This window comes from Oncorhynchus gorbuscha, linkage group LG02, assembly GCF_021184085.1.
Source record: "Oncorhynchus gorbuscha isolate QuinsamMale2020 ecotype Even-year linkage group LG02, OgorEven_v1.0, whole genome shotgun sequence".
Lineage (NCBI taxonomy): Eukaryota > Metazoa > Chordata > Actinopteri > Salmoniformes > Salmonidae > Oncorhynchus > Oncorhynchus gorbuscha.
In genome coordinates, this window is record NC_060174.1 from 111,293,515 (window position 1) to 111,423,670 (window position 130,156).

Genomic DNA, 130,156 nt, shown 5'->3' on the forward strand with positions numbered 1-130,156 from the left:
GGGGAGGTGCTGCCGCTCCATAAGTGGGGAGGTGCTGCCGCTCCATAAGGACGGGAGGTGCTGACGCTCCATGAGGGGGGGAGGTGCTGCCGTTCCATTAGGGAGGTGCTGCCTCTCCATCAGGGCGGGGAGGTGCTGCCGCTCCATTAGGAGGAGATGCAGCCGCTCCATCAGTACAGGGAGGTGCTGCCGCTCCATCAGGGCGGAGGTGCTGCCGCTCCATCAGGGTGGGGAGATGCTGCCGCTCCATAAGGTGGGGAGGAGGTGCCGTTTCCATCAGGGGGGAGGTGCTATCGCTCCATAAGGTAGGGAGGTGCTGCCACTCTATAAGGGGGGAGGTGCTGCCGCTCCATGAGGGGGGGAGGTGCTGCCATTCCATACTGTCTCTATTATATTATGACAGAGAAGCTAGATCTACTGCCTCTATTATATTATGACAGACCAGCTAGATCTACTGCCTCTATTATATTATGACAGACCAGCTAGATCTACTGTCTCTATTATATTATGACAGACCAGCTCCATCTACTGTCTCTATTATATTATGACAGACCAGCTACATCTACTGTCTCTATTATATTATGACAGACCAGCTTGCTCTACTGTCTGTAATATAATTTGACAGACCAGCTCGATCTACTGTCTCTATTATATTATGACAGACCAGCTAGATCTACTGTCTGTAATATAATTTGACAGAACAGCTAGATCTACTGTCTCTATTATATTATGACAGACCAGCTAGATCTACTGTCTCTATTATATTATGACAGACCAGCTAGATCTACTGTCTCTATTATATTATGACAGACCAGCTAGATCTACTGTGTAGTGGCTTCCTTTCGTCTTTACCATAGCCACTGCCCAAGCCTGAAGCGGGGTTGTTTGGTACGCATACAGTCCACACTCAAGGTTTCCAAACGGCCAAACATTCCATGACATCCAGGGATATGGTGCAACAAAAATGTTTATTCTTCTTATATCTAACAAATAAATGATTCTCCAATCAACTTAAAGCATAGAATACTTTATATGGAAAATACATATTATGACCTGTCTGTATGTCTGTATGGTCAAAAAACTATACCGCTCCCGCATCTAGCAAGGACTCCTCTCCCGAAGGCCCAACTTCCTGCCTTTATCCTAACACATTTATCACAATACAATGAACAGGCAAGAGGGGGGGCCAAAAACTAAGTTACACTAACAACAAATGAATATATCTCAATAAGGTAAATATAAATCATAAAGGTACGTACCTAATATTTCATCATTTACATTCATATTTAATATATTTACACAAATATACATGGAGCTCCATATGTTCGGTCTTTTTATACAAATATGTCCAAATCGGCTCTAACAGACAGATCTATCTGGTCTTTCATAGTATAGAGACAGTAGATCTACCTGGTCCGTCATAATATAATAGAGACAGTATATCTTGCTGGTCTGTCATAATATAATAGAGACAGTAGATCAAGCAGGTCTGTAATCCTATAATAGGGACAGTAGATCTAGCTGGTCTGTGATAATATAATAGAGGCAGTAGATCTAGCTGGTCTCTCAAAATATAATAGAGACAGTAGATCTAGCTGGTCTGTCATAATATAATAGAGACAGTAGATCTAGCTGGTCTGTCATAATACAATAGAGACAGTAGATCTAGCTGGTCTGTCATAATACAATAGAGACAGTAGATGTAGCTGGTCTGTCATAATATAATAGAGACAGTAGATCTAGCTGGTCTGTCATAATATAATAGAGACACTGAGACAGTAGATCTAGCTGGTCTGTCATAATATAATAGAGACACTGAGACAGTAGATCTAGCTGGTCTGTCATAATATAATAGAGACACTGAGACAGTAGATCTAGCTGGTCAGTCATAGGATAATAGAGAAAGTAGATCTAGCCTGGTCTGTCTTAATATAATAAAGACAGTAGATGTAGCTGGTATGTCATAATATATTAGATTCTGTAGATCTTGAAGGTCTGTAATTCCATGAAAAAATAGACTGTAGATGGTGACTCCTTGCTGTCCCCAGTCCACCTAGCCGTGCTGCTGCTCCAGATTCAACTGTTCTGCCTGCAGCTATGGAACCCTGACCTGTTCACCGGACGTGCTACCTGTCCCAAACCTGCTGTTTTCAACTCTCTAGAGACAGCAGGAGAGGTAGAGCTACTCTGAATGATTGGCTATGAAAAGCCAACTGACATTTACTCCTGAGGTGCTGACTTGTTGCACCCTTGACAACCACTGTGATTTGTATTATTTTTTGACCCTGCTAGTCATCTATGAACATTTGAACATCTTGGCCATGTTCTGTTATAATCTCCACCCGGCACAGCCAGAAGAGGACTGGCCACCCTCCATAGCCTGGTTCCTCTCTAGGTTTCTTCCTAGGTTCTGGCCTTTCTAGGGAGTTTTTCCTAGCCACCGTGCTTCTACACCTGCATTGCTTGCTGTTTGGGGTTTTAGGCTGGGTTTCTGTACAGCACTTTGAGATATCAGCTGATGTACGTCTTTATAAATACAGTTGATTGATTGATGGTTATTGATTACTGCTCTGTTTGGGGTTAGAATTTTACTGTAACTGTGCATGTGACAAACTACAACTCGAATTGAATTACTTTTATTTAAACAGGTATTTCACCTTTTATTTCACCTTTTACATGTTGGTGTCATTGAAATGAGACATTTATAAAAACATTCAATAACCTTTTATTTTCTCTCGATAAAACAGTTCAAATAAATGACATGACAGACTAAAAACACAACCGCTCTTGTTTCAGAGCTAATGACAAAAGGTACTGTTTAATGAACCTAACACAGTGCATTGCCTATAGCCTTTTATCCATCACCTGTGGAGAAAGAGGATGTTGTTCACAGAGGAGGCGTGTATTTGTATTGGACCATATCTCCTCCAAAATGAATCCACACCCATTGAATGCCTGCTCAAAGGGAGCCCTGGAAGCTAGAATGCTGAGGACGTGGCAGGTTAGGTTCATGAGCACAGGGAACTGGAATGCTGAGGACGTGGCAGGTTAGGTTCATGAGCAGGTTAGGTTCATGAGCACAGGAACTGGGAACTGGAATGCTGAGGACGTGGTTCAGGTTAGGTTCATGAGCATGAGCACAGGGAACTGGAATGCTGAACTGGAATGCTGGAATGCTGAGGACGTGGCAGGTTAGGTTCATGAGCACAGGGAACTGGCATTGTTGTGCCCGCCACCACAACAGAACATGCCGGGTCTGCTTGTTAGAATTGGGTCGACTTTGACTGCACCATAATCTTAAATGTCGTTTGCCAGTGGTTTTGACTCAGGAGTAATGATATCTGCTTCATCATCCCAGTCTGAGAACTCAATATGTGACTATTGGTCTCTTTGGCTGTGAGGGTCCTGGCTCTTCCTTATTGGGGGGACCTACGACTCCGGCTCCACTCTAAAAGGCCCAAAATCATAATGAGCTCTTTGGTTACCTGTATAATGTTCTCACGTGCAGTTTCCTCCAGCATCTTCAGCAGACCCAACTTGGGGGTCCAAAACATTGCTTTAATTTCTGTAGGCTAAGGTTGGTTCGTTAAAATTAAATGTTTAAATGAGAAGAAAACATAAATTAATAATATTCTTTCATCTCAATTAGATCAATCTGGTTGAATAAAGGTGAAATACCTTGTTAAATTACAGAGTAATGAACAATGAACTGGTGAGAGGAGAAGAGAGAAATGAATGAACAATGAACTGGTGAGAAGAGAGGAATGAATGAACAATGAACTGGGGAGAGGAGAGGAATGAATGAACAATGAACTGGGGAGAGGAGAGGAATGAACAATGAACTGGTGAGAGGAGAGGAATGAATGAACAATGAACTGGGGAGAGGAGAGGAATGAATGAACAATGAACTGGGGAGAGGAGAGGAATGAATGAACAATGAACTGGGGAGAGGAGAGGAATGAATGAACAATGAACTGGGGAGAGGAGAGGAATGAATGAACAATGAACTGGGGAGAGGAGAGGAATGAATGAACAATGAACTGGGGAGAGGAGAGGAATGAATGAACAATGAACTGGGGAGAGGAGAGGAATGAATGAACAATGAACTGGGGAGAGGAGAGGAGAGGAATGAATGAACAATGAACTGGGGGAGAGAGGAGAGGAATGAATGAACAATGAACTGGGGAGAGGAGAGGAGAGGAATGAATGAACAATGAACTGGGGAGAGGAGAGGAGAGGAATGAATGAACAATGAAGGGGAGAGGAGAGGAATGAATGAACAATGAACTGGGGAGAGGAGAGGAGAGGAATGAATGAACAATGAACTGGGGAGAGGAGAGGAGAGGAATGAATGAACAATGAACTGGGGAGAGGAGAGGAGAGGAATGAATGAACAATGAACTGGGGAGAGGAGAGGAATGAATGAACAATGAACTGGGGAGAGGAGAGGAGAGGAATGAATGAACAATGAACTGGGGAGAGGAGAGGAGAGGAATGAATGAACAATGAACTGGGGAGAAGAGAGGAATGAATGAACAATGAACTGGGGAGAAGAGAGGAAGGAATGAACAATGAACTGGGAGAGAGAGGAGAGGAGAGGAATGAATGAACAATGAACTGGGGAGAGGAGAGGAATGATGAACAATGAACTGGGGAGAGGAGAGGAAGGAACAATAAACTGGTGAGAGGAGAGGAATGAATGAACAATGAACTGGGGAGAGGAGAGGAGAGGAATGAATGAACAATGAACTGGTGAGAAGAGAGGAATGAATGAACAATGAACTGGTGAGAGGAGAGGAATGAATGAACAATGAACTGGGGTGAGAAGAGAGGAATGAATGAACAATGAACTGGGGAGAGGAGAGGAGAGGAATGAATGAACAATGAACTGGGGAGAGGAGAGGAGAGGAATGAATGAACAATGAACTGGGGAGAGGAGAGGAATGAATGAACAATGAACTGGGGAGAGGAGAGGAATGAATGAACAATGAACTGGTGAGAAGAGAGGAATGAATGAACAATGAACTGGGGAGAAGAGAGGAATGAATGAACAATGAACTGGTGAGAAGAGAGGAATGAATGAACAATGAACTGGGGAGAGGAGAGGAAGGAATGAACATTGAACTGGGAGAGGAGAGGAATGAATGAACAATGAACTGGGGAGAAGAGAGGAATGAATGAACAATGAACTGGGGAGAAGAGAGGAATGAATGAACAATGAACTGGTGAGAGGAGAAGAGAGAAATGAATGAACAATGAACTGGTGAGAAGAGAGGAATGAATGAACAATGAACTGGGGAGAGGAGAGGAGAGGAATGAATGAACAATGAACTGGGGAGAGGAGAGGAAAGAATGAACAATGAACTGGGGAGAGGAGAGGAATGAATGAACAATGAACTGGGGAGAAGAGAGGAATGAATGAACAATGAACTGGTGAGAAGAGAGGAATGAATGAACAATGAACTGGTGAGAAGAGAGGAATGAATGAACAATGAACTGGTGAGAAGAGAGGAATGAATGAACAATGAACTGGGGAGAGGAGAGGAGAGGAATGAATGAACAATGAACTGGGGAGAGGAGAGGAATGAATGAACAATGAACTGGGGAGAGGAGAGGAATGAATGAACAATGAACTGGGGAGAGGAGAGGAGAGGAGAGGAGAGGAGAGGAGAGGAGAGGAGAGGAGAGGAGAGGAGAGGAGAGGAGAGGAGAGGAGAGGAGAGAGGAGAGGAGAGGAGAGGAGACGAGACGAGACGAGACGAGAGGAGAGGAATGAATGAACAATGAACTGGGGAGAAGAGAGGAATGAATGAACAATGAACTGGGGAGAGAGGAGAGGAATGAATGAACAATGAAGGGAGAGAGGAGAGGAGAGGAGAGGAGAGGAGAGGAGAGGAGAGGAGAGGAGAGGAGAGGAGAGGAGAGGAGAGGAGACGAGACGAGACGAGACGAGACGAGAGGAGAGGAATGAATGAACAATGAACTGGTGAGAAGAGAGGAATGAATGAACAATAAACTGGTGAGAGGAGAGGAATGAATGAACAATGAACTGGGGAGAGGAGAGGAGAGGAGAGGAGAGGAGAGGAGAGGAGAGGAGAGGAGAGGAGAGGAGAGGAGAGGAGAGGAGAGGAGAGGAGAGGAGAGGAGAGGAGAGGAGAGGAGAGGAGAGGAATGAATGAACAATGAACTGGTGAGAAGAGAGGAATGAATGAACAATGAACTGGTGAGAGGAGAGGAATTAATGAACATTGAACAGGGGAGAGGAGAGGACTGAATGAACAATGAACTGGTGAGAAGAGAGGAATGAATGAACAATGAACTGGGGAGAAGAGAGGAATGAATGAACAATGAACTGGGGAGAAGAGAGGAATGAATGAACAATGAACTGGTGAGAGGAGAAGAGAGAAATGAATGAACAATGAACTGGTGAGAGGAGAAGAGAGAAATGAATGAACAATGAACTGGTGAGAAGAGAGGAGAGGAATGAATGAACAATGAACTGGGGAGAGGAGAGGAGAGGAATGAATGAACAATGAACTGGGGAGAGGAGAGGAATGAATGAACAATGAACTGGGGAGAGGAGAGGAGGAATGAGACTGGGGAGAGGAGAGGAGAGGAGAGGAGAGGAGAGGAGAGGAGAGGAGAGGAGAGGAGAGGAGAGGAGAGGAGAGGAGAGGAGAGGAGAGGAGAGGAGAGGAGAGGAGAGGAAAGGAATGAATGAACAATGAACTGGTGAGAAGAGAGGAATGAATGAACAATGAACTGGTGAGAGGAGAGGACTGAATGAACAATGAACTGGTGAGAAGAGAGGAATGAATGAACAATGAACTGGTGAGAAGAGAGGAGAGGAGAGGAGAGGAGAGGAGAGGAGAGGAGAGGAGAGGAGAGGAGAGGAGAGGAGAGGAGAGGAGAGGAGAGGAGAGGAGAGGAGAGGAGAGGAGAGGAATGAATGAACATTGAACAGGGGAGAGGAGAGGACTGAATGAACAATGAACTGGTGAGAAGAGAGGAATGAATGAACAATGAACTGGTGAGAGGAGAGGAATGAATGAACAATGAACTGGGGAGAGAGAGGAGAGGAGAGGAGAGGAGAGAGGAGAGGAGAGGAGAGAGGGAGAGGAGAGGAGAGGGAGAGGAGAGGAGAGGAGAGGAGAGGAGAGGAGAGGAGAGGAGAGGAGAGGAAAGGAATGAATGAACAATGAACTGGTGAGAAGAGAGGAATGAATGAACAATGAACTGGTGAGAGGAGAGGAAGGAATGAACAATGAACTGGTGAGAGGAGAGAATGAATGAACAATGAAGGAGGGGAGAGGAGAGGAGAGGAGAGGAGAGGAGAGGAGAGGAGAGGAGAGGAGAGGAGAGGAGAGGAGAGGAGAGGAGAGAGAGAGAGGAGGAGAGGAGAGGAGAGGAATGAATGAACATTGAACAGGGGAGAGGAGAGGACTGAATGAACAATGAACTGGTGAGAAGAGAGGAATGAATGAACAATGAACTGGTGAGAGAGGAGAGGACTGAAGGAGACAATGAAGGAGAGGAGAGGAGAGGAGAGGACAATGAGAGGAGAGAAGAGAGGAGAGGAGAGGAGAGGAGAGGAGAGGAGAGGAGAGGAGAGGAGAGGAATGAATGAACATTGAACAGGGGAGAGGAGAGGACTGAATGAACAATGAACTGGTGAGAAGAGAGGAATGAATGAACAATGAACTGAGGAGAGGAATGAATGAACAATGAACTGAGGAGAGGAATGAATGAACAATGAACTGGGGAGAAGAGAGGAATGAATGAACAATGAACTGGGGAGAGGAATGAATGAACAATGAACTGGGGAGAGGAGAGGAGAGGAGAGGAGAGGAGAGGAGAGGAGAGGAGAGGAGAGGAGAGGAGAGGAGAGGAGAGGAGAGGAGAGGAGAGGAGAGGAGAGGAGAGGAGAGGAGAGGAGAGGAGAGGAGAGGAGAGGAGAGGAGAGGAGAGGAGAGGAGAGGAGAGGAATGAACAAGACGTTGAGATTGCAAAACTTTGCAAAAGGTGATTTTATACCTAGAATATAATGACAATAACATAATGTGACAAAGGTGATTTTATACCTGAATGACAATACAGTAGAAAGACATTCATTTTAAATTACATTCACTCATTCAACAAGGCGTGTGAATATGTCAACTCATGTGTAAACGTGTGATCACGTGAGTAGAAAAGGTATCTCTATTGACAGTCCTTTGACTTGGTGAAACGTATCAGTAGCTACATTAGTTTACATTTTGTCACCATATCACCCCCCCCCATACACACACACACACACACAGACAGAGAGATTGTCATAACCAACCCCAACCAAACCCTAATGTCTGCAGACAGTCAATCAACTACAGAGGACAGACGACAAGCTCAATATTATAATAACGAGAACACTAGCTGAATATTTAAAAATATATATATTTATAAAAAATGATCATATGAAAGCACAGGAAATAGTATAGCAGCGTAGTTTCCGGTAACAGAACTAGCTGCATGAACACTAACCCATCCTGACATCCAACAGACAAATGGATTAAAATGAGTTAGGGTTACCCATCCCAACCGTAACCATCCCAATATCACAGATAATAAGACCCTCCCAATATCACAGATAACACCCATCCCAACCGTAACCATCCCAATATCACAGATAATAAGACCCTCCCAATATCACAGATAATACAACCCTCTCAATATCACAGATAATACGACCCTCCCAATATCACAGATAATACAACCCTCTCAATATCACAGATAATACGACCCTCCCAATATCACAGATAATAAGACCCTCCCAATATCATAGACAATAAGACCCTCCCAATATCACAGATAATAAGACCCTCTCAATATAACAGATAATAAGACCCTCCCAATATCACAGATAATACGACCCTCTCAATATCATAGACAATAAGACCCTCCCAATATCATAGACAATAAGACCCTCCCAATATCACAGATAATACAACCCTCTCAATATCACAGATAATACAACCCTCCCAATATCACAGATAATACAACCCTCTCAATATCACAGATAATACAACCCTCTCAATATCACAGATAATACAACCCTCTCAATATCACAGATAATACAACCCTCTCAATATCACAGATAATACAACCCTCTCAATATCACAGATAATACAACCCTCTCAATATCATAGATAATAAGACCCCCCCAATATAAAATATAATACGACCCTCTCAATATCACAGATAATAAGACCCTCCCAATATCATAGATAACAAGACCCTCCCAACGATAAACAATACAACATCACAGATAAAAAGACCCTCCCAATAACACAGATAGTAAAACCCTCCCAATAGTATAGAAAATAAGACTGATAATAAGACCTCCCACAATATCACAGATAATAAGACACTCCCAAAACTACACATGAAACCAAAACAATAATAAACAAATAAAAAAAAGAGAGAGAGAGAGAGAGAGAGAGAGAGAGACAGAGAGACAGAGAGACAGAGAGAGAGAGAGAGAGAGAGAGAGAGAGAGAGAGAGAGAGACAGAGAGACAGAGAGACAGAGAGAGAGAGAGAGAGAGAGAGAGAGAGAGAGAGAGAGAGAGAGAGAGAGAGAGAGAGAGAGAGAGAGAGAGAGAGAGAGAGAAAGAGACAGAGAGAGAGAGAGAGAGAGAGAGAGAGAGAGAGAGAGAGAGAGAGAGAGAGAGAGAGAGAGAGAGAGAGAGAGAGAGAGAAAGAGAGAGAGAGAGAGAGAGAGAGAGAGAGAGAGAGAGAGAGAGAGAGAGAGAGAGAGAGAGAGAGAGAGAGAGAGAGAGAGAGACAGGGAGAGAGAGAGAGACAGAGAGAGAGAGAGAGAGAGAGAGAGAGAGAGAGACAGAGAGAGAGAGAGAGAGAGAGAGAGACAGAGAGAGAGAGAGAGAGAGAGAGAGAGAGAGAGAGAGAGAGAGAGAGAGAGAGAGAGAGAGAGAGAGAGAGAGAGAGAGGAGAGAGAGAGAGAGAGAGAGAGAGAGAGAGAGAGAGAGAGAGAGAGAGAGAGAGAGAGACAGGGAGAGAGAGAGAGAGAGAGAGAGAGAGAGAGAGAGAGAGAGAGAGAGAGAGAGAGAGAGAGAGAGAGAGAGAGAGAGAGAGAGAGAGAGAGAGAGGGGAAGAGAGGGGAAGAGAGATTCTGGTTAGGGTTTGGGTAATTGTCAGGGCTACAGAGAGGGGAAGAGAGACAGAGAGGGGAAGAGAGATTCTGGTTAGGGTTTGGGTAATTGTCAGGGCTACAGAGAGGGGAAGAGAGATTCTGGTTAGGGTTTGGGTAATTGTCAGGGCTACAGAGAGGGGAAGAGAGATTCTGGTTAGGGTTTGGGTAATTGTCAGGGCTACAGAGAGTGGAAGAGAGATTCTGGTTAGGTTTAGGGTTGGGGTTAGGGTTAGGGTTTGGGTAATTGTCCGGGCTACAATAGCAGCAGTGGATAAAATCAGAAGGTAATCTCATCCTTACAGATTAACATTGTTTCCAATTTAATATAATCTAATACAGACATTTTATCCATAACTCAATCTACAATCTAATACATCCATTCCTGATCCAGAACTCTAATAAATGTCCATCTAGAGATCTGGGTTTGGGGTAATGTCCCACTAGAGGTCTGGGTTTGGGGTAATGTCCTACTAGAGGTCTGGGTTTGGGGTAATGTCCTACTAGAGGGTTGGGTTGGGGGTAATGTCCCAACTAGAGGTCTAGGTTTGCGTTAATGTCCTACTAGAGATCTGGGTTTGGGGTAATGTCCTCCTAGAGCTTTGGGTTTGGGGTAATGTCCTACTAGAGCTCTGGGTTTGGGGTAATGTCCTACTAGACGTCTAGGTTTGGGGTAATGTCCTACTAGAGGTTTGGGTTTGGGGTAATGTCCTACTAGAGGTCTGGGTTTGGGACAATACCCTACTTGAGGTCTGGGTTTGGGTTAAGGTTAAGGTTAGTTGTGCATCTGAAGGTTTATGTTACTGTGACCTGGGATTTAAAGCATGTCAATTGCTTTTCAACCTGAGGAAATGCAGCATATTTTGAAGCTAGACGTTGTTTACTTACAGAGACACAAACACAAGTTCAACACCATTGTCCAATGCACGCTCCTCACCAACCTTAGGACCTGGGGACTGAACACCTCCCTCTGCAACTGGATCCTGGACTTCCTGACGGGCCGATCCCAGGTGGTGAGGATAGTTAACATCACCTCTGCAACTGGATCCTGGACTTCCTGACGGGCCGATCCCAGGTGGATAGTTAACCTTTGCTACACTGATCCTCAACACTGGGGCCCCTCAGGGGTGCGTGCTTAGTCCCCTCCTGGGCTCCTATTGACTGGCTGCATTACTGCTTGGTATGGCAATAGCACCGCCCTTGATCACATGGTGCTATAGAGGGTGGTGAGGACAGACCAGTACATCACTGGGGCCAAGCTCCATGCCATCCAGGACCTCTATATCAGGTGGTGTGAAAGGAAGGCCAGGCAAATAATTAAAGACTCCACCCAAGCCATAGACTGTTCACTCTGCTTCCGCGCAGTACCGGTGCATCAAGTCTGACATCAACAGGCTCCTGAAAGGCTTCTATCCTCATGCCATAAGACTGCTAAATAGCTAACTAAAAAGCTAACAAAATGGCTACACGGACTATCGGTGATGACCTTTGTATTGTATTTTTATTTTTGCACAGTCTCTATGCACACTCACAGGGCCCTATACACTGATACTCCAACACACATACAAAACACTCGCTCCATCATCTGCATACACACACATAATATGTACATACAGTATACTGACACACTCACTCACATACAATCATCATATACACTGCTGCTACACCACTTCAACTTAGTGGATTGGGCTATTTCAGCCGTTGCTGACAGGTGTATAAAATTGAGCGTACACCCATGCAATCTCCAAATACAAACATTGGCAGTAGAATGGCCTTACTGAAGACCTTAGTGACTTTCAACGTGGCACCGTCAAAGGATGCCACCTTTCCAACAAGTCAGTTAATCAAATTTCTGGCCTGCTAGAGCTGCCCCGTCTACTGTAAGTGCTGTTATTGTGAAGTGGAAATTTCTAGGAGCAGCAGCGGCTAAGCTGTGAAATGGTAGACCACATAAGCTCACAAAACGGGACTGCGTAGTGCTGAAGCGCATATCACCGTGAAAATCGTCTGTCATCGGTTGCAACACTCACTACTGAGTTCCAAACTGCTTCTGGAAGCAACGTCAGCACAAGAACTGTTCGTCGGGAGGTTCATTAAATGGCCGAGCAGCCGCACACAAGCCTAAGATCACCATGTGCAATGCCAAGCATCGGTTGGAGTGGTGTAAATCTTGCCGCCATTGGTATTTGGAGCAGTGGAAACACGTTCTATGGAGTTATGAACCACTCTTCATTATCTGGCAGTCCGAGGAATCTGGGTTTGGTGGATGCCAGGAGAACGCTTCCTTCTTGTATGCATAGTGCCAACTGTAAAGTTTGGCGAAGGAGGAATAACGGTCTGGGGCAGTTGTTCATGGTTCGGGCATCTTAGATCCAGTGAAGGGAAATAATTCAATAACATTGAATTCTGTGCTTCCAACTTTGTGGTAACAGTTTGGGGAAGGCCCTTTCCTGTTTCAGCATGACAATGCCCCCTTGCACAAAACACACTTTAAAACACACACACACACACTCATATCTAGGATTGGAAAACATTCTGAGGTCAGTGGATGAACAGAAGATGAAGGAGAGGGGAACAGAAGACAGAGAAAAGCTGTTGGTCCATGGTCTCTGGAGAGGTGTTACAGGTCAGTGGATACAGGTCAGACATACTGTTCTTTAGGGAAGGTGTAGGGTGCAAGGCCGGGAGGGGGGGATAGGGAGGGGAGGGAAGGATATCTGAAGACAGAGGAGGGATGGGAGGCGGGGGAGAAGGTATTGTTGGAGTGGGCGTAGGCGTGCTGGGAGAGGAAGGAGAGGGGAGGGTTGATAGGTGGAGAGTCGGGGAGGGAGAGGGGAGGGTTGATGGGGGGAGAGTAGGGTTCTGGGTAGTCATCCTTGTTGCAGGCCAGTCGGTAGCTGACATAGTCCGCTGTGTTGGGGAGGTCCTCATACACCCTCCCTGACCGCTGTGAAGAGAAGACAGACAGGTAGATAGTTAGTCCGCTGCGAAGAGAAGAGAGACAGACAGGTACATAGTTAGTCCGCTGCGAAGAGAAGAGAGACAGACAGGTAGATAGTTAGTCCGCTGCGAAGAGAAGAGAGACAGACAGGTAGATAGTTAGTCCGCTGTGAAGAGAAGAGAGACAGACAGGTAGATAGTTAGTCCGCTGCGAAGAGAAGAGAGACAGACAGGTAGATAGTTAGTCCGCTGCAAAGAGAAGAGAGACAGACAGGTAGATAGTTAGTCCGCTGCGAAGAGAAGAGAAGACAGACAGGTAGATAGTTAGTCCGCTGCGAAGAGAAGAGAGACAGACAGGTAGATAGTTAGTCCGCTGTGAAGAGAAGAGAGACAGACAGGTAGATAGTTAGTCCGCTGCGAAGAGAAGAGAGACAGACAGGTAGATAGTTAGTCCGCTGCAAAGAGAAGAGAGACAGACAGGTAGATAGTTAGTCCGCTGCGAAGAGAAGAGAAGACAGACAGGTAGATAGTTAGTCCGCTGTGAAGAGAAGAGAGACAGACAGGTAGATAGTTAGTCCGCTGCGAAGAGAAGAGAGACAGACAGGTAGATAGTTAGTCCGCTGTGAAAAGAAGAGAGACAGACAGGAGATAGTTAGACAGACAGACAGACAGGTAGATAGTTAGTCCGCTGCAAAGAGAAGAGAGACAGACAGGTAGATAGTTAGTCCGCTGCGAACAGAAGAGAGACAGACAGGTAGATAGTTAGTCCGCTGCGAAGAGAAGAGAGACAGACAGACAGGTAGATAGTTAGTCCGCTGTGAAGAGAAGAGAGACAGACAGGTAGATAGTTAGTCCGCTGCGAAGAGAAGAGAGACAGACAGACAGGTAGATAGTTAGTCCGCTGCGAAGATAAGAGAGACAGACAGGTAGATAGTCTGCTGTGTTGGGGAGCACACACAAATACACACACCACAATAACACACAAAAACAAACAGACACACATAGACACACAGACACACACACACTCCTCTACCTGGAACTCATCACCAGGTTTTCTCCTGGCAGGAGGAGGAGCCAGTTTAAGAGAAGGAGGAGAGTCTGTCCTGGAGAGAGAGACAGAGAGAGTGAGAGAGAGGAAGAGAGAGGGAGGGAGGGAAATGGAGAGAGAGACAGAGAGAGAGAGAGAGAGAGAGAGAGAGAGAGAGAGAGAGAGAGAGAGAGAGAGAGAGAGAGAGAGAGAGAGAGAGAGAGAGAGAGGAGAGGGAGGGGGAAATGGAGAGAGAGAGGGAGAGAGAGAGGGAGGGAGGGGAAATGGAGAGAGAGACAGGAGAGGAGAGGAAATGAAGAGAGAGAGAGGGAGGGAGGGAAATGGAGAGGAGAGGGAGTGAGAGAGGGAGAGGGAGAGGGAGCGAGGGTGAGAGAGAGGAAGAGAGAGAGAGGGAGGGAGGGAAATGGAGAGAGAGACAGAGAGAGAGAGAGAGGAAGAGAGAGAGAGGGAGGGAGGGAAATGGAGTGAGAGAGGGAGTGAGAGAGGGAGAGGGAGAGAGAGAGCGAGAGTGAGAGAGGAAGAGAGAGAGAGGGAGGGAGGGAAATGGAGAGAGAGACAGAGAGAGAGAGAGAGGAAGAGAGAGAGAGGGAGGGAGGGAAATGGAGAGAGAGAGGGAGAGAGAGAGGGAGAGGGAGAGGGAGAGTGAGAGTGAGGAAGAGAGAGAGAGGGAGGGAAATGGAGAGAGAGACAGAGAGAGAGAGAGGAAGAGAGAGAGGGAGGGAGGGAAATGGAGAGAGAGACAGAGAGAGAGAGAGAGGAGAGAGGAGGGAGGGAGGGAAATGGAGAGGGAGAGACAGAGAGAGAGAGAGGGAAGAGAGAGAGGGAGGGAGAGAAATGGAGAGAGAGACAGAGACAGAGAGAGAGAGAGAGAGAGGGAGAGAGAGGGAGGGAGAGAGAGAGCGAGAGTGAGGAGAGAGAGAGGGAGGGAGAGAAATGGAGAGAGAGACAGAGAGAGTAAAGCAGTCAAATAAAAATAAATGATTTAAACTATAAATATGCATAGACCATCAGATCATTTTATTTAACTAAGTCAGTTTAAGAACAAATTCTTATTTGCAATGACGGCCTACACCGGCCAAACCCAGACGACGCTGGGCCAATTGCGCGCCGTCCTACGGGATGCCCAATCACAGCTGGTTGTGATACAGCCTGGCTTTGAACCAGGGCCTGTAGTGATGCGTCTTACACTGAGCTGCAGTGGCTTAGACTACTGGGGAACCCCAAGAAGGTAGTAGAGAAGGGGTGGGAAAGGAAAAGCATTACCTTATTTATCTCTAAATACCACAAGGAGTATGCAAGTGAAGTTTAGTCTACTGCTGTAAGTTGTTTGTCTTTGAATAAAGCAGGTAATCCTTCTTAAAGTCTTTATGAGTTTATTATGGTGTCAATTCCACTAATATTTCACATTGTTCATCTGCATAATTTAAATTGAATATTCAAAACATGAGGCAAATTCCATTTGATAAATAATCCCAACAACATCTATTGTGCCACTAACTGGTCTGGCCATTTAAATTCACACAGTTTCTAAGGACATATACGTAAGGTTTACATACCAAATGTCATGGACATTGGTTCAGTTACAGTTTTTAACAATTACTTTGGCACTAATTTCAGAACCTTGTGGTCATTTTTCAAAACTCAAAACGGTCATCACTTGTAACAAAGGCTGCCCAATGTTCAAAACATTGCATTGTGCATTCATATCGTTAAAGAAACCTTGCACTTGCAGAATCATTGGTTCAAATAACTCATTTATCATGAAATACCATTAGAACATTAATTTAGATCACCCACACACAAGATACCGATAGTTTCACTGTGTAGTTGTTCGTACAACCATTAAATATTGTAGTACAAAATATGTGATACATGTTTCATTATGCTACCACATGTAAATACATCACTGTAAAATAACTAGTAGAGAGAATACTACAGACACAGTGGAATCATTGAACAAAATGACATTTAGTCGCTCTGGATAAGAGCGTCTGCTAAATGACTTAAATGTAAATGTAAATGTATTGATGAAATACAATAAAATCACAACATAGGTTTCTTTGAATCAAAGCAAAAATAATTAGCTACTAAAAAATAAAAAACAGTTAACGGTCAACTGCAGTGTTCCTCACCTGACTGTAAGAAGCAAAACTAAATATTGATTACTGTACTTCTATATATTTCCATCAACCCTGTCTTGTGGATTTGGCCACAGGTTCTCATCCACATCACAATGGATGTTTTCATTAGCCAATCATCTTGGGAAGAATCTTGGGGCGAATCCAGGCCTGACACTGGTCTGACACTGGTCTGACACTGGTCTGACACTGGTCTGATAAAATCATGTAGTAACCAAAGAAGTGTTAATAAACACATCCAAATATATGTTATATTTTATATTCTTCAAAGTAGCCTTTGCCTTGATGAGAGCTTTGCACACACATTCTCTCAACCAGCTTCATGAGGTAGTCACCTGGAATGCTATTTCAACAGCCTTGAAGGAGTTCCCACATATGCTGAGCACTTGTTGGCTGCTTTTCCTTCACTCCGCAGTCCAACTCATCTCACCCAAACCATCTCAATTGGGTTAGTCGTACTCATCAGGGTCTTGACCTGACTGCAGTTCAGCGTCGTAACCGACTTCAGTGGGCAAATGCTCACCTTCAATGGCCACTGGCATGCTGGAGAAATGTGGTCTGATTTGAAACTGGATGAATCCCGGTTTCAACTGAACCGGACAGATGGCAGACAACATGCGTCATGTGGGCAAGCCGTTTAAAGATGTCAACATTGGGAACAGAGTGCCCCATGGAGGAGGTGTGGTTATGATATGGGCAAGCATAAGCTACTGACAACAGAGAGCATTCCGGCGCCGACAGAGATGGCCGCCTCGCTTCGCGTTCCTAGGAAACTATGCAGTTTTTTTTTTTTTATGTGTTATTTCTTACATTGGTACCCCAGGTCATCTTAGGTTTCATTACATACAGTCGAGAAGAACTACTGAATATAAGATCAAATCCGAGCAAGGGTAGCATTCCAGAGGGACATCAGAGACTGTAACGTTCCTTGCTTCACGGAAACATGACTCACTGGAGAGACGCTATCGGAGGCGGTGCAGCCAACGGGTTTCTCCACGCATCGCGCCGACAGAAACAAACATCTTTCTGGTAAGAAGAGTGGCGGGGGCGTATGCCTCATGACTAACGGGGACATGGTGTGATGAAAGAAACATACAGGAACTCAAATCCTTCTGTTCACCTGATTTAGAATTCCTCACAATCAAATGTTGACCGCATTATCTACCAAGAGAATTCTCTTCGATTATAATCACAGCCGTATATATTCCCTCCCAAGCAGACACATCGATGGCTCTGAACAAACTTTATTTGACTCTTTGCAAACTGGAATCCATTTATCCGGAGGCTGCATTCATTGTAGCTGGGGATTTTAACCAGGCTAATCTGAAAACAAGACTCCCTAAATTTTATCAGCATATCGATTGCGCAACCAGGGGTGGAAAAACCTTGGATCATTGTTACTCTAACTTCCGCGACACATATAAGGCCCTGCCCTGCCCTCCTTTCGGAAAAGCTGACCACGACTCCATTTTGTTGTTCTCTGCCTAAAGACAGAAACTAAAACAAGAAGCTCCCACGCTGAGGTCTGTCCAACACTGGTCCGACCAAGCTGACTCCACACTCCAAGACTGCTTCCATCACTTGGACTGGGATATGTTTCGTATTGCGTCAGATAACAACATTGACGAATACGCTGATTCGGTTTTGCGAGTTCATTAGAACGTGCGTTGAAGATGTCGTTCCCATAGCAACGATTAAAACATTCCCTAACCAGAAACCGTGGATTGATGGCAGCATTCGCGTGAAACTGAAAGCGTGAACCACTGCTTTTAATCAGGGCAAGGTGTCTGTTAACATGACCGAATACAAACAGTGCAGCTATTCCCTCCGCAAGGCTATCAAACAAGCTTAGCGTCAGTATAGAGACAAAGTAGAATTCAAATTCAACGGCTCAGACACAAGAGGTATGTGGCAGGGTCTACAGTCAATCACGGACTACAAGAAGAAAACCAGCCCAGTCACTGACCAGGATGTCTTGCTCCCAGGCAGACTAAATAACTTTTTTGCCCACTTTGAGGACAATACAGTGCCACTGACACGGCCTGCAACGAAAACATGCGGACTCTCCTTCACTGCAGCTGAGGTGAGTAAGACATTTAAACGTGTTAACCCTCGCAAGGCTGCAGGCCCAGACGGCATCTCCAGCCGCGCCCTCAGAGCATGTGCAGACCAGCTGGCCGGTGTGTTTACGGACATATTCAATCAATCCTTATACCAGTCTGCTGTTCCCACATGCTTCAAGAGGGCCACCATTGTGCCTGTTCCCAAGAAAGCTAAGGTAACTGAGCTAAACGACTACCGCACCGTAGCACTCACTTCCGTCATCATGAAGTGCTTTGAGAGACTAGTCAAGGACCATATCACCTCCACCCTACCTGACACCCTAGACCCACTCCAATTTGCTTACCACCCAAATAGGTCCACAGACGATGCAAACTCAACCACACTGCACACTGCCCTAACCCATCTGGACAAGAGGAATACCTATGTGAGAATGCTGTTCATCGACTACAGCTCGGCATTCAACACCATAGTACCCTCCAAGCTCGTCATCAAGCTCGAGACCCTGGGTCTCGACCCCGCCCTGTGCAACTGGGTACGGGACTTCCTGAAGGGCCGCCCCCAGGTGGTGAGGGTAGGCAAAACATCTCCACCCCGCTGATCCTCAACACAAGGGTGCGTTCTGAGCCCTCTCCTGTACTCCCTGTTCACCCACGACTGCGTGGTCACGCACGCCTCCAACTCAATCATCAAGTTTGCGGACGACACAACAGTGGTAGGCTTGATTACCAACAACGACGAGACGGCCTACAGGGAGGAGGTGAGGGCCCTCGGAGTGTGGTGTCAGGAAAATAACCTCACACTCAACGTCAACAAAACTAAGGAGATGATTGTGGACTTCAGGAAACAGCAGAGGGAACACCCCCTATCCACATCGATGGAACAGTAGTGGAGAGGGTAGTAAGTTTTAAGTTCCTCGGCATACACATCACAGACAAACTGAATTGGTCCACTCACACAGACAGCATCGTGAAGAAGGCGCAGCAGCGCCTCTTCAACCTCAGGAGGCTGAAGAAATTCGGCTTGTCACCAAAAACACTCACAAACTTCTACAGATGCACAATCGAGAGCATCCTGGCTTGCTGTATCACCGCCTGGTACGGCAACTGCTCCGCCCACAACCGTAAGGCTCTCCAGAGGGTAGTGAGGTCTGCACAACGCATCACCGGGGGCAAACTACCTGCCCTCCAGGACACCTACACCACCCGATGTCACAGGAAGGCCATAATGATCATCAAGGACAACAACCACCCGAGCCACTGCCTGTTCACCCCGCTATCATCCAGAAGGCGAGGTCAGTACAGGCGCATCAAAGCTGGGACCAAGAGACTGAAAAACAGCTTCTATCTCAAGGCCACCAGACTGTTAAACAGCCACCACTAACATTGAGTGGCTGCTGCCAACACACTGACACTGACTCAACTCCAGCCACTTTAATAATGGGAATTGATGGGAAATTATGTCAAATATATCACTAGCCACTTTAAACAATGCTACCTAATATAATGTTACATACCCTACATTATTAACCTTATATGTATAAGTATATACTGTACTCTATATAATCTACTGCATCCTTATGTAATACATGTATCACTAGCCACTTTAACTATGCCACTTTGTTTACATACTCATCTCATATGTATAGACTGTACTCGATACCATCTACTGTATCTTGCCTATGCCGCTCTGTACCATCACTCATTCATATATCTTTATGTACATATTCTTTATCCCCTTACACTGTGTATAAGACAGTAGTTTTGGAATTGTTAGTTAGATTACTTGTTGGTTATTACTGCATTGTCGGAACTAGAAGCACAAGCATTTCGCTACAATCGCATTAACATCTGCTAACCATGTGTATGTGACAAATAAAATTTGATTTCATTTAATTTGATTTGAAACACATTTGCATTTTATCACTGAGAATTTGAATGTACGGGGATACCGTGACGAGATCCTGAGGCCCATTGTCGTGCCATTCATCCACCGCCATCACCTCATGTTTCAGCATGATGATGCACGGCCCCATGTCACAAGAATCTGTAAACAATTCCAGAAAGCTGAAAATATCCCAGTTCTTCCATTGCCTGCATAATCACTAGACATGTTACCCATTGAGCATGTTTGGGATGCTCTGGATTAACATGTACGACAGCGTGTTCCAGTTCCGGCCAATATCCAGCAACAATCAACAGCCGGATCAACTCTATGCAAAGAACAAATGGTGTGAACACCAGACACTAACTGGTTTTCTGATCCATGCCCCTTTTTTTATTTATGCATATCTGTTGTCCCAGTCATGTGAAACCCATAGATCAGGGCCTAATGAATTTATTTCAATAGACTGATTTCCTTATATGAACTGTAACGCAGTCAAATATTTGAAATTGTTTCATGTTGCATTTATATTTTAGGTACAACCACAAATTCAGTGTGGTTCACTCTCCGAGGTTGGGCATCTCCGGCGCGGCCCACGCTTGGATTGTGTCATACCTGACAGGTCGCTCCTACCAGGTGGCGTGGCGAGAATCTGTCTCCTCACCACGCGCTCTCACCACTGGTGTCCCCCAGGGCTCTGTTCTAGGCCCTCTCCTATTCTCGCTATACACCAAGTCACTTGGCTCTGTCATAACCTCACATGGTCTCTCCTATCATTGCTATGCAGACGACACACAATTTATCTTCTCCTTTCCCCCTTCTGATGACCAGGTGGCGAATCGCATCTCTGCATGTCTGGCAGACATATCAGTGTGGATGACGGATCACCACCTCAAGCTGAACCTCGGCAAGACGGAGCTGCTCTTCCTCCCGGGGAAGACCTGCCCGTTCCATGATCTCGCCATCACGGTTGACAACTCCATTGTGTCCTCCTCCCAGAGCGCTAAGAACCTTGGCGTGATCCTGGACAACACCCTGTCGTTCTCAACTAACATCAAGACGGTGGCCCGTTCCTGTAGGTTCATGCTCTACAACATCCGCAGAGTACGACCCTGCCTCACACAGGAAGCGGCGCAGGTCCTAATCCAGGCACTTGTCATCTCCCGTCTGGATTACTGCAACTCGCTGTTGGCTGGGCTCCCTGCCTGTGCCATTAAACCCCTACAACTCATCCAGAACGCCGCAGCCCGTCTGGTGTTCAACCTTCCCAAGTTCTCTCACGTCACCCCGCTCCTCCGCTCTCTCCACTGGCTTCCAGTTGAAGCTCGCATCCGCTACAAGACCATGGTGCTTGCCTACGGAGCTGTGAGGGGAACGGCACCTCAGTACCTCCAGGCTCTGATCAGGCCCTACACCCAAACAAGGGCACTGCGTTCATCCACCTCTGGCCTGCTCGCCTCCCTACCACTGAGGAAGTACAGTTCCCGCTCAGCCCAGTCAAAACTGTTCGCTGCTCTGGCCCCCCAATGGTGGAACAAACTCCCTCACGACGCCAGGACAGCGGAGTCAATCACCACCTTCCGGAGACACCTGAAAACCCACCTCTTTAAGGAATACCTAGGATAGGATAAAGTAATCCTTCTACCCCCCCTTAAAAGATTTAGATGCACTATTGTAAAGTGGCTGTTCCACTGGATGTCATAAGGTGAATGCACCAATTTGTAAGTCGCTCTGGATAAGAGCGTCTGCTAAATGACTTAAATGTAATGTAATGTAAATGAGTTTGAAGTTGGAAGTCCTCTGCGGAGTGAAATCACACCCCCTGTTATATTGTGGATGAAGAGATGAAGAGATGCTCTGTCTAACAGAGCATAATCCGGGTTACTCTATCTAGTAACTCATACAAGCAGTACAATCAGATTTAAAAAACAGATTAAAAATACCTGATAGAACATCGGGGACAGTGAAGCAACACAGACAAATGCATACACATACAGTGCCTTGCAAAGGTATTCATCCCCCTTGGCATTTTCCAATTTTGTTTAATTAAAATATGTAATTTAAATGGATTTTTATTTGGATTTCATGTAATGGACATTAAAAAATAAGAAATAAATTCCCCAAAATAACAAATGGAAAAGTGGTGCGTGCATATGTATTCACCCCCTTTGCTATGAAGCCCCTAAATAAGATCTGGTGCAACCAATTACCTTTAGAAGTCACATAATTAGTTAAATAAAGTACACTTTTGTATAATCTAAGTGTCACATGATCTGTCACATGATCTCAGAATATATACACCTGTTCTGAAAGGCCCCAGAGTCTGCAACACCACTAAGCAAGGGGCACCACCAAGCAAGCGGCATCATGAAGACCAAGGAGCCCTCCAAAAAAGGTCATGGACAAAGTTGTGGCAAAGTACAGATCGGGGTATAAAATATCTGAAACTTTGAACATCCCACAGAGCACCATTAAATCCATTACAAAAAATGTAAAGAATATGGCACCACAACAATAATGCCAAGAAAGGGCTGCCCACCAAAACTCACGGACCAGGCAAGGAGGGAATTAATCAGAGAGGTAACAAAGAGACCAAAGATAACCCTGAAGGAAATGCAAAGCTCCACAACAAAGATAGGAGTACATGTCCATAGGACCACGTTAAGCCGCACACTCCACAGAGCTGGGTTTTACGGAAGATTGTCCGGAAAAAAGCCATTGCTTTAAAAAAATAATAAGCAAACATGTTTGGTGTTCGCCAAAAGGCATGTGGGAGACTCCCCAAACATATGGAAGAAGGTACTCTGGTCAGATGAGACTAAAATTGAGCTTTTTGGCCATCAAGGAAAACACTATCTCTGGCGCAAACCCAAACACCTCTCATTACCCCGAGAGCACCATCCCCACTGTGAAGCATGGTTGTGGCAGCATCATGCTGTGGGGATGTTTTTCATTGCAGGGACTGGGAAACTGGTCAGAATTGAAGGAATGATGGATGGGGCTAAATACAGTGAAATTCTTGATGGAAACCTGTTATAGTCTTCCAGAGATTTGAGACTGGGATGGAGGTTCACTTTCCAGCAGGACAATGACCCTAAGCATACTGCTAAAGCAACACTCGAGTAGTTCAAGGGGAAACATTTAAATGTCTTGGAATGTCCTAGTCAAAGCCCAGGCCTCAATCCAATTGAGAATCAGTGGTATGACTTAAAGATTGCTGTACACCAGCGGAACCCATCTACTTGAAATGGCTGGAGCAGTTTCGCCTTGAAGAATTGTCAAAAATCCCAGTTGCTAGATGTGCCAAGCTTATAGAGACACGCCCCAAGATACTTGGACTATAAACACATGTACACATGGATTTTGTGTTGTAGATATTTGGTAGTAGAGTAGGGGCCTGAGGACACACACTTAATTAATTGTGAAATATGTTGTGAATGTGTTGTAATGTCTAAAACAAATTGTAGAACTGTCATATTTTTGCTGCACTCCAAGAAGAGTAGCTGGTTCATTGGCAATTAATAAATACAAATTCAGTGGTTTAAATGGACACATATTTTTAAAACGTTTTTGTTTACTTTTTACCCTTTTTCATTGTATCCAATTGGTAGTTACAGACTTGTCTCATTGCTGCAACTCCCGTATGGACTCGGGAGAGGCAAGGGTTGAGAGCCATGCGTCCTCCGAAACACAACCCAACCAAAACCACACTGCTTCTTGACACAATGCCCGCTTAACCCAGAAGCCAATATGTTGGAGGAAACACTGTACACCTGGCGACTGTATCAGCATGCATGCACCTGGCCCGCCGCAAGAGTCATTAGACCGTGATGGGACAAGGACATCCCTGCCGGCCAAACACTCCCTTAACCCGGATGACACCTGGCCAAGTGTGGGTCTCTCGGTCGTAGCCAGCTGCGATAGAGCCCGGACTCGAATCAGGATCTCTAGTGGCACAGCAAGCAACTGTGATGCAGTGCCTTAGACCACTGCACCACTTGGGAAGCCCTGAGATGTTTCAATAACTCAGCCAAATTTTGACCAATGGTTCATAAGAAGTTTTTAAAAATGTTTTCCAAAATTTCCAAGATGGAGGAAAATCGATCTCAATGGACCTTATTAGTGAGTGAGGCAAATTTGTTCAGCATGAGGAGTTTCAAGTCTCTAAGTCAAACTGGGTGGGGAATATGACGGTCTATGTGAGACTGCTTATAACAGTACCACCTATAGGTCAATCGGTGCCATTATTTTTGACAAAATGTTTCTGTGTGTCAAATTAGAAAAAATGTGACCCTCTCTCAGCTTGAGTTATCTGACCATGTCAAGAGGAATTCAGAAAATAACAATAGGTTTGATAACTAAAGATATACATACGAGTCAGCATCCATCTCTCCCCTCTGTTTTCTCCTGTTAAGAAGCAGCACAGTGATCGCCACGCCCAGAATCAGCCCCACAGCCAATAGCATGCCCAGAACACTGAAGACATCACCAGTTCCCACCTGGGGTAGTGGCTCTTCTACACAGAGAGAAAAAACACAGTTACACACACACACACACACGCACACACTCCAGGTAACCATTGTAACCAAATGACCTTACCTGTGATGCTGATCTCCATGAAGGCAGAGCTTGTCCCGATGCTATTGGTTGCATCGCAGACATAAATCCCTCCTACCTCGTATCTGATTGGTCCTTTAAATAACAGGACATTGTCACGTATCTCTACGCTGTTCGGTATGGAACCATTCAACCTGCAGGTACACACACACACACCCATACACAAACACACATGAATGCCATTATTCCAAGTATGACATAACATGAATAGCTTCATAAACATCAAACAGACCATAGAATTATAAACAGGACTCATCTTTTTATTTAATCACATAATGGCTTCTGTGACACCATTGAGGGTGTTCTCCATTTTAAAGGAGTAAACTAACTGAAAAGGTGCATACTGTCACCTAGAGGGTGTTGTTTGAACAGGTATAATGACAAGGTTGGTGTTTTATTGCCCCCTGGAGGGTGTTGTTTGAACAGGTATAAAGACAAGGTTGGTGTTTTACTGCCCCCTGGAGGGTGTTGTTTGAACAGGTATAATGACAAGGTTGGTGTTGTACTGCCCCCTGGAGGGTGATGTCTGAACAGGTATAATGACAAGGTTTGGGCCAGTAATCAAAAAGTTGCTAGATCGAATCTCCGAGCTGACAAGGTAAAAATCAGTCGTTCTGCCCCTGAACAAGGCAGTTAACCCACTGTTCCCAGGCCGTCATTGTACGTAATCATTTGTTCTTAACTGACTTGCCTAGTGAAATAAAGGTTAAATAAATAAAATGTACTTCCCCCTGGAGGGTGTTGTCTAAACATGTATAAAGACAAGGTTGGTGTTTTACTGCCCCCTGGAGGGTGTTGTCTAAACATGTATAAAGACAAGGTTAGTGATTTACTGCCCCCTGGAGGGTGTTGTCTAAACATGTATAAAGACAAGGTTGGTGTTTTACTGCCCCCTGGAGGGTGTTGTCTAAACATGTATAAAGACAAGGTTGGTGTTTTACTGCCCCCTGGAGGGTGTTGTTTGAACAGGTATAAAGACAAGGTTGGTGTTTTACTGCCCCCTGGAGGGTGATGTCTGAACAGGTATAATGACAAGGTTTGGGCCAGTAATCAAAAAGTTGCTAGATCGAATCTCCGAGCTGACAAGGTAAAAATCAGTCGTTCTGCCCCTGAACAAGGCAGTTAACCCACTGTTCCCAGGCCGTCATTGTACGTAATAATTTGTTCTTGTTTTAAATAAATAAAATGCCCCTGGAGGGTGTTGTTTGAACAGGTATAAAGACAAGGTTGGTGATTTACTGCCCCCTGCAGGGTGTTGTTTGAACAGGTATAAAGACAAGGTTGGTGATTTACTGCCCCCTGGAGGGTGTTGTCTGAACAGGTATAAAGACAAGGTTAGTGATTTACTGCCCCCTGGAGGATGTTGTCTGAACAGGTATAAAGACAAGGTTAATGATTTACTTCCACCTGCAGTTATGGAATGTTTTCTCAGCACTATAATTCATTGGCTGATCACTCCTGATGACCTGAATGGAATTTAGTGATCCTTCCTTAACCTATAGGAAGCCCCATCTTTTGACTATTAAAACCTGTTGTGACTCTAGGGGGAGTATTTTCATTTTTGGGAAAAAAATGTTCCCGTTTTAAACGGGATATTTTGTCAGGACAAGATGCAAGAATATGCATATATTTGACATCTTAGGATAGAAAACACTCTAATGTTTCCAAAACTGTAAAGATATTGTCTGTGAGTATAACAGAACTGATGTTGCAGGCGAAAGCCTGAGAAAAATCCAATCCGGAAGTGCCCCATATTTTGAAAGCAATGCGTTCCAATGAGTCCCTATTGAGCTGTGAATGTGCTATCAACCAGATTACGCTTTCTACATATTCCCCAAGGTGTCTACAGCATTGTGACGTAGTTTTAGCATTTATGTTGAAGAATAGCCGTAGGCGGCTACATTGCGCAAGTGGTCACCTGATGCTCCCAGAGAGATTCACGCGTAAAATACAGAGGTAGCCATTACTCCAATCGGTCCTACTGAAAAACTAATTTTCCCGATGGATATATTATCGAATAGATATTTGGAAAAACACCTTGAGGATTGATTATAAACAACGTTTGTCATGTTTCTGTCGATATTATGGAGCTAATTTGGAATATTTTTCGCTGTTTTCATGACTGCAATTTCCGGGCGATTTCTCAGCCAAACGTGAAGAACAAACGGAGCTATTTCGCCTACAAAGATAATATTTTTGGAAAAAAGGAACATTTGCTCTCTAACTGGGAGTCTCGTGAGTGAAAACATCCAAAGCTCATCAAGGGTAAACGATTTAATTTGATTGATTTTCTGATTTCCGTGATCAAGTTACCTGCTGCTAGCTGGACAAAATGCTATGCTATACTAGGCTATCGATAAACTTACACAAATGCTTGTCTAGCTTTTGCTGTAAAGCATATTTTGAAAATCTGAGATGACAGGGTGATTAACAAAAGGCTAAGCTGTGTCTCAATATATTTCATTTCTGATTTTCATGAATAGGAATATTTTCTAGGGATATTTATGTCCGCTGCGCTATGCTAATTAGTGTCAGGCGATGATTACGCTCCCGCATGCGGGATGGGGAGTCAGTAGAGGTTAAAACATTCCTCAATGGTGCTGTCCATGCTAAAACAAGCTACATCCATCTAGCGCCCTCTTTATATAGCTATGCCACTGGTATACTCACAATTACGCATAGGGTTAGAGTTTAGGGGTTAGAGGTCAGCGGTTACTCACATTCTCCACTGGAACAGAGAGACAGGTGGGTTGGCATCGGTCAGACATGTGAGCTCAACGTTCTGACGGTCCAGGTACCAGTTCCCATCGAACCCCTCCACTGACACCTCTGGTTCATCTGATGTCAAATAATAATATAGAATACTTCCATATATGCCATTTAGAAGACACTTTTATCCAGAGCCACTTACAATCATTTGCACAAGTGAGTAAGTCAGTGGGACGGTGAAAGTGTGTGTGCATGTGCACTGGCGTGTGTGTATGTGCGCTGGAGTGTGTGTGAATGCGTGTATCAGGGTTGGGCTTAATTCTAATTGAAGGAAGTAAACTACAACTACAATTACAATTCAATCATTGAAAAAAAGGTATTTATTTTCAATGACTTCTTACAGTTTTTCCCAATTGTTAGTACACCTTTGCTGAAACGAAATCTCAGATATTCAAACCTATAAAGACAAAACAGTTAACCAATTTCCCCAAACCCCACAGACATCTTGCAAAATGAAACAATCAAATCGAGCAATCAAAATTAAACTCTGTAAACAAAATGAAACTGGATACAAATCTAATTAATCTAACTTAGTGACAACTGAGATCGCACTAATGTGACCTATTCAAAACACTACTGTCAGAACCTATTTCAGTGTAAAGACTAAGATTTTGTTATTATACTGCATATTGTTTGTGTTTACTCAAACAAGAAAGGAACACATGCAAAAATGTAAGTTTGATATTTCAACATGACTCAATACATGTCAAACAGCATATTGTATGCACACATACAGTAAAAATGCAAACATAAAGTAAATATATTTTTAAAGGAAGACAAATAGGCCTATTGGTACCACTGTACTGTATGTTAGATCAATTGCATTAAATATATAAAGAAACTGTGAAAATACAATGAAATCGGAAACAAATCATCCATTGTTAAAACAAAATCAGTCATGTCTGCTGTTCTGGTCCGGCCACAGATTTTCATAAACATCACAGGCGATATTCTCCTTGGCATGATGCAACCACCCCTGACAGGACTCTGCTGGAATGTCACCACATGCCTCCTCCATGGCGAAGAAGAAGAGAAGGAGTAGGGCCACACGTTCATGGGGTTTGACATCATACATCTTCCACCACCATGCTGAAATTCCTCAATTGGGTTGAAAAATGAGGAATATGGTGGGAGAAAGAAAATTGTAAACCTGGGATGGTCATGGAACCAGTTGTAGACCAATGTAAGAATGCTGTTAATTGACTATAGCTCAGCATTCAACACCAGAGTACCCTCCAAGCTCATCATTAAGCTCGAGGCCCTGGGTCTGAACGCCACCCAGTGCAACTGGGTCATGGACTTCCAGACGGGCCGCCCCCAGGTGGTGAAGGTAGGAAACAACACCTCCGCTTTGCTGATGCTCAACACTGGGGCCCCACAAGGCTGCATTCTTTGCCCCTTCCTGTACTCCCTGTTCACCCATGACTGCATGTCCATGCATGCCTCCAACTCAATCATCAAGTTTGCAGACGACAGTAGTAGGTTTGATTACCAACAATGACGAGACAGCTTACAGGGAGGAGGTGAGGGCTCTGGGAGTGTGGTGTCAGGAAAATAACTTCTCACTCAACGTCAACAAAACAAAGGAGATGATCATGGATTTCAGGAAACAGCAGAGGGAGCACCCCCCTATCCACATTGATGGGACCACAGTGGAGAAGGTGGAAATATTAAAGTTCCTCGGTGTACACATCACTGACAAACTGAAATGGTACACCCACACAGGCAGTGTGGTGAAGAAGGCACAACAGTGCCTCTTTAACCTCAGGAGGCTGAAGAAATTTGGCTTGTCACCTAAAACCCTCACAAACATTTACAGATGCACAATTGAGAGCATTCTGTGTGGCTGTATCACCGCCTGGTACGGTAACTGCACCGCCCACGACCGTAGGGCTCTCCAGAAAGTGGTGCGGTCTGCCCAACGCATCACCTGGGACAAATGACCTGCCCTCCAGGACCCTTTAACGCACAGTTGTGCATCAGAGTTTAAAAGGCAGGTCATATGCTAAAGGTCCATAGACAGAGGTATTTTATCATACCATATTATACCTTATTATTGATGTAGCTTATAGGCTCATCACAAATGGACAAATCTTGACATAGGCCAAATTAAAAACTGTTCTGACGCGTGAATTTCACCAGACCGTGGCTGTTTTCCTATGTTGTCATGTTGTCTAAGCTTGTTGGCACTGAAGAGATTGGTGACATATTATAGAGCCTATCAACAATTATGTAGGTTATAGGTTAGGCGTTAATTTTAAGGTTGTAAATGTTGTGGAAGTGACTGTCTCACCGACCTAGATCAATTTGGATTCAGGACTGGTCACATGACCAACTGCAGTGACTGTCTCACCGACCTAGATCAATTTGGACTCAGGACTGGTCACATGACCAACTGCAGTGACTGTCTCACCGACCTAGATCAATTTGGACTCAGGACTGGTCACATGACCAACTGCAGTGACTGTCTCACCGACCTAGATCAATTTGGACTCAGGACTGGTCACATGACCAACTGCAGTGACTGTCTCACCGACCTAGATCAATTTGGACTCAGGACTGGTCACATGACCAACTGCAGTGACTGTCTCACCGACCTAGATCAATTTGGACTCAGGACTGGTCACATGACCAACTGCAGTGACTGTCTCACCGACCTAGATCAATTTGGACTCAGGACTGGTCACATGACCAACTGCAGTGACTGTCAATCATCAAATCATTGGAATGAGAAACATTTTTTTAAATAAATAATAATATCAGATCAAAAACATGAAGAATGACCCATTTATCATTTTCTGTGTTGTCAAGAAGCCATTCCTAATTAATTGGTATAAACCAGAACCGATAATTAAAAACACAACATTTGAATAATCAAATCATTGTTCAGTTTTTCATTTCATATTTCCTTTAGACAATAAAAACTAAAAACAAAACAGTTTATGTGTTTGATTTCAGATTCAAATCAAATAAACGAAGAACGACCCTTTCCGCATTTTGATCTTGTCATCTAATAGGAAATGTTAAAAAGTATACAGACCTTTCAGGCCGATCATGTCACTGTTCAGAAAGCCTATACTGGACATGTAGAAAGAGTTGGAATTAGGTTTAAATTATTTCAAATAAATCCTGCAGTCAATGTTTGATACTATGTGCATTAACTCCATGAACTGAGAAATGTAAAAATACTGAATTCCAAATCAATTCATTTTCAAAGATTACATGTTTTTCTTAACTTAATTTTTTTTGGAATTCGAACTGAATTCAACATATATTCTCAATTTCATGAGTGAATTCAAGAATTTAATTAGAATTTCAAATTCAATTGGAATTGACCCCAATCCTGGTGTGTGTGTGTGTGTGTGTGTGTGTGTGTGTGTGTGTGTGTGTGTGTGTGTGTGTGTGTGTGTGTGTGTGTGTGTGTGTGTGTGTGTGTGTGTGTGTGTGTGTGTGTGTGTGTGTGTGTGTGTGTGTGTGTGTGTGTGTGTGTGTGTGTGTGTGTGTGTGTATGTTGTATGTGTGTGTGTGACCTACACTGTATGTCCAGCGTGACAGAGTCGGTGTATGTGTGTGTGTGACCTACACTGTATGTCCAGCGTGACAGAGTCGGTGTATGTGTGTGTGTGACCTACACTGTATGTCCAGCGTGACAGAGTCGGTGTATGTCTCCTGGTTATAGGATGTGATACAGGTGAGCTTCTCCAGATGTGTATTCTTGCTGGGTACCAGGATGAAGTCGCTTCGTACCGTGATCGTCCCATCAGAGTTACGGATCTCCTGGGTGGTCGCCTCACCACGCACACGCGTGTCCCACCTGCTCACACACACACGCATGAATACATGCACACACACACGCATGAACACACAGACACACAGAGAGAAACACACACAGACACACAGACAAAAACAAACACACACACAAAGCAGTCAGGAAATAAACTTCCATATAACATTTGAAGCTAGCAACAGTTACTGATATGTTCACTGTTTGAGATCAAACCTTCGAGAATCATTCATGTCTGAATTCTTACTTTGGAGAGATTATGTGTCATAGAGCTTTAGCGTGTCAAACTGTTTCATAAAGCCTTGTAGTTACAAACTGTGTCATAGAGCTTTAGAGTGTCAAACTGTTTCATAAAGCCTTGTAGTTACAAACTGTGACATAGAGCTTTAGCGTGTCAAACTGTTTCATAAAGCCTTGTAGTTACAAACTGTGACATAGAGCTTTAGAGTGTCAAACTGTTTCATAAAGCCTTGTAGTTACAAACTGTGACATAGAGCTTTAGCGTGTCAAACTGTTTCATAAAGCCTTGTAGTTACAAACTGTGTCATAGAGCTTTAGAGTGTCAAACTGTTTCATAAAGCCTTGTAGTTACAAACTGTGACATAGAGCTTTAGAGTGTCAAACTGTTTCATAAAGCCTTGTAGTTACAAACTGTGACATAGAGCTTTAGAGTGTCAAACTGTTTCATAAAGCCTTGTAGTTACAAACTGTGACATGGAGCTTTAGAGTGTCAAACTGTTTCATAAAGCCTTGTAGTTACAAACTGTGACATAGAGCTTTAGAGTGTCAAACTGTTTCATAAAGCCTTGTAGTTACAAACTGTGTCATAGAGCTTTAGAGTGTCAAACTGTTTCATAAAGCCTTGTAGTTACAAACTGTGACATAGAGCTTTAGAGTGTCAAACTGTTTCATAAAGCCTTGTAGTTACAAACTGTGACATAGAGCTTTAGAGTGTCAAACTGTTTCATAAAGCCTTGTAGTTACAAACTGTGACATAGAGCTTTAGAGTGTCAAACTGTTTCATAAAGCCTTGTAGTTACAAACTGTGACATAGAGCTTTAGAGTGTCAAACTGTTTCATAAAGCCTTGTAGTTACAAACTGTGACATAGAGCTTTAGAGTGTCAAACTGTTTCATAAAGCCTTGTAGTTACAAACTGTGACATAGAGCTTTAGAGTGTCAAACTGTTTCATAAAGCCTTGTAGTTACAAACTGTGACATAGAGCTTTAGAGTGTCAAACTGTTTCATAAAGCCTTGTAGTTACAAACTGTGACATAGAGCTTTAGAGTGTCAAACTGTTTCATAAAGCCTTGTATTTACAAACTGTGACATAGAGCTTTAGAGTGTCAAACTGTTTCATAAAGCCTTGTATTTACAAACTGTGTCATAGAGCTTTAGAGCTCCATTTTTGTCTGGCCTTATGCCAGAGCAATTGTCTAAGGCAAAACCGGGTCTCTTATATTTCCAAACCCTAGTGCCGGGATTGATGTTTTATCTGTCTTATCTGTCTTATCTGCTGCTGAAGTGGGAGGAGTGGCAATATCTGAGGTGCCCTTAAAAACGTGCGCCAAAGTATTAGTTTCAGTATGTGCAGGTTGGGCTATTAGATGTGTGTAAAAAGCCCTTTATGTCAGCTAATACATTATTTTAGATGTGTGTATAAACCCCTCTATGTAGGCTAATACATGATTTTATATGTGTGTATAAACCCCTCTATGTAGGCTAATACATGATTTTATATGTGTGTATAAACATTTACATTTTTACATTTTAAGTCATTTAGCAGACGCTCTTATCCAGAGCGACTTACAAATTGATGCATTCACCTTATGACATCCAGTGGGACAGTCACTTAACAATAGTGCATCTAAAACTTAGGGGGGGTGGGGTGAGAGGGATTACTTAACCTATCCTAGGTATTCCTTAAAGAGGTGGGGTTTCAGGTGTCTCCGGAAGGTGGTGATTGACTCCGCTGTCCTGGCGTCGTGAGGGAGTTTGTTCCACCATTGGGGGCCAGGGCAGCGAACAGTTTTGACTGGGCTGAGCGGGAGCTGTACTTCCTCAGTGGTAGGGAGGCGAGCAGGCCAGAGGTGGATGAACGCAGTGCCCTTGTTTGGGTGTAGGGCCTGATCAGAGCCTGGAGGTACTGAGGTGCCGTTCCCCTCACAGCTCCGTAGGCAAGCACCATGGTCTTGTAGCGGATGCGAGCTTCAACTGGAAGCCAGTGGAGAGAACGGAGGAGCGGGGTGACGTGAGAGAACTTGGGAAGGTTGAACACCAGACGGGCTGCGGCGTTCTGGATGAGTTGAAGGGGTTTAATGGCACAGGCAGGGAGCCCAGCCAACAGCGAGTTGCAGTAATCCAGACGGGAGATGACAAGTGCCTGGATTAGGACCTGCGCCGCTTCCTGTGTGAGGCAGGGTCGTACTCTGCGGATGTTGTAGAGCATGAACCTACAGGAACGGGCCACCGCCTTGATGTTAGTTGAGAACGACAGGGTGTTGTCCAGGATCACACCAAGGTTCTTGGCGCTCTGGGAGGAGGACACAGTGGAGTTGTCAACCGTGATGGCGAGATCATGGAACGGGCAGTCCTTCCCCGGGAGGAAGAGCAGCTCCGTCTTGCCGAGGTTCAGCTTGAGGTGGTGATCCGTCATCCACACTGATATGTCTGCCAGACATGCAGAGATGCGATTCGCCACCTGGTCATCAGAAGGGGGAAAGGAGAAGATTAATTGTGTGTCGTCTGCATAGCAATGATAAGAGAGACCATGTGAGGTTATGACAGAGCCAAGTGACTTGGTGTATAGCGAGAATAGGAGAGGGCCAAGAACAGAGCCCTGGGGGACACCAGTGGTGAGAGCGCGTGGTGAGGAGACAGATTCTCGCCACGCCACCTGGTAGGAGCGACCTGTCAGGTAGGACGCAATCCAAGCGTGGGCCGCGCCGGAGATGCCCAACTCGGAGAGGGTGGAGAGGAGGATCTGATGGTTCACAGTATCGAAGGCAGCCGATAGATCTAGAAGGATGAGAGCAGAGGAGAGAGAGTTAGCTTTAGCAGTGCGGAGCGCCTCCGTGATACAGAGGAGAGCAGTCTCAGTTGAATGACTAGTCTTGAAACCTGACTGATTTGGATCAAGAAGGTCATTCAGAGAGAGATAGCGGGAGAGCTGGCCAAGGACGGCACGTTCAAGAGTTTTGGAGAGAAAAGAAAGAAGGGATACTGGTCTGTAATTGTTGACATCGGAGGGATCGAGTGTAGGTTTTTTCAGAAGGGGTGCAACTCTCGCTCTCTTGAAGACGGAAGGGACGTAGCCAACGGTCAGGGATGAGTTGATGAGCGAGGTGAGGTAAGGGAGAAGGTCTCCGGAAATGGTCTGGAGAAGAGAGGAGGGGATAGGGTCAAGCGGGCAGGTTGTTGGGCGGCCGGCCGTCACAAGACGCGAGATTTCATCTGGAGAGAGAGGGAGAAAGAGGTCAGAGCATAGGGTAGGGCAGTGTGAGCAGAACCAGCGGTGTCGTTTGACTTAGCAAACGAGGATCGGATGTCGTCGACCTTCTTTTCAAAATGGTTGACGAAGTCATCTGCAGAGAGGGAGGAGGGGGGAGGGGGCGGAGGATTCAGGAGGGAGGAGAAGGTGGCAAAGAGCTTCCTAGGGTTAGAGGCAGAAGCTTGGAATTTAGCGTGGTAGAAAGTGGCTTTAGCAGCAGAGACAGAGGAGGAAAATGTAGAGAGGAGGGAGTGAAAGGATGCCAGGTCCGCAGGGAGGCGAGTTTTCCTCCATTTCCGCTCGGCTGCCCGGAGCCCTGTTCTGTGAGCTCGCAATGAGTCATCGAGCCACGGAGCGGGAGGGGAGGACCGAGCCGGCCTGGAGGATAGGGGACATAGAGAGTCAAGGGATGCAGAGAGGGAGGAGAGGAGGGTTGAGGAGGCAGAATCGGGAGATAGGTGGGAGAAGGTTTGAGCGGAGGGAAGAGATGATAGGATGGAAGAGGAGAGAGTAGCGGGGGAGAGAGAGCGAAGGTTGGGACGGCGCGATACCATCCGAGTAGGGGCAGTGTGGGAGGTGTTGGATGAGAGCGAGAGGGAAAAGGATACAAGGCAGTGGTCGGAGACTTGGAGGGGAGTTGCAATGAGGTTAGTGGAAGAACAGCATCTAGTAAAGATGAGGTCGAGCGTATTGCCTGCCTTGTGAGTAGGGGGGAAGGTGAGAGGGTGAGGTCAAAAGAGGAGAGGAGTGGAAAGAAGGAGGCAGAGAGGAAAGAGTCAAAGGTAGACGTGGGGAGGTTAAAGTCGCCCAGAACTGTGAGAGGTGAGCCGTCCTCAGGAAAGGAGCTTATCAAGGCATCAAGCTCATTGATGAACTCTCCGAGGGAACCTGGAGGGCGATAAATGATAAGGATGTTAAGCTTGAAAGGGCTAGTGACTGTGACAGCATGGAATTCAAAGGAGGCGATAGACAGATGGGTAAGGGGAGAAAGAGAGAATGACCACTTGGGAGAGATGAGGATCCCGGTGCCACCACCCCGCTGACCAGACGCTCTCGGGGTGTGCGAGAACACGTGGGCGGACGAAGAGAGAGCAGTAGGAGTAGCAGTGTTGTCTGTGGTGATCCATGTTTCCGTCAGGGCCAAGAAGTCGAGGGACTGGAGGGAGGCATGGGCTGAGATGAACTCTGCCTTGTTGACCGCAGATTGGCAGTTCCAGAGGCTACCGGAGACCTGGAACTCCACGTGGGTCGTGCGCGCTGGGACCACCAGAGTAGGGTGGCCGCGGCCACGCGGTGAGGAGCGTTTGTATGGTCTGTGCAGAGAGGAGAGAACAGGGATAAACCGACACATAGTTGACAGGCTACAGAAGAGGCTACGCTAATGCAAAGGAGATTGGAATGACAAGTGGACTACACGTCTCGAATGTTCAGAAAGTTAAGCTACGTAGCAAGAATCTTATTGACTAAAATGATTAAAATGATACAGTACTGCTGAAGTAGGCCAGCTGGCAGTGGGTGCGTTGTTGACACTACACTAATCAAGTCGTTCCGTTGAGTGTAATAGTTTCTGCAGTGTTGCTATTCGGGGCTAGCAGGCTAGCTAGCAGTGTTGTTTACGTTTGCGTTAAAAGAACGACAATAGATGGCTAGCGAACCTAGAAAATCGCTCTAGACTACACAATTATCTTTGATACAAAGACGGCTATGTAGCTAGCTAAGTAGCTAGCTACGATCAAACAAATCAAACCGTTGTACTGTAATGAAAATGAAGTGAAAATGTGATACAACCTGTGAATGCGACCGGGTAGTTGAGTTCTATACAGAAGACGTTGGCTAGCGTTGGCTAGCTGTTGGCTAGCTAGCAGAGTCACCTACGTTAAGGACGACAAATAGCTGGCTAGCTAACCTCGGTAAATTAAGATAATCACTCTAAGACTACACACTCTAAACCTAAACAACACAATTATCTTGGATACGATGATACGATGATACGAAGACAGCAAAGACAGCTATGTAGCTAGCTGACACTAAACTAATCAAGTCGTTCAGTTGAGTGTAACAGTTTCTCCAGTGCAGCTAATCAGTGGACGTTAGCTAGCTGGCTAGTGAAGACTAGTGAAGACTACGTTAGGACGGCGAAATACGATAATTACGCAATTATCTTTTGATACAAAGACGGCTATGTAGCTAGCTGAGAAGAAATTGCTAAGATAAGACAAATCAAGACAAATCAAACCGTTGTGATATAATGAAATATAATGAAAAAGTTATACTACCCGTTGGAGCGACGTGCAGATGCGACCACTCGCTCCAACCACTCGCTCCAACCGGAACCGGAAACCCCTCTATGTAGGCTAATACATGATTTTATATGTGTGTATAAACCCCTCTATGTAGGCTAATACATGATTTTATATGTGTGTATAAACCCCTCTATGTAGGCTAATACATGATTTTATATGTGTGTATAAACCCCTCTATGTAGGCTGACACATTATTGTAGATGTCTGTATAAACCCCTCTATGTCAGCTAATACATGATTGTAGATGTGTGTATAAACCCCTCTATGTAGGCTGACACATTATTGTAGATGTGTGTAAAACCCCTCTATGTAGGCTGACACATTATTTTAGATGTGTGTATAAACCCCACTAACTAAAGGTTAGAGCTGCCGCTTTCAAGGAGCAGGACTCTAACTATTATACATGTCAACATTCACAAGGCCGCGTGGTCAGACGAATTACCAGGACGTGTACTCCGAGCATTAGCTGACCAACTGGCAAGTGACATTTTCAATCTGTCCCTGACAGAGTCTGTAATACCAACATGTTTCAAGCAGACCACCATAGTCCCTGTGCCCAAGAACACCAAGGTAACCTGCCTAAATGACTACTGACCAGTAGCACTCAAGTCTGTAGACATGAAGTGCTTTGAAAGGCTGGTCATGGCTCACATCAACACCATTATCCCAGAAACACTAGACCCACTCCAATTTGCATACCGCCCCAACAGATCCAATCTGATGATGCAATCTCTATTGCACTCCACACTGCCCTTTCCCACCTGGACAAAAGGAACACCTATGTGAGAATGCTATTCATTGACTACAGCTCAGCGTTCAACACCATAGTGCCCTCAAAGCTCATCACTAAGCTAAGGATCCTGGGACTAAACACCTCCCTCTGCAACTGCAATCATGGACTTCCTGACGGTCTGCCCCCAGGTGGTAAGAGTAGGTAACAACACATCTGCCCCGCTGATCCTCAACACAGGGGCACCTCAGGGGTGCGTGCTCAGTCCCCTACTGTACTCCCTGTTCACCCATGACTGCACAGCCAAGCACAACTCCAACACCATCATTAAATTTGCAGATGACACAACAGTTGTAGGCCTGACCACCGACAATGATGAGACAGCTTATAGGGACGAGGTCAGAGACCTGGCATTGTGGTGCCAGGATAACAACAAGGCAAAGGAAATGGTTGTGGACTATAAAAAAAGGGGGACCGAGCACGCCCCCATTCTCATCAATGGGGCTGTAGTGGAGGAGGTTGAGAGCTTCAAGTTTCTTGGTGTCCACATCACCAACAAACTATCATGTGTTCAACACACCAAGACAGTCGTAAAGAGGGCAAGACAACGCCTATTCCCCCTCAGGAAACTAAAAAGATTTGGCATGGGTCCTCAGATCATCAAAAGGTTCTACAGCTGCACCATCGAAGCATCCTGACCGGTTACTTCAACGCCTGTAATGGCAACTGCTCGGCATCTGACCGTAAGGTGCTACAGAGGGCAGTTCGTAAGGCCCAGTACATCACTGTGACCAAGATTCCTGGCATCCAGATGTTGTATCCAAGTTTACATACACTTAGGTTGGAGTCACTAAAACTCAGTTTTCAACCACTCCACAAATTTCTTGTTAACAAACTATAGTTTTGCCAATTGGATAGGACATCTACTTTGTGCATGACACAAGCAATTTTTCAAACAATTGTTTACATACAGATTATTTCACTTATAATTCACTGCATCACAATTCCAGTGGGTCAGAAGTTTACATGCACTAAGTTGACTGTGCCTTTAAACAGCTTGGAAAATTCCAGAAAATGTTGTCATGGCTTTGGAAGCTTCTGATAGGCTAATTGACATCATTTGAGTCAATTGGAGGTGTACCTGTGGATGCATTTCAAGGCCTACCTTCAAACTCAGTGCCTCTTTCCTTGACATCATAGGAAAATCAAAAGAAATCAACCAAGACCTCAGAAAAATAATGATGGACCTCCACAAGTCTGGTTCATCCTTGGGAGCAATTTCCAAATGTCTGAAGGTACCACGTTCACCTGTACAAACAATAGTACGTAAGTATAAACACCATGGGACCACGCAGCCATCATACTGCTCAGGAAGGAGACGCGTTCTGTCTCCTAGAGATGAACGTACTTTGGTGTGAAAAGTGCGAATCAATCCCAGAACAACAGTAACAACAGCAACAAATGCTGAAGGAAACAGGTACAAAATTATCTATATCCACAGTAAAACGAGTCCTAAATCGATATAACCTGAAAGGCCGCTCAGCAAGGAAGAAGCCACTACTCCAAAACCGCCATAAAAAAAGCCAGACTACGGTTTGCAACTACACATGGGGACAAAGATCATACTTTTTGGAGAAATGTCCTCTGGTCGTGCTTTTACACCTGCATTGCTTTCTGTTTGGGGTTATAGGCTGGGTTTCTGTACAGCACTTTGCGATATCAGCTGATGTACGAAGGGCTTTATAAATACATTTGATTTGATTTGGTCTGATGAAACAAAAATATAACTTTTTGGCCATAATCACCATCCTTATGTTTAGAGGAAAAAGGGGGAGGCTTGTAAGCTGAAGAACACTTCAGCAAATCTGTTTTTAATAGAGCCCTTAAATTCTTCTGACTGGCATGGAAGTGGTTAATCTTCCAGAGGTGTTAGGATCATTAGTAGTGTGAAACTACAGTGGTACAGGGGCAGTGGTAGTGGCAAACTGTTTCATATGTCAGATGAGGCTTGAGTGTCATAAAGCATTGAAATATCAATATGCAAATAAAGCTTTGGAAAGTCTAACTGTTTCATAAAGCTATGGACTTTAAACTGTTTCATAAAGCTTTAGAGTGTCTGTTTCATAAAGCTTTGGACTTTAAACTGTTTCATAAAGCTTTAGAGCAGGGGTCCCCAAACTTTTTCCTGTGAGGGCCACATAACTTTTCCCTTCTCTGATGGGGGGCCGGTGTCAGTTTGTAACAGAAAAAGTGTGACGATCGTAGGGGAGCTTAAAAAATGTATTGTTTTCCAGAAAGCCACACATAACCAAATAACCCTTTCCAGGTTCTTTACAGAAAAAAAGTCAGGAAACAAATAATAACACTATTAATGAAATAAATAATAACTAAATAACCCTCTCTGAGTTCTTCACAGAAAAAAACAGGAAATAAATAATAACTAAATAACTCTCTCTGGGTTCTTCATAGAAAAAAAAGCCATGGAACATTAACTTTCTGTCGTGCCATGCACAATCTTAACAGATAAAAGTTCAGCTCAGTTGTCAGAGCAGAATCTCTCTGACACATATGAGCAGTCTCTTAAATTTCTTGTGTTCCTTCCTTATAATCCTTTTGTAGGTTCCAGTAGGCTTGTAGACACCGCTGTTTGCAGCTCTCTCTCATCAACTTCCCTGTGAAAACCACAAAAGAAGCAGGTTGAGAAACTGAACTAAGTGATACAGCACCTACACCGCACAATACATTTCACTACCAGTATGGTTGTAAAGATGGATTTTATCCCAGTAGATTTTATTATGATTATATTTGTTTATGCTCAGAATGACTCATTCAAGTCAGAAAAGTGAGCTTACCTATGTATGTTCATCAGTGTGAACTGTGGGCCTGCATCTGGCTGGTGAGAAGTTGAATATCAGGTTCCATTCTAGTTACAGCCAGTCTCAAGCACTGATGCAAATGTTCATCTGTCAATCTTGATCTCATCGGGGTTTTCAGCAGTTTCATGCGAGAAAAGGTTTTCTCGCAGATATACGTGCTGCCAAAAACTGTGGACATTTTCATTGCGTGTTTTTCGATGTTTGGATATGTGTCGTTTGGGAGGGCGGCATAGAAGTCAATGAGACTGTTGGGCTTGAATGCGTCTTTCAGAACATCACAGTTCTGTAACAGCCAACTCAAACTGATATGAAGGCTGGGCTTCATCAATGTCGGCAACAAAGGGGTTCTGAAAAAGACGGATTTCTTTCACTGAATCGCACACCGAACTCCGCCTTCAGCATTTCCAGTGCTTCCACGCACTTTTCAGCTGGGAACGGGACCGCTGGGTTCTCAGTCGACAGGTTTTGGGTAGCAGGAAGATGGACGAAGTTGCGCTTTTTCACTTGTTCCAAAAGCAGCGCTAATTTCACCTCAAATGCTTTTATGTGTGAATACATGTCGCAAATGAGTTTCCCCTCGCCTTGTAGCTGCAAGTTAAGGCTGTTAAGTATTTCTGTCACGTCTGTTAAAAATGCGAGGTACCATTTCCATTCTGGGTCGATCAGCTCTGGGACCGTTTTGTCTTTTAAATGAAGAAATGCGTTAATTTCGGGTAGCAGCTCGTAAAAACGCCTCAAAACTCTGCCCCGGCTCAGCCATCGGACCTCTATGTAGTACAGCACATCTCCGTGCGTAGACTCCAGTTCAGACAGGAATTCTTGGAACTGCCTGTGTTTAAGTCCCTTTGCTCTGATGAAGTTTATGCACGACACCACAACCTTCATTACAGAATCCCACGTCAACACTTTGCAGCACAGTGCTTGCTAGTGAATTAGGCAGTGGACTCGTAGCGGGGCGGTGAGACCCCTTTTTTCCAACTCCCGGTTCATGCGTCCTATTAGACCGCGAGTTTCGCCCACCATGCTAGGAGCCCCGTCAGTCGTGATGCTAGCTAGCTTTGACCAGTCCAGGTCCAACTTCTCCATGGTTTGGCACACTTTGTCAAAAATATCCTCTCCCGTTGTAGTCCCTTTGAGACTTTGGAGGGCTGCCAGCTCCTCGCATATCTCAAAGTTTGCGCTAACTCCACGAATAAAAATGAGCAGTTGCGCTGTGTCTTGCACGTCCGTGCTCTCATCAAGTGCTAATGAAAGAAAGTCAAATTCTTTCGTCTTCTGCTGCAGCTGGGCATATACATTACTCCCGATTTCTTCAACGCGTCTGGTGATTGTACTCGCCGACAGACTTACGGCATTAAATGCATCTTTCTTCTCGGGACACACCTCCTCCGCGACAGCATCCATACATTTCTTAACAAACTCTCCGTCAGTGAAAGGCTTACCGCTTCTTGCTATCAGTTTAGCAACCCGAAAGCTGGCCCGAACGGATGCCTGGTTCAGCTGAGCTTGGCGTACAAATGTATTCTGCTGAGATAGTAGTCCACTTTTTAGCTTTGAGAGTTTGTCTGCTCGTATTTGGCCTTGCAAGCTATCGTACTTGTCTTTGTGACGGGATTCATAGTGTCGGCGAAGATTGTATTCTTTGAATACCGCCACCGTCTCTTGACAGATGAGACAAACAGCCTTTTCTTTGCATTGAACAAAAAAATAATCGTTTGTCCACTGCAGGTTAAATACCCTGCATTCTGAATCAAATTTTCTCTTACCTAACCTTTTCGCCATTATTCCGTTCTCTCTTTGACAGGGCCGGGCCTAGGATTTTTTTTTGGAGGCCAAATAGGAAAAAAATTCGATAGCGTCTCTGGTATTGTTCAGAGGGCCGGGCCAAATGTGCTGACGGGCCGTATCCGGCCCGCGGGCCGTAGTTTGGTGACCACTGCTTTAGAGTGTCTGTTTCATAAAGCTTTGGAATTTAAACTGTTTCATAAAGCTTTGGAATTTAAACTGTTTCATAAAGCTTTAGAGTGTCTGTTTCATAAAGCTTTGGAATTTAAACTGTTTCATAAAGCTTTGGAATTTAAACTGTTTCATAAAGCTTTAGAGTGTCTGTTTCATAAAGCTTTGGAATTTAAACTGTTTCATAAAGCTTTAGAGTGTCTGTTTCATAAAGCTTTGGAATTTAAACTGTTTCATAAAGCTTTAGAGAGTGTCTGTTTCATAAAGCTTTGGAATTTCATAAAGCTTTGGAATTTATAACTGTTTCTGTTTCATAAAGCTTTAGAGTGTCTGTTTCATAAAGCTGTTTCATAAAGCTTTAGAGTGTCTGTTTCATTTAAACTGTTTCATAAAGCTTTAGAGAGTGTCTGTTTCATAAAGCTTTGGAATTTAAACTGTTTCATAAAGCTTTGGAATTTAAACTGTTTCATAAAGCTTTAGAGTGTCTGTTTCATAAAGCTTTGGAATTTAAACTGTTTCATAAAGCTTTAGAGTGTCTGTTTCATAAAGCTTTGGAATTTAAACTGTTTCATAAAGCTTTAGAGTGTCCCACCTGATGGTTCCTGGAGGCTTCCCATTGGCCGAGAGGCAGGTGGCGACCGGCGTCTTCAGATTGGATGACCGAGCTACCAGTGTGGGTGTCGACAAACTCATCTGGGTCAAAGGTCGGGCTGGACCAACAACAAAATCACAACTTGGTCAAATCACAGCACAGCAACATAGCTGCTAGACATCATTTGAGTTACAGGAAATGTGGTGTACAAGGCCCCAAAGGATATCATATGACATATTACACAGGCCGGGATTCAATCATTATACAATCCTCAGGCCGGGATTCAATCATTATACAATCCTCAGGCCGGGATTCAATCATTATACAATCCTCAGGCCGGGATTCAATCATTATACAATCCTCAGGCCAGGATTCAATCCCATCGTTGGTTGTAGACAATGTGGCGTTTAAAGTCCATTTTTAATAGCGGAGGTGCATAAAGATGATGATCCCCATGCACTTAACACAAATTTCTCATTTTCGTAAATTCACCATATTGTACATTGCTCTCCATTACTCTTTTTTAATGTATGTTCATTAGCACAGTATATATGATCCCGATTTCAACAAGACTCAGTGGATAGTGCTAAAACAAGGACGGCATATCTGCATTCTTCCCTCTTCATTCACATTCAGCCGACGTACTGAAAGCAGCACTGAATGCAGAACCATTGGTCTGTAGTCAATCAGATTGAGAGTTAACCCGTGTTGGCCGACATCCGCATAGTAGCTCTGTGTTGTGGTCTTACCGTAGACTGTGAGGTTGACCGTGTTTTCGCGGTTGCCAGCAGGGAAGGTAGTGTATTCACAGATGTATCTGGCCTCGTCAGACAGTCGCAGAGACGAGAAGGTCAGAGTGGTGTCCTCCAGGGACGGAGTTTTCCTCCGCACCTTAACACCAGAGCCATATATTTAGAGACCAACTACAACCACAACACAACCACAACCCAACCACCACAACACAACAACAAGCACAACACAACCACAAAACAACCTCAACACAACCATAATGACAACCACAAGACTGCATGGCAAGGTTAGAACACAACCTGCAACACAACCGCAACACAACCACAACACAACCGCAACACAACCACAACTCCACATCATCCTCACCACAGGGTTTTTGAAGCTGACTCTGTCTTTGAAGGGCGGAGCCACAGACACGCCTAGAGACGGGTTGGCTATCGCCACGTTCTGTTTCTTTCCATTAATCACCTTCTGCCATGTCACCTGGAGGGAGGGAAGAATTCAAGGCAAAGTTCTTGCAGATGTTGTATTGATTGCATGTGTGTGTGTGTGTGATGGTTACCTGTGAGATCTTGACAGGTGGGATGCTGTTGATAAAAACACATGGTAGATCCACCTTAGAGCCCACGAACCCTGACTGTTCGGCTTCCATCTGGACTGACTGACTACACACACCTAGGACACACAATACACACAGAAGTTAGATACACTGCTGCTCAGTTAAATGGGGTTACGGTTAGGGTCACACACACGTACACATACGCCGTCACCCAGTGGGATCAGGCCAGCTCTGTAGCTGAGCTCATTAGGGTTAGGGTTAGACCTAAGCTTTAGGTGAGGAACAGAGAGCAGCACAGCCTACCTGTCTGACACACACACACACACACACACACACACACAGTCATTGGGAAAATATAGCATGTAGGGAAGGAAAGAGAGAAAGAAGATAGAGTCAGAGAGAGAGATGGGGGGGGGAAAGAGAGAAAGAGAGAGAGAGAGAGAGAGAAGAGAGAGAGAGAAGAGAGAGAGAGAGAGAGAGAGAGAGAGAGAGAGAGAGAGAGAGAGAGAGAGAGAGAGAGAGAGAGAGAGAGAGGGAGAGAAGGAGAGAGAGAGAAAGAGAGAGAGAGAGAGAGGGAGGGAGAGAAGAGAGAGAGAGAGAGAGAGAGAGAGAGAGAGAGAGAGAGAGAGAGAGAGAGAGAGAGAGAGAGAGAGAGAGAGAAGGGGAGAGAGAGAGAGAGAGAGAGAGAGAGAAGCGATAGAGAGGGATTAACTGTTTAATCTCTAGTCTGTGATTGACCTGGAATGAGAGGCTGTTTCTCTTACTGACCATGTGACCTACTACACACACACACGCAGACACACACTTTAAAAAATATACTGGAAATGACCTAAGAGGTACTAACGGTAGCACTTTGATGAATAACTACTAGATATTGATAACTCTGCTGTTACTTCAAAATGTTTTAAAAAATATTCTCTGTGCCTAAACTTTCCTTTATGATCCAACTTCCAGCGAGCTAACACATAGTTAACAGTTAGCTACCAGCTAACCAACAGCAAGATAAGAGCTAACTAACAGCTAAGTAAATGCTAACTAACACCTAACTAAACGCTAACTAATAGTTAGTTACCAGCTAACAGACAGCTAACTAACAGCTAAATAACAGCTAACAAACATTTATGTAACAGCTAACTAACAGCTACCACCTAGCTACCAGCTAACTAACAGCTAACAGCTAACTAACAGCTAGCCAACAGCTAACTACCATCTTGTTAACAGCTGAGTAAAAGATCTCTAACAGTTAACCAACAGATATCTTCCAGCTTGCTAACACAGCAGCAGAGTAGCAAAATATACCCAATATTTCTTAATTCTGACAAAGTCAGAAAAATGACTTTAGGCTGAAATGTTGATTTTTCAAAGTAATGTCTGTGTGTGGGTTTGGCCCAGATACAGTCTGCTTCCACTTCTACTCTGCCAAATTGATTGTAATCTGTTGGACTATTTGGATATGTAGTGTGTGTGTGTGTGTGTGTGTGTGTGTGTGTGTGTGTGTGTGTGTGTGTGTGTGTGTGTGTGTGTGTGTGTGTGTGTGTGTGTGTGTGTGTGTGTGTGTGTGTGTGTGTGTGTGTGTGTGTGTGTGTGTGTGATCTCTGGCACTGCCAGCATGAGTAGTGTGTGTGTGATCTCTGGCACTGCCAGCATGAGTAGTGTGTGTGTGATCTCTGGCACTGCCAGCATGAGTAGTGTGTGTGTGATCTCTGGCACTGCCAGCACTGTGTGTGATCTCTGGCACTGCCAGCATGAGTAGTGTGTGTGTGATCTCTGGCACTGCCAGCATGAGTAGTGTGTGTGTGATCTCTGGCACTGCCAGCATGAGTAGTGTGTGTGTGATCTCTGGCACTGCCAGCATGAGTATCTCTGGCACTGTAGTGTGTGTGATCTCTGGCACTGCCAGCATGAGTAGTGTGTGTGTGATCTCTGGCACTGCCTGGCACTGCCAGCATGAGTAGTGTGTGTGTGATCTCTGGCACTGCCAGCATGAGTAGTGTGTGTGTGATCTCTGGCACTGCCAGCATGAGTAGTGTGTGTGTGATCTCTGGCACTGCCAGCATGAGTAGTGTGTGTGTGATCTCTGGCACTGCCAGCATGAGTAGTGTGTGTGTGATCTCTGGCACTGCCAGCATGAGTAGTGTGTGTGTGATCTCTGGCACTGCCAGCATGAGTAGTGTGTGTGTGATCTCTGGCACTGCCAGCATGAGTAGTGTGTGTGTGATCTCTGGCACTGCCAGCATGAGTAGTGTGTGTGTGATCTGGCACTGCCAGCATGAGTAGTGTGTGTGTGATCTCTGGCACTGCCAGCATGAGTAGTGTGTGTGTGATCTCTGGCACTGCCAGCATGAGTAGTGTGTGTGTGATCTCTGGCACTGCCAGCATGAGTAGTGTGTGTGTGATCTCTGGCACTGGCACTGTGATCTCTGGCACTGCCAGCATGAGTAGTGTGTGTGTGATCTCTGGCACTGCCAGCATGAGTAGTGTGTGTGTGATCTCTGGCACTGCCAGCATGAGTAGTGTGTGTGTGATCTCTGGCACTGCCAGCATGAGTAGTGTGTGTGTGATCTCTGGCACTGCCAGCATGAGTAGTGTGTGTGTGATCTCTGGCACTGCCAGCATGAGTAGTGTGTGTGTGATCTCTGGCACTGCCAGCATGAGTAGTGTGTGTGTGATCTCTGGCACTGCCAGCATGAGTAGTGTGTGTGTGATCTCTGGCACTGCCAGCATGAGTAGTGTGTGTGTGATCTCTGGCACTGCCAGCATGAGTAGTGTGTGTGTGATCTCTGGCACTGCCAGCATGAGTAGTGTGTGTGTGATCTCTGGCACTGCCAGCATGAGTAGTGTGTGTGTGATCTCTGGCACTGCCAGCATGAGTAGTGTGTGTGTGATCTCTGGCAGTAGTGTGTGTGTGATCTCTGGCACTGCCAGCATGAGTAGTGTGTGTGTGATCTCTGGCACTCTGGATCTCTGGCACTGCCAGCATGAGTAGTGTGTGTGTGATCTCTGGCACTGCCAGCATGAGTAGTGTGTGTGTGATCTCTGGCACTGCCAGCATGAGTAGTGTGTGTGTGATCTCTCTGGCACTGCCAGCATGAGTAGTGTGTGTGTGATCTCTGGCACTGCCACCATGAGTAGTGTGTGTGTGATCTCTGGCACTGCCAGCATGAGTAGTGTGTGTGTGATCTCTGGCACTGCCAGCCACCATGAGTAGTGTGTGTGTGATCTCTGGTGCCACCATGAGTAGTGTGTGTGTGATCTCTGGCACTGCCACCATGAGTAGTGTGTGTGTGATCTCTGGCACTGCCACCATGAGTAGTGTGTGTGTGATCTCTGGCACTGCCACCATGAGTAGTGTGTGTGTGATCTCTGGCACTGCCACCATGAGTAGTGTGTGTGTGATCTCTGGCACTGCCACCATGAGTAGTGTGTGTGTGATCTCTGGCACTGCCACCATGAGTAGTGTGTGTGTGATCTCTGGCACTGCCACCATGAGTAGTGTGTGTGTGATCTCTGGCACTGCCAGCATGAGTAGTGTGTGTGTGATCTCTGGCACTGCCAGCATGAGTAGTGTGTGTGTGATCTCTGGCACTGCCACTGCCAGCATGAGTAGTGTGTGTGTGATCTCTGGCACTGCCAGCATGAGTAGTGTGTGTGTGATCTCTGGCACTGCCAGCATGAGTAGTGTGTGTGTGATCTCTGGCACTGCCAGCATGAGTAGTGTGTGTGTGATCTCTGGCACTGCCAGCATGAGTAGTGTGTGTGTGATCTCTGGCACTGCCACATGAGTAGTGTGTGTGTGATCTCTGGCACTGCCAGCATGAGTAGTGTGTGTGTGATCTCTGGCACTGCCAGCATGAGTAGTGTGTGTGTGATCTCTGGCACTGCCAGCATGAGTAGTGTGTGTGTGATCTCTGGCACTGCCAGCATGAGTAGTGTGTGTGTGATCTCTGGCACTGCCAGCATGAGAGTGTGTGTGTGATCTCTGGCACTGCCAGCATGAGTAGTGTGTGTGTGATCATGAGTAGTGTGTGTGTGATCTCTGGCACTGCCAGCATGAGTAGTGTGTGTGTGATCTCTGGCACTGCCAGCATGAGTAGTGTGTGTGTGATCTCTGGCACTGCCAGCATGAGTAGTGTGTGTGTGATCTCTGGCACTGCCAGCATGAGTAGTGTGTGATCTCTGGCACTGCCAGCATGAGTAGTGTGTGTGTGATCTCTGGCACTGCCAGCATGAGTAGTGTGTGTGTGATCTCTGGCACTGCCAGCATGAGTAGTGTGTGTGATCTCTGGCACTGCCAGCATGAGTAGTGTGTGTGTGATCTCTGGCACTGCCCATGAGTAGTGTGTGTGTGATCTCTGGCACTGCCAGCATGAGTGTGTGTGTGATCTCTGGCACTGCCAGCATGAGTAGTGTGTGTGTGATCTCTGGCACTGCCAGCATGAGTAGTGTGTGTGTGATCTCTGGCACTGCCAGCATGAGTAGTGTGTGTGTGATCTCTGATCTCTGGCACTGCCAGCATGAGTAGTGTGTGTGTGATCTCTGGCACTGCCAGCATGAGTAGTGTGTGTGTGATCTCTGGCACTGCCACCATGAGTAGTGTGTGTGTGATCTCTGGCACTGCCAGCATGAGTAGTGTGTGTGTGATCTCTGGCACTGCCACCATGAGTAGTGTGTGTGTGATCTCTGGCACTGCCAGCATGAGTAGTGTGTGTGTGATCTCTGGCACTGCCAGCATGAGTAGTGTGTGTGTGATCTCTGGCACTGCCACCATGAGTAGTGTGTGTGTGATCTCTGGCACTGCCACCATGAGTAGTGTGTGTGTGATCTCTGGCACTGCCACCATGAGTAGTGTGTGTGTGATCTCTGGCACTGCCACCATGAGTAGTGTGTGTGTGATCTCTGGCACTGCCACCATGAGTAGTGTGTGTGTGATCTCTGGCACTGCCACCATGAGTAGTGTGTGTGTGATCTCTGGCACTGCCACCATGAGTAGTGTGTGTGTGATCTCTGGCACTGATCTCTGGCACTGCCAGTGAGTAGTGTGTGTGTGATCTCTGGCACTGCCACCATGAGTAGTGTGTGTGTGATCTCTGGCACTGCCACCATGAGTAGTGTGTGTGTGATCTCTGGCACTGCCATCTCTGGCATGAGTAGTGTGTGTGTGATCTCTGGCACTGCCACCATGAGTAGTGTGTGTGTGATCTCTGGCACTGCCACCATGAGTAGTGTGTGTGTGATCTCTGGCACTGCCACCATGAGTAGTGTGTGTGTGATCTCTGGCACTGCCAGCATGAGTAGTGTGTGTGTGATCTCTGGCACTGCCACCATGAGTAGTGTGTGTGTGATCTCTGGCACTGCCACCATGAGTAGTGTGTGTGTGATCTCTGGCACTGCCACATGAGTAGTGTGTGTGATCTCTGGCACTGCCACCATGAGTAGTGTGTGTGTGATCTCTGGCACTGCCACCATGAGTAGTGTGTGTGTGATCTCTGGCACTGCCACCATGAGTAGTGTGTGTGTGATCTCTGGCACTGCCACCATGAGTAGTGTGTGTGTGATCTCTGGCACTGCCACCATGAGTAGTGTGTGTGTGATCTCTGGCACTGCCACCATGAGTAGTGTGTGTGTGATCTCTGGTGCCACCATGAGTAGTGTGTGTGTGATCTCTGGCACTGCCAGCATGAGTAGTGTGTGTGTGATCTCTGGCACTGCCACCATGAGTAGTGTGTGTGTGTGTGATCTCTGGCACTGCCACCATGAGTAGTGTGTGTGTGATCTCTGGCACTGCCAGCATGTGTGTGTGATCTCTGGCACTGCCACCATGAGTAGTGTGTGTGTGATCTCTGGCACTGCCACATGAGTAGTGTGTGTGTGATCTCTGGCACTGCCAGCATGAGTAGTGTGTGTGTGATCTCTGGCACTGCCAGCATGAGTAGTGTGTGTGTGATCTCTGGCACTGCCACCATGAGTAGTGTGTGTGTGATCTCTGGCACTGCCACCATGAGTAGTGTGTGTGTGATCTCTGGCACTGCCACCATGAGTAGTGTGTGTGTGATCTCTGGCACTGCCAGCATGAGTAGTGTGTGTGTGATCTCTGGCACTGCCACCATGAGTAGTGTGTGTGTGATCTCTGGCACTGCCAGTAGTGTGTGTGTGATCTCTGGCACTGCCAGTAGTGTGTGTGTGATCTCTGGCACTGCCAGCATGAGTAGTGTGTGTGTGATCTCTGGCACTGCCACCATGAGTAGTGTGTGTGTGATCTCTGGCACTGCCACCATGAGTAGTGTGTGTGTGATCTCTGGCACTGCCAGCATGAGTAGTGTGTGTGTGATCTCTGGCACTGCCAGCATGAGTAGTGTGTGTGTGATCTCTGGCACTGCCACCATGAGTAGTGTGTGTGTGATCTCTGGCACTGCCACCATGAGTAGTGTGTGTGTGATCTCTGGCACTGCCACCATGAGTAGTGTGTGTGTGATCTCTGGCACTGCCACCATGAGTAGTGTGTGTGTGATCTCTGGCACTGCCACCATGAGTAGTGTGTGTGTGATCTCTGGCACTGCCACCATGAGTAGTGTGTGTGTGATCTCTGGCACTGCCACCATGAGTGTGTGTGATCTCTGGCACTGCCACCATGAGAGTGTGTGTGTGATCTCTGGCACTGCCACCATGAGTAGTGTGTGTGTGATCTCTGGCACTGCCACCATGAGTAGTGTGTGTGTGATCTCTGGCACTGCCACCATGAGTAGTGTGTGTGTGATCTCTGGCACTGCCACCATGAGTAGTGTGTGTGTGATCTCTGGCACTGCCACCATGAGTAGTGTGTGTGTGATCTCTGGCACTGCCACCATGAGTAGTGTGTGTGTGATCTCTGGCACTGCCACCATGAGTAGTGTGTGTGTGATCTCTGGCACTGCCACCATGAGTAGTGTGTGTGTGATCTCTGGCACTGCCACCATGAGTAGTGTGTGTGTGATCTCTGGCACTGCCAGCATGAGTAGTGTGTGTGTGATCTCTCACTGGCATGAGTAGTGTGTGTGTGATCTCTGGCACTGCCACCATGAGTAGTGTGTGTGTGATCTCTGGCACTGCCACCATGAGTAGTGTGTGTGTGATCTCTGGCACTGCCACCAGTGTGTGTGTGATCTCTGGCACTGCCACCATGAGTAGTGTGTGTGTGATCTCTGGCACTGCCCATGAGTAGTGTGTGTGTGATCTCTGGCACTGCCACCATGAGTAGTGTGTGTGTGATCTCTGGCACTGCCACCATGAGTAGTGTGTGTGTGATCTCTGGCACTGCCACCATGAGTAGTGTGTGTGTGATCTCTGGCACTGCCACCATGAGTAGTGTGTGTGTGATCTCTGGCACTGCCACCATGAGTAGTGTGTGTGTGATCTCTGGCACTGCCAGCATGAGTAGTGTGTGTGTGATCTCTGGCACTGCCAGCATGAGTAGTGTGTGTGTGATCTCTGGCACTGCCAGCATGAGTAGTGTGTGTGTGATCTCTGGCACTGCCACCATGAGTAGTGTGTGTGTGATCTCTGGCACTGCCAGCATGAGTAGTGTGTGTGTGATCTCTGGCACTGCCAGCATGAGTAGTGTGTGTGTGATCTCTGGCACTGCCACCATGAGTAGTGTGTGTGTGATGATGAGTAGTGTGTGTGTGATCTCTGGCACTGCCACCATGAGTAGTGTGTGTGTGATCTCTGGCACTGCCAGCATGAGTAGTGTGTGTGTGATCTCTGGCACTGCCACCATGAGTAGTGTGTGTGTGATCTCTGGCACTGCCACCATGAGTAGTGTGTGTGTGATCTCTGGCACTGCCACCATGAGTAGTGTGTGTGATCTCTGGCACTGCCACCATGAGTAGTGTGTGTGTGATCTCTGGCACTGCCAGCATGAGTAGTGTGTGTGTGATCTCTGGCACTGCCACCATGAGTAGTGAGGCCTCACCTCCTGGCTACACTAGTGACCATATCCCCCGTGCATCCCGCAAAGGCGGAGGTGTTGCTAACATTTACGATAGCAAATTTCAATTTACAAAAAAAAAAATGACGTTTTCGTCTTTTGAGCTTCTAGTCATGAAATCTATGCAGCCTACTCAATCACTTTTTATAGCTACTGTTTACAGGCCTCCTGGGCCATATACAGCGTTTCTCACTGAGTTCCCTGAATTCCTATCAGACCTTGTAGTCATTGCAGATAATATTCTAATCTTTGGTGACTTTAATATTCACATGGAAAAGTCCACAGACCCACTCCAAAAGGCTTTTGGAGCCATCATCGACTCAGTGGGTTTTGTCCAACATGTCTCTGGACCCACTCACTCTCACAGTCATACGCTGGACCTAGTTTTGTCCCATGGAATAAATGTTGTGGATCTTAATGTTTTTCCTCATAATCCTGGACTATCAGACCACCATTTTATTACGTTTGCAATTGCAACAAATAATCTGCTCAGACCCCAACCAAGGAACATCAAAAGTCGTGCTATAAATTCACAGACAACACAAAGATTCCTTGATGCCCTTCCAGACTCCCTCTGCCTACCCAAGGACGCCAGAGGACAAAAATCCGTTAACCACCTAACTGAGGATCTCAATTTAACCTTGCGCAATACCCTAGATGCAGTTGCACCCTAAAAACTAAAAAAATGTCTCATAAGAAACTAGCTCCATGGTACACAGAAAATACCCGAGCTCTGAAGCAAGCTTCCAGAAAATTGGAACGGAAATGGCGCCACACCAAACTGGAAGTCTTCCGACTAGCTTGGAAGGATGGTACCGTGCAGTACCGAAGAGCCCTTACTGCTGCTCGATCGTCCTATTTTTCTAACTTAATTGAGGAAAATAAGAACAATCCGAAATTCCTTTTTGATACTGTGGCAAAGCTAACTAAAAAGCAGCATTCCCCAAGAGAGGATGACTTGCACTTTAGCAGTGATAAATTCATGAACTTCTTTGAGGAAAAGATTATGATTATTAGAAAGCAAATTACGGACTCCTCTTTAAACCTGCGTATTCCTCCAAACCTCAGCTGTCCTGAGTCTGCACAACTCTGCCAGGACCTAGGATCAAGAGAGACGCTCAAGTGTTTTAGTACTATATCTCTTGACACAATGATGAAAATAATCATGGCCTCTAAACCTTCAAGCTGTATACTGGACCCTATTCCAACTAAACTACTGAAAGAGCTGCTTCCTGTGCTTGGCCCTCCTATGTTGAACATAATAAACGGCTCTCTATCCACTGGATGTGTACCAAACTCACTAAAAGTGGCAGTAATAAAGCCTCTCTTGAAAAAGCCAAACCTTGACCCAGAAAATATAAAAAACTATCGGCCTATATCGAATCTTCCATTCCTCTCAAAGATTTTAGAGAAGGCTGTTGCGCAGCAACTCACTGCCTTCCTGAAGACAAACAATGTATACGAAATGCTTCAGTCTGGTTTTAGACCCCATCATAGCACTGAGACGGCACTTGTGAAGGTGGTAAATGACATTTTGATGGCATCGGACCGAGGCTCTGCATCTGTCCTCGTGCTCCTAGACCTTAGTGCTGCTTTTGATACCATCGATCACCACATTCTTTTGGAGAGATTGGAAACCCAAATTGGTCTACACGGACATGTTCTGGCCTGGTTTAGGTCTTATCTGTCGGAAAGATATCAGTTTGTCTCTGTGAATGGTTTGTCCTCTGACAAATCAACTGTACATTTCGGTGTTCCTCAAGGTTCTGTTTTAGGACCACTATTGTTTTCACTATATATTTTACCTCTTGGGGATGTTATTCGAAAACATAATGTAAACTTTCACTGCTATGCGGATGACACACAGCTGTACATTTCAATGAAACATGGTGAAGCACCAAAATTGCCCTCGCTAGAAGCATGTGTTTCAGACATAAGGAAGTGGATGGCTGCAAACTTTCTACTATTAAACTCGGACAAAACAGAGATGCTTGTTCTAGGTCCCAAGAAACAAAGAGATCTTCTGTTGAATCTGACAATTAATCTTAATGGTTGTACAGTCGTCTCAAATAAAACTGTGAAGGACCTCGGCGTTACTCTGGACCCTGATCTCTCTTTTGAAGAACATATCAAGACCATTTCGAGGACAGCTTTTTTCCATCTACGTAACATTGCAAAAATCAGAAACTTTCTGTCCAAAAATGATGCAGAAAAATTAATCCATGCTTTTGTCACTTCTAGGTTAGACTACTGCAATGCTCTATTTTCCGGCTACCCGGATAAAGCACTAAATAAACTTCAGTTAGTGCTAAATACGGCTGCTAGAATCCTGACTAGAACCAAAAAATTTGATCATATTACTCCAGTGCTAGCCTCTCTACACTGGCTTCCTGTCAAAGCAAGGGCTGATTTCAAGGTTTTACTGCTAACCTACAAAGCATTACATGGGCTTGCTCCTACCTACCTCTCTGATTTGGTCCTGCCGTACATACCTATACGTACGCTACGGTCACAAGACGCAGGCCTCCTAATTGTCCCTAGAATTTCTAAGCAAACAGCTGGAGGCAGGGCCTTCTCCTATAGAGCTCCATTTTTATGGAACGGTCTGCCTACCCATGTCAGAGACGCAAACTCGGTCTCAACCTTTAAGTCTTTACTGAAGACTCATCTCTTCAGTGGGTCATATGATTGAGTGTAGTCTGGCCCAGGAGTGGGAAGGTGAACGGAAAGGCTCTGGAGCAACGAACCGCCCTTGCTGTCTCTGCCTGGCCGGTTCCCCGTTTTCCACTGGGATTCTCTGCCTCTAACCCTGTTACGGGGGCTGAGTCACTGGCTTGCTGGGGCTCTCTCGTGCCGTCCCTGGGGGGGATGCGTCACCTGGGTGGGTTGATTCACTGTTGTGGTCGGCCTGTCTGGGTTCCCCCCACCCCTTGGGTTGTACCGTGTCGGAGATCTTTGTGGGCTATACTCGGCCTTGTCTCAGGATGGTAAGTTGGTGGTTGAAGATTTCCCTCTAGTGGTGTGGGGGCTGTGCTTTGGCAAAGTGGGTGGGGTTATATCCTTCCTGTTTGGCCCTGTCCGGGGTGTCCTCGGATGGGGCCACAGTGTCTCCTGACCCCTCCTGTCTCAGCCTCCAGTATTTATGCTGCAGTAGTTTATGTGTCGGGGGGCTAGGGTCAGTTTGTTTATCTGGAGTACTTCTCCTGTCCTATTCGGTGTCCTGTGTAAATCTAAGTGTGCGTTCTCTAATTCTCTCCTTCTCTCTTTCTTTCTCTCTCTCGGAGGACCTGAGCCCTAGAACCATGCCCCAGGACTACCTGACATGATGACTCCTTGCTGTCCCCAGTCCACCTGGCCATGCTGCTGCTCCAGTTTCAACTGGCCTGGGCCCTAGGACCATGTCCCAGGACTACCTGACATGAGGACTCCTTGCTGTCCCCAGTCCACCTGGCCATGCTCCTGCTCCAGTTTCAACTGTTCTGCCTTACTATTATTCAACCATGCTGGTCATTTATGAACATTTGAACATCTTGGCCACGTTCTGTTATAATCTCCACCTGGCACAGCCAGAAGAGGACTGGCCACCCCACATATGCTCTCTCTAATTCTCTCTTTCTTTCTCTCTCTCGGAGGACCTGAGCCCTAGGACCGTGCCCCAGGACTACCTGACATGATGGCTCCTTGCTGTCCCCAGTCCATCTGACTGTGCTGCTGCTCCAGTTTCAACTGTTCTGCCTTATTATTATTTGACCATGCTGGTCATTTATGAACATTTGAACATCTTGGTCATGTTCTGTTATAATCTCTACCCGGCACAGCCAGAAGAGGACTGGCCACCCCACATAGCCCGGTTCCTCTCTAGGTTTCTTCCTAGGTTTTGGCCTTTCTAGGGAGTTTTTCCTAGCCACCGTGCTTTTACACCTGCATTGTTTGCTGTTTGGGGTTTTAGGCTGGGTTTCTGTACAGCACTTTGAGATATCAGCTGATGTACGAAGGGCTATATAAATAAATTTGATTTGATTTGATTTGATTTGATTTGTGTGTGTGATCTCTGGCACTGCCAGCATGAGTAGTGTGTGTGTGATCTCTGGCACTGCCAGCATGAGTAGTGTGTGTGTGATCTCTGGCACTGCCAGCATGAGTAGTGTGTGTGTTATCTCTGGCACTGCCAGCATGAGTAGTGTGTGTGTGATCTCTGGCACTGCCAGCATGAGTAGTGTGTGTGTGATCTCTGGCACTGCCACCATGAGTAGTGTGTGTGTGATCTCTGGCACTGCCAGCATGAGTAGTACTGTGTGTGTGTGATCTCTGGCACTGCCACCATGAGTAGTGTGTGTGTGATCTCTGGCACTGCCAGCATGAGTAGTGTGTGTGTGATCTCTGGCACTGCCAGCATGAGTAGTGTGTGTGTGATCTCTGGCACTGCCAGCATGAGTAGTGTGTGTGATCTCTGGCACTGCCAGCATGAGTAGTGTGTGTGTGATCTCTGGCACTGCCACCATGAGTAGTGTGTGTGTGACTCTCTGGCACTGCCACCATGAGTAGTGTGTGTGTGATCTCTGGCACTGCCACCATGAGTAGTGTGTGTGTGATCTCTGGCACTGCCAGCATGAGTAGTGTGTGTGTGATCTCTGGCACTGCCAGCATGAGTAGTGTGTGTGTGATCTCTGGCACTGCCAGCATGAGTAGTGTGTGTGTGATCTCTGGCACTGCCAGCATGAGTAGTGTGTGTGTGATCTCTGGCACTGCCAGCATGAGTAGTGTGTGTGTGATCTCTGGCACTGCCAGCATGAGTAGTGTGTGTGTGATCTCTGGCACTGCCAGCATGAGTAGTGTGTGTGTGATCTCTGGCACTGCCAGCATGAGTAGTGTGTGTGTGATCTCTGGCACTGCCAGCATGAGTAGTGTGTGTGTGATCTCTGGCACTGCCAGCATGAGTAGTGTGTGTGTGATCTCTGGCACTGCCAGCATGAGTAGTGTGTGTGTGATCTCTGGCACTGCCAGCATGAGTAGTGTGTGTGTGATCTCTGGCACTGCCACCATGAGTAGTGTGTGTGTGATCTCTGGCACTGCCACCATGAGTAGTGTGTGTGTGATCTCTGGCACTGCCAGCATGAGTAGTGTGTGTGTGATCTCTGGCACTGCCAGCATGAGTAGTGTGTGTGTGATCTCTGGCACTGCCAGCATGAGTAGTGTGTGTGTGATCTCTGGCACTGCCAGCATGAGTGTGTGTGATCTCTGGCACTGCCAGCATGAGTAGTGTGTGTGTGATCTCTGGCACTGCCAGCATGAGTAGTGTGTGTGTGATCTCTGGCACTGCCAGCATGAGTAGTGTGTGTGTGATCTCTGGCACTGCCAGCATGAGTAGTGTGTGTGTGATCTCTGGCACTGCCAGCATGAGTAGTGTGTGTGTGATCTCTGGCACTGCCAGCATGAGTAGTGTGTGTGTGATCTCTGGCACTGCCAGCATGAGTAGTGTGTGTGTGATCTCTGGCACTGCCAGCATGAGTAGTGTGTGTGTGATCTCTGGCACTGCCAGCATGAGTAGTGTGTGTGTGATCTCTGGCACTGCCAGCATGAGTAGTGTGTGTGTGATCTCTGGCACTGCCAGCATGAGTAGTGTGTGTGTGATCTCTGGCACTGCCAGCATGATCTCTGGTAGTGTGTGTGTGATCTCTGGCACTGCCAGCATGAGTAGTGTGTGTGTGATCTCTGGCACTGCCAGCATGAGTAGTGTGTGTGTGATCTCTGGCACTGCCAGCATGAGTAGTGTGTGTGTGATCTCTGGCACTGCCAGCATGAGTAGTGTGTGTGTGATCTCTGGCACTGCCAGCATGAGTAGTGTGTGTGTGATCTCTGGCACTGCCAGCATGAGTAGTGTGTGTGTGATCTCTGGCACTGCCAGCATGAGTAGTGTGTGTGTGATCTCTGGCACTGCCAGCATGAGTAGTGTGTGTGTGATCTCTGGCACTGCCAGCATGAGTAGTGTGTGTGTGATCTCTGGCACTGCCAGCATGAGTAGTGTGTGTGTGATCTCTGGCACTGCCAGCATGAGTAGTGTGTGTGTGATCTCTGGCACTGCCAGCATGAGTAGTGTGTGTGTGATCTCTGGCACTGCCAGCATGAGTAGTGTGTGTGTGATCTCTGGCACTGCCAGCATGAGTAGTGTGTGTGTGATCTCTGGCACTGCCAGCATGAGTAGTGTGTGTGTGATCTCTGGCACTGCCACCATGAGTAGTGTGTGTGTGATCTCTGGCACTGCCACCATGAGTAGTGTGTGTGTGATCTCTGGCACTGCCACCATGAGTAGTGTGTGTGTGATCTCTGGCACTGCCAGCATGAGTAGTGTGTGTGTGATCTCTGGCACTGCCAGCATGAGTAGTGTGTGTGTGATCTCTGGCACTGCCAGCATGAGTAGTGTGTGTGTGATCTCTGGCACTGCCAGCATGAGTAGTGTGTGTGTGATCTCTGGCACTGCCAGCATGAGTAGTGTGTGTGTGATCTCTGGCACTGCCAGCATGAGTAGTGTGTGTGTGATCTCTGGCACTGCCAGCATGAGTAGTGTGTGTGTGATCTCTGGCACTGCCAGCATGAGTAGTGTGTGTGTGATCTCTGGCACTGCCAGCATGAGTAGTGTGTGTGTGATCTCTGGCACTGCCAGCATGAGTAGTGTGTGTGTGATCTCTGGCACTGCCAGCATGAGTAGTGTGTGTGTGATCTCTGGCACTGCCAGCATGAGTAGTGTGTGTGTGATCTCTGGCACTGCCAGCATGAGTAGTGTGTGTGTGATCTCTGGCACTGCCAGCATGAGTAGTGTGTGTGTGATCTCTGGCACTGCCAGCATGAGTAGTGTGTGTGTGATCTCTGGCACTGCCAGCATGAGTAGTGTGTGTGTGATCTCTGGCACTGCCAGCATGAGTAGTGTGTGTGTGATCTCTGGCACTGCCACCATGAGTAGTGTGTGTGTGATCTCTGGCACTGCCACCATGAGTAGTGTGTGTGTGATCTCTGGCACTGCCACCATGAGTAGTGTGTGTGTGATCTCTGGCACTGCCAGCATGAGTAGTGTGTGTGTGATCTCTGGCACTGCCAGCATGAGTAGTGTGTGTGTGATCTCTGGCACTGCCAGCATGAGTAGTGTGTGTGTGATCTCTGGCACTGCCAGCATGAGTAGTGTGTGTGTGATCTCTGGCACTGCCACCATGAGTAGTGTGTGTGTGATCTCTGGCACTGCCAGCATGAGTAGTGTGTGTGTGATCTCTGGCACTGCCACCATGAGTAGTGTGTGTGTGATCTCTGGCACTGCCAGCATGAGTAGTGTGTGTGTGATCTCTGGCACTGCCACCATGAGTAGTGTGTGTGATCTCTGGCACTGCCACCATGAGTAGTGTGTGTGTGATCTCTGGCACTGCCACCATGAGTAGTGTGTGTGTGATCTCTGGCACTGCCACCATGAGTATCTCTGGCACTGTGTGTGTGTGATCTCTGGCACTGCCACCATGAGTAGTGTGTGTGTGATCTCTGGCACTGCCAGCATGAGTAGTGTGTGTGTGATCTCTGGCACTGCCAGCATGAGTAGTGTGTGTGTGATCTCTGGCACTGCCAGCATGAGTAGTGTGTGTGTGATCTCTGGCACTGCCACCATGAGTAGTGTGTGTGTGATCTCTGGCACTGCCACCATGAGTAGTGTGTGTGTGATCTCTGGCACTGCCAGCATGAGTAGTGTGTGTGTGATCTCTGGCACTGCCACCATGAGTAGTGTGTGTGTGATCTCTGGCACTGCCACCATGAGTAGTGTGTGTGTGATCTCTGGCACTGCCACCATGAGTAGTGTGTGTGTGATCTCTGGCACTGCCACCATGAGTAGTGTGTGTGTGATCTCTGGCACTGCCACCATGAGTAGTGTGTGTGTGATCTCTGGCACTGCCAGCATGAGTAGTGTGTGTGTGATCTCTGGCACTGCCACCATGAGTAGTGTGTGTGTGATCTCTGGCACTGCCACCATGAGTAGTGTGTGTGTGATCTCTGGCACTGCCACCATGAGTAGTGTGTGTGTGATCTCTGGCACTGCCACCATGAGTAGTGTGTGTGTGATCTCTGGCACTGCCACCATGAGTAGTGTGTGTGTGATCTCTGGCACTGCCACCATGAGTAGTGTGTGTGTGATCTCTGGCACTGCCACCATGAGTAGTGTGTGTGTGATCTCTGGCACTGCCACCATGAGTAGTGTGTGTGTGATCTCTGGCACTGCCACCATGAGTAGTGTGTGTGTGATCTCTGGCACTGCCACCATGAGTAGTGTGTGTGTGATCTCTGGCACTGCCACCATGAGTAGTGTGTGTGTGATCTCTGGCACTGCCACCATGAGTAGTGTGTGTGTGATCTCTGGCACTGCCAGCATGAGTAGTGTGTGTGTGATCTCTGGCACTGCCAGCATGAGTAGTGTGTGTGTGATCTCTGGCACTGCCACCATGAGTAGTGTGTGTGTGATCTCTGGCACTGCCAGCATGAGTAGTGTGTGTGTGATCTCTGGCACTGCCAGCATGAGTAGTGTGTGTGTGATCTCTGGCACTGCCAGCATGAGTAGTGTGTGTGTGATCTCTGGCACTGCCACCATGAGTAGTGTGTGTGTGATCTCTGGCACTGCCACCATGAGTAGTGTGTGTGTGATCTCTGGCACTGCCACCATGAGTAGTGTGTGTGTGATCTCTGGCACTGCCACCATGAGTAGTGTGTGTGTGATCTCTGGCACTGCCACCATGAGTAGTGTGTGTGTGATCTCTGGCACTGCCAGCATGAGTAGTGTGTGTGTGATCTCTGGCACTGCCAGCATGAGTAGTGTGTGTGTGATCTCTGGCACTGCCAGCATGAGTAGTGTGTGTGTGATCTCTGGCACTGCCAGCATGAGTAGTGTGTGTGTGATCTCTGGCACTGCCACCATGAGTAGTGTGTGTGTGATCTCTGGCACTGCCAGCATGAGTAGTGTGTGTGTGATCTCTGGCACTGCCACCATGAGTAGTGTGTGTGTGATCTCTGGCACTGCCAGCATGAGTAGTGTGTGTGTGATCTCTGGCACTGCCACCATGAGTAGTGTGTGTGTGATCTCTGGCACTGCCAGCATGAGTAGTGTGTGTGTGATCTCTGGCACTGCCACCATGAGTAGTGTGTGTGTGATCTCTGGCACTGCCAGCATGAGTAGTGTGTGTGTGATCTCTGGCACTGCCACCATGAGTAGTGTGTGTGTGATCTCTGGCACTGCCACCATGAGTAGTGTGTGTGTGATCTCTGGCACTGCCACCATGAGTAGTGTGTGTGTGATCTCTGGCACTGCCAGCATGAGTAGTGTGTGTGTGATCTCTGGCACTGCCAGCATGAGTAGTGTGTGTGTGATCTCTGGCACTGCCAGCATGAGTAGTGTGTGTGTGATCTCTGGCACTGCCACCATGAGTAGTGTGTGTGTGATCTCTGGCACTGCCACCATGAGTAGTGTGTGTGTGATCTCTGGCACTGCCAGCATGAGTAGTGTGTGTGTGATCTCTGGCACTGCCAGCATGAGTAGTGTGTGTGTGATCTCTGGCACTGCCAGCATGAGTAGTGTGTGTGTGATCTCTGGCACTGCCACCATGAGTAGTGTGTGTGTGATCTCTGGCACTGCCACCATGAGTAGTGTGTGTGTGATCTCTGGCACTGCCAGCATGAGTAGTGTGTGTGTGTTCTCTGGCACTGCCAGCATGAGTAGTGTGTGTGTGTTCTCTGGCACTGCCACCATGAGTAGTGTGTGTGTGTTCTCTGGCACTGCCACCATGAGTAGTGTGTGTGTGTTCTCTGGCACTGCCACCATGAGTAGTGTGTGTGTGATCTCAAGAGGACTGCCATTACATGAGTAGTCTGTGTTCTGAACCAGAGCACTCACCATGACAGACAGACAGTGATCTCTGACAGACAGACACAGACAGACAGACCATGAGACAGACAGACAGACAGACAGACAGACAGTGAGACAGACAGACAGACAGACATGACAGACAGACAGACAGATCTCTGGCACTGCCAGACAGACAGACAGACAGACAGCCAGCAGACAGACAGACAGACAGGGATTACATGTTTCAGTTCTGCAGGCAGACATCAGCAAACAGACAGATAGAATACAGACCTGTGCGTGCGTGCGTGCGTCTGTCTGTCTGTCTGTCTGTCTGTCTGTCTGTCTGTCTGTCTGTCTGTCTGTCTGTCTGTCTGTCTGTCTGTCTGTCTGTCTGTCTGTCTGTCTGTCTGTCTGTCTGTCTGTCTGTCTGTCTGTCTGTCTGTCTGTCTGTCTGTCTGTCTGTCTGTCTGTCTGTCTGTCTGTCTGTCTGTCTGTCTGTCTTTTGTCTGTCTGTGTGTGTCTGTGTAATATATTGTTTATGTATAGAAGTGTTAATGTGATGTGGCAGCTGTTCTCAGAGTTAAACCCGGTGGAACACCAGAGGATAAGGTGTGATCTTAATTTACAGATTGAAGATGTATGCTGTAGGATGAACCAACTCTCTGAAGGTTAGGGTTATGGTTAGAGGGTAGACTAGAGGTTATCTCACCTTTAATAACACATGTTGCTGTCAGGAATATCCACAACACAGAATTCTCCATGACAACTCCACTGGCGCCACCTTCCTTGTAGGTCCGACAGAATAGTTCCGATGGAATAGTTCCAACGGAATAGTTCCGATAGAATGGTTCCAACAGAATAGTTCTAATAGAATGGTTCCAACAGAATAGTTCTAATAGAATGGTTCCAACAGAATAGTTCCGATAGAATGGTTCCAACAGAATAGTTCTAATAGAATGGTTCCAACAGAATAGTTCCAACTGAATAATTCTAACAGAATAGTTCCAAAAGAATAGTTCCGATAGAATGGTTCCAACAGAATAGTTCTAATAGAATGGTTCCAACAGAATAGTTCCGATAGAATAGTTCAACAGAATTGTTCCAACAGAATTGTTCTAACAGCTGTCACACTGTAGTTTCAGCAAGTGACTGCTTGTTGTGTTCTTAGCTGGTAGTCGGTAGTGAAATTAACTCCTGTCGTAGCTTGTTGTCAGTTGTTAGTTGCCACTAATTGTCTTCAGAGTTGCAGCTTGCTGTGTAGCGTTGGATAATCGCTTCAGCTTGCTGTGTAGCGTTAGATAATAGTTACAGCTTGTTGTGTAGTGTTGGATAATAGTTGCAGCTTGTTGTGTAGCGTTAGTCAATAGTTTCAGTTTGCTGTGCAGCGTTAGATAATAGTTACAGCTTGTTGTGTAGTGTTGGATAATAGTTGCAGCTTGTTGTGTAGCGTTAGTCAATAGTTTCAGTTTGCTGTGCAGCGTTAGTCGCTAGTGAAATGAACTCCCTGCAGCGAAGCGGCCAGGCAGACGGGACTAAAGCAGCTTAGTGGTGGTCAGATTACTGAGTTACACTCACACACAACCTCCCGACACACACACACACACAAACATAAACAGACCATGTAGTTATTATCATTGGTCAGACATGTCAACTCATGCAGCACTATTAGCATTAGATGTACAGTTGACTTCGTAGTTGTGTGGTTAATTTGCACTAACATCATGATGTTTGTTTTAATTGTGTTATTAAAACATTGTGTGTATCTGTGTTTAGTTTGTTATTGAAATACAAAAGTTTTGTGTATCTATCTGGCAACTTCAGTAATCAAATCAAATCACAACTGTGTTGGTTAATACTACACTGCCATTTTATGTGTTGTGTTGATTTTGCAGGTTTTCCTACTTACAAAGCATGTAGAGGTCTGTTATTTTTTATCATAGGTACACTTCAACTGTGAGAGACGGAATCTAAAACAAAAATCCAGAAAATCTCATTGTATGATTTTTAACTAATTCATTTGCATTTTATTGCATGACATAAGTATTTGATCACCATGATCATTGATGCCCCACGAGGTGAGATCTTGCATGGAGCCCCAGACCGAGTGTGATTGACCTTCATCTTGAACTTCTTCCATTTTCTAATAATTGCGCCAACAGTTGTTGCCTTCTCACCAAGCTGCTTGCCTATTGTCCTGTAGCCCATCCCAGCCTTGTGCAGGTCTCCAATTTTATCTCTGATGTCCTTACACAGCTCTCTGGTCTTGGCCATTGTGGAGAGGTTGGAGTCTGATTGAGTGTGTGGACAGGTGTCTTTTATACAGGTAACGAGTTCAAACAGTTGCAGTTAATACAGGTAGAGTGGAGAACAGGAGGGCTTCTTAAAGAAAAACTAACAGGTCTGTGAGAGCCTGAATTCTTACTGGTTGGTAGGTGATCAAATACTTATGTCATGCAATAAAATGCAAATTATTACTTAAAAATCATACAATGTGATTTTCTGGATTTTTGTTTTAGATTCCGTCTCTCACAGTTGAAGTGTACCTATGATAATACAATTACAGACCTCTACATGCTTTATAAGTAGGAAACTGCGCCAATATGGATGTGCTTGCACTTCCTAGGTCTTCCACTAGATGTCACCGTCTTCAGATACTGGTTTTAGCATTCTACTATAAAGGAGGGGCTCATAAGAACTCTTTTAGTGAGTGGTCTGGCAGAGAGCCTCGGTCTCATGAAGCGCGCTCCCGACAGAGTATGCTCTCGTTCCAATGCTTTTTTTCAGACAATGAAATTCTCCAGTTGGAACCTTATTGATGATTTAAGTTAAAAACATCCTAAAGATCAATTGAATACATCATTTGACTTGTTTCTACGACCTGTAACGGAACGTTTTGAGTTTTTGTCTGGAGGAAGTGATCGTGCCTCATGAAGATGGACTACTGGGCTGAACACGCTAACAACAACTGCCTAAATGATGGTCTTTATGGAACAAATCAGTCATTTATTGTCCAACTGGGATTCCTGGGAGTGCCTTCTGATGATGAATATTTATAGTGTTTTTTCTAACAAATGTTGACTCCAAAATGGCAGAGTTTTCTTTGGCTGAATTGGGTACTGAGCGCCGTTCTCAGATTATGCTTTTTCCGTAAAGTTACTTTGAAATCTGACACAGCGGTTGCATAGAGGATAAGTCTATCTTTAATTCTGTGAATAACACTTGCATCTTTTATCAATGTTTATTATGAGTATTTCTGCAAAATCACCGGATGATTTGGAATCAAAACATTTCTGCGCGTAACGCGCCAATGGAGACTGAGATTTTTGGATATAAATATGCACATTATCGAACAAAACATACATGTTTTGTGTAACATGATGTCCTATGAGTGTCATCTGATGAATAGTATCAAAGATCTATGAACTAACATAATCATATGTTGTGCTTTCGCTGTAAACCATGTTTTAAATCAGACACCATGGCTAGATTAACAAGATGTTTATCTTTCATTTGCTGTATTGCACTTGTTAATGTGTGAAAGTTACATATTTCAAAAAATAAATGAATTTGAGTTGAGTTGAGTCAGTAGTTACACTATAATAATAGATGGTTGAGTCAGTAGTTACACTATAATAATAGATGGTTGAGTCAGTAGTTACACTATAATAATAGATGGTTGAGTCAGTAGTTACACTATAATAATATATAGTTGAGTCAGGACTGTCATTATAATAATAGATGGTTGAGTCAGTAGTTACACTATAATAATATATAGTTGAGTCAGTAGTTACACTATAATAATAGATGGTTGAGTCAGTAGTGTCATTATAATAATAGATGGTTGAGTCAGTAGTGTCGTTATAATAATATATAGTTGAGTCAGTAGTGTCATTATAATAATAGATGGTTGAGTCAGTAGTGTCATTATAATAATAGATGGTTGAAGTCAGTAGTGTCATTATAATAATATATAGTTGAGTCAGTAGTGTCATTATAATAATAGATGGTTGAGTCAGTAGTGTCATTATAATAATAGATGGTTGAGTCAGTAGTGTCATTATAATAATAGATGGTTGAGTCAGTAGTGTCATTGTAATAATAGATGGTTGAGTCAGTAGTGTCGTTATAATAATATATAGTTGAGTCAGTAGTGTCAGTATAATAATAGATGGTTGAGTCAGTAGTTACACTATAACAATATATGGTTGAGTCAGTAGTTACACCATATTAATATTAATATATAGTTGAGTCAGTAGTTACACCATATTAATATTAATATATAGTTGAGTCAGTTGAGTCAGTAGTTACACCATATTAATATTATAATAGTTACACCATATTAATATTAATATATAGTTGAGTCAGTAGTTACACCATATTAATATTAATATATAGTTGAGTCAGTAGTTTACACACCATATTAATATTAATATATAGTTGAGTCAGTAGTTACACCATATTAATATTAATATATAGTTGAGTCAGTAGTTACACCATATTAATATTAATATATAGTTGAGTCAGTAGTTACACCATATTAATATTAATATATAGTTGAGTCAGTAGTTACACCATATTATATATTAATATATAGTTGAGTCAGTAGTTACACCATATTAATATTAATATATAGTTGAGTCAGTAGTTACACCATATTAATATTAATATATAGTTGAGTCAGTAGTTATAGTTGAGTCAGTAGTTACACCATATTAATAGATAATAGATCGTTGAGTCAGTAGTTACACCATATTAATATTAATATATAGTTGAGTCAGTAGTTACACCATATTAATATATAGTTGAGTCAGTAGTTACACCATATTAATATTAATATATAGTTGAGTCAGTAGTTACACCATATTAATATTAATATATAGTTGAGTCAGTAGTTACACCATATTAATATTAATATATAGTTGAGTCAGTAGTTACACCATATTAATATTAATATATAGTTGAGTCAGTAGTTACACCATATTAATATTAATATATAGTTGAGTCAGTAGTTACACCATATTAATATTAATATATAGTTGAGTCAGTAGTTACACCATATTAATATTACTAGATAGTTGAGTCAGTAGTTACACCATATTAATATTAATATAGTTGAGTCAGTAGTTACACCATATTAATATTAATATATAGTTGAGTCAGTAGTTACACCATATTAATATATAGTTGAGTCAGTAGTTACACCATATTAATATTAATATATAGTTGAGTCAGTAGTTACACCATATTAATATTAATAGATCGTTGAGTCAGTAGTTACACCATATTAATATTAATAGATAGTTGAGTCAGTAGTTACACCATATTAATATTACTAGATAGTTGAGTCAGTAGTTACACCATATTAATAGATAGTTGAGTCAGTAGTTACACCATATTAATAGATAGTTGAGTCAGTAGTTACACCATATTAATATTACTAGATAGTTGAGTCAGTAGTTACACCATATTAATAGATCGTTGAGTCAGTAGTTACACCATATTAATATTAATATATAGTTGAGTCAGTAGTTACACCATATTAATATTACTAGATAGTTGAGTCAGTAGTTACACCATATTAATATTAATATATAGTTGAGTCAGTAGTTACACCATATTAATATTAATAGATAGTTGAGTCAGTAGTTACACCATATTAATATTAATATATAGTTGAGTCAGTAGTTACACCATATTAATATTAATATATAGTTGAGTCAGTAGTTACACCATATTAATATTAATATATAGTTGAGTCAGTAGTTACACCATATTAATATTAATATATAGTTGAGTCAGTAGTTACACCATATTAATATTAATATATAGTTGAGTCAGTAGTTACACCATATTAATATTAATATATAGTTGAGTCAGTAGTTACACCATATTAATATTACTAGATAGTTGAGTCAGTAGTTACACCATATTAATATTAATATATAGTTGAGTCAGTAGTTACACCATATTAATATTAATATATATTCAATATTAATATATAGTTGAGTCAGTAGTTACAATATTAATATTAATATATAGTTGAGTCAGTAGTTACACCATATTAATATTAATAGATAGTTGAGTCAGTAGTTACACCATATTAATATTAATATATAGTTGAGTCAGTAGTTACATAGTTGAGTCATATTAATATTAATATATAGTTGAGTCAGTAGTTACACCATATTAATATTAATAGATAGTTGAGTCAGTAGTTACACCATATTAATATTACCATAGATAGTTGAGTCAGTAGTTACACCATATTAATATTAATATATAGTTGAGTCAGTAGTTACACCATATTAATATTAGTCAGTAGTTACACCATATTAATATTAATAGATAGTTGAGTCAGTAGTTACACCATATTAATATTACTAGATAGTTGAGTCAGTAGTTACACCATATTAATATATAGTTGAGTCAGTAGTTACACCATATTAATATTAATATATAGTTGAGTCAGTAGTTACACCATATTAATATTAATATATAGTTGAGTCAGTAGTTACACCATATTAATATTAATATATAGTTGAGTCAGTAGTTACACCATATTAATATTAATAGATCGTTGAGTCAGTAGTTACACCATATTAATATTAATAGATAGTTGAGTCAGTAGTTACACCATATTAATATTAATAGATAGTTGAGTCAGTAGTTACACCATATTAATAGATAGTTGAGTCAGTAGTTACACCATATTAATATTAATAGATAGTTGAGTCAGTAGTTACACCATATTAATATTAATATATAGTTGAGTCAGTAGTTACACCATATTAATATTAATAGATAGTTGAGTCAGTAGTTACACCATATTAATATTAATATATAGTTGAGTCATATTAATATTAATATAGTTGAGTCAGTAGTTAATATTAATATATAGTTGAGTCAGTAGTTACACCATATTAATATTAATATATAGTTGAGTCAGTAGTTACACCATATTAATATTAATATATAGTTGAGTCAGTAGTTACACCATATTAATATTAATATATAGTTGAGTCAGTAGTTACACCATATTAATATTAATATATAGTTGAGTCAGTAGTTACACCATATTAATATTAATAGATAGTTGAGTCAGTAGTTACACCATATTAATATTAATATATAGTTGAGTCAGTAGTTACACCATATTAATATTAATAGTAGTTACACCATAGTCAGTAGTTAGTCAGTAGTTACACCATATTAATATTAATATATAGTTGAGTCAGTAGTTACACCATATTAATATTAATAGATCGTTGAGTCAGTAGTTACACCATATTAATATTAATATATAGTTGAGTCAGTAGTTACACCATATTAATATTAATAGATAGTTGAGTCAGTAGTTACACCATATTAATATTAATAGATTGTTGAGTCAGTAGTTACACCATATTCAGTAGTTTACACCATATTAATATATTAATATTAATATATAGTTGAGTCAGTAGTTACACCATATTAATATTACTAGATAGTTGAGTCAGTAGTTACACCATATTAATATTAATATATAGTTGAGTCAGTAGTTACACCATATTAATATTAATAGATAGTTGAGTCAGTAGTTACACATATTAATATTAATAGATAGTTGAGTCAGTAGTTACACCATATTAATATTAATAATAGTTGAGTCAGTAGTTACACCATATTAATATTAATAGTTGAGTCAGTAGTTACACCATATTAATATTAATATATAGTTGAGTCAGTAGTTACACCATATTAATATTAATAGATCGTTGAGTCAGTAGTTACACCATATTAATATTAATAGATTGTTGAGTCAGTAGTTACACCATATTAATATTAATAGATTGTTGAGTCAGTAGTTACACCATATTAATATTAATATATAGTTGAGTCAGTAGTTACACCATATTAATATTAATATATAGTTGAGTCAGTAGTTACACCATATTAATATTAATATATAGTTGAGTCAGTAGTTACACCATATTAATATTAATATATAGTTGAGTCAGTAGTTACACCATATTAATATTAATATATAGTTGAGTCAGTAGTTACACCATATTAATATTAATATATAGTTGAGTCAGTAGTTACACCATATTAATATTAATATATAGTTGAGTCAGTAGTTACACCATATTAATATTAATATATAGTTGAGTCAGTAGTTACACCATATTAATATTAATAGATCGTTGAGTCAGTAGTTACACCATATTAATATTAATATATAGTTGAGTCAGTAGTTACACCATATTAATATTAATATATAGTTGAGTCAGTAGTTACACCATATTAATATTAATATATAGTTGAGTCAGTAGTTACACCATATTAATATTAATATATAGTTGAGTCAGTAGTTACACCATATTAATATTAATATATAGTTGAGTCAGTAGTTACACCATATTAATATTAATATATAGTTGAGTCAGTAGTTACACCATATTAATATTAATATATAGTTGAGTCAGTAGTTACACCATATTAATATTAATATATAGTTGAGTCAGTAGTTACACCATATTAATATTAATAGATAGTTGAGTCAGTAGTTACACCATATTAATATATAGTTGAGTCAGTAGTTACACCATATTAATATTAATATATAGTTGAGTCAGTAGTTACACCATATTAATATATAGTTGAGTCAGTAGTTACACCATATTAATATTAATATATAGTTGAGTCAGTAGTTACACCATATTAATATTAATAGATAGTTGAGTCAGTAGTTACACCATATTAATATATATAGTAGTTGAGTCAGTAGTTACACCATATTAATATTAATATATAGTTGAGTCAGTAGTTACACCATATTAATATATAGTTGAGTCAGTAGTTACACCATATTAATATTAATAGATAGTTGAGTCAGTAGTTACACCATATTAATATTACTAGATAGTTGAGTCAGTAGTTACACCATATTAATAGATAGTTGAGTCAGTAGTTACACCATATTAATAGATAGTTGAGTCAGTAGTTACACCATATTAATAGATAGTTGAGTCAGTAGTTACACCATATTAATATTACTAGATAGTTGAGTCAGTAGTTACACCATATTAATATTAATAGATCGTTGAGTCAGTAGTTACACCATATTAATATTAATATATAGTTGAGTCAGTAGTTACACCATATTAATATTAATAGATAGTTGAGTCAGTAGTTACATATTAATATTAATATATAGTTGAGTCAGTAGTTACCATATTAATATTAATATATAGTTGAGTCAGTAGTTACACCATATTAATATTAATAGATAGTTGAGTCAGTAGTTACACCATATTAATATTAATATATAGTTGAGTCAGTAGTTATTAATATATAGTTGAGTCAGTAGTTACACCATATTAATATTAATATATAGTTGAGTCAGTAGTTACACCATATTAATATTAATATATAGTTGAGTCAGTAGTTACACCATATTAATATTAATATATAGTTGAGTCAGTAGTTACACCATATTAATATTAATATATAGTTGAGTTGAGTCAGTAGTTACACCATATTAATATTAATATATAGTTGAGTCAGTAGTTACACCATATTAATATTAATAGATAGTTGAGTCAGTAGTTACACCATATTAATATTAATATATAGTTGAGTCAGTAGTTACACCATATTAATATTAATATATAGTTGAGTCAGTAGTTACACCATATTAATATTAATATATAGTTGAGTCAGTAGTTACACCATATTAATATTAATAGATAGTTGAGTCAGTAGTTACACCATATTAATATTAATATATAGTTGAGTCAGTAGTTACACCATATTAATATTAATATATAGTTGAGTCAGTAGTTACACCATATTAATATTAATAGATAGTTGAGTCAGTAGTTACACCATATTAATATTAATAGATTGTTGAGTCAGTAGTTACACCATATTAATATTAATATATAGTTGAGTCAGTAGTTACACCATATTAATATTAATAGATAGTTGAGTCAGTAGTTACACCATATTAATATTAATAGATAGTTGAGTCAGTAGTTACACCATATTAATATATAGTTGAGTCAGTAGTTACACCATATTAATATTAATATATAGTTGAGTCAGTAGTTACACCATATTAATATTAATATATAGTTGAGTCAGTAGTTACACCATATTAATATTAATATATAGTTGAGTCAGTAGTTACACCATATTAATATTAATATTAATAGATCGTTGAGTCAGTAGTTACACCATATTAATATTAATATTAATAGATAGTTGAGTCAGTAGTTACACCATATTAATATTAATAGATAGTTGAGTCAGTAGTTACACCATATTAATATATAGTTGAGTCAGTAGTTACACCATATTAATATTAATAGATAGTTGAGTCAGTAGTTACACCATATTAATATTAATATATAGTTGAGTCAGTAGTTACACCATATTAATATTAATAGATAGTTGAGTCAGTAGTTACACCATATTAATATTAATATATAGTTGAGTCAGTAGTTACACCATATTAATATTAATATATAGTTGAGTCAGTAGTTACACCATATTAATATTAATATATAGTTGAGTCAGTAGTTACACCATATTAATATTAATATATAGTTGAGTCAGTAGTTACACCATATTAATATTAATATATAGTTAGTTACACCATATTAATATTAATAGATAGTTGAGTAGTTACACCATAGTTACACCATAGTTACACCATATTAATATTAATATATAGTTGAGTCAGTAGTTACACCATATTAATATTAATAGATAGTTGAGTCAGTAGTTACACCATATTAATATTAATATATAGTTGAGTCAGTAGTTACACCATATTAATATTAATATAATAGTTGAGTCAGTAGTTACACCATATTAATATTAATATATAGTTGAGTCAGTAGTTACACCATATTAATATTACTAGATAGTTGAGTCAGTAGTTACACCATATTAATATTAATATATAGTTGAGTCAGTAGTTACACCATATTAATATTACTAGATAGTTGAGTCAGTAGTTACACCATATTAATATTAATATATAGTTGAGTCAGTAGTTACACCATATTAATATTAATATATAGTTGAGTCAGTAGTTACACCATATTAATATTACTAGATAGTTGAGTCAGTAGTTACACCATATTAATATTAATATATAGTTGAGTCAGTAGTTACACCATATTAATATTACTAGATAGTTGAGTCAGTAGTTACACCATATTAATATTAATATATAGTTGAGTCAGTAGTTACACCATATTAATATTAATAGATAGTTGAGTCAGTAGTTACACCATATTAATATTAATATATAGTTGAGTCAGTAGTTACACCATATTAATACCATAGTTGAGTCAGTAGTTACACCATATTAATATTAATAATAGTTACTAGATAGTTGAGTCAGTAGTTACACCATATTAATATTAATATATAGTTGAGTCAGTAGTTACACCATATTAATATTAATATATAGTTGAGTCAGTAGTTACACTATAATAATAGATGGTTGAGTCAGTAGTGTCATTATAATAATAGATGGTTGAGTCAGTTTTAGTGTCGTTATAATAATATATAGTTGAGTCATTTTTATGAAACATTGAATTTGGCCTTACTGCTATTAGACCATAGAAACACATAGAACAACATATTCATACATGGCAAACATATAATGAAACAATGTATCAAAACTAATAAGCTTTTGAAGTATCTGATGTATCTGTCCGACATCTGAGATATATATATATATATATTACCCATAGTTAACTATTTTTGTTGTTGTTGAGACTAAAGTACTTATATACTTCCATTTATATTTTATTCTGGTACCGGGTTACCTTCAGACAAGTATTGTTCAGTTGGTTAATTAAACTATCAATTGGTTAACTTTCCAGTTCTAGGTTCAGTTACGAAGATGAACAGGCCTACAGAATAAATACAAGTTATCATGAGGCCCATGGACGCCAGTAAAAATGTACTTTCATTTATCTCCAGCCGTCATATTTAACACTTACCATGTTCTTTTCAGGACAACAGTGCTACAGACAGAGCACAAAGCATTTGACAGAAACAGTTGCATTCATGACTTTTATGTTCATCTCAGATGCCAATCAAGACAACAGGGTCCTCCAAGCAAAACCTCACAACAATGAATTTAGAAGAATTATGTAAGCACTGAATGTTCAATGGGAAATTAATATCCATCTCGTCGGTGACAACTGTGTGGAGTTTGTAGTTTGTGACAGCAAATATGTGAACTTATTACATTATCATAGACACTATGTTCTGCGTTTTCCTATGATCTTCTCTGTAGAAGAACCCCTTACAGTATTATAGACACTATGTTCCGGGATTTCCAGGGATCTTCTCTGTAGAAGAACCCCTTACAGTATTATAGACACTATGTTCCGGGATTTCCAGTGATCTTGTCTGTAGAAGAACCCCTTACCTTCTAACGACTCTTGTACTTCTTGTGAGTAAAACAGGTTAAATGTGCATGTTCGTTGGAGTCTCAGCTTTTCATAGATGGGTCAAATTAGTTCGGACTCAACAGATGTTTTTGTGAGAAGTGTGTGTGTATGTATGTCTGTCATTGGGGGGGCAGGCCCCAGAGAGACAGCAGTACACCCAGCAGCCAGCAACAGCTCTGGACCAGCACCCTGTCAGCTGAACACGGCAACAAGTCATCTGGAGACACATAACAACAACAGCAGCAGGGTTAGACACACACACACTTGCTACACCCTCTATATATCACAAGCTTTTCATTAATGTGAGATCAATTCACTGTCTCTCATTCTCTCTCTCTCTCTCTCTCTCTCTCTCTCTCTCTCTCTCTCTCTCTCTCTCTCTCTCTCTCTCTCTCTCTCTCTCTCTCTCTCTCTCTCTCTCTCTCTCTCTCTCTCTCTCTCTCTCTCTCTCAGCCTCACTTTTTTCTATGATGATGGAGGCGATGTTCTTGGAAATCTTGCAAATGAAGGTTGTGTGTGTGTTAGTGAGTGTGTGTGTATGGGTGTCTGCATTCAGCGTCAGCCGGTATCCGTAGGGCTCCAGTTGTTCCACGTAGCTATGGTCACGGTAACGCACATCAGGGGAGGAGCCAGACACATTGGTGTTGACGACGGTCTCCACGGTTCCCGTTGACATGGAGAACTCATAACTGTTGATCTGATTGGCTCTGGCAGACAGTATTATTGATAGAATAATATAAAAAATATAATTTATGTAGAAAGATAGACATATACTGATAGATATATAGATAGATATATAGACAAATATACAGTGACTTGCAAAAGTATTCAGCCCCCTTGCCATGTTTCCTATTTTGTTCCATTACAACCTGTAATTTAAGTGGATTTTATTTTTATTTCATGCAATTGACATACACAAAATAGTCCAAATTGGTGAAGTGAAATGAAAACATTAACTTGTTTAAAAAAAAAAAAAAAAATGAAAATGGACAAATGGTGCGTGTATATGTATTCACCCCCTTTGCTACGAAGCCCCTAAATAAGATCTGGTGTAACCAATTACCTTCAGAAGTCACATTATTAGTTAAATAATGTCCACCTGTCTGCATTCTAATTGTAACATGATCTGTCACATGATCTCAGAATATATACACCTGTTCTGAAAGGCCCCAGAGTCTGCAGCACCACTAAGCAAGGGGCACCACCAAGCAAGCGGCACCATGAAGACCAAGGAGCTCTCCAAATAGGTCAGGAACAAAGTTGTGGAGAAGTACAGATCAGGGTTGGGTTATAAAAAAAATCAGAAACGTTGAGCATCCCACAGAGCACCATTAAATCCATTTAATAGATAATATCAAGAAATATTATGGCACCACAACAAACCTGCCAAGAGATGGCCGCCCACCCAAACTCACAGACCAGGCAAGGAGGGCATTAATCAGAGGCAACAAAGAGACGAAAGATAACCCTGAAGGAGCTGCAAAGCTCCACAGCAGAGATTGGAGTATCTGTCCATAGGACAACATTAAGCCCTACACTCCACAGAGCTGGGCTTTACGGAAGAGTGGCCAGAAAAACCCATTGCTTAAAGAAAAAAATAAGCAAACAAGTTTAGTGTTTGCCAAAAAACATGTGGGAGACTCCCCAAACATATGGAAGAAGGTACTGTGGGAGACTCCCCAAACATATGGAAGAAGGTACCGTGGGAGACTCCCCAAACATATGGAAGAAGGTACCATGGGAGACACCCCAAACATATGGAAGAAGGTACCGTGGGAGACTCCCCAAACATATGGAAGAAGGTACTGTGGGAGACTCCCCAAACATATGGAAGAAGGTACTGTGGGAGACTCCCCAAACACATGGAAGAAGGTACCGTGGGAGACTCTCCAAACACATGGAAGAAGGTACCGTGGGAGACTCCCCAAACATATGGTAGAAGGTACTGTGAGAGGCTCCCCAAACATATGGGAGAAGGTACTGTGGGAGACTCCCCAAACATATGGAAAAAGGTACTCTGGTCAGATGAAATTAAAATGTCTATTTTTGGCCATCAAGGAAAACACGATGTCTGGCGCAAACCCAACACCTCTCATCACCCCGAGGACATCATACCCACTGTGAAGCATGGTTGTGGCAGCATAATGCTGTGGGATGTTTTTCATTGCAGGGCCTGGGAAACAGGTCAGAATTGAAGGAATGATAGAATTGATGGAAATTCTTGAGGGAATCCTGTTTGAGTCTTCCAGAGATTTGAGACTAGGACGGAGGTTCCAGCTGGACAATGACCCTAAGCATACTGCTAAAGCAAAAACTCAAGTGGTTTAAGGGGAAACATTTAATTGTCTTGGAATAGCCTAGTCAAAGCCCAGACCTCAATCCAATTGAGAATCTGTGGTATGACTTAAAGATTGCTGTTCACCAGCAGAACCCATCCAACTTGAAGGAGCTGGAGCAGTTTTGCCTTGAAGAATGGGCAAAAATCCCAGTGAATAGATGTGCCAAGCTTATAGAGACAAACCCCAAGAGACTTGAAGCTGTAATTTCTGCGAAAGGTGGATCTACAATGAATTAACTTTGGGGGGGTGAACAGTTAGCACGCTCAAGTTTTCCGTTTTTTGTCTTATTTCTTGTTTGTTTCACAATAATACATATTTTATATCTTCAAAGTGGTAGGCATGTTGTGTAAATCAAATGATACAACACCCCAAAAATATTTTTTAATTTCAGGTTGTAAGACAACAAAATAGGAAAAATGCCAAGGGGGGTGAATAATTCCACAAGCCACTGTATAAGATTAGATAGATAGATAGATAGATAGATAGATAGATAGATAGATAGATAGATAGATAGATAGATAGATAGATAGATAGATAGATACCTGGGTTCCACATGACAGTCTACTCTCAGATCTCCATCCTCTTCCTCACACACCGAGACCAGCTCACAATGGACCACATTCCACAGCACTGTGTGTGAGAGACAGAGAGAAAATTCTAGATTAAATATACATATTTACATATAGTGCCAGAAAGTACTCCTACCCCTGGACTTATTCCACATTTTGTTGTGTTACAGCCTGAATCTGGAATGGATTCCATAGATGTTTATCTCACCCAACCACACACAATACCCAATAATGACAAAGTGAAAATATGTTTTTTGACATTTTTGCAAATGTATTGAAAATCAAATACAGAAATATCTAATTTACATAAGTATTATGTATAAAAAAATATTCAAACTGTCAAGATGGCTGTTGATCATTGCTAGACAGCTATTTGCATGTCTTGCCATAGATTTTCAAGCCAATTTGCACTATTATTCAAAAGTTTGGGGTCACTTAGAAATGTCCTTGTTTTTGAAATAAAAGCACATTTTTTGTCCACTAAAATAACATCAAATTGATCAGAAATACAGTGTAGAGATTGTTAATGTTGTAAATTGCGATTGTAGCTGGAAACGGCAGATTTTTTATGGAATATATCCTTTTAGAGGCCCATTATCAACAACCATCACTCCTGTGTTCCAATGGCACATTGTGTTAGCTAATCCAAGTTTATAATTTTAAAAGGCTAATTGATCAATAGAAAACCTTTTGCAATTATGTTAGCATAGCTGAAAAGTGAGACTGGTGTTTGCGGATACTATTTAATGAAGCTGCCAGTGGAGAACTTGTGAGGCGTCTGTTTCTCAAACTAGACACTCTAATGTACTTGTCCTCTTGCTCAGTTGTGCACCGGGGCCTCCCACTCCTCTTTGTTTTCTAGTTAGGGCCAGTTTGCGCTGTTCTGTGAAGGGAGTAGTACACAGCGTTGTTTGAGATCTTCAGTTTCTTGGCAATTTCTTGCATGGAATAGCCTTCATTTCACAGAACAAGAATAGACTGACGGGTTTCAGAAGAAAGTCCTTTATTTTTTTATTTATTTGTTATTTTACCAGGTAAATTGACTGAGAACACATTCTCATTAGCAGCAACGACCTGGGGAAATAGTTACAGGAGAGAGGAGGGGGATGAATGAGACAATTATAAACTGGGGATTATTAGGTGACCATGATGGTTTGAGGGCCAGATTGGGTATTTAGCCAGGACACCAGGGTTAACACCCCTACTCTTACGATAAGTGCCATGGGATCTTTAATGACCATAGAGAGTCAGGACACCCATTTAATGTCCCATCCAAAAGACCGCACCCTACACAGGGCAGTGTTCCCAATCACTACCCTGGGGTATTGGGATATTGTTTTAAACCAGAGGAAAGAGTGCCTCTTTACTGACCAGGACCAACCCTGCCTAGCTTCAGAAGCAAGCCAGCAGTGGTATGCTGCTGGCCATTGAGCCTATAATCAAAATCAAATCAAATGTATTTATATAGGCCTTCGTACATCAGCTGATATCTCAAAGTGCTGTACAGGAATAAAACCCACAAATATTGATAATCCAAATACTCAACTAGTCTAAGGAAGGCCAGTTGTATTGATTCTTTTAATCAGGTTTTCAGCTGTGCTAACAATTGCAAAAGGGTTCTCTAATGATCAATTAGCCTTTTAAAATTTAAACTTGGATTAGCTAACACAACGTGCCATTGGAACACAAGAGTGATGGTTGCTGATAATGGGCCTCTGTACTCCTGTGTAGATATTCCATAAAAACCTGCCGGTTCCAGCTATAATAGTCATTTACAACATTAACAATGTCTAGACTGTATTTCTGATCAACTTGATGTTGTTTTAATGCACAAAAACATTGCTTTTCTTTCAAAAACAAGGACATTTCTAAGTGACCACAATCTTTTGAATGGTAGTGTAAGTCAAAACTGTAACTAGGCCACTCAGGAACATTCAATGGCATCTTGGTAAGCAACTCCAGTGCATATTTGGCCTTGTGTTTTAGGTTATTGTCCTGCTAAAAGGTGAATTTGACTCCCACTGTCTGTTGCAACGCAGAATGAATCAGGATTTCCTCTAGGATTTTGCCTGTGCCAGCTCTACTCCGTTTCTTTTTATCCATAAAAACTCCCTCGTCCTTGCCAATAACAAGCATACCCAAAACATGATGCAGCCACCACCATGCTTGAAAATAGAGAGTTCTACTCAGTGATGTGTTGTTGGATTTGCCCCAAACATAATGATTTGTATTCAGTACATAAAGATAATTTCTATGATTTTTTTTGCCGTTTTTCTATAGTGCCTTATGTCAAGCCCTGACCTTAGTTATCTTTGTTTTCTTTATTATTTTGGTTGGGTCAGGGTGTGGCGAGGGTGGTATGTGTGTTTTTTGTCTTGTCTAGGGGTTTTTGTCATTCAATGGGGTTTTGGTATGTCTAGGTATATGTAGGTCTATGGTGGCCTGAATTGGTTCCCAATCAGAGACAGCTGTTTATCGTTGTCTCTGATTGGGGATACTATATAGGTTGCCATTTTCCATTATTGTTTTGTGGGTTATTGTCTCTGTGTAGTTGACTGTCAGCATGTTTCCAACTCCATGCTTCATGGTTGGGATGGTGTTCTTGGGGTTGTATTCATCCTTCTTCTTCCTCCAAACACGGCAGTGGAGTTTAGACCAAAAAGCTCTATTTTTGTCTCTTCAGACCACATGACCTTCTCCCATTCCTCCTCTGGATCATCCAGATGGTCATTGGCAAACTTCAGATGGGCCTGGACATGCGCTGGCTTGAGCAGGGGGACCTTGCGTGCGCTGCAGGATTTTAATCCATGACGGCGTAGTGTGTTACTAATGGTTTTCTTTGAGACTGTGGTCCCAGCTCTCTACATTGACCAGGTCCTGCCGTGTAGTTCTGGGCTGATCCCTCACCTTCCTCATGACCATTGATACCCCACGAGGTGAGATCTTGCATGGAGTCCCAGACAGAGGGTGACTGACCGTCTTGAACTTCTTCCATTTTTTAATAATTGCGCAAACAGTTGTTGCCTTCTCACCAATCTGCTTACCTATTGTCCTGTAGCCCATCCCAGCCTTGTGCAGGTCTACAATTTTATCCCTGATGTCCTTACACAGCTTTCTGGTCTTGGCCATTGTGGAGAGGTTGGCGTCTGTTTCATTGAGTGTGTGGACAGGTGTCTTTTATACAGATAACAAGTTAAAATAGGTGCAGTTAATACAGGTAATGAGTGGAGAACAGGAGGGATTCTTAAAGAAAAGCGAACAGGTCTGTGAAAGCCGGAATTCTTACTGGTTGGTAGGTGATCAAATACTTATGTCATGCAATAAAATGATAATTAATTACTTTAAAATCATACAATGTGATTCTCTTGATTTTTGTTTTAGATTCCGTCTCTCACAGATGAAGTGTACCTATGATAAAAATTACAGACCTCTACATGCTTTGCAAGTAGGAAAACCTGCAAAATCGGCAGTGTGTTAAATACTTGTTATCCCCACTGTATATAGTAGTGTTTATAATGTTACCTCATCATCAGAGCAGGTATTTATATAGTAATAATTTACGAAGCACGCCTACACTGATACCCGTTATAATATCAGGGGATTCAAATGAGGATGCACATGTCTCACCTCCTAGAACTACTCCACAGACCAACAGAGACCTCATGAGGGAACTGGTACACCTAGAGAGACAAAGACACAGAGAGAGAGAGAGAGAGAGAGAGAGAGAGAGAGAGAGAGAGAGAGAGAGAGAGAGAGAGAGAGAGAGAGAGACAGAGACACACAGAGAGAGAGCGAGAGAGAGAGACAGAGACACACAGAGAGAGAGAGAGAGAGAGAGAGACAGAGACACACAGAGAGAGAGAGCGAGAGAGAGAGAGACAGAGACACAGAGAGAGAGAGAGAGAGAGAGAGAGAGAGAGAGAGAGAGAGAGAGAGAGAGAGACAGAGACAGAGAGACACAGAGAGAGAGAGAGAGAGAGAGAGAGAGAGAGAGAGAGAGAGAGAGAGAGAGAGAGAGAGAGAGAGAGAGAGAGAGAGAGAGAGAGAGAGAGAGAGAGAGACACAGAGAGAGAGAGAGACAGAGAGAGAGAGAGAGAGAGAGAGAGAGAGAGAGAGAGAGAGAGAGAGAGAGACAGAGAGAGAGAGAGAGAGAGAGAGACAGAGACAGAGACACAGAGAGAGAGAGAGAGAGAGAGAGAGAGAGACAGAGACACAGAGAGAGAGAGAGAGAGAGAGAGACACAGAGACACAGAGAGAGAGAGAGAGAGAGAGAGAGAGAGAGAGAGAGAGAGAGAGAGAGAGAGAGAGAGAGAGACAGAGACAGAGACAGAGACAGAGACAGAGAGAGAGAGAGAGAGAGAGAGAGAGAGAGAGAGAGAGAGAGAGACAGAGACAGAGACAGAGAGACACAGAGAGAGAGAGAGAGACACAGAGACAGAGAGAGAGAGAGAGACAGAGACACAGAGAGAGAGAGAGAGAGAGACACAGAGACACAGAGACAGAGAGAGAGAGAGAGAGAGAGAGAGAGACACAGAGACACAGAGAGAGAGAGAGAGAGAGAGAGAGAGAGAGAGAGAGAGAGACAGAGACACAGAGAGAGAGAGAGACAGAGAGAAGGATGTTATTTCTTCTTAGCCCATCAGGGCCATTCCCTCTGGTGTTGCTATAGTAACAGCTACAGGGTCACTTTGAAAATGAACCACACTCACCAGTCTGGTACAAATGTTAAGGACATCATGAAGATAATGGCGCAGGAGGAGATGGCTGCCGTTGTACGAACCAATTGTGCTATTGTGTGTACATTTTTTACCGAAAATAACTTCTGGATATCAGGACAGCGATTACTCACCCCGTACTGGGGGAAAACTGTTCTTCAATGAGTCGGATGGGAAGGATTTACTTCAGGCGCCCGACAAGGCCCTCATCCCTGTCATTCGTAAGAGAAAGTGACGAAGATCGAGGTGCCTTGTAAGGCTCCAACGCCGAGCGGGTAATCTCCCTTTACCATTGGTCCTATTAGCCAACGTACAATCAATGGAAAATAAAATAAACAAACTACAATCACCTATATTCTACCAATGAGACATTAAAAACGGTAATATTTTATGTTTCACTGAGTCGTGGCTGAACGGCGACATGAATAACATACAGCTGGCAGATTTTTACGCTTTTTAGAACAGCGCCCTCTGGTAAGACAAGGGGTGTTTTTAGAACAGCGCCCTCTGGTAAGACAAGGGGTGTTTTTAGAACAGCGCCCTCTGGTAAGACAAGGGGTGTTTTTAGAACAGCGCCCTCTGGTAAGACAAGGGGTGTTTTTAGAACAGCGCCCTCTGGTAAGACAAGGGGTGTTTTTAGAACAGCGCCCTCTGGTAAGACAAGACAAGGGGTGTTTTAGAACAGCGCCCTCTGGTAAGACAAGGGGTGTTTTTAGAACAGCGCCCTCTGGTAAGACAAGGGGTTTTTTTAGAACAGAACAGCCCTCTGGTAAGACAAGGGGTGTTTTTAGAACAGCGCCCTCTGGTAAGACAAGGGGTGTTTTTAGAACAGCGCCCTCTGGTAAGACAAGGGGTGTTTTTAGAACAGCGCCCTCTGGTAAGACAAGGGGTGTTTTTAGAACAGCGCCCTCTGGTAAGACAAGGGGTGTTTTTAGAACAGCGCCCTCTGGTAAGACAAGGGGTGTTTTAGAACAGCGCCCCTCTGGTAAGACAGCGCCCTCTGGGGTGTGTTTTTAGAACAGCGCCCTCTGGTAAGACAGGGGGTGTTTTTAGAACAGCGGCCTCTGGTAAGACAAGGGATGTTTTTAGAACAGCGCCCTCTGGTAAGACAAGGGGTGTTTTTAGAACAGCGGCCTCTGGTAAGACAAGGGGTGTTTATTTGTAAACAACAGCTGGTGCACGAAATCTAAGGTAATCTCTGGGTTTTCTCACCTGCGATAGAGTATCTCATGATAAGCTGTTGGCCACACTATTTACCAAGAGAATTCTAATCTATATTTCTACGTAGCTGCCTGTTAACCACCACAATCCGATGTTGGCACTAAGACCGAACTCAATGAGCTGTATACGGCCATAAGCAAACAAGAAAACGCTCATCCAGAGTCGGCGCTCCTAGTGGCCGGAGGCTTTAATGCAGGGAAACTTGAATCTGTTTTACCTCATTTCTACCAACATGTTAAATGTGTGACCAGAGGGAAAAAAATCTGTAGACCACCTTTACTCCACACACAGAGACGCATACAGAGCTCACCCTCGCCTTCCATTTGGCAAATGTGACCATAATTCTATCCTCCTGATTCCTGATTTCAAGCAAAGACTAAAGCAGGAATCACCAGAGACACAGTCAATAAGAAAGTGGTCAGATGAAGCAGATGTTAAACAGGACTGTTTCAATAGCACAGAGTGGAATATGTTACAGGATTCCTCCGATGGCATTGTACACCAGATCAGACACTGGTTTCATCAATAAGTGCATCGATGATGTCATCCCCACGGTGACCGTACGTACATACCCCAACCCGAAACCATGGATTACAGGTAATATCTGCACTGAGCTAAAGGCTAGAGCTGTCGCTTTCAGGGAGCGGGACTCTAACCCAGAAGCTTATAAGAAATCCCTCTATGCCCTCCGACGAATCATCAAGCAAGTAAAGCATCAATACAGGACTAAGATTGAATCATACTACACCAGCTCTGGTGCTCGTCGGATGAGGAAGGGCTTGCTAACTGTTACAGACTACAAAGGGAAGCACAGCCGCGAGCTGCAAAGTGACACGAGCCTACCAGATGAGCAAATTACTTCTATGCTTGCTTCAAGGCAAATAACACTGAAACATGCATGAGAGCATCAGCTGTTCCGGACGACTGTGTGATCACGCTCTCCGTAGCCGATGTGAGTATGACTTTTAAAAAGATCAACATCCACAAGGCCACGGGGCTAGATGGATTACCAGGACGTATACTCCGAGCATAAACTGTGTCTTCACTGACATTTTCAACATGTGCCTGACTGAGTCTGTAATCCCAACATGATTCAAGCAGACCACCACAGTCCCAGTGGCCAAGAACACCAAGGTAACCTTCCTAAATGACCACCGACCCGTAGCACTCATGTCTGTAGCCATGAAGTGCTTTGAAAGGCTGTTCATGGCTCACATCAACAGCATCCTCCCAGATACCCTAGACCCACTCCAATTTGCATACCACCCCAACAGAACCACAGATGATGCAATCTCTATTGCACTCAACGCTGCCCTTTCCCACCTGGACAAAAGGAACACCTATGTGAGAATGCTATTCATTGACTACAGCTCAGCGTTCAACACCATAGTGCCCTCAAAGCTCATCACTAACCTAAGGACCCTGGGACTAAACACCTCCATCTGCAACAGGATCCTGGAATTCCTGACGAACCTTCCTAAAGTGGTAAGGGTTGGTAACAAAGCATCTGCCACGCTGATCCTCAACACGGTGGCACCTTAGGGGCTCAGGCCCCTCCTGTACTCCCTGTTCACTCATGACTGCACGGCCAGGCACGACTCCAGGCACGACTCCAGCACCATCAAGTTTGCCGATGACACCACTGCCTCATCACCGACAACGAGGAGACAGCCAGTAGGGAGGAGGTCAGAGAACTTGCCATGTGGTGCTAGGACAACAACCTCTCCCTCAACGTGATCAAGACAAAGGAGATGATTGTGGACTACAGGTAAAGAAGGACCGAGCATGCCCGCATTCTCATCGACGTGGCTGTAGTGGAGCAGGTTGAGAACTTCAAGTGCCTTGGTGTCCGCATCACAAACAAATGATCATGGTCCAAAGTCACCAACACAGTCATGAAAAGGGCACGACAAAACCTGTTCCCCCTCAGGAGACTGAAAAGATTTGGCATGGGTCCTCAGACCCTCAAAAGGTTATACAGCTGCACCATCGAGAGCATCCTGACTGGTTGGATCACTGCCTGGTATGGCAACTGCTCGGCCCACGACCGCAAGGCAATACAGCGAGTAGTGCATACAGCCCAGTACTTCACTTGGGCCAAGCTTCCTGCAATCCAGGATCTCTATGCCAGGCGGTGTCAGAGGAAGGCCCTAAAAACTATCAAAGACTCCAGCCACCCTAATCATAGACTGTTCTCTCTGCGACCGCACAGCAAGTGGTACCAGAGCATGTGACACATACAATTTGATTTGATTCAGCCAGTCTGGTACACATGGTAAAGGTTGTCACCAGTCTGGTACACATGGTAAAGGTTGTCACCAGTCTGGTACACATGGTAAAGGTTGTCACCAGTCTGGTACACATGGTAAAGGTTGTTACCAGTCTGGTACACATGGTAAAGGTTGTCACCAGTCTGGTACACATGGTAAAGGTTGTCACCAGTCTGGTACACATGGTAAAGGTTGTCACCAGTCTGGTACACATGGTAAAGGTTGTCACCAGTCTGGTACACATGGTAAAGGTTGTCACCAGGCTGGTACACATGGTAAAGGTTGTCACCAGGCTGGTACACATGGTAAAGGTTGTCACCAGTCTGGTACACATGGTAAAGGTTGTCACCAGTCTGGTACACATGGTAAAGGTTGTCACCAGTCTGGTACACATGGTAAAGGTTGTCACCAGTCTGGTACACATGGTAAAGGTTGTCACCAGTCTGGTACACATGGTAAAGGTTGTCACCAGTCTGGTACACATGTTAAAGGTTGTCACCAGTCTGGTACACATGGTAAAGGTTGTCACCAGTCTGGTACACATGGTAAAGGTTGTCACCAGTCTGGTGGACTTTTTTTACATTTTTTTATTTCACCTTTATTTAACCAGGTAGGTTAGTTGAGAACACCTTTATTTAACCAGGTAGGTTAGTTGAGAACACCTTTATTTAACCAGGTAGGTTAGTTGAGAACAAGTTCTCATTTGCAACTGCGACCTGGCCAAAATAAAGCATAGCAGTGTGAACAGACAACACAGAGTTACACATGGAGTAAACAATTAACAAGTCAATAACAGTAGAAAAAAAGGGGAGTCTATATACAATGTGTGCAAAAGGCATGAGGAGGTAGGCGAATAATTACAATATTGCAGATTAACACTGGAGTGATAAATGATCAGATGATCATGTACAGGTAGAGATATTGGTGTGCAAAAGAGCAGAAAAGTAAATAAATAAAAACTGTGAGGATGAGGTAGGTGAAAAGGGGTGGGCTATTTACCAATAGATTATGTACAGCTATAGCGATCGGTTAGCTGCTCAGATAGCTGATGTTTGAAGTTGGTGAGGGAGATAAACGTCTCCAACTTCAGCGAATTTTCAATTAGTTCCAGTCACAGGCAGCAGAGTACTGGAACGAAAGGCGGCCGAATGAGGTGTTGGCTTTAGGGATGATCAGTGAGATACACCTGCTGGAGCGCGTGCTACGGATGGGAGTTGCCATCGTGACCAGTGAACTGAGATAAGGCGGAGCTTTACCTAGCATGGCCTTGTAGATGACCTGGAGCCAGTGGGTCTGGCGACAAATATGTAGCGAGGGCCAGCTGACTAGAGCATACAAGTCGCAGTGGTGGGTAGTATAAGGTGCTTTAGTGACAAAACGGATGGCACTGTGATAAACTGCATCCAGTTTGCTGAGTAGAGTGTTGGAAGCAATTTTGTAGATGACATTGCCGAAGTCGAGGATCGGTAGGATATTCAGTTTTACTAGGATAAGCTTGGCAGCGTGAGTGAAGGAGGATTTGTTGCGGAATAAAAAGCAGACTCTTGATTTGATTTTCGATTGGAGATGTTTGATATGGGTCTGGAAGGAGAGTTTGCAGTCTAGCCAGACACCTAGGTACTTATAGGTGTCCACATATTCAAGGTCGGAACCATCCAGTGTGGTGATGCTAGTCGGGCATGCGGGTGCAGGCAGCGATCGGTTGAAAAGCATGCATTTGGTTTTACTAGCGTTTAAGAGCAGTTGGAGGCCACGGAAGGAGTGTTGTATGGCATTGAAGCTCGTTTGGAGGTTAGATAGCACAGTGTCCAATGACGGGCCGAAAGTATATAGAATGGTGTCGTCTGCGTAGAGGTGGATCAGGGAATCGCCCGCAGCAAGAGCAACATCATTGATATATACAGAGAAAAGAGTCAGCCCGAGAATTTAACCCTGTGGCACCCCCATAGAGACTGCCAGAGGACCGGACAGCATGCCCTCCGATTTGACACACTGAACTCTGTCTGCAAAGTAATTGGTGAACCAGGCAAGGCAGTCATCCGAAAAACCGAGACTACTGAGTCTGCCGATAAGAATATGGTGATTGACAGAGTCGAAAGCCTTGGCAAGGTCGATGAAGACGGCTGCACAGTACTGTCTTTTATCGATGGAAGTGTAAAGGATATTACCAGTCTGGTGCACATGTAAATGCCACACAGTCAAGGTTAGGCACAGATCGGGAGGACCTCAGGAACGTTCCTGGGGTTGAATTGTGCTTCTAACCCTAACGGTTCTCCCGTTGTCACCCAAAGCACCTGAAATTTAGGGTCAGGCTTCATTTTGGGCCTACTTTTTTCACAGTCGCTGCGCTCAGACTGAGCGAGCTACGGTCAAGCGGGGCATCTCGTTGAACTCGGCACAGCTTAGAGATTATGGTAATGCCATTCCAAGCTCTATGTGTCTTTAAGCTCCGCACTGTGTCACTCCATCCTTGCTGTGTGTGTGTGTGTGTGTGTGTGTGTGTGTGTGTGTGTGTGTGTGTGTGTGTGTGTGTGTGTGTGTGTGTGTGTGTGTGTGTGTGTGTGTGTGTGTGTGTGTGTGTGTGTGTGTGTGTGTGTGTGTGTGTGTGTGTGTGTGTGTGTGTGTGTGTGTGTGTGTGCGTGCGTGCGTGCGTGCGTGCGTGCGTGCGTGCGTGCGTGCGTGCGTGCGTGCGTGCGTGTGTGAGATTTTCTTTGACAGTTGTTGGGAGAAATTACTGATTTACAGTAATACATATGAAGTCGCTCTGGATAAGAGCGTCTGCTAAATGACTTAAATGTAATGTAAATGTAAGTTTTGAAACAGCCACTATGACCCCAATTTAAAGCACTTCCGGTTGACACAGGAAGCTGAAAGTGAACACGTCCTCCTTGGGGTAGGCTCTTACAGAATTTTTACTTTTAAGTCTTTACGTTAAGAACTGACTGATTTACAGAGGGTTGAATGAGTGTGTGATTTCAGAAAATAACAGAAATCTCACAGAGCCCCGAAACGCCGCAAATGGATCTAACTTTTTTGAAAAGTCTTTGACCATCACCAATTGTACATTGTACAATTTCTCTTAAATTACGGTAGATAAATGGTTGGTTCTTTTTTTCCTGACGCCTTAGGTTCGTGTACGTTGACGTGAAGTGGTCAAATTATTATAATTATTTTTTTTACCTTTAATCCCAGAAAAATGGCCTTAACTTAAAAAGCGTTGAGGCCTCAACGCCATCTTGTTTCTGGGCTAACAGCCCATTAGTCCAAACCAATGCTCACCAAGTTTTGTCTTCGAAGTCTTTTCCATTTTGGAGAAATGGTCATGTCGTGATTGGTGATGTTTTGTACATTTGCAATAAGATTCCATTCGCCATCTGGTGGAATTTACCGGGACAGCAAGGACATCACCAGTCTCGTATACATGTAAAGGACATCACCAGTCTCGTACACATGTAAAGGATGTCACACTGCTTGCTTAGCGATAAACGTTTTCTCCTGATTCAGCTCATACCGAGACTCTAAACACATGTGACCGACCTCCTGAAGAATCTTACCCATTGGCACCATGGAAAAGAAGAAGTTGAGACACTTCAGGCTGAGGAGTGAGTTTCACACAACCCCATGCAGGGTGTAGAGGACTGCTAATTCTTATGTAGGTGACATTACACTACTATAGCTGGGACAACGTATTTTCATAGTAAAACAGGTTGGGCCCCATACAGGATATCTCTCACACACACACTCACTTAGATCATCCAGAACACTGACACAACAGGATACTCCTAGCCACAGGTGCTAGCCGGCAGTTCGGCCACAACTCCACTGAAGATAGGGACGCACACACATTACACACGGACTCTTGAGGACAGGACAGGGACGCATACGCTCTTACACACTGACCCCAGAAGACAGGGACGACGCACATACAATGCACACATAGCTGCCGAGGACACCCAGATAAGACACCCACAGACTGGCAGAAAGCCTAGACTTAGAGACAAACTAGCACACACACATAATCTCCCTCCCAGCCGAACATTGTGTGACTGAAGATAGCGCACACACCAGATCTCCTTTTCAGCTGAACATGGTGTGACGACCAAGAACAGGCATGGCAGGATTCTACGATGACGGACAGACAACAGAGCCAATGCCGGACGACTACACCCCAGCCTGATCCAATCCGAAGATCCGATCTCCTAGAAATCAACCTACTTTCTGTTGTGTATATGAAGCTTGTACTCACTGTTAGCAAGGTTCCTTTCTGCTAGTCTCTGATGAGCTAACAGAGGGGCCCGTATATACGCTGTACCAGATATCTTTACTCTGAATAAACCTGTCGCTTGTCGTACAATCTACCACCTTGTCTGAATCGATCCTTAACCGGCTCACCCTTCTACATATCCTTTTATCAACAAGGGCTCTTAAAAATGTTAATTGGTAGCACTGGTGCTCCAAAACTTTAAACAAACAGGAGCACAGCATAACATTTAGGAGTACCAGAAAAGAATTTTGTTGAATTGATTGAGATGTAGCCTATTGGGCCTATGTGAATTGTAGCTACTTCTGAAGCACATGTGTGCTCAAAAAACTAACATGTAACCGTGTAAATACGTGTTTATTATAAAAGGTAAATTGTTAATAGGTCTTTCTATAAATAGTGGGGACAATGTGTGACATTGGAATCAACATTTCTAAAAAATATATACATTTTCATGCAGTTCCACATTTGGAATAAAAGTGAATATATGCAAATTGGCCAATAAGTCCACAACATGGGCCTAGGCCCATACATCCTTTAAGCAGGGTTCATACCGACATTTGCATGTCAAATTTAAGGACTTTCAGGAACTTTTTCAAGCACATCATTTTAATTTTCAAGGACCTCAATGTTATACAATGGTTGTCACCAGTCTGGTACACATGTAAAGGTTGTCTCCAGTCTGGTACACATGTATTAGTTATAGTTGTACATATAGGGCAGTGGTCACCAAACGGTAGATTGCGATCGACTGGTCAATCTTCTAGGCATTCATAGTCGATCACCAAACATTTCTGTAGAAAAGCCAACAATAAAGACTTGAACTCCTTTATTTATTTTTTATCTGACTTTGTGATTTTGGCGGAAGTTGCACTTGATTCAGAAGCCCTGCGCACCGGGTAGGCAAAGTTATCCCCTTTTGAACCATTTCATTTGTCTGAAGGGACAAGTTACGCCTACCTGGTGTACCAGAAGAACTGTGGCTAAATCAAGTGCGCCTACTGCGCTGGTTAATCAGATAGCTCAAATCACCGTGCTTAGAACAGCTTCTAGGACCCGACAGCAAAGTTTGATACTAGCCTACATGAGATTCCATAACTTTTAAAACCATGACCAGAGAGAAACTGTCAAATAATACAGCGAAGAGCTGATGCTTTTATGAGTTCATGTTTAAGTTTTTATCCGGCACTTTCAAGCTAACAAAGTTAGTCCCAGATGAGTTTTCCAATGGAGTCCTCTTTGTCTGGAGAGGTAAATGATCAGTTCCACTGTAGGAGGTGTATCTACTACAGTGGATTGTAAGTCGCTCTGGATAAGAGCGTCTGCTAAATGACTTAAATGTAAATGTTAAATGCTTTGTTTCAGGACAAACTGGATTACCCAGAGTTCCAATGTGGCAATAGTTTGCTTGCCGAGGATTATAGGCTTGAGATGGCTTTCTTGATCAAGTCGTTCGCCAGCCTACATAAAAATCGCACAGCCATTGAAGATGAGTGTGACAACATTCCACAGGTCACAATCAACAGCCTGATCAACTCTATGTGAAGGAGATGTGTCATGTTGCTTGAGGCAAATGGTGGTCACACCAGATACTGACTGGTTTTCTGATCCATGCCCCCCTACCTTTTGTTTAAGGTATCTGAGACCAACAGATACACATGTCCCAGTCATGTGAAACCCATAGATCAGGGCCTAATTAATTCATTTCAATTGACTGATTTCCTTATATGAACTGTAACTCAGTAAAATCACAGAAATGGTTGTTTATCATTTTGTTCAGTGTATTAGGCCTACTGCACAAACTTAATTCCTAATGAACTGTATTTATTCATGTTGAATAGGCTTACATTTTTGTCAACAAATCTCAACTTGCTCATTGACTACAAAAGTGATCTTGACTGAAAAGTTTAGTGACCACCAGTTAAAAGTTTGGACACCTACTTATTCAAGGGTTTTTCTTTATTTTTGACTAATTTCTACATAGAATATAGTGAAGATATCACAACTATGAAACAACACATATGGAATCATGTAGTAAACAAAAACATGTTAAACAAATCAAAATATATTGTATATTTCAGATTCTTCAAATTTGCCACCCTTTGCCTTGATGACATCTTTGCACACTCATGGCATTCTCTCAACCAGCTTCATGAGGTAGTCACCTGGAATGCATTTCAATTAATAGGTGTACCTTGTTAAAAGTTCATTTGTGAAATTTCTTTATTTCTTAATGTGTTTGAGTCAATCAGTTGTGTTGTGTCAAGGTAGGGGTGGTAAACAGAAGACAGCCCTATAGTCCATATTATGGCAAGAACTGCTCAAATAAGCAACGACCTCACCCAAATTGAGATAGTTTGGGATGAGTTAGACCACTGGGTCAAGGAAAAGCAGCCAACAAGTGCCAAGCATATGTCAAATCAAATTTTATTTGTCACATATGCGTGTTTAGCAAATATTATTACGGGTGTAGCTAAATTCTTGTGTTTCTAGCTCTAAGAGTGCAGTAATACTGTTACGAACCCCTTTGGCCCTGCAGTCTAGGGGGGATGGAAACGAGACCCATAACATATCTCATGCAAATCATAACAGTGAAAAGGAACAGTGAGAACTAAAAACAGACAACCTAAATCTACCGTCTAACACTTAAGGTTTATTGTTCAAACACACGGTAATGTGGGTGGGCTGAGCTGGACCCTAGGCAGGAAATAATTCATTTCCACCCATAAAACTATGCTAGTCTAGCCTGCTTCATGAACAGCTAGCTAACTAACCAATACAATACAGAGGGTGGTCCGCCCAGTTCTAACTAGGCTACTTAGACAAGGTTTTTCTAAGGGTAATGTATGCCCATGGGCGACTTGGCTTGGTGTCCCCTTTTCACACCAACAAACAAACAGTCATACACCACAGCAATACAAACTCGCATAATAACGGACAAATGTGACATGTAGGAGCAAAAACAAAAGGGAGATAACTCCAGAGACAATTGATTGGGTTTATTTTATACCAAGGGAAGGGATGTGATTGGGTAAGGGAAAAGGAGCTGGTGTATCTTCAAATTGGCGACTGATGACTGCCACCTGTGACTAGGGCAGAAGGAGAGAAAACAAATACACACAGGATACCTGTATCCGTAACAAATACCTAACAGTAATATCTAAAAATGTCACAACAAAACACACAAATCTAAAGAAAAGGAATGGAAATAGAACTTCTTCAGGCTAGGGTCTATTTTTCTCCATTTCCGCCTGATTGACATGTCCAGAGTAAACTGCGTATTGCTCAGGCCCTGAAGCCAGGATATGCATATAATTGGTACCATTGGAAAGAAAACTCTGAAGTTTGAAGAAATGTTAAAATAATGTAGGATACTATAACACAATAGATATGGTAAGAGAAAATCCACATTTTGAGAGGACATGCTCTTCCATTAGAACGTATTGGGAAAACATTGAATCTAGATCCCAGTATGCAATTCCTATGGCTTCCACTGGATGTCAGTAGTCTTTGTTCGAGGTTTCAAGCTTGTTTCTTCCCAAACGATCAAGAATCATGAGAATCAGTACTGGGACTCAGAGTTGGAAATCAGTCTCTGCGAGCGCGACGAAGAATACTCGCACCTGCTAATATCGTTTTCCTTCTATTGAACATAATTCTTTACGTATTAAACATTATAGTTTAATTACATTTTTGGGTACCTGAGGATTACATTGACTTGTTTTAACAAAGTTTAGAGATAGCTTTTTGGATTATTTTCTCTGCATGTTGAACGAGTGGATTACTCAAATCGATGGTGCCAACTAAACTGACTTTTTGGGATATAAAGAAGGATTTTATCTAACAAAATGACAGTACATGTTGTAGCTGGGACCCTTTGGATGACAAATCAGAGGAAGATTTTTTTTTAAGTGAATATTTAATCCCTATTTGTGAATTTAGGAAACCTGTGCTGGTGGAAAAATATTTAGATATGGGGCACTGTCCTCAAACAATTGCATGGCATGCTTTCGCTGTAAAGCCTATTGTAAATCGGACAGTGCAGTTAGATTAACAAGAATTTAAGTTTTTAACCGATATAAGACGTATGTATGTTCCTAAATGTTTAATATCCATAATTGTAATGATTATTTATTTGAATTGCCTCCAGTGTCACCGGAAGTTGTTCCACTAGCGGGACGCCTATTAAGAATATATAAATATTGGGCGCGCAATGTCAGTGTAACGAAGTTCGTCTGTTGTTTGAAGAGAGTCAGACCGAAATGCAGCGTGTAGGTTACTCATAACTTTTAATGAAGATAATGCGGTACATGGAATAACTGAAGAAGAAAACAACAAACGAGTGAAACTAATTACAGCCCATCTGGTGACTAACACAGAGACAGGTACAATCAACCACGAAATACAACGCGCACTCAGGCTACCTAAATACGGTTTCCAATCTGAGACAACGAGAATCAGCTGACTCCAATTAGGAATCGCCTCAGGCAGCCAAGCCTAACTAGACACACCCCTAATAATACACACTCCCAATTAATACAAACCCCAATACGAAATACAACATATAAACCCATGTCACACCCTGGCCTACCCAAACATATAACAAAAACACAAGATACAATGACCAAGGCGTGACAGTCAGAGCGGCATAGATTTAGAATAGGATAGAATACAGTATATACATATGAGATGAGTAATGCAAAATATGTAAACATTATTAAAGTGACTAGTGTTACATGAAAAAAATGGCCAGTAATTCCACATCTATGTATGTAGGTGATGTGACGTGACTACCATTAATGTGATGACTTATTTTATAAAATCAATTAACTTTGAATTATTATGTGATTAAATTAATCATTTAACAATGAACTCATTAGTAACTTGGGGCACCGTGAAAAAAATCTGTTTAAAGAGTTACCGTTTCCCGAATTAACTCAAGGCTATATCAAAATATATCATTATCATACCAGTCATCCATTAATAATTTCCTCATATCAGTCTCATTCTGAATGTCGTTGACCTCGTAATTCTGCACGAACCCTAACCTAAAAGATGATGCAGCTAAACACAAACTGGCTTAATTATTTATCACACGGTTTAGGTTATATTGATTATTTAACATAATGCATTAAAACGGTCACAAGTGGAATAACAAAGCATGGCAGTTTGGTTTTAACAAAATGGAGAATTCCTGAAAGAGTGAAAGGGAGATACAAAGGAATTCAACTGTCGGGACATTTGTAAGCTACGCTCACGGAAATACAAATACTTAGCCCCCTAATAACCACTTATTCAGAAAAGGAATGCAATACATATTTACACGTAGCCGTCCTTAATCGTCGTGGTTGTAAAACTATGGTTTGTCCACTGGAGGTCACAATGTCTTTGGTAGTGCTTATTGGGTTGTTGTGGTTGCTAGAATGGATAGATCAGATGTACCAATGGTTGTTTGATGAGATCTTCCTTGTGTCTTTGGTCAAAGTTCTAGACTTTCATATACAGTTGTTACTGACTGGATAAAACTTTATATGAAATACAATTTCTCATTTAGAAGGCTAAAATCACATTGCTATCTTTTCACAAATAGTTTCATATTTAATTATTTAAGTTGTAAATCCAATAACTAGGACATGTACACTTGCAGAGTTACAGTTGTCTTGTTATACCATCCTTAATGACATCACAAAACAACAAATGACATGATTATTGTTTGGATCCCCACCAACCATTTCCCAATCAGGTTGTTGTCATACAACTCTGGTGGGAGAGGGGGGTCTGGCTATCTGTCAGCCCTGTGCAGAGCTGTCTGGCGCTTATGATCCGAAACCCAAAAGAGAGAGTAATGCCGTAGGGCAGCAGCCTCTAATGTGCTAGTGATGTCTATTTAACAGAATTTAACAGTCTTATGGCCTTGAGATAGAAGCTGTTTTTCAGTCTCTTGGTCCCAGCTTTGATGGATGATAGCGGGATGAACAGGCAGTGGCTTGGGTAGTTGTCCTTGATGACCGTCCTGTGACATAGAGTGCTGTAGGTGTCCTGTAGGTGTCGAGTGCTGTAGGTTCCCCTGGTGATGCATTGGGCAGACAGCACCACAGCAGGGCTGATTGTGGGCGGTGTAGTTGCCGTACCAGTTGGTGATACAGCCCGACAGGATGCTCTCAATTTTTATCTGTAAAAGTTTGTGAGGGTTTTAGGTGACAAGCCAAATTTCTTCAGCTCCTGAGGTTGAAGAGGCACTGTTGTGCCTTCCTCAGCACACTGTCAGTGTGGGTGGACCATTTCAGTCTGTGAGTGATTTGTACGCCGAGGCTCTGATCAGGCCCTACACCCAAACAAGGGCACTGCGTTCATCCACCTCTGGCCTGCTCGCCTCCCTACCACTGAGGAAGTACAGCTCCCGCTCAGCCCAGTCAAAACTGTTCGCTGCCCTGGCCCCCCAATGGTGGAACAAACTCCCTCACGACGCCAGGACAGCGGAGTCAATCACCACCTTCCGGAGACACCTGAAACCCCACCTCTTTAAGGAATACCTAGGATAGGTTAAGTAATCCCTCTCACCCCACCCCCCCTAAGTTTTAGATGCACTATTGTTAAGTGACTGTCCCACTGGATGTCATAAGGTGAATGCACCAATTTGTAAGTCGCTCTGGATAAGAGCGTCTGCTAAATGACTTAAATGTAAATGTAAATGTAAATGAACTTGGAAGCTTTCCACCTTCTCCACTGAGGTCCCGTCGATGTGGATAGGAGGGTGCTCCCTCTGCTGTTTTCTGAAGTCCACAATTAACTCCTTTGTTTTGCGCGAATGCTGTGTCATGACTCTCCTGTGAGGATCCAGAGACAATGGATCAACTTATTTTTCCTTTTTTAAACATTTATTTAGCTAGGCAAGTTGTGCGCAACCCTATGGGACTCATAATCACAGCCTGTTGTGATACAGACTGGAATCGAATCAGGGTCTGTAGTGATGCCTCTAGCACTGAGATGCGGTGCCTTAGACCGCTGCGCCACTCGGGAGCCTGAACTTCAACCAGATTCCTCTCACCCGCAGAAGGGAGGAGGGATGGAAATGGGGGTCGTAAACCCGGTCGTAAATTGTATGCAGCAGGGGAACCTTTAGCTTTTAGTATGGCTGAATGGAATGTCCTTTGTTAACAAAGACATTTTGCTGCCCAAAAGTGGACACTGGAACAACATTCCTAACATCCAAATGTGGGGAATGATGGGAGATGGTCTATGGAAAGCGAATGTTGATTTTGTGATGTCATTAAAAAGGTCTAAAAATGTTGTATTATTGTAACTTGAACAGTATACACACTGTATATGTAAGGTTTTCATCCTTTACGTTGTGTAGGAAATATCACAGATAATGATAATGTTCTTGTTAAGATAGGAATGTGATTTTAGTTTTCTAATGAGATCATAGATTTGATGATACTTTGCACCAGTAAGTAGCCACTCCCGAGGGAGCTCAGAGAGCGTGTCAGCAAGATGGAATGCCCCCTTTTTACCAGGGTGTATAAAGGATGAGTTGAGAATTAACATACCAGACCAGAAGGACCCAAGCTGCAGCTTAGGTCTCCATTGGTTACGACCCTGAAAATTAACACGAGGTGAAGACGACAAATTAGCCTATCTACCAATCAATGTTACGGCTGAATAGCTGATCTAAGTACTGTATCTAAGAAAGTGAATTTAAGTTGGACCATCTGGTTATCCTCTTCAAATCACCATCAACTACACTGCTCTTATCAGCCCACTGACGATCATTGATCAGTAAACACCACCCTGTTAGTCTGCTTCAGACTACAGAACAAGGTATTGAAGCCACCGACAACTAAGGAGGACATTGTGACCTCTTGTGGACAATCAGAGCCTTACACTTAAGAGGAGAAGGCCAACAGAACCATTTTCACGAAGGCCTGGGTCCAACAGAGATAAATGACAAAGGAAGACATCCAAACACGTAAATAGATTCATTATTTTTTACCCCAAATGTGCGGCGGTTCGGGGCAAAGTATTATGATTACTGTGAGCATAGTTCCAAGTATATAAGTCTCTATAGTCTCTTTCTTTCTCCATTTTCCCCTCTACTCAACTCTCTTTTGACTGACTTCAAGGCAAAGGGTGGCTACTTTGAACCCTAACCCTAACCCAAACGTTTGACTGGTACTGTATATATTTTTAGGCCTTGCCAATACATTGATATTCAAATTATTATTACATTCTTAAATATGTGACTCACCACCTGGATTCGGTCTTAAGTGGCAAAATTTGAAATTGTGGTTTTTACATTGGATAAAAGTAGAGACTAAAAAAAGTAGAGGTATGCAATTTGATATCATACACTGCATTTGAGAAACAATGGGAAAGTAATTCTGCTTTGAAAGTAGATCGACTTTTAAACTCACTTTTGAGAAAATAACCTTTGCTGTCTAGTGAAGAGCTCTTCTTTGTCTACACTCATTCAGCATCATTCACACACTCTTAAGCTTTGGCCCCACCCACTCTTAAGCTTTGGCCCCACCCACTCTTAAGCTTTGGCCCCACCCACTCTTAAGCTTTGGCCCCACCCATCTCGTTTCGCTCACCGAGCTCTCGACATTCTGGCCGATGATTTGTTTACCTCTGGACAACATAAATACAGCCTAACCAGCTCAGCTGGCAACAATTTCATTATGCTTTTTTTGTAGAGGTTTACTGGCACTGGTCATATTCAACGGGTGTGGTATACACATCACATAACATTAGCTAATAATCCAGCCAGCTAACGTTAGCTAGTTAAACAACAATGAACAGTGCCAACAGTGCCACAGTGCTGGGAGCTAACCAACCATGTTCAATATAAACTATCTAACATTAGGCTCTAACTAGAACAGCACACGGCTCTGGGATACGAATAATAACGTCAGCTTGGGAGTCAGCCAGCTAATGTTAGCTAGCTAGCATAGCAATAAACAAGATTTTTTTTTAAAGAAAGACAAAAGTTAAGACTAGATTCTCTCACAGGAACAGTGGGTTAACTGCCTGGTTCAGGGGCAGAACGACAGATTTGTACCTTGTTTGCAACCTTGCGGTTACTAGCTCAACGCTCTAACCACTAGGCTACCCTGCTGCCCCGATAATTGTAAGGGAGCAGGAAAATGTATAAATTGGCTACAATAATTACAATCACTTTTCAATCACCAAACTGAGGGAATGTCTGAATTTCAAAGTAAACCTTGTAATGGAACATTTTATGTTTTTTTATTAACCAATATGTGTGTTCATGCAAGTGGCTGACTAAACGAATCCTCACTAGCAGTATCTGCAATTTGGCAGTACGCCCAGACCCTTGTTTTGAGAATTAAAGATCTCAGTTTCAAGGTCTCAGCTTAGAGAGAAGAAGCCTCATGAGGTATTGGTCTGTCACATGAATGAAGCAAACGTTAATGATGAATTGCTTATGTGTAACGCACTTCTATGAGTAGTGATCAACATCAATTTGCTATGTATATATCAGAATCAGAATCACGCTATTGTCCTTCAGGGGTAAAATCATGGCACAGCTTCAGGGCTCCTGAGTGGCACAGCGGTCTAAGGCACTGCATCTCAGTGCTGGATGCGTCACTACAGAGCCTAGTTCAATTCCAGGCTGTATCACAACTGGACGTGATTGGGAGTCCCATAGTGCGGCGCACAATTGGCCCAATGTCGTCCAGGTTAGGGTTTGGCCGTGTAGGCCGTCATTGTAAATAAGAATTTGTTCTTAGCTGACTTGCCTAGTTAAAAAAATGAATACATAAAACACAGAACAAACGAACAACAGGCAGACGTAAATAGTGCAGAAGGAGTTGGGGTTTGATGCTCTGGTACAGTAGTAGAAGGAGTTGGCGTTTGATGCTCTGGTACAGTAGTAGAAGGAGTTGGCGTTTGATGCTCTGGTACAGTAGTAGAAGGAGTTGGGGTTTGATGCTCTGGTACAGTAGTAGAAGGAGTTGGCGTTTGATGCTCTGGTACAGTAGTAGAAGGAGTTGGGGCTTGATGCTCTGGTACTGTAGTAGAAGGAGTTGGGGTTTGATGCTCTGGTACAGTAGTAGTAGAAGGAGTTGGGGTTTGATGCTCTGGTACAGTAGTAGAAGGAGTTGGGGTTTGATGCTCTGGTACAGTAGTAGAAGGAGTTGGGGCTTGATGCTCTGGTACTGTAGTAGAAGGAGTTGGGGTTTGATGCTCTGGTACAGTAGTAGAAGGAGTTGGGGTTTGATGCTCTGGTACAGTAGTAGAAGGAGTTGGGGTTTGATGCTCTGGTACAGTAGTAGTAGAATGAGTTGGGGTTTGATGCTCTGGTACAGTAGTAGAAGGAGTTGGGGTTTGATGCTCTGGTACAGTAGTAGAAGGAGTTGGGGTTTGATGCTCTGGTACAGTAGTAGAAGGAGTTGGGGTTTGATGCTCTGGTACAGTAGTAGGAGTTGGGGTTTGATGCTCTGGTACAGTAGTAGAAGGAGTTGGGGTTTGATGCTCTGGTACAGTAGTAGTAGAAGGAGTTGGGGTTTGATGCTCTGGTACAGTAGTAGAAGGAGTTGGGGTTTGATGGATGCTCTGGTACAGTAGTAGAAGGAGTTGGGGTTTGATGCTCTGGTACAGTAGTAGAAGGAGTTGGGGTTTGATGCTCTGGTACAGTAGTAGAAGGAGTTGGGGTTTGATGCTCTGATACAGTAGTAGAAGGAGTTGGGGTTTGATGCTCTGGCACAGTAGTAGTAGTAGAAGGAGTTGGGGTTTGATGCTCTGGTACTGTAGTAGAAGGAGTTGGGGTTTGATGCTCTGGTACAGTAGTAGTAGTAGAAGGAGTTGGGGTTTGATGCTCTGGTGCAGTAGTAGAAGGAGTTGGGGTTTGATGCTCTGGTACAGTAGTAGAAGGAGTTTGGGTCTGATGCTCTGGTACAGTAGTAGTAGTAGAAGGAGTTGGGGTTTGATGCTCTGGCACAGTAGTAGAAGGAGTTGGGGTTTGATGCTCTGGTACAGTAGTAGAAGGAGTTTGGGTTTGATGCTCTGGTACAGTAGTAGTAGTAGAAGGAGTTGGGGTTTGATGCTCTGGCACAGTAGTAGTAGTAGAAGGAGTTGGGGTTTGATGCTCTGGTACAGTAGTAGAAGGAGTTGGGGTTTGATGCTCTGGTACAGTAGTAGAAGGAGTTGGGGTTTGATGCTCTGGCACAGTAGTAGTAGTAGAAGGAGTTGGGGTTTGATGCCCTGGTACAGTAGTAGAAGGAGTTGGGGTTTGATGCTCTGGCACAGTAGTAGTAGAAGGAGTTGGGGTTTGATGCTCTGGTACAGTAGTAGAAGGAGTTGGGGTTTGATGCTCTGGTACAGTAGTAGTAGAAGGAGTTGGGGTTTGATGCTCTGGTACAGTAGTAGAAGGAGTTGGGGCTTGATGCTCTGGCACAGTAGTAGTAGTAATAGTAGTAGTAGTAGAAGGAGTTGGGGTTTGATGCTCTGGTACAGTAGTAGAAGGTGGTTTGACGGACAGGATTGGTCTGATGACAGACAGACGTTGCTGTGATTTCCATTTTTATTCCGAGATATTTGAATGAAGGAACCATTTCGATGGCCTCTCCATTGATGAGGATAGGGCAGTAGATGGCCTCTCCATTGATGAGGATAGGGCAGTAGATGGCCTCTCCATTGATGAGGATAGGGCAGTAGATGGCCTCTCCATTGATGAGGATAGGGCAGTAGATGGCCTCTCCATTGATGAGGATGGGGCAGTAGATGGCCTCTCCATTGATGAGGATAGGGCAGTAGATGGCCTCTCCATTGATGAGGATAGGGCAGTAGATGGCCTCTCCATTGATGAGGATAGGGCAGTAGATGGCCTCTCCATTGATGAGGATAGGGCAGTAGATGGCCTCACCATTGATGTGGATAGGGCAGTAGATGGCCTCTCCATTGATGAGGATAGGGCAGTCACAGTTTATATTTTTTTCCTGGAAGTTGTTTGTTATTTCTTTTGTTTTTGAGGCTTTGAGATCCGTCACCGTAAATGCTCACCGTGTCTAAACACATTTGGGACACAATGAGGGATTTTAAATGATATTATTATTAACCAATCAGATCAGTAACCAATCAGATCAGTAACCAATCAGATCAATAGGACTGTAGATGTTTTCATGATGGATTATTGATATTGCTGGAAGGTACATTACACGTTTTCTAATTGTGTGTACTGTTAGCTAGCTAGGGACAGGATGGCTGCGTCATTAGAGTACTTGAAAAGGAGTGTATTGCACAGAATGGTGTTTTATATATCCTCACGGCCTGAGGTCTGCCATTTAACAAGTTGTGGATCCAGCGGATGATGGTGGGAGATACGGTCAGGGTAATGAGCATCTGGGTCGTAGTGTGCTGTTGGAGGGTGTTGAAGGCAGAGGTGAAATCGACGAAACAGGATGCGCGCATCATTTCTCATTCCCAGTGTTCCAGGAGCCTTTGCAGCATGCAGACCACAAAATCATCCATTCCTCTCTTTGCTTTGTAAGCAAACGGTTAGGAATCAAGGGAGGACGGTGGGAAGTAGGATGTTAAGAAGCAGTCTTTCCAAGTATTTAATGATCAGGGACATGAGAGCAACATGTTGGTAATGGTTGAACTCAGTCAGGGGGGGATTTTTGGGGATTGGGGAATATGGTAGATGTTTTCCATAGGGTGGGGATAGCAATAGGTCAAACAGTCAGCCCATAACATAAGGAGACATGAAACGTAGTTATACTGCGTTTCTGAGATCTTTATACAAAATGCTGTTTGACAGCTAGATCCAGGATTCATACAGGTTTAAGTTCAATGTATAATTTAACTGATGAATGCTTAATATATGTTATAATGATAACTTACACTGCCCTTATTAATGCAAGGACAGAAAAGTCATGTTATATGTCACACGATTTTCAACAAATCTGTCAAGACACCAACCATGATAAAGGGTTAAACACAGGTTTTAAATACACTTGTGAATTTGATTGAATATAGCTATGATCCTCCTTATATCTTAAAGGTAAGGATTTTTATTTTTAAAATGGCAGATAATTATCAACAGTGTAGGAAATCCTCACTGGTAACCTAGTTTATAGAAAGACTCTGATACAAATACCGGTCATTGAAATTATAAAGTCATCTGTGAGTCACAACATGCAAGAGATCAGTCATTCATTCATTCATTGCTAAGATCATTGATCTCCTGAACAAGATATCCCTTTAACATTCTTTCTGAGCCTGAACAAAGTGCCAAATGGTTGGATACACTGGTAAAGTCTTGCTTGCTAGCTAACTGAACAAAGTGCAAACAAATGGTTGGATACACTGGTAAAGTCTTGCTTGCTAGCTAACTGAACAAAGTGCAAACAAATGGTTGGATACACTGGTAAAGTCTTGCTTGCTAGCTAACTGAACAAAGTGCAAACAAATGGTTGGATACACTGGTAAAGTCTTGCTTGCTAGCTAACTGAACAAAGTGCAAACAAATGGTTGGATACACTGGTAAAGTCTTGCTTGCTAGCTAACTGAACAAAGTGCAAACAAATGGTTGGATACACTGGTAAAGTCTTGCTTGCTAGCTAACTGAACAAAGTGCAAACAAATGGTTGGATACACTGGTAAAGTCTTGCTTGCTAGCTAACTGAACAAAGTGCAAACAAATGGTTGGATACACTGGTAAAGTCTTGCTTGCTAGCTAACTGAACAAAGTGCAAACAAATGGTTGGATACACTGGTAAAAGTCTTGCAAACTACACTGGTAAAGTCTTGCTAACTGAACAAAGTGCAAACAAATGGTTGGATACACTGGTAAAGTCTTGCTTGCTAGCTAACTGAACAAAGTGCAAACAAATGGTTGGATACACTGGTAAAGTCTTGCTTGCTAGCTAACTGAACAAAGTGCAAACAAATGGTTGGATACACTGGTAAAGTCTTGCTTGCTAGCTAACTGAACAAAGTGCAAACAAATGGTTGGATACACTGGTAAAGTCTTGCTTGCTAGCTAACTGAACAAAGTGCAAACAAATGGTTGGATACACTGGTAAAGTCTTGCTTGCTAGCTAACTGAACAAAGTGCAAACAAATGGTTGGATACACTGGTAAAGTCTTGCTTGCTAGCTAACTGAACAAAGTGCAAACAAATGGTTGGATACACTGGTAAAGTCTTGCTTGCTAGCTAACTGAACAAAGTGCAAACAAATGGTTGGATACACTGGTAAAGTCTTGCTTGCTAGCTAACTGAACAAAGTGCAAACAAATGGTTGGATACACTGGTAAAAGCTAACTGAACAAAGTGCAAACAAATGGTTGATACACTAGCTAACTGAACAAAGTGCAAACAAATGGTTGGATACACTGGTAAAGTCTTGCTTGCTAGCTAACTGAACAAAGTGCAAACAAATGGTTGGATACACTGGTACAGTCTTGCTTGCTAGCTAACTGAACAAAGTGCAAACAAATGGTTGGATACACTGGTAAAGTCTTGCTTTCTAGCTAACTGAACAAAGTGCAAACAAATGGTTGGATACACTGGTAAAGTCTTGCTTGCTAGCTAACTGAACAAAGTGCAAACAAATGGTTGGATACACTGGTAAAGTCTTGCTTGCTAGCTAACTGAACAAAGTGCAAACAAATGGTTGGATACACTGGTAAAGTCTTGCTTGCTAGCTAACTGAACAAAGTGCAAACAAATGGTTGGCGGCCCAACCATAGAACCGCCCGCGACATGGTTTATGAAGACAAACATGTGGCCCGCCAATGCGCGATAGGAAGATAAAAACATAGCATTATATGTTTGAATGGTTTTTGATAGAAACAATCAGTTTTCTCGTTAGTAATGGTGGAACCGTGGCAGGCACAAATCTGCAACGCTTTTTCTGTCGATGGCACTCGGAGGCAGAGATACAGCAAAGCATAATCATGGAAACAATTACTCTGTTTTTATCTAAGCACACTTGTGCTCCCACATGAAACTGCCAGGTTGCACAGCAAAATATTTAGAAGCAACCAAAATGGTCGCAGTTTAGAGCCCTGTCCCCATATGCCACACACCCTACCAGTTTAGAGCCCTGTCCCCATATGCCACACACACCCTACCAGTTTAGAGCCCTGTCCCCATATGCCACACACACCCTACCAGTTTAGAGCCCTGTCCCCATATGCCACACACCCTACCAGTTTAGAGCCCTGTCCCCATATGCCACACACACCCTACCAGTTTAGAGCCCTGTCCCCATATGCCACACACACCCTACCAGTTTAGAGCCCTGTCCCCATATGCCACACACACCCTACCAGTTTAGAGCCCTGTCCCCATATGCCACACACCCTACCAGTTTAGAGCCCTGTCCCCATATGCCACACACACCCTACCAGTTTAGAGCCCTGTCCCCATATGCCACACACACCCTACCAGTTTAGAGCCCTGTCCCCATATGCCACACACCCTACCAGTTTAGAGCCCTGTCCCCATATGCCACACACACCCTACCAGTTTAGAGCCCTGTCCCCATATGCCACACACACCCTACCAGTTTAGAGCCCTGTCCCCATATGCCACACACACCCTACCAGTTTAGAGCCCTGTCCCCATATGCCACACACACCCTACCAGTTTAGAGCCCTGTCCCCATATGCCACACACCCTACCAGTTTAGAGCCCTGTCCCCATATGCCACACACCCTACCAGTTTAGAGCCCTGTCCCCATATGCCACACACACCCTACCAGTTTAGAGCCCTGTCCCCATATGCCACACACCCTACCAGTTTAGAGCCCTGTCCCCATATGCCACACACACCCTACCAGTTTAGAGCCCTGTCCCCATATGCCACACACACCCTACCAGTTTAGAGCCCTGTCCCCATATGCCACACACACCCTACCAGTTTAGAGCCCTGTCCCCATATGCCACACACACCCTACCAGTTTAGAGCCCCTGTCCCCATATGTCCCCATACACACACCCTACCAGTTTAGAGCCCTGTCCCCATATGCCACACACACCCTACCAGTTTAGAGCCCTGTCCCCATATGCCACACACACCCTACCAGTTTAGAGCCCTGTCCCCATATGCCACACACCCTACCAGTTTAGAGCCCTGTCCCCATATGCCACACACACCCTACCAGTTTAGAGCCCTGTCCCCATATGCCACACACACCCTACCAGTTTAGAGCCCTGTCCCCATATGCCACACACACCCTACCAGTTTAGAGCCCTGTCCCCATATGCCACACACACCCTACCAGTTTAGAGCCCTGTCCCCATATGCCACACACCCTACCAGTTTAGAGCCCTGTCCCCATATGCCACACACCCTACCAGTTTAGAGCCCTGTCCCCATATGCCACACACACCCTACCAGTTTAGAGCCCTGTCCCCATATGCCACACACCCTACCAGTTTAGAGCCCTGTCCCCATATGCCACACACACCCTACCAGTTTAGAGCCCTGTCCCCATATGCCACACACCCTACCAGTTTAGATCCCTGTCCCCATATGCCACACACACCCTACCAGTTTAGAGCCCTGTCCCCATATGCCACACACCCTACCAGTTTAGAGCCCTGTCCCCATATGCCACACACACCCTACCAGTTTAGAGCCCTGTCCCCATATGCCACACACCCTACCAGTTTAGAGCCCTGTCCCCATATGCCACACACCCTACCAGTTTAGAGCCCTGTCCCCATATGCCCACACACCCTACCAGTTTAGAGCCCTGTCCCCATATGCCACACACACCCTACCAGTTTAGAGCCCTGTCCCCATATGCCACACACCCTACCAGTTTAGAGCCCTGTCCCCATATGCCACACACACCCTACCAGTTTAGAGCCCTGTCCCCATATGCCACACACACCCTACCAGTTTAGAGCCCTGTCCCCATATGCCACACACACCCTACCAGTTTAGAGCCCTGTCCCCATATGCCACACACACCCTACCAGTTTAGAGCCCTGTCCCCATATGCCACACACCCTACCAGTTTAGAGCCCGGTCCCCATATGCCACACACACCCTACCAGTTTAGAGCCCTGTCCCCATATGCCACACACCCTACCAGTTTAGAGCCCTGTCCCCATATGCCACACACACCCTACCAGTTTAGAGCCCTGTCCCCATTTGCCACACACACCCTACCAGCAAGAACCAGCAGGCCTCCCGTCAGCAATACATTATTGATACAATACTAGAATATTGTACAGCACACACCCTGTCTCCCTCCCCCTCTGTCACTCCCTCCTCCTCTCTCACACCCCCTCTGTGTCCCTCTTCTCGAGATGTAGCCTTTAACTGCTTTAATTAAACTAAATCTCTCCTGATTCAGCATTTAACTGCTTTAGCTAAACTAGCCTGTATCTCTCTCCTGATTTAGCATTTCCTACTAGCATAAAGTATTTATTCTCTCTAGCATGGCCATCTAGCATCATGCCTGTCCCCTCTAGTTCCTTTTAGCACATTCCATACTCGACACCAGTTCTGTCCAAAACAGGGTTTCATGGGACAGAGTTTGGGACAGGAGAGGCAATGAACATACCTGAACTGTTGTTGTGACCTCTGGAACCCAAACATCCCGTCCCGTGCTCGACAGGCTTCCTCTTTTTCTCGTCTCTGGACCGTGTTCTGTGGTGTAGAACTGATTGTGAATCTCAGTGGTAGAGCTGTGATAGTAGTGGTGGTGACGTTATATGCGTATTTTGTTATAGCTGCAGTCTGGGCTGGAGCACTGCAGACTGCTCAGGAGAGAAGAGAGGGAGGGAGAGCGCTGATTCGTCTCTCTCCTCTGCAGTGACTCAGCCAAGGACACCAGCCAGTACAGGAGGATCACAACATTATCGTCTCCTCTCCCTTCTTCTCCTATCCTCTCTTCATCCCAGTCTCCTTGAGGTGGGAGGAGTGAGGACGCGAGGAGTATGCAATTGAGATTGTCCCCTAGTCCCTCCCCGCTAGCCCAGAAAAAAATTGCCATTGAGATGTCTCCTTTCTCTACAGTCTTTGGGGAACCCTCTCCACGGGGCGGGGTTGATAAGCAGGTGATAAGCAGGCTAGAGCAGCCTCGCCCCTACCAGAAGAAAATGAGGGAGTGGGATGCCTCACTTCCTCTATCGTCTCTGACAGGAATTATTATGTTTTGACTCAGAAGCCACCTTTGATTCTAAACTGCAGTTTCAGCTCAGCCAATAGGTGGAAGCATATCACCACAACAACACGACAATCTTAGAAAAAAATATTCCTTCTAGAAACAAAAAGGATTATATTGCTTGCTTCATGTATGGAACCCCCAAAAGTTATATAGTATATACACGGCCCGCTACCAAGGACTGTGGGCTCTCCTTCTCTGTGGCCGACGTTTTTAAGACACATTAAACCTCGCAAGGCTGCCGTCCCAGAAGGCATCACCAGCCGCGTCCTCAGAGCGCAGACCAGCTGGCTGATGTGTTTACGGATATATTCAATCTCTCCCTATCCCAGTCTGCTGTCCCCACATGCTTCAAGATGGCTACCATTGTTCCTGTAGCCAAGAAAGGACAAGGTAACTTAACTAAATGACTATCGCCCCATAGCACTCACTTCTGTCATCATGAAGTGCTTTGAGAGACTAGTCAAGGATCATATCACCTCTACCTTACCTGACACCCTAGACCCACTTCAATTTGCATACCGTCCCAATAGATCCGCAATCGCCAGCACACTACACTGTCCTAACCCATCTGGAAAAGAGGAATACTTATATATGAATGCTGTTCATTGACGATAGCTCAGCATTCAACACCATAGTACCCTCCAAGCTCATCACTAAGTTCAAAGACCTGGGCCGCCCCCAGGTGGTGAAGGTAGGAAACAACACCTCCACTTCGCTGATCCTCAACACTGGCTCCATAAGGGTGCGTGCTCAGCCTCTTCATGTACTCCCTGTTCACCCATGACTGCATGGCCAAGCATGCCTCCAACTCAATCATCAGTAGTAGGCTTGATTAGAGAGCCTACAGGGAGGAGGTGAGGGCTCTGGGAGTGTGATGCCAGGAAATAATCACTCAACGTCAACTAAACAAAAGAGATGATCGGGAACTTCAGGAAACAGCAGGGGGAGCACCCCCCCTATCCTTGAGCTCGATGACGAGTTTGAAGGGTACTATGGTGTTAAATGCTGAGCTGTAGTCGATGAACAGCATTCTCACATAGCTATTCCTCTTGTCCAGATGGGTTAGGGCAGTGTGCAGTGTGGTTGTGATTGCGTTGTCTGTGGACCTATTGGGGCGGTAAGCAAATTGGAGTGGGTCTAGGGTGTCAAGTAGGGTGGAGGTGATATGGTCCTTGACTAGTCTCTCAAAGCACTTCATAATGACGGAAGTGAGTGCTACGGGGCGGTAGTCGTTTAGCTCAGTTAGCTTAGCTTTCTTGGGAACAGGAACAATGGTGGCCCTCTTGAAGCACGTGGGAACAGCAGACTGGGATAGGGATTGATTGAATATGTCCGTAAACACACCAGCCAGCTGGTCTGCGCATGCTCCGAGGACGCGGCTGGTGATGCCATCTGGGCATGCAGCCTTGCGAGGGTTAACACGTTTAAATGTTTTACTCATGTCGGCTGCAGCAGTAATAATGAAGGCTAGACAGCAGTGATAATGAAGGCCAGACACCCGAAGAGACAGCAGTGATAATGAAGGGCAGACACCAGAAGAGACAGCAGTGATAATGAAGGCCAGACACCAGAAGAGACAGCAGTGATAATGAAGGCCAGACACCAGAAGAGACAGCAGTGATAATGAAGGCCAGACACCAGAAGAGACAGCAGTGATAATGAAGGCTAGACAGCAGTGAAAATGAAGGCCAGACACGAGAAGAGACAGCAGTGATAATGAAGGCCAGACACCAGAAGAGACAGCAGTGATAATGAAGGCCAGACACCAGAAGAGACAGCAGTGATAATGAAGGCCAGACACCAGAAGAGACAACACTGATAATGAAGGCCAGACACCAGAAGAGACAGCAGTGATAATGAAGGCCAGACACGAGAAGAGACAGCAGTGATAATGAAGGCCAGACACCAGAAGAGACAGCAGTGATAATGAAGGCCAGACAAGTTTGATACTAGCCTACATGAGATTCCATAACTTTTAAAACCATGACCAGAGAGAAACTGTCAAATAATACAGCGAAGAGCTGATGCTTTTATGAGTTCATGTTTAAGTTTTTATCCGGCACTTTCAAGCTAACAAAGTTAGTCCCAGATGAGTTTTCCAATGGAGTCCTCTTTGTCTGGAGAGGTAAATGATCAGTTCCACTGTAGGAGGTGTATCTACTACAGTGGATTGTAAGTCGCTCTGGATAAGAGCGTCTGCTAAATGACTTAAATGTAAATGTTAAATGCTTTGTTTCAGGACAAACTGGATTACCCAGAGTTCCAATGTGGCAATAGTTTGCTTGCCGAGGATTATAGGCTTGAGATGGCTTTCTTGATCAAGTCGTTCGCCAGCCTACGTAAAAATCGCACAGCCATTGAAGATGAGTGTGACAACATTCCACAGGTCACAATCAACAGCCTGATCAACTCTATGTGAAGGAGATGTGTCATGTTGCTTGAGGCAAATGGTGGTCACACCAGATACTGACTGGTTTTCTGATCCATGCCCCCCTACCTTTTGTTTAAGGTATCTGAGACCAACAGATACACATGTCCCAGTCATGTGAAACCCATAGATCAGGGCCTAATTAATTCATTTCAATTGACTGATTTCCTTATATGAACTGTAACTCAGTAAAATCACAGAAATGGTTGTTTATCATTTTGTTCAGTGTATTAGGCCTACTGCACAAACTTAATTCCTAATGAACTGTATTTATTCATGTTGAATAGGCTTACATTTTTGTCAACAAATCTCAACTTGCTCATTGACTACAAAAGTGATCTTGACTGAAAAGTTTAGTGACCACCAGTTAAAAGTTTGGACACCTACTTATTCAAGGGTTTTTCTTTATTTTTGACTAATTTCTACATAGAATATAGTGAAGATATCACAACTATGAAACAACACATATGGAATCATGTAGTAAACAAAAACATGTTAAACAAATCAAAATATATTGTATATTTCAGATTCTTCAAATTTGCCACCCTTTGCCTTGATGACATCTTTGCACACTCATGGCATTCTCTCAACCAGCTTCATGAGGTAGTCACCTGGAATGCATTTAAATTAATAGGTGTACCTTGTTAAAAGTTCATTTGTGGAATTTCTTTATTTCTTAATGTGTTTGAGTCAATCAGTTGTGTTGTGTCAAGGTAGGGGTGGTAAACAGAAGACAGCCCTATAGTCCATATTATGGCAAGAACTGCTCAAATAAGCAACGACCTCACCCAAATTGAGATAGTTTGGGATGAGTTAGACCACTGGGTCAAGGAAAAGCAGCCAACAAGTGCCAAGCATATGTCAAATCAAATTTTATTTGTCACATATGCGTGTTTAGCAAATATTATTACGGGTGTAGCTAAATTCTTGTGTTTCTAGCTCTAAGAGTGCAGTAATACTGTTACGAACCCCTTTGGCCCTGCAGTCTAGGGGGGATGGAAACGAGACCCATAACATATCTCATGCAAATCATAACAGTGAAAAGGAACAGTGAGAACTAAAAACAGACAACCTAAATCTACCGTCTAACACTTAAGGTTTATTGTTCAAACACACGGTAATGTGGGTGGGCTGAGCTGGACCCTAGGCAGGAAATAATTCATTTCCACCCATAAAACTATGCTAGTCTAGCCTGCTTCATGAACAGCTAGCTAACTAACCAATACAATACAGAGGGTGGTCCGCCCAGTTCTAACTAGGCTACTTAGACAAGGTTTTTCTAAGGGTAATGTATGCCCATGGGCGACTTGGCTTGGTGTCCCCTTTTCACACCAACAAACAAACAGTCATACACCACAGCAATACAAACTCGCATAATAACGGACAAATGTGACATGTAGGAGCAAAAACAAAAGGGAGATAACTCCAGAGACAATTGATTGGGTTTATTTTATACCAAGGGAAGGGATGTGATTGGGTAAGGGAAAAGGAGCTGGTGTATCTTCAAATTGGCGACTGATGACTGCCACCTGTGACTAGGGCAGAAGGAGAGAAAACAAATACACACAGGATACCTGTATCCGTAACAAATACCTAACAGTAATATCTAAAAATGTCACAACAAAACACACAAATCTAAAGAAAAGGAATGGAAATAGAACTTCTTCAGGCTAGGGTCTATTTTTCTCCATTTCCGCCTGATTGACATGTCCAGAGTAAACTGCGTATTGCTCAGGCCCTGAAGCCAGGATATGCATATAATTGGTACCATTGGAAAGAAAACTCTGAAGTTTGAAGAAATGTTAAAATAATGTAGGATACTATAACACAATAGATATGGTAAGAGAAAATCCACATTTTGAGAGGACATGCTCTTCCATTAGAACGTATTGGGAAAACATTGAATCTAGATCCCAGTATGCAATTCCTATGGCTTCCACTGGATGTCAGTAGTCTTTGTTCGAGGTTTCAAGCTTGTTTCTTCCCAAACGATCAAGAATCATGAGAATCAGTACTGGGACTCAGAGTTGGAAATCAGTCTCTGCGAGCGCGACGAAGAATACTCGCACCTGCTAATATCGTTTTCCTTCTATTGAACATAATTCTTTACGTATTAAACATTATAGTTTAATTACATTTTTGGGTACCTGAGGATTACATTGACTTGTTTTAACAAAGTTTAGAGATAGCTTTTTGGATTATTTTCTCTGCATGTTGAACGAGTGGATTACTCAAATCGATGGTGCCAACTAAACTGACTTTTTGGGATATAAAGAAGGATTTTATCTAACAAAACGACACTACATGTTGTAGCTGGGACCCTTTGGATGACAAATCAGAGGAAGATTTTTTTTTAAGTGAATATTTAATCCCTATTTGTGAATTTAGGAAACCTGTGCTGGTGGAAAAATATTTAGATATGGGGCACTGTCCTCAAACAATTGCATGGCATGCTTTCGCTGTAAAGCCTATTGTAAATCGGACAGTGCAGTTAGATTAACAAGAATTTAAGTTTTTAACCGATATAAGACGTATGTATGTTCCTAAATGTTTAATATCCATAATTGTAATGATTATTTATTTGAATTGCCTCCAGTGTCACCGGAAGTTGTTCCACTAGCGGGACGCCTATTAAGAATATATAAATATTGGGCGCGCAATGTCAGTGTAACGAAGTTCGTCTGTTGTTTGAAGAGAGTCAGACCGAAATGCAGCGTGTAGGTTACTCATGACTTTTAATGAAGATAATGCGGTACATGGAATAACTGAAGAAGAAAACAACAAACGAGTGAAACTAATTACAGCCTATCTGGTGACTAACACAGAGACAGGTACAATCACCCACAAAATACAACGCGCACTCAGGCTACCTAAATACGGTTCCCAATCCGAGACAACGAGAATCAGCTGACTCCAATTGGGAATCGCCTCAGGCAGCCAAGCCTAACTAGACACACCCCTACTAATACACACTCCCAATTAATACAAACCCCAATACGAAATACAACATATAAACCCATGTCACACCCTGGCCTACCCAAACATATAACAAAAACACAAGATACAATGACCAAGGCGTGACAGTCAGAGCGGCATAGATTTAGAATAGGATAGAATACAGTATATACATATGAGATGAGTAATGCAAAATATGTAAACATTATTAAAGTGACTAGTGTTACATGAAAAAAATGGCCAGTAATTCCACATCTATGTATGTAGGTGATGTGACGTGACTACCATTAATGTGATGACTTATTTTATAAAATCAATTAACTTTGAATTATTATGTGATTAAATTAATCATTTAACAATGAACTCATTAGTAACTTGAGGCACCGCGAAAAAAATCTGTTTAAAGAGTTACCGTTTCCCGAATTAACTCAAGGCTATATCAAAATATATCATTATCATACCAGTCATCCATTAATAATTTCCTCATATCAGTCTCATTCTGAATGTCGTTGACCTCGTAATTCTGCACGAACCCTAACCTAAAAGATGATGCAGCTAAACACAAACTGGCTTAATTATTTATCACACGGTTTAGGTTATATTGATTATTTAACATAATGCATTAAAACGGTCACAAGTGGAATAACAAAGCATGGCAGTTTGGTTTTAACAAAATGGAGAATTCCTGAAAGAGTGAAAGGGAGATACAAAGGAATTCAACTGTCGGGACATTTGTAAGCTACGCTCACGGAAATACAAATACTTAGCCCCCTAATAACCACTTATTCAGAAAAGGAATGCAATACATATTTACACGTAGCCGTCCTTAATCGTCGTGGTTGTAAAACTATGGTTTGTCCACTGGAGGTCACAATGTCTTTGGTAGTGCTTATTGGGTTGTTGTGGTTGTTAGAATGGATAGATCAGATGTACCAATGGTTGTTTGATGAGATCTTCCTTGTGTCTTTGGTCAAAGTTCTAGACTTTCATATACAGTTGTTACTGACTGGATAAAACTTTATATGAAATACAATTTCTCATTTAGAAGGCTAAAATCACATTGCTATCGTTTCACAAATAGTTTCATATTTAATTATTTAAGTTGTAAATCCAATAACTAGGACATGTACACTTGCAGAGTTACAGTTGTCTTGTTATACCATCCTTAATGACATCACAAAACAACAAATGACATGATTATTGTTTGGATCCCCACCAACCATTTCCCAATCAGGTTGTTGTCATACAACTCTGGTGGGAGAGGGGGGTCTGGCTATCTGTCAGCCCTGTGCAGAGCTGTCTGGCGCTTATGATCCGAAACCCAAAAGAGAGAGTAATGCCGTAGGGCAGCAGCCTCTAATGTGCTAGTGATGTCTATTTAACAGAATTTAACAGTCTTATGGCCTTGAGATAGAAGCTGTTTTTCAGTCTCTTGGTCCCAGCTTTGATGGATGATAGCGGGATGAACAGGCAGTGGCTTGGGTAGTTGTCCTTGATGACCGTCCTGTGACATAGAGTGCTGTAGGTGTCCTGTAGGTGTCGAGTGCTGTAGGTTCCCCTGGTGATGCATTGGGCAGACAGCACCACAGCAGGGCTGATTGTGGGCGGTGTAGTTGCCGTACCAGTTGGTGATACAGCCCGACAGGATGCTCTCAATTTTTATCTGTAAAAGTTTGTGAGGGTTTTAGGTGACAAGCCAAATTTCTTCAGCTCCTGAGGTTGAAGAGGCACTGTTGTGCCTTCCTCAGCACACTGTCAGTGTGGGTGGACCATTTCAGTCTGTGAGTAATTTGTACGCCGAGGAACTTGGAAGCTTTCCACCTTCTCCACTGAGGTCCCGTCGATGTGGATAGGAGGGTGCTCCCTCTGCTGTTTTCTGAAGTCCACAATTAACTCCTTTGTTTTGCGCGAATGCTGTGTCATGACTCTCCTGTGAGGATCCAGAGACAATGGATCAACTTATTTTTCCTTTTTTAAACATTTATTTAGCTAGGCAAGTTGTGCGCAACCCTATGGGACTCATAATCACAGCCTGTTGTGATACAGACTGGAATCGAATCAGGGTCTGTAGTGATGCCTCTAGCACTGAGATGCGGTGCCTTAGACCGCTGCGCCACTCGGGAGCCTGAACTTCAACCAGATTCCTCTCACCCGCAGAAGGGAGGAGGGATGGAAATGGGGGTCGTAAACCCGGTCGTAAATTGTATGCAGCAGGGGAACCTTTAGCTTTTAGTATGGCTGAATGGAATGTCCTTTGTTAACAAAGACATTTTGCTGCCCAAAAGTGGACACTGGAACAACATTCCTAACATCCAAATGTGGGGAATGATGGGAGATGGTCTATGGAAAGCGAATGTTGATTTTGTGATGTCATTAAAAAAGGTCTAAAAATGTTGTATTATTGTAACTTGAACAGTATACACACTGTATATGTAAGGTTTTCATCCTTTACGTTGTGTAGGAAATATCACAGATAATGATAATGTTCTTGTTAAGATAGGAATGTGATTTTAGTTTTCTAATGAGATCATAGATTTGATGATACTTTGCACCAGTAAGTAGCCACTCCCGAGGGAGCTCAGAGAGCGTGTCAGCAAGATGGAATGCCCCCTTTTTACCAGGGTGTATAAAGGATGAGTTGAGAATTAACATACCAGACCAGAAGGACCCAAGCTGCAGCTTAGGTCTCCATTGGTTACGACCCTGAAAATTAACACGAGGTGAAGACGACAAATTAGCCTATCTACCAATCAATGTTACGGCTGAATAGCTGATCTAAGTACTGTATCTAAGAAAGTGAATTTAAGTTGGACCATCTGGTTATCCTCTTCAAATCACCATCAACTACACTGCTCTTATCAGCCCACTGACGATCATTGATCAGTAAACACCACCCTGTTAGTCTGCTTCAGACTACAGAACAAGGTATTGAAGCCACCGACAACTAAGGAGGACATTGTGACCTCTTGTGGACAATCAGAGCCTTACACTTAAGAGGAGAAGGCCAACAGAACCATTTTCACGAAGGCCTGGGTCCAACAGAGATAAATGACAAAGGAAGACATCCAAACACGTAAATAGATTCATTATTTTTTACCCCAAATGTGCGGCGGTTCGGGGCAAAGTATTATGATTACTGTGAGCATAGTTCCAAGTATATAAGTCTCTATAGTCTCTTTCTTTCTCCATTTTCCCCTCTACTCAACTCTCTTTTGACTGACTTCAAGGCAAAGGGTGGCTACTTTGAACCCTAACCCTAACCCAAACGTTTGACTGGTACTGTATATATTTTTAGGCCTTGCCAATACATTGATATTCAAATTATTATTACATTCTTAAATATGTGACTCACCACCTGGATTCGGTCTTAAGTGGCAAAATTTGAAATTGTGGTTTTTACATTGGATAAAAGTAGAGACTAAAAAAAGTAGAGGTATGCAATTTGATATCATACACTGCATTTGAGAAACAATGGGAAAGTAATTCTGCTTTGAAAGTAGATCGACTTTTAAACTCACTTTTGAGAAAATAACCTTTGCTGTCTAGTGAAGAGCTCTTCTTTGTCTACACTCATTCAGCATCATTCACACACTCTTAAGCTTTGGCCCCACCCACTCTTAAGCTTTGGCCCCACCCACTCTTAAGCTTTGGCCCCACCCATCTCGTTTCGCTCACCGAGCTCTCGACATTCTGGCCGATGATTTGTTTACCTCTGGACAACATAAATACAGCCTAACCAGCTCAGCTGGCAACAATTTCATTATGCTTTTTTTGTAGAGGTTTACTGGCACTGGTCATATTCAACGGGTGTGGTATACACATCACATAACATTAGCTAATAATCCAGCCAGCTAACGTTAGCTAGTTAAACAACAATGAACAGTGCCAACAGTGCCACAGTGCTGGGAGCTAACCAACCATGTTCAATATAAACTATCTAACATTAGGCTCTAACTAGAACAGCACACGGCTCTGGGATACGAATAATAACGTCAGCTTGGGAGTCAGCCAGCTAATGTTAGCTAGCTAGCATAGCAATAAACAAGATTTTTTTTTAAAGAAAGACAAAAGTTAAGACTAGATTCTCTCACAGGAACAGTGGGTTAACTGCCTGGTTCAGGGGCAGAACGACAGATTTGTACCTTGTTTGCAACCTTGCGGTTACTAGCTCAACGCTCTAACCACTAGGCTACCCTGCTGCCCCGATAATTGTAAGGGAGCAGGAAAATGTATAAATTGGCTACAATAATTACAATCACTTTTCAATCACCAAACTGAGGGAATGTCTGAATTTCAAAGTAAACCTTGTAATGGAACATTTTATATTTTTTTATTAACCAATATGTGTGTTCATGCAAGTGGCTGACTAAACGAATCCTCACTAGCAGTATCTGCAATTTGGCAGTACGCCCAGACCCTTGTTTTGAGAATTAAAGATCTCAGTTTCAAGGTCTCAGCTTAGAGAGAAGAAGCCTCATGAGGTATTGGTCTGTCACATGAATGAAGCAAACGTTAATGATGAATTGCTTATGTGTAACGCACTTCTATGAGTAGTGATCAACATCAATTTGCTATGTATATATCAGAATCAGAATCACGCTATTGTCCTTCAGGAGTAAAATCATGGCACAGCTTCAGGGCTCCTGAGTGGCACAGCGGTCTAAGGCACTGCATCTCAGTGCTGGATGCGTCACTACAGAGCCTAGTTCAATTCCAGGCTGTATCACAACTGGACGTGATTGGGAGTCCCATAGTGCGGCGCACAATTGGCCCAATGTCGTCCAGGTTAGGGTTTGGCCGTGTAGGCCGTCATTGTAAATAAGAATTTGTTCTTAGCTGACTTGCCTAGTTAAAAAAATGAATACATAAAACACAGAACAAACAAACAACAACAACAGGCAGACAGTAGTAGTAAAGTTGGGTTTGATGCTCTGGCAGAAGGAGTTGGGGTTTGATGCTCTGGTACAGTAGTAGAAGGAGTTGGGGTTTGATGCTCTGGTACAGTAGTAGAAGGAGTTGGGGTTTGATGCTCTGGTACAGTAGTAGAAGGAGTTGGGGTTTGATGCTCTGGTACAGTAGTAGAAGGAGTTGGGGTTTGATGCTCTGGTACAGTAGTAGAAGGAGTTGGGGTTTGATGCTCTGGTACTGTAGTAGTAGAAGGAGTTGGGGTTTGATGCTCTGGTACAGTAGTAGTAGAAGGAGTTGGGGTTTGATGCTCTGGTACAGTAGTAGAAGGAGTTGGGGTTTGATGCTCTGGTACAGTAGTAGAAGGAGTTGGGGCTTGATGCTCTGGTACTGTAGTAGAAGGAGTTGGGGTTTGATGCTCTGGTACAGTAGTAGAAGGAGTTGGGGTTTGATGCTCTGGTACAGTAGTAGAAGGAGTTGGGGTTTGATGCTCTGGTACAGTAGTAGTAGAATACAGAGTTGGGGTTTTGATGCTCTGGTACAGTAGTAGAAGGAGTTGGGGTTTGATGCTCTGGTACAGTAGTAGAAGGAGTTGGGGTTTGATGCTCTGGTACAGTAGTAGAAGGAGTTGGGGTTTGATGCTCTGGTACAGTAGTAGTAGAAGGAGTTGGGGTTTGATGCTCTGGTACAGTAGTAGAAGGAGTTGGGGTTTGATGCTCTGGTACAGTAGTAGTAGAAGGAGTTGGGGTTTGATGCTCTGGTACAGTAGTAGTAGAAGGAGTTTGATGCTCTGGGTTTGAGGAGTTGGGGTTTGATGCTCTGGTACAGTAGTAGTAGAAGGAGTTGGGGTTTGATGCTCTGGTACAGTAGTAGAAGGAGTTGGGGTTTGATGCTCTGGTACAGTAGTAGAAGGAGTTGATGGGTACAGTTGAGTTGGGGTTTGATGCTCTGATACAGTAGTAGAAGGAGTTGGGGTTTGATGCTCTGGCACAGTAGTAGAAGGAGTTGGGGTTTGATGCTCTGGTACAGTAGTAGAAGGAGTTGGGGTTTGATGCTCTGGTACAGTAGTAGTAGAAGGAGTTGGGGTTTGATGCTCTGGTACAGTAGTAGAAGGAGTTGGGGTTTGAGTAGTAGTAGAAGGAGTTGGGGTTTGATGCTCTCAGTAGTAGAAGGAGTTGGGGTTTGATGCTCTGGTACAGTAGTAGAAGGAGTTGGGGTTTGATGCTCTGGTACAGTAGTAGAAGGAGTTTGGGTTGATGCTCTGTTTGTACAGTAGTAGAAGGAGTAGTTTGATGCTCTGGTACAGGTAGTAGAAGGAGGGGTTTGATGCTCTGGCACAGTAGTAGAAGGAGTTGGGGTTTGATGCTCTGGTACAGTAGTAGAAGGAGTTTGGGTTTGATGCTCTGGTACAGTAGTAGTAGTAGAAGGAGTTGGGGTTTGATGCTCTGGCACAGTAGTAGTAGTAGCTCTGGAAGGAGTTGGGGTTTGATGCTCTGGTACAGTAGTAGAAGGAGTTGGGGTTTGATGCTCTGGTACAGTAGTAGAAGGAGTTGGGGTTTGATGCTCTGGCACAGTAGTAGTAGTAGAAGGAGTTGGGGTTTGATGCCCTGGTACAGTAGTAGAAGGAGTTGGGGTTTGATGCTCTGGCACAGTAGTAGTAGAAGGAGTTGGGGTTTGATGCTCTGGTACAGTAGTAGAAGGAGTTGGGGTTTGATGCTCTGGTACAGTAGTAGTAGAAGGAGTTGGGGTTTGATGCTCTGGTACAGTAGTAGAAGGAGTTGGTTTGATGCTTGATGCTCTGGCACAGTAGTAGTAGTAATAGTAGTAGTAGTAGAAGGAGTTGGGGTTTGATGCTCTGGTACAGTAGTAGAAGGTGGTTTGACGGACAGGATTGGTCTGATGACAGACAGACGTTGCTGTGATTTCCATTTTTATTCCGAGATATTTGAATGAAGGAACCATTTCGATGGCCTCTCCATTGATGAGGATAGGGCAGTAGATGGCCTCTCCATTGATGAGGATAGGGCAGTAGATGGCCTCTCCATTGATGAGGATAGGGCAGTAGATGGCCTCTCCATTGATGAGGATAGGGCAGTAGATGGCCTCTCCATTGATGAGGATGGGGCAGTAGATGGCCTCTCCATTGATGAGGATAGGGCAGTAGATGGCCTCTCCATTGATGAGGATAGGGCAGTAGATGGCCTCTCCATTGATGAGGATAGGGCAGTAGATGGCCTCTCCATTGATGAGGATAGGGCAGTAGATGGCCTCACCATTGATGTGGATAGGGCAGTAGATGGCCTCTCCATTGATGAGGATAGGGCAGTCACAGTTTATATTTTTTTCCTGGAAGTTGTTTGTTATTTATTTTGTTTTTGAGGCTTTGAGATCCGTCACCGTAAATGCTCACCATGTCTAAACACATTTGGGACACAATGAGGGATTTTAAATGATATTATTATTAACCAATCAGATCAGTAACCAATCAGATCAGTAACCAATCAGATCAATAGGACTGTAGATGTTTTCATGATGGATTATTGATATTGCTGGAAGGTACATTACACGTTTTCTAATTGTGTGTACTGTTAGCTAGCTAGGGACAGGATGGCTGCGTCATTAGAGTACTTGAAAAGGAGTGTATTGCACAGAATGGTGTTTTATATATCCTCACGGCCTGAGGTCTGCCATTTAACAAGTTGTGGATCCAGCGGATGATGGTGGGAGATACGGTCAGGGTAATGAGCATCTGGGTCGTAGTGTGCTGTTGGAGGGTGTTGAAGGCAGAGGTGAAATCGACGAAACAGGATGCGCGCATCATTTCTCATTCCCAGTGTTCCAGGAGCCTTTGCAGCATGCAGACCACAAAATCATCCATTCCTCTCTTTGCTTTGTAAGCAAACGGTTAGGAATCAAGGGAGGACGGTGGGAAGTAGGATGTTAAGAAGCAGTCTTTCCAAGTATTTAATGATCAGGGACATGAGAGCAACATGTTGGTAATGGTTGAACTCAGTCAGGGGGGGATTTTTGGGGATTGGGGAATATGGTAGATGTTTTCCATAGGGTGGGGATAGCAATAGGTCAAACAGTCAGCCCATAACATAAGGAGACATGAAACGTAGTTATACTGCGTTTCTGAGATCTTTATACAAAATGCTGTTTGACAGCTAGATCCAGGATTCATACAGGTTTAAGTTCAATGTATAATTTAACTGATGAATGCTTAATATATGTTATAATGATAACTTACACTGCCCTTATTAATGCAAGGACAGAAAAGTCATGTTATATGTCACACGATTTTCAACAAATCTGTCAAGACACCAACCATGATAAAGGGTTAAACACAGGTTTTAAATACACTTGTGAATTTGATTGAATATAGCTATGATCCTCCTTATATCTTAAAGGTAAGGATTTTTATTTTTAAAATGGCAGATAATTATCAACAGTGTAGGAAATCCTCACTGGTAACCTAGTTTATAGAAAGACTCTGATACAAATACCGGTCATTGAAATTATAAAGTCATCTGTGAGTCACAACATGCAAGAGATCAGTCATTCATTCATTCATTGCTAAGATCATTGATCTCCTGAACAAGATATCCCTTTAACATTCTTTCTGAGCCGCCAAATGTTTGGATACACTGGTAAAGTCTTGCTTGCTAGCTAACTGAACAAAGTGCAAACAAATGGTTGGATACACTGGTAAAGTCTTGCTTGCTAGCTAACTGAACAAAGTGCAAACAAATGGTTGGATACACTGGTAAAGTCTTGCTTGCTAGCTAACTGAACAAAGTGCAAACAAATGGTTGGATACACTGGTAAAGTCTTGCTTGCTAGCTAACTGAACAAAGTGCAAACAAATGGTTGGATACACTGGTAAATAGCTAACTGAACAAAGTGCAAACAAAGATACACTGGTAAAGTCTTGCTTGCTAGCTAACTGAACAAAGTGCAAACAAATGGTTGGATACACTGGTAAAGTCTTGCTTGCTAGCTAACTGAACAAAGTGCAAACAAATGGTTGGATACACTGGTAAAGTCTTGCTTGCTAGCTAACTGAACAAAGTGCAAACAAAGATACACTGGTAAAGTCTTGCTAGCTAACTGAACAAAGTGCAAACAAATGGTTGGATACACTGGTAAAGTCTTGCTTGCTAGCTAACTGAACAAAGTGCAAACAAATGGTTGGATACACTGGTAAAGTCTTGCTTGCTAGCTAACTGAACAAAGTGCAAACAAATGGTTGGATACACTGGTAAAGTCTTGCTTGCTAAGCTGAACAAAAGTGCAAACTGATAAAACAAAGTCTTGGTTTTGCTAGCTAACAACAAAGTGCAAACAAATGGTTGGATACACTGGTAAACTAGCTAACTGAACAAAGTGCAAACAAATGGTTGGATACACTGGTAAAGTCTTGCTTGCTAGCTAACTGAACAAAGTGCAAACAAATGGTTGGATACACTGGTAAAGTCTTGCTTGCTAGCTAACTGAACAAAGTGCAAACAAATGGTTGGATACACTGGTAAAGTCTTGCTTGCTAGCTAACTGAACAAAGTGCAAACAAATGGTTGGATACACTGGTAAAGTCTTGCTTGCTAGCTAACTGAACAAAGTGCAAACAAATGGTTGGATACACTGGTAAAGTCTTGCTTGCAAACAAATGGTAGATACACTTAACTCCCCTAGCTAAACAAAGTGCAAACAAATGGTTGGATACACTGGTAAAGTCTTGCTTGCTAGCTAACTGAACAAAGTGCAAACAAATGGTTGGATACACTGGTAAAGTCTTGCTTGCTAGCTAACTGAACAAAGTGCAAACAAATGGTTGGATACACTGGTAAAGTCTTGCTTGCTAGCTAACTGAACAAAGTGCAAACAAATGGTTGGATACACTGGTAAAGTCTTGCTTGCTGTAGCTAACTGAACAAAGTGCAAACAAATGGTTGGCCCGTCCCCAACCATAGAACCCCCAGTTTAGAGCCATGGTTTATGAAGACAAACATGTGGCCCGCCAATGCGCGATAGGAAGATAAAAACATAGCATTATATGTTTGAATGGTTTTTGATAGAAACAATCAGTTTTCTCGTTAGTAATGGTGGAACCGTGGCAGGCACAAATCTGCAACGCTTTTTCTGTCGATGGCACTCGGAGGCAGAGATACAGCAAAGCATAATCATGGAAACAATTACTCTGTTTTTATCTAAGCACACTTGTGCTCCCCATGAAACTGCCAGGTTGCACAGCAAAATATTTAGAAGCAACCAAAATGGTCGCAGTTTAGAGCCCTGTCCCCATATGCCACACACCCTACCAGTTTAGAGCCCTGTCCCCATATGCCACACACACCCTACCAGTTTAGAGCCCTGTCCCCATATGCCACACACACCCTACCAGTTTAGAGCCCTGTCCCCATATGCCACACACCCTACCAGTTTAGAGCCCTGTCCCCATATGCCACACACACCCTACCAGTTTAGAGCCCTGTCCCCATATGCCACACACACCCTACCAGTTTAGAGCCCTGTCCCCATATGCCACACACACCCTACCAGTTTAGAGCCCTGTCCCCATATGCCACACACCCTACCAGTTTAGAGCCCTGTCCCCATATGCCACACACACCCTACCAGTTTAGAGCCCTGTCCCCATATGCCACACACACCCTACCAGTTTAGAGCCCTGTCCCCATATGCCACACACACCCTACCAGTTTAGAGCCCTGTCCCCATATGCCACACACCCTACCAGTTTAGAGCCCTGTCCCCATATGCCACACACACCCTACCAGTTTAGAGCCCTGTCCCCATATGCCACACACACCCTACCAGTTTAGAGCCCTGTCCCCATATGCCACACACACCCTACCAGTTTAGAGCCCTGTCCCCATATGCCACACACACCCTACCAGTTTAGAGCCCTGTCCCCATATGCCACACACCCTACCAGTTTAGAGCCCTGTCCCCATATGCCACACACACCCTACCAGTTTAGAGCCCTGTCCCCATATGTCCCCACACACCCTACCAGTTTAGAGCCCTGTCCCCATATGCCACACACCCTACCAGTTTAGAGCCCTGTCCCCATATGCCACACACACCCTACCAGTTTAGAGCCCTGTCCCCATATGCCACACACACCCTACCAGTTTAGAGCCCTGTCCCCATATGCCACACACACCCTACCAGTTTAGAGCCCTGTCCCCATATGCCACACACACCCTACCAGTTTAGAGCCCTGTCCCCATATGCCACACACCCTACCAGTTTAGAGCCCTGTCCCCATATGCCACACACACCCTACCAGTTTAGAGCCCTGTCCCCATATGCCACACACACCCTACCAGTTTAGAGCCCTGTCCCCATATGCCCCACACACCCTACCAGTTTAGAGCCCTGTCCCCATATGCCACACACACCCTACCAGTTTAGAGCCCTGTCCCCATATGCCACACACCCTACCAGTTTAGAGCCCTGTCCCCATATGCCACACACACCCTACCAGTTTAGAGCCCTGTCCCCATATGCCACACACACCCTACCAGTTTAGAGCCCTGTCCCCATATGCCACACACACCCTACCAGTTTAGAGCCCTGTCCCCATATGCCACACACACCCTACCAGTTTAGAGCCCTGTCCCCATATGCCACACACACCCTACCAGTTTAGAGCCCTGTCCCCATATGCCCACACACCCTACCAGTTTAGAGCCCTGTCCCCATATGCCACACACACCCTACCAGTTTAGAGCCCTGTCCCCATATGCCACACACCCTACCAGTTTAGAGCCCGGTCCCCATATGCCACACACACCCTACCAGTTTAGAGCCCTGTCCCCATATGCCACACACCCTACCAGTTTAGAGCCCTGTCCCCATATGCCACACACACCCTACCAGTTTAGAGCCCTGTCCCCATTTGCCACACACCCTACCAGCAAGAACCAGAACCAGGCCTCCCGTCAGCAATACATTATTGATACAATACTAGAATATTGTACAGCACACACCCTGTCTCCCTCCTCCTCTGTCACTCCCTCCTCCTCTCTCACACCCCCTCTGTGTCCCTCTTCTCGAGATGTAGCCTTTAACTGCTTTAATTAAACTAAATCTCTCCTGATTCAGCATTTAACTGCTTTAGCTAAACTAGCCTGTATCTCTCTCCTGATTGAGCATTTCCTACTAGCATAAAGTATTTATTCTCTCTAGCATGGCCATCTAGCATCATGCCTGTCCCCTCTAGTTCCTTTTAGCACATTCCATACTCGACACCAGTTCTGTCCAAAACAGGGTTTCATGGGACAGAGTTTGGGACAGGAGAGGCAATGAACATACCTGAACTGTTGTTGTGACCTCTGGAACCCAAACATCCCGTCCCGTGCTCGACAGGCTTCCTCTTTTTCTCGTCTCTGGACCGTGTTCTGTGGTGTAGAACTGATTGTGAATCTCAGTGGTAGAGCTGTGATAGTAGTGGTGGTGACGTTATATGCGTATTTTGTTATAGCTGCAGTCTGGGCTGGAGCACTGCAGTCTGGGCTGGAGCACTGCAGACTGGGCTGGAGCACTGCAGTCTGGGCTGGAGCACTGCAGACTGCTCAGGAGAGAAGAGAGGGAGGGAGAGCGCTGATTCGTCTCTCTCCTCTGCAGTGACTCAGCCAAGGACACCAGCCAGTACAGGAGGATCACAACATTATCGTCTCCTCTCCCTTCTTCTCCTATCCTCTCTTCATCCCAGTCTCCTTGAGGTGGGAGGAGTGAGGACGCGAGGAGTATGCAATTGAGATTGTCCCCTAGTCCCTCCCCGCTAGCCCAGAAAAAAATTGCCATTGAGATGTCTCCTTTCTCTACAGTCTTTGGGGAACCCTCTCCACGGGGCGGGGTTGATAAGCAGGTGATAAGCAGGCTAGAGCAGCCTCGCCCCTACCAGAAGAAAATGAGGGAGTGGGATGCCTCACTTCCTCTATCGTCTCTGACAGGAATTATTATGTTTTGACTCAGAAGCCACCTTTGATTCTAAACTGCAGTTTCAGCTCAGCCAATAGGTGGAAGCATATCACCACAACAACACGACAATCTTAGAAAAAAATATTCCTTCTAGAAACAAAAAGGATTATATTGCTTGCTTCATGTATGGAACCCCCAAAAGTTATATAGTATATACACGGCCCGCTACCAAGGACTGTGGGCTCTCCTTCTCTGTGGCCGACGTTTTTAAGACACATTAAACCTCGCAAGGCTGCCGTCCCAGAAGGCATCACCAGCCGCGTCCTCAGAGCGCAGACCAGCTGGCTGATGTGTTTACGGATATATTCAATCTCTCCCTATCCCAGTCTGCTGTCCCCACATGCTTCAAGATGGCTACCATTGTTCCTGTAGCCAAGAAAGGACAAGGTAACTTAACTAAATGACTATCGCCCCATAGCACTCACTTCTGTCATCATGAAGTGCTTTGAGAGACTAGTCAAGGATCATATCACCTCTACCTTACCTGTCAACCTAGACCCACTTCAATTTGCATACCGTCCCAATAGATCCGCAATCGCCAGCACACTACACTGTCCTAACCCATCTGGAAAAGAGGAATACTTATATATGAATGCTGTTCATTGACGATAGCTCAGCATTCAACACCATAGTACCCTCCAAGCTCATCACTAAGTTCAAAGACCTGGGCCGCCCCCAGGTGGTGAAGGTAGGAAACAACACCTCCACTTCGCTGATCCTCAACACTGGCTCCATAAGGGTGCGTGCTCAGCCTCTTCATGTACTCCCTGTTCACCCATGACTGCATGGCCAAGCATGCCTCCAACTCAATCATCAGTAGTAGGCTTGATTAGAGAGCCTACAGGGAGGAGGTGAGGGCTCTGGGAGTGTGATGCCAGGAAAATAATCACTCAACGTCAACTAAACAAAAGAGATGATCGTGAACTTCAGGAAACAGCAGGGGGAGCACCCCCCCTATCCTTGAGCTCGATGACGAGTTTGAAGGGTACTATGGTGTTAAATGCTGAGCTGTAGTCGATGAACAGCATTCTCACATAGCTATTCCTCTTGTCCAGATGGGTTAGGGCAGTGTGCAGTGTGGTTGTGATTGCGTTGTCTGTGGACCTATTGGGGCGGTAAGCAAATTGGAGTGGGTCTAGGGTGTCAAGTAGGGTGGAGGTGATATGGTCCTTGACTAGTCTCTCAAAGCACTTCATAATGACGGAAGTGAGTGCTACGGGGCGGTAGTCGTTTAGCTCAGTTAGCTTAGCTTTCTTGGGAACAGGAACAATGGTGGCCCTCTTGAAGCACGTGGGAACAGCAGACTGGGATAAGGATTGATTGAATATGTCCGTAAACACACCAGCCAGCTGGTCTGCGCATGCTCCGAGGACGCGGCTGGTGATGCCATCTGGGCATGCAGCCTTGTGAGGGTTAACACGTTTAAATGTTTTACTCATGTCGGCTGCAGCAGTAATAATGAAGGCTAGACAGCAGTGATAATGAAGGCCAGACACCAGAAGAGACAGCAGTGATAATGAAGGGCAGACACCAGAAGAGACAGCAGTAATAATGAAGGCCAGACACCAGAAGAGACAGCAGTGATAATGAAGGCCAGACACCAGAAGAGACAGCAGTGATAATGAAGGCCAGACACCAGAAGAGACGGCAGTGATAATGAAGGCTAGACAGCAGTGAAAATGAAGGCCAGACACGAGAAGAGACAGCAGTGATAATGAAGGCCAGACACCAGAAGAGACAGCAGTGATAATGAAGGCCAGACACCAGAAGAGACAGCAGTGATAATGAAGGCCAGACACGAGAAGAGACAACACTGATAATGAAGGCCAGACACCAGAAGAGACAGCAGTGATAATGAAGGCCAGACACCAGAAGAGACAGCAGTGATAATGAAGGCCAGACACGAGAAGAGACAACACTGATAATGAAGGCCAGACACCAGAAGAGACAGCAGTGATAATGAAGGCCAGACACCAGAAGAGACAGCAGTGATAATGAAGGCCAGACACCAGAAGAGACAGCAGTGATAATGAAGGCCAGACACCAGAAGAGACAGCAGTGATAATGAAGGCCAGGCACCAGAAGAGACAGCAGTGATAATGAAGTCCAGACACCAGAAGAGACAGCAGTGATAATGAAGGCCAAACACCAGAAGAGACAGCAGTGATAATGAAGGCCAGACACCAGAAGAGACCGCAGTGATAATGAAGGCCAGACACCAGAAGAGACAGCACTGATAATGAAGGCCAGACAGCAGTGATAATGAAGGCCAGACACCAGAAGAGACAGCAGTGATAATGAAGGCCAGACACCAGAAGAGACAGCACTGATAATGAAGGCCAGACAGCAGTGATAATGAAGGCCAGACAGCAGTGATAATGAAGGCCAGACACCAGAAGAGACAGCAGTGATAATGAAGGCCAGACACCAGAAGAGACAGCAGTGATAATGAAGGCCAGACACCAGAAGAGACAGCAGTGATAATGAAGGCCAGACACCAGAAGAGACAGCAGTGATAATGAAGGCCAGACACCAGAAGAGACAGCAGTGATAATGAAGGCCAGACACCAGAAGAGACAGCAGTGATAATGAAGGCCAGACACCAGAAGAGACAGCAGTGATAATGAAGGCCAGACACCAGAAGAGACGGCAGTGATAATGAAGGCTAGACAGCAGTGAAAATGAAGGCCAGACACGAGAAGAGACAGCAGTGATAATGAAGGCCAGACACCAGAAGAGACAGCAGTGATAATGAAGGCCAGACACCAGAAGAGACAGCAGTGATAATGAAGGCCAGACACGAGAAGAGACAACACTGATAATGAAGGCCAGACACCAGAAGAGACAGCAGTGATAATGAAGGCCAGACACGAGAAGAGACAGCAGTGATAATGAAGGCCAGACACCAGAAGAGACAGCAGTGATAATGAAGGCCAGACACGAGGAGACAACACTGATAATGAAGGCCAGACACCAGAAGAGACAGCAGTGATAATGAAGGCCAGACACCAGAAGAGACAGCAGTGATAATGAAGGCCAGACACCAGAAGAGACAGCAGTGATAATGAAGGCCAGACACCAGAAGAGACAGCAGTGATAATGAAGGCCAGGCACCAGAAGAGACAGCAGTGATAATGAAGGCCAGACACCAGAAGAGACAGCAGTGATAATGAAGGCCAAACACCAGAAGAGACAGCAGTGATAATGAAGGCCAGACACCAGAAGAGACCGCAGTGATAATGAAGGCCAGACACCAGAAGAGACAGCACTGATAATGAAGGCCAGACAGCAGTGATAATGAAGGCCAGACACCAGAAGAGACAGCAGTGATAATGAAGGCCAGACACCAGAAGAGACAGCACTGA

At 43.8% G+C, this 130,156-nt stretch overlaps 1 protein-coding gene across 1 annotated transcript; it reads right to left on the reverse strand.

Annotated features, from left to right (window-relative positions):
- Positions 1–10,202: 10,202 nt before the first annotated feature.
- On the reverse strand, positions 10,203–64,007 carry LOC124015635 (nectin-1-like). The gene is made up of 11 exons (XM_046331007.1): positions 63,217–64,007; positions 44,683–44,795; positions 44,487–44,603; positions 44,120–44,261; positions 43,371–43,488; positions 31,272–31,453; positions 27,591–27,708; positions 24,853–25,004; positions 24,628–24,769; positions 14,156–14,225; positions 10,203–13,129 (listed from the first exon to the last, which is right to left on the reverse strand). The coding sequence occupies exons 1-11, from the start codon at positions 63,266–63,268 to the stop codon at positions 12,824–12,826; spliced, it is 1,512 nt and encodes a 503-aa protein (XP_046186963.1). The 5' UTR covers positions 63,269–64,007; the 3' UTR covers positions 10,203–12,823.
- Between the last annotated feature and the right edge of the window lie 66,149 nt (positions 64,008–130,156).

What these genes read in the sequence shown, in the direction of transcription:
- LOC124015635 (XM_046331007.1), bottom strand. Translation starts at nt 63,268, where the DNA reads ATGGAGAATTCTGTGTTGTGGATATTCCTGACAGCAACATGTGTTATT. An exon ending in AAGCCTCCAGGAACCATCAG is followed by an intron (nt 31,454 to 43,370) that starts GTGGGACACTCT and finishes GTGTGTGAGCAG; the next exon opens with GTGGGACACGCGTGTGCGTG. An exon ending in GGAGAGATGGATGCTGACTC is followed by an intron (nt 14,226 to 24,627) that starts GTATGTATATCT and finishes CTCTCTCTCCAG; the next exon opens with GACAGACTCTCCTCCTTCTC.